Raw genomic sequence first — 127,227 nt, forward strand, 5'->3', positions numbered from 1 at the left:
TCACATGATTGATGATAGAGCATGTGTCAGCCTGCTGCCACCTCCTTTTTAGGAGGAAACTAGCATACACTCAACAGATGTGTGTTGTCTCATCAACAGTCCCTCTTTACCAGAAAAATGACTGCTTTTTCCACTTTTCTTGGTCTTGAGAAGCTGGAGCATTTATTAACTGACACACTGTAACCAATACTGTACATTAAAACTGCCAGATTGACAACTTACTGCTAACCATTTCGTCTGCTCTGCTCACATTAACCGTCACTTTGCTGCTGCTCACTCTCTCTCACTCACTCAACCACATGCTCGCCACACACACACACATCACACACCGGTTGCACACCACTCTTATCACAACAACACAATGGAGGACAGTGAATGTTTTGTGCTCTTTCTTCTCTGTATGTGGTGGCTAATTACAACAAGGTGAGATGCTGGGTCGGAGAAAAGGCTGAAGGCGGCAAGACAAAAGACTGCTGCTGAAAAAGACAGGAGAGTTGGGAAATCCTACATCAGAGCTCAGATGAAGAGACAACGCTGGCTGCTCCGATTCTTTCTGACCAATCACCGACTTGCAGTGTTTCTAGGTGTGCTAGATACCCAACCTGAGGGGAAAAACAGGATGGAATGGAGTGGTTCTAGTGGTAACATTAACATCTTTTGACAATGAAAATGCAAAAACAAGGCTACAGACTTAGTGGAAGAATGGTCTGTTACAGACTTATGAGGCTAGACATTTTACTTAGTGAATTTAAACAGTTTGTGGCCCTTCACTCCCAAGGGTCCTGCAATGGAGGTTTTCTTCTGTTGTTTGTTTTAATGCATGCTGGCCTCTGAGTGTGCGTGTGCTTGGCAGATGTGGGCCCACTAAGTTTGGTGTAAATTTGACCTGGAGGTAGTCTGAAGTTAGTTAGTGTGTTGTTTCCAGCTGAGAGAGGATTATAGGTGTAACTTTGAAGTAATTGAAGTGAAAGAAAAAAATATGATATTTCACAGGAACTGAATATTATTTCATGTTTTTCATTTTGAAAAGTTCAAAAAGTAAATGATGGAAACGCGTTGTTTTTAAATTGATTACGTTCTAATTTTTGGATTTCCTGTTACTAGAAGTGTATGAGCATAGGAGGGAAGCAAGAGTGTTTAGTTTGGTAAGTGAGCAATACATTTATAATAATACTCATTGCAGTATGCTAATTGTTCACATGTTACTTATCATAATTGCTGCATTGATTTGGTAAACGGGTTAAGTGAGCATAGCCTAATAATAGTTGAGTTACAATGTATATAGCTATATATAGAAAGAACACATTACCTGAAAGTATTCTTTATTGTAAATGATGTAAACTGAATTAAAGAACCCAGGGCCATTCCTTGACTAGAATAAGAATTATACTATATTATAATCAATAATTTATCATAATTGTATGTATTGTTAATATATAAAAGTAATTGAAACATGCAAATCAGAAGGCCAGACATTAAGGGTGAGCACTCTTACAGAACACAATAAAAGATTTGCAGACTGCTGATTGTAAGATAGCAACAGGTGACTGCAGACAGCAAGGTGCACAGCACAGACAGCGCATGGTAAATATGCCGCCCCTGTCATCGTGTCTCTTTCTCACGTCTCTCTTGTATCCCTGCTGGGAGGAGCTTAGACAAAGAGAAGAAGAGGTGCGAGTGAGGCAAGCGAGGCGCCATGGTAGCCAAATGGAAAGCAGTCTATGACAGCAGGCCTTTCACTCCACCTGCCAGTTTGGACATCAGAGCAGGCAGAAACCCTTTTTCATATACAGCCCAGTGGGTTTGCAGCATACTGTGAGTTTTACTCTTAACCTCAACTCATGAAATCTAAAAACAAAAGCAAGCAATGGTAAATTACCCTCTGGCTATATATGGCGATTATTTGCAGTGAATTAAGTGGCTCTCTTGTGCTAAAACCAGTCCAGGGTGTACTCAAGTGTTTGCTAGGATAGGCCACCCACATCCCTGTGAGGGGTAAGCATTTTAGAAAGTAGATCAAAGACAGATTAATTATTTCTTTATGACCCAGCTTATTCTGAGAGTTCTTTTGGGTTAGGAGGCCAGACATGTCTCACAGTTCCATCAACTCACCTGGCCACTGAGGCCATACCTGTTTTTTTTCTGTAAATCTCCTGCATAAGCATAACCGCCCATGTGACGTGTTTGCCACATTCGCCCAGCAGGTGGCAGTATGTATAAGGTAGAAGATTAGCTGGAACATGTCTTGACAAGGAGCCACCTGCCAATAGAAGAAGAAGAGCAAGAAGAAATACTGTTAGACGGATGGAGTATCTGCCAAAAAGGCTCAAACTTTGTGCAAGTATCTCACCAAAGGAGGAGGCTTCCCCGTAATTCATGGAGACCGACGTCGGTCAGAGTCCTGCTTTGTGTGAATTATGCCACACAGACTGCCGTATATCACATGGACGGAAAAGTGACAGATCTGCCAAGCACAAGAACATTCATGGGTTACAGAAACATGCTCCACCAATGACTGTATTTATCACCATCAGTGATAAGTAGCCTCTCTCAAAGTCACAAGCACAACGTGTAAGCGATGTGCACATATCCTTCAAAAATTACATAAATAAACAAGGTGCTGAATTTATTTCCCCTTCTGTGTTTTCATTTATATAATGAAGGGATGTTCACAGCATTTCACTTTCAACCAGGTATCTGATTATGACCAAACTTAATGTAGGGACTCAGAACTCAGAAGCACTCAGAAAAGTAATAAAGTCTGATAGTGTTTTAGAAAGATTTATGCTTCTATGAAAAGAGTTCCTTTGTTCAGATTAGAGGAGAAAGGCTGCAAGTTCCTGTGCTTTCAGACACACATGAAATTTTTCTGTCCAATTTTTGGTTCTGTTCCAGCAGTAATGTTTCATCAATTTTCCTTTTAATATCGTTTTGGTAAATCTTCCATTGTTCTGGGTGGGAAATTCCACGTTGGCGCTGTGCACAGCAGGGGGCCAGTTGTCCCGCTGTCATGTGTAGCTTCAAACGGACCGCCAACAGTCAGTTGCTAATCAGTTTTGTCTTCCGTCTGCTCCAGGAGAGCTTTGATCTTCTTAAGTCTAAATCCCCGTCTCTGTTTTGGTATCTGGTTCGAGCTTGCCAAATGGTCTGTTACAGCTGTATGACAGGAAGTAGCAGTTGGCATCTGGAGGTTGTTTTAGCATTAAACAATCTCTGAGTTCTGCTGAAGAAGATCCTACACTTTTTAAGACCAGACCACGGTCGATTTTGAGGATTGTCTGACTTTTCATCTCGCACCATCATCAGGTCAAAATTTCAAGTTGTCCACTACTAGTTTAATCCATGCAAAACTGATGACTTTGCCATTAAGAAAGTATTATAATAGGGTGAGCAAAATGCACGAGCATGTCTGACAGACTGACAATAAAGTACAGGACAGTCATATTCTCAGGTCTGGTGCAGCAAAAGGTCCAAAACAAGCCACTAGAACTGAGTCTTCCTTGTATTCAGAGCAGAAGGCAGTGCATTTGAGACAGTGTGAGGAGGTAAACAGCTTAGCAAGCCTAGGAAGCACAAAGGCTTGATTGGGATGTATCATTAATTGAAACACTAACGACCCTGGAGAGAGTCTTGATCTACTTTGTAATTATCTGCCCACCAGTTGCCAGGAAAGAAGCTCCTCCAGAGGGAGAGGGAGAGAGAGGGGGGGGGGGGGAGAGACCTGGTCCACACGTACTGTACATGGGTGTTTTTAAAAATGGGAAAATCTTGTCCGCACTAACACTGTTTTTTAAAATGCAAAAGCACAATTGAACATGCCAGACCAACATGCAGGGATATAACTCTAACCCTAAAGCCATGTTGGCCTAACAAGAGCCTGAAAAAAGCTGCTGGTAGCAACTAGAGGTCTGACCAGGTCTGGTTCAAAGCCGCTGCAAAACATCAGCACCGGGGTCTGTGTGATGGGAGTGTTGGATTATGTAGCAGTGACCTCCATAGCACATTCTGATGCTCCTGTTTCTCAGTGTAGTGGAAGAGTAAATGTGTATTTGTGCAAACATGTAAAAAGTCCTGTTAGCAAGGTTAGCACCAGTACTATTTTGGCTACGTCCGCCATTACAAAGCAAGACTTTATCCTCCAAAAAGTTCTAGATACACAGACCCTGCCCATCAGTGTTTTCCTGGATTAACAGTAGGTAGCTGTCAGAGCCAAGCTAATAATTTTCGTCCCCAATGTAATCCCCTTTTACTACTATACCATGCATTTTCAAATAGGGGCCCTTAGAGGAAGCCTGCCTGTTTTTGGATCTGCTCCTGTTTTATTCGCTGTTGAGGCTGTTTGCTGTTCATGCAAACTCAGCGCTCTTGCAGTCCCTTATAGTCACTTACTTCAGGCCATCATTACAGCATGTGATGCTCATCGCTCTGCTTCTCCGAGGTTTTCTTTTAAGCACAAATACTGTTTTGTTCACTGGCTAATTTCAGCTGTTTGACTTCCTGTGAAAACACTCCACATTCAGTGCCTGCCAGCAGCTCAATGGGCGTCATTTTTATCTTGTCAGGTAAAACATTCCATCAACAGTAAGTTTACAGTGATTAAAAAAATAATGATTGAAAAAAGTACAAGCAGTTAGAATTACGTTATCATGGATTCGGTTTTCATGATTCTGTGTGATTAATTAATCAATGTTTTTTAGCTGGCTGGCACCGCCATCCTTTATTTATTCATACAGGCTAATACAAATAAAGGCCTCTCATCTCCTGTGGGCTTGAAAGATGTAGCTCTTAAATCCCAATGCCACAATGGCATCGTCCATTGGCCCAGCCCTAATCCCCATCAGCCTCAGGTGTAATTTGTTAAGTTTTAATTAGCAATGTTAGCATGTCAACATGGTCAACCTTAGCATTAGTGTCATTGTGCGCATCTTTACATGCTGATGTTAGCTTTTAGCTCAAAACACCACTCTGGCTGTAGTCATTAAATCAGAAGCACGTCTTGATTTAATGTTTGAAAGTTTGCATTGTAAATTATAAATTTCCTCTAAAATTAAGTTTGTCATGAGACATTAGGTTCAATTTAAAATGCAGACCATCTTAAAATCATCTTCTGTAACAGCAAAAACTAAAATACAGTATATTCTGTGTGTTATATTCTTGGTGTGACCTGGTGACTCCCACGTGTGTGGAGAACACAGCACTGGGGGCTTCTCTGCAGAGCTGCTCCAGCCTTCAATCTCCACTTCCTCCCATGCCTGCCACAATTATTTTCATTCAAGAACATGGGCCTGCAGGAACCGCCTTCACATCAGCGGGTTGCGAGAAAGACACTGCATGAATTTCTTATGAAGTGTGACATGCCAGATAAGCCTGGGCTGCTTGAAGCATGTTACTTTGAAGTTTTCTCCTCTGCTGCTTTGCCTTTTAATAAGAGCTGTTTATTCACACGTGATGATGAAATCAAATCTTGTGTGCAACACTTGATTGCCTGCAGAAAGCCATATATTTTGGCCCATATTTGTGATAATCAACACTTATTTAGCAAATCCAGGTCCTGTTCCTCTCGTGGCGGCTGCTTAGTCCTGTGTAAAAATGATCTCAGTGTGAATTTGTGTGGCATGAGAGAGATTGATATGCATTTCAAAGTGATGTGTGTGCCTGTTAGCTAAGGTATTTTTGCATGCCTAGTTCTGTGATGTATTGACTGTATCTGGGTCGCACTGTTGCCTTTGGCATAATGGTGTGATAAAACACAATGTAAGCATTTTTCATATTTCAGGCACAACACGCCTATTTATATCTCAGTCAGTCAGAGTGATGTTGTCTTGGCAGCAAATCAGTTCAGTTTGAATTGTTTCATGTGTTTACAGCTGAGTGATTGAAGGCAGATTCCACTCAGTAAACAAAGAATTGCCTCTTCTGTACATTATAGCCTTGTGACCCTGTGAAAGAGCCAATAAACATGTTAAATCTATGAATGACTGATGCCAGTCCTCATACCCAAACCCAGGGTTTTGTATCGTATACTGATCCAATATCAGAGCTCTGTTGTTTCCAGGTCAGAAATCTGTAAATCTCTCTGCGTGGAGGTGATTGGGATAATTATTCTGAGTGCAAATTAGGGGTTTTCAAAGTCTGATGCCCTACAGATAGGCCACCATATCTCCATATGGACACAGGGAGCGTCAGTGTTCCAGGAAAGAGAGACAATTATTGATAATGCAGCACACACAAAAAAGTAAATATTAATGGTTGTTGTCACTCCTTTTATTATAAATTATTCTATTTCTGTTTGGGGGATAGTCATACTTGTTTTGCTACTGAAGTTCCCATAATTCAGGTGCTTTGGGGGATGTAAACAGGACGGATAATGCTGCCATGGAGTCAGATTATTAGATGACGGCAGTGCTGAATTAGCTATTAGCAGTTCCTGAGTGCAGTGTGCCAGCGGATGTACGGTCAGCTGTCACTGGATTATTCTGATACTGAAGAAAGTGAAGGAGTGGCTTTTATTTTCTTGTGTGTGTGTGTGTGTGTGTGTGTGTGTGTGTGTGTGTGTGTGTGTGTGTGTGTGTGTGTGTGTGTGTGTGAGTGAGTTACAGTATCACTCTGTGAAGGGGTATACATTTTTTGTCATTTGGGTGACCATGTTGATAAGCAGCCTCCAGACCCCAATAACAACCTTCCTCTTGTTGCTGGAACAATGGCATGTACCTGTGCCTTTCACTTCAAGTAGTACCTTTACATCACATCACTTCCTGTGCCCCCCTCAGGAGGTGCCTCGCAGTATGAAAGGGCCTGGTGTAAGGGGCTGTAAGTAGACACCATCAAAGTATTTAATAGGGCTGTTATGTTTTATTCACAGTTCAAACTACAGTTTCTATGTGATAAAAGACTAAATATTCAACTGTGGTTATCCAACCAATGTTGAAACTCACAGTACATGACAGTGGTAGCCAGCCAATAGAGGCAAACATGTTTCGCCCCACCATCCACAAAGCTTCATTCAGAATCAGCAAGCTTAATAAATAATTCTAAAACATTTAAATTGAGCAAATGAATGAGTTTTTAATTTTTAATCATTTTAATGCGACTTTATAGATAATAGATGAACAGTATGAAATTAGCCATAAAAATGGGTCTATTTCATGTTCTCTCTCCTAACGCGTGCCTTCGCAGCCATGCAGTGCAGACTAATTCACCACAAGCTTCCTCCATCTACTCCAACTCAGTGGGTGTACACAGAATGAATCAAACACTTCATGAGTGACTGGCTGAGCGGCTAATCAAGACCTCACACAGGGTCTGTTGCTGTCAACAGTTGTAGCTTATTGTTAGGGAAGCAAAATTTCTCGACATCCTGTTGATTGCACACATTTCAGATCGAAAAACTTACGCTGTTGAGGAGAGTGTCCAGTTTCTGTCTAAATTTCTTTTAAAGATTCTACAGCTTTGCTTTCATTATCATAGCTTTATTCATCATTGCTGTCAGTAATAACAGTGTACTCAGCAGATCGATAGCTAATATCTGCAAACGTGGTGACGTCACTTAAAAGACTGGTCCAAGGAACAGGAAACATATGAATCCATCAGAGCTTACAACCCACTTTGTTGTTGGTGTTTCTTGGCCTGTTAGACTTTGTTGTGATTACCACAGTATCAAAAGTCCAAAGTATAGTGTAAAAATACAAAATCTTCCCTCCGAAACATTATTCCCTGATCCATTTGAGCAGTAAGGAGGCGTCTTCTGACTTGTTAAAATCTCATTTGCATGCAGAGATAATTGGCAAGACACTTACACTCTGATAGGCTGATAATCATCACATGCCCTCGTGTTACTGTTAGATGACACCGTTGCCACACTTACCCTGGGTACCATGTAATATTCATGGTTAACTTATGGTTGGTGCTTTTATCACACCCGCACCATGCAGTAATAATGAAGTCTCATTTATTAGAGCTGGAAAAGGCGTTCAAAGTCTTTATTCCGCAAAACATGAACAACCCTGTGATGTTTACAGCGCAGATGGGCTTTAAAGCAACTCCTCGGGTTTCATTTTGTTGTATTAGTGATCAAAATTGCGCTTTGTTCTTGCTTTAACGTGTTATTGGCTAAGTGTGAAAGGTTTTTGATTGTGCTTTCATGTTCTCTCTCTGTGTGTGTGTGTGTGTGTGTGTGTCAGGCTCTCAGTCATTTTAATGCTTTAATGCTGCTGCTGTGCCGCGAGACACCTGTATCCACCAGAAAACAGAGCTCATTAGTCGCTCCTCAGGGAGAAGAGCGAACACTCTCATGCTCCTTATGAGACGAAGAAGACAAAGACAATGTGCCTGTCATACTTTGCTCTGATGTCATTTTCACCATGGCAGCTTTTTGTATCATCCCACATAGTTTTACCATGTGTGGAGAGCATCTATAGCAGAATACATACAGTAATATTAAAATAAAGATTGTTGTTTGACTGTGTTTTAAGAATGCTGAACTGTAAAGGTGGCCTCAGACAGCGAGTGGTTGCGGCAGTGCCTAACTTTGCGGCGGCGGCTTCCAGCTACTTCCGACCCCATCAGGCTGTGCACCACAGGCTGCTGCCAGTCACTATCCACTCAGTATTCTCATCACGCAACTAAGCAGGTTGCATCATAAAATAGAGAAAAAATGGAGAAAATAGAGAATGTTCTCTGCTGGTGAAGAGCTGTGAAAGTGATCTCTGACACGAGTGAACTCGGCTCCTCGACCGTTTCCTTCCTTGCAGATTCTGCGGTTGCCAGGGTCGCACTGCTAACGCAGCAGCGTGTTGAACAGCTGAACTTTCATAAACGCAGACAGCGGAGTTGTGCATGTTCATAAGAGCGACAGCAGACATCCCTCTCCTCATGTTTACATTGTCAGAACCTGGTGAAGGGTCTGTTCAGCCAAATGACATGGATATTTTATGACTTCCCTCTAGTGGTGTTTTTCCGTGCAGACATTTTGGCTTTATCTGTCTATGTTCTGAGACATCTGTGTCTGAAATTTGGGCCCCCGACTTAATACAATGGAGGCAAATGGAATTTTAGTTACAATGCCCAAAGCAGTGAATACGGGAAAGCTCTTGAATGAAAACCACGAGTCGTAAAGTGTCCTCTCTGCTGCTTTTTCCTGCAGGATTCGTGAAATGCCAGGAGAATATCAGAGCCTTTGTTTCTTTTTTCACGTTCTATAATATTTTAATACTTCAAATTAAATTTAAATTTGATTCCTGCTTGGCTTGGTTTTTTTTTTTTTCCAACTTTTGATGTTTACTCAACCAGGCAGGTTGCACTTATCAAACTTGCCTTGCTTAAATGTACTGCAAGGCGTTTTTAGCTGGTTATGAAACAGTCAGTCAGTTTAATACCGATGCCTCTATATGAGTTTCAGAGGCCAACGAGGCCATGAGCGAACAGTTTACTGCCAAAGAGTAGAAGAGTCCATGCTTACATTTTCTCTTTGTAGAATTTTATTTTTGATATTATATTTTTATGGTAATGGCTGATAATGGGGCAGGATCAGCAAAGGGAAACAGAAAAGAATTGACTGAAGAACACAAAAAGCTAAAAGGGATAGTGATAGAGCATGGGTGGAAACACAAGTCAGCCTGCGAGTTTGTGGGATTTCAATGGATTGCAAACCTCTTCCTCTGGTATAAAGAGGGACAATCGGTTGGACAATCGGACAATTGGACTTTGCATCCTGCAGACAGCTGTGTTAAGAAAAAAACATAGTAGATTCGGAAAAATATGTTGTTTTTTAACTTGCTTAGAAAAAAAAAATGCAAATTCACAAGCCAGATCAAGATCAAGATTAATAATTAATTGATAGGAATGTCTCCATTAATGATCAAGTTGATTGGCTCCAATCCTGATCTGCTGATACCAATAAGCACAAATGCATGTATTTACACAGTAGAACAACATATGCCATTTTGAAGAAATATCAAAATTGTATTAAAATGTACAGTATTTGACACATTGAATTCATGACCAGCTGACTCTGATACACCTTATATTTCAGGAGGTGCTAAATCCAAATACTGAAAGTCCTGGGTCAAAACCAGAAAACTAATCATCTTAAATTGTTGATGTGATATGAATTAGATAGACAGACAGACAGACAGACAGACAGACTTTATTTATGCCAAACTGGGAAATTGCAGTGCAGCAGCAGCATTACACACAGTGAAATAAGTGAAAAACTGTGAAATATTACTATAAAGAACAAACTATACATAATAAAATATCAAATGAGCAAGCAGTAAAATTATATATGCAGTAATAAAATAGCAAAAATAGCAAACAGTAGTAATAAAAAGTATATACAGCAAATGGCAGTGTGTAGAAAATAAAGTGTACCGTGACTGTTAGTTATGACCTTTTTTTAGCTGTTATTGTACACTGTGATGGCATGTGGCAGGAAAGATTTCCTGTATCTGTCCCTTCGACAGCGGAGCTGTAGCAGCCTGTGGGAGAAGGTGCTCCGCTGTCTGTCCACTGTGTGATGGAGAGGGTGCTGATCATTGTCCATGATGGATAACAGTTTATTCAGCGTCCTCCTCTCCACCACAGTCTCAAAAGACTCAAGTCTGAGTCCAAGTACAGAGCCAGCCTTCTTGATGATCTTATCAAGTCTGTTGGTGTCGCTGGCTCTGATGTTGCTGCCCCAACAAACAACAGCAAAGAAGATGGCGCTGGCAACCACAGACTGGTAGAAGATCTCCAACATTTTGCTGCACACGTTGAAGGATCTCAGTTTCCTCAGGAAGTAGAGTCTGCTCATCCCCTTATTGTACAAAGTCTCCGTGTTGGATTTCCAGTCCAGTCTGTTGTCTCCAAGGTATTTGTAGTCCTCCACCTCCTCCACCACCTCCCCTCTGATCCGTAGTGGCTGTGAAGGCGTCTTCTTCCTCCTGAATTCTCGGTGCCTCAACAGTACAGCAGACTGTGGGACCTCTCATAGGCTGAGCGGGACAGTGACAGATGGACCTGTAGGTCTACAGAGGTCTCAACAGTGTTACACACTCACCACTGCTTACCTCAGCTGCTCTCTGATTGGCTGGCTTTAGAGCCTCCTTTCTGCATGACTGATCCCAAGCGTGTTTGTATAACAAATGGCGCACACACTGCATATGTGTAAAAATTTGTGCATCAGTGTGTGCAAAGAGTGTGTGTTGAAGGACACTGTTACATATTTTATGGAGACCACAGTGCAACTTACAATAAGCACTACACAAGATGGAATAAGCACAGTACACCTGAAGTATCCAAACAGCACCTGTATGTGAAGACCCAGCAGCACTTCTACTTCATTGTCATCAGTATGTGTGGAATTTCTGCCATTCTGTCAATATATTCAAGTCTATTAAAATCGAAATTCAAATCAGGACATAGTAATATATATAAGTTATTATCTTATTTACCCAAAAAGCAGATATGAATTAATGATATTTGTCTTTTCACATGTAATACAAAATATCTCAAATAAATGTCAGATGTGCTCAGTGTTCCCACACATTCAGGAAAACATGGGTTTTTAATGGAGGTTTCTGGCCATTGATAAATTTGTCCCAAATGTCCTGGAAACAATGAGCTGCCCTGGAAGCGTGTAACATGTGCAGCGTGGTTACCATCAGGCTGATGCATGAATTTCACAGGTGTCACAGGCTGCAGATGTTTTTTTTTTGGCCAGCGTCCCTGAAACGGCTTTAGCTGAATTTAAAGCTCTGTTCAGCAACAGTGATACTGAAAGTCGTTTAATTATGTCACATTAATCTTCCTAAAATGTAAAACTCATGTATCATATAATATACAATATATTTTGATAACATACTTTCTCTGGTTTTCTGTGTCTGCTGACAGACATGTCATTTTACTCCTCCATGCTAAATGTGTGTTTCCAGGCCTGTTGCTGTATTGACTAATCGCTGGATGACAGTTTAATGGATTTATTTCTCTTCAATAAAAGGAAAGTAGCAGATCTTCAAAAAACATGTTAATGTTTTGACAGTTTGTGAGGTTTTTAGATCAAATGGGAATTGGTCCTGTGCTTTGGTTAACAGCTAAATGCCTGCAAATCCAAATTCCATCAGCTTCAGCTGTGCTTTGTGAATGCCAGTCAGCAAATGTTAGCATGCTGACACGCTAATGTAAGATGGTGAACATGGCATGTCTGCATTGTCATTGTGAGCGTGTTTGCATGTTAACATTAGCATTTAGCAGCGGCTTCACAGAGCTGCTAGCCTGGCTGTAAACTCCTGTTTGTCACTGACTCATATCATCTGTATTCACTCAGTCCCCTGGTCCCCTTAGACCCTAAATCATTGAAAAGATCCTGGAATTGTTTCCTCACAGGTTATTAGAAGGTGTCATAATCATGTTCTGAACACTGGATTCATCATGTATGTATCCTGTGTTTAACCACTTATTGATGACATTATTATACAGTGGAAATACATCATTAGCATCTCTGTGTGACTATGACAGCAGCAGCATATAGATTTGGCCTGCTTAGTATTAAAATGGGGAGTGACGGCGGAGTGGCACAGTAATGACAGCCATTACTCAGAGCTGTCGGCGTGTGCCCACTTGACTCCACACACCCTCTGCATCTCCATCTCTGTCTGCCTCTCCATATCCATCCATCCGTCTGTCTTCTCTGACAGCCCTCGCTTATGGATTTCAACGTGTCAGTGCACCAGATAGATGCATTTCCACTGTTGGAGGAGGCGACAGAGAGAGTGTGAAGTAAAAAAATAAGAAGGTGCCTTTTGAAGGTAAAAAAAAAATATATATATATATGTAGAAATGGAGTGTGTGTGAATGAATGAGGGAGAATTAGAAATAAGATAAGGTCTGCTAGTCATTCTAGGGGCTTGCAGGGTGTAAAGATTCTGGTCTCGGTTTGCTCTTATCTGAAACTCACCTCACAATTGAGTGAGGAAGACATTAACAGAACCTGGGAAAGAAGGATTTTTTCTAGTATTCACCAATTCACATGCAATTTACATGTTTGCCTGTTAATGCAACTTTGCACTTTGTTGGCCTTTACAGTGTTGCATTCAGAATGATTGCTGCAGTACAGGTGGCTTTTAATACTATAAATACTATAAACTAGTGTATTTACTGTATCTCTCAGAAGGAAATATACTTAATGTACTTGTTTTCTTTCATGTGAAGTCCCATTTGCTACTTCAGCTCTCCAAATGCTACTCCATAATGCTTTCCTTCTGAAAATAACACAGGAAGCAACACCTAATATTACATTGTAACATCTAGCATTATCCACACTACTGTCATGTTTTGCAAGTTTTCTAATCAAAGATTTATAAAAAAAAAAAAAAACAGAAGATGGCTGTTGTGGGCTGTGGCCATGTCAAACACTACTAGTAGGAGTTTTTTCTAAAACAGCAATCCATAACATCAGGTTAAATTTAAAGCATTAAAATGCATGAGGCATGCATCAGAATGTGTCATGACTACATTGGTCCACACTAGCAAACGTATTAGTTTGATAATAATGCAACCGTGAGTGATTGCATGTTACTCCATCAACTGGTCTCAGTCCTTCCACACATTATGGACAACTGTTCTGTTCTGTATGGTCATTGAATGTAATTATTTAAAGCCTTTACTATATTGTATTCAATATATTGATGTTGATATTTGCATATTAGCGTCTATTTGTTGCTAATCATCTATCAGTGTTAGTTGCCTGTGCTGCTTTGGTAATACAGGCTTGGTTTCTGGTCTGTCCTGCCAAATAAAGCTAATTTAAATTAGAAAAAAAGGCTATCCTCCACTTATTCTTGGAAATAAGCATTAAATAAGCAACTTCCCATTTTATAATGACAGGCTGTGAAATGCTTTTTGTTAACAGAGATAGTGATGTTTAGATTCAGATTACAGCTGACAGGCAGCAATTTGAAATGGAATGAAGCCCACCCACAACACGCTGACCCTTAACTCCAACCCTAACCTGCCATTGCAAATTTGCATCAAAGCTTGTATCAGGGCCACATAAACTGGATCACGCTCATTTAATTTTATACACAAAATCAGTCAGTTTGAAGATTATGGTTTTGTAACAGGACAGGCGAAATGAACTGGCTTTGTATCCTTAGCAACAGTGGCCAAGCATCATTGGTAATTTAGCCTTCAGCTATTCACAATGGACAAAAAAAATTCTTCTCCAAATCAAAGGAGAAGGCATGTGCTAGCTAGCTATCCGTTCGTCCGTCTGCTCCTGCTAGCTTCGTCACAGCTAGCCAGCCAGCCATTTGCCGTAGATCAACGCGTCAGGAGTTTTCATTTCCACCTTCTCCACCGTGTCGCCGTGCTAGCTACATAGCTGCTGGCTGTTACAGCTTATCTGTGCTTGGAGCAAGTGGGGTTTATTAACTCCATAACAGCGTGAGCGCGACGTGCTGTCAACCAGCCTCGCTCGCTCACAGCTCGTCTGCTTATTCTATAGCTCTCTGATTGGTTGCACGGTACGTCTGTCTACCTGCATTACTGTTGCTGCGCTGTTGACCAACACACACTGGCTGCTGTCATCGTGTTTTGACGTAAACGTTATTGATTAAAACCACCTCCTTACATTTTCCTACATGCTAGAGTTCTTATGAACCCATGTTGCATTGATTGAAGCACAGAATTACCCCCCCCCCATCCTGCTTTGATTTGCATAAATCTGGCAGGTGACCTATTTTGAACTTAAAATGGCTAGTTTGGCTGAAGGGTGGGGGGTTTGCATGCCTGACTCAGGATTCTATGAATGATATGAAATTCAACAGCCTCCCTGATCAAATATGGGCTGAATGAAGAGAAGACAGCCGCATGAGGGGGCCTCGTCTCTCTCTGCGCCTCGCTTTTCATTCTCTCTCTTTTCCTCTGTCATTCTCTCCTTCTGCTTTTCTCCTGTCTGCTCCTGATTTGGTTCTATGTACAGTTTACACACACACACACACACAGAGGGAGCTCCTCCTAGTTGCTTACACGTCCCTGTAATCTGTCACTCACACACATAGACGTGGAAAGGGGGGTTAGCCAAGCCTCCTCATCTCTTACGCGCTTGCACATCCTCACCCCCGCCCCTCTCTCTCTCTCTCTCTCTCTGTCTCTCTCACACACACACACACTCACACACACAGTCGGTAGTCGCAGCAGAAGCGAGCCGAGGAAGCCAGGGCACGTGAGCCTCCACCAGGATCAGAGAGCGGCTCGCTGCGTGCAGCCGAGCCATCATGAGCCGGTCAGCGGGTTTCGATACCGCCGGGGAGGAGGAGGAGGCTGGGTAGGAGAGAGAGAGAGAGAGAGAGAGAGAAAAGGCTTTGTTGTAATTAAATGTCTCTCGCTCTCCTTCTGCATCATGCTGTACTTCCAGCTGGTGATCATGGCCGGGACCGTCATGCTGGCCTACTACTTCGAGTACACCGACACCTTCAGCGTGCACGTGCAGGGCTTTTTCTGCTACGACACCACCTACACCAAGCCGTACCTGGGTCCGGAGGACAACAGCGCCGTCCCGCCCGTCCTGCTGTACACGGTGGTGGCCGGGCTGCCCACGCTGCTGGTGAGTGCACACTACATCAGCAAAGTTCAGCCATCGCACCTGCAGGCTCAGTGACGGTCAGTGCTGAGACACTCTGCAGATCACAAAGATCCCTTTCCTCTGCTCATCATGAGAATATGTGTAACTGCCCTCGGTTATTGTATCAAGAAAAAAGAAACACGTGCAACATCTAATTTTGTTGTTGACTTTTGCATCGAGCTTTGCTCTCCAATATAACCCACGACAAAATTTAAAATGTCACATACGCTTTACACCAGCTGTGAAACGCACATCTCGTTGATTTTTTTCACAGAGCAAAGCATTTTCTTGGAGATTACTGCTGACTTCTGCCTGGTCTTTGCTCCATGATGTAATGTCAGAAATGACAGCATCAAATTGAAAATGGCATACACAGGCTGCTAACTCACTGCACAAGATCAAATGAGAAGCCTACATGTTTATCTGTATTGACTCGTTGTCCTGGAAATGCACCAATGTGAGATGACTGCCGGTCAGTCTGATGAATTGTGAGCCGATATCTTCGAGGGAATATTGTCCTGAGTAATTGCGTCAGGTTTCAGCCTCTGTGTAGATTACTGCTGACTTTGGTCTGATCTTTGCTCCACGATGCAATGTCAAAAATGGCAATCAAATTTGAAGTGGCATTTAAAGACTGAGCTGACTTGCCATTGCTTAGTAAACATGATCAAGATACAAAGCAACAATAGCATTATTTTGGAGTTTGTGTCCTTGTGATGTGTCCAACATTCACTGTCCTTTTAACTTTGGTTTGGTCTCGACCAACTCCTGAGGAACTGTTCTCCTGAGCTGCCAAATGCTACGTTCATTAGCTCGTCTCCAGCTGTGTCTGTCTGCGGCTTGGTGCTGAGCAGGTGGAGTGCGCTGGGCTTATCTGAAAATATGGTGCGAGAAGAGTGACTTTTAATTTCAGCTTTCAAAACTTGCCATTGTAAAAGGAAACATTGTCATTGAAACTCTTGTATTGGAAAAAGTTGTGTTTTTCAATTACAGCTTCAGGCTTTTTCTTCATGTCTGTCTTTTTCCAGTGACATAGTTCCAGTTTTTGTTTCCGCCATCAGTGCATTAAGTCTCTTTTTCACTGCAATACTTGTTTCAGTGCCAGTACATCTTTTTCCAATACAAGTCTTTCAATGACAATGTTTCCTTTTTCAATGCCAAATTTGATTTCCGATGCCAAAATGTAAACTGTTTGTAGAACAGCAGCCGCCTGCTGCTCCTGGAGGCTGAGAGTCGAGTTTGTGGGCCAGAAAACCGAAACAATGACCTACAAGAGGCTCGTTAGTTTGAGCGACATCACTTGATCCATTGTTAATATCATAACATAGATTAGTGCAGTTATAAGACACTGCTTCCTGGCAGATAGCAGCTGACTTTTGCCTGAGCTTAGTTCTGTGATATGACGCTTAAATTGGCAAGATCACATTTGTAATGGCATAGAGACTGCGTTGTCGTCTCATAGCGCAGTCAGAAAGGTCAAAATGTGAAACCTACAGTATCAGTGTATTTGTTTTGATTGGATGTCTTCCAAGTGGAGCCATCTAACATGACTTTTTTGTCTGATCATTCTGATGAGTCATTAGTCAGTAAGCTATCATGGATCACAGGTCACAATGCTCCCTGGTGTGATTATTCAAATACAGCATCCGCTTATATTCCTGTGGTTTTTGCCTGATCTTTTTGCATTCTAATCACAAAATAACGGGATTAGACTTGCTTGTGTCATGTTTCACGGCTCATTTACTGCTCTGTCACTTATCAGCTGATTGTGGAATGAACTTATAAAATGTGGCCAACAGGGGTGCACTGCGCCTCGAACGTTAAGTGCTGTGATCACTGCAGCAGTAGCTGGTCTGAAGTTTACACACAGTAACCCTGCTCTGGACTGTCTGTACGCCTCTGTGTCTATTTCAGCTGCTTGCATGCCTGTCAGTCTGTCCACACACACACACATGCACATACACACTAAAACACACACAGTTGTGTTTCCTTAACTTATGGGGACATTACAGACACTTACATTCAGTTCCTGGCGACTTACCCGAACCATAACAATGATAAACCTAACCTTAAACCAAGTCTCCACTCTGAAGTTTAATGATTTACGTAATGGGGACTTGTGTTTGAAGATGGGTAATACACGTCTACACACACACACAGCTGAAATGGCTGTGAACTGAACACATCTGAGGCATCCTGGCACATCACACAGCACACGGTCTCAAAGCAGCAATATTACATTTAACCAGATTTCGAAGCATAAGTTTGCTTCCATCTCCCTTGCTGTCCTGAGACTTTCTTTTTGATGGCAGTCTTCCTTACACAGCATACCACTTTAGACGTAATTAAGTTGGGATGTTCTTATTCAGACTGACAGGGCATTCAACATGTAGTGTACAAGTGAGCAGCATCAGTGCAACATGGGCATGCATGTGGAGCAAGCATAAGAGATTGTAATGGTACAGAACAGACAGCATGTTAACATGTGTTCTCCTTTTTGATATTTTGGAGTACAGCAGGGGAAAGCGACCATGACAACAACAGCTTAACAAACGGAATGATGCTTCTTCAGGCAATCATATTTTGTGTGGATGACGCAGTCAGAGGCAGATGGTGTGGATTCACGTCATAGATGGTCATATCATATTGTAGAATGTGACACAGCAGCATTTACACCACGATGCATTTCAGGAATAAAACATGCAACGCCACGTTTTCTAAAAAGAAAAGAGGCAGTGACACACAAGATTGATGAACTGCTGTGATCCAATGTGTCCTGCATCAACAACAGAATACTGCTCTGACGCAGCACATCATATCAGAAGCTGCAGCTTTATCAACATATGTGTCCTGCTGTCTTCAGATGGCTGCAGGGATTTAATGAACTGAAGGAGAAACTTATGTATAAAGCAGCTGTGGACAACAGATACCGTAAGAATCACTAATAATAATTTATAGATAAATGCAGAATGGTTTACATCTACCACTCTGCTGGCTGGATGGCAGTTTACGTGTTATAATAACCAAAATGGATGTGTTCCTGAGCTGTTTTCTCAGTCTCAAGACTAAGACCCGTTTGCTGCCAAAATACCAACAACTCACTTTGCGCTGCTTCATTTGAATGAAACTCCCATCTGTCTGTGCCTCTCCTCCCACCCATGCACCAAAATACCACACAGCTGGGCAAACACAATGTCATGGTCAGGAAAACATCAAGCTGTCGGAGCACTCTTGCATTGGTTGTTGCACTGTTGCTCTATGAGTAAGATATATCAGACACACACACTTTACTTGAATGCATTTATTGCTTGTTTGGCTATGCACATGAGATTTGTCGACCAGATGAAAGACGATGATGAAAAGGTTGCTGTTCAGAAGCAATATTAAGTGAGTGACTTTTCACCAGCGCTACCATGCCTAATATTTCAATCCAGCCCATGATGTCATATTAACAGCAAGATAAGGCAACTTTGACAAAAATCAAATCTGTTTTTATGTTCATGATTTTCACATTAGAGCAAGTTTCATATTTCATCAATGAAACTTGAAACTCATCAATATTTGCAATTTAGTTTTCAAACGGTAATGAAGTGAAATCAACAAATACTTGGACGGGAAGTCCATCTAATCAAAAGTCTAAAGTGGTCTGCCATAAAGTAATATTTGATGTTATACTAAGATAATAGTGTGAAGGGTGTGCTACATTCTCCCTAGACTTATATGCACACGTTTAGCAGGGACTCAGTGAACAGGAAAGCCTCTTCCTGCTGCTGAGACTGAGAAAATGTTCTGAGTACCAGCAGGAGCCACAGGTGAGAAAACCGGAGGTGAAAAAAATAAATGCTTCAACGGTACTCGATAATACAGCATTTAAAGGACAGGCTCGTGATTTTTCAAGTCTGCCTTATCACAATGCTCATACGGCCCTGTGCTATAATAGTGCAGACAAATAATGGCTGGCCTCCAATAAAGGAAATGGCAACACAAACATGCCACCATGCTGCTCCTCAACCATTTTCACCAATTATTTGTTCTGGCTTCTACTTTGCTGTCTGTTTTTTCTTTTCCTTTCTTTTTGTCTTTTTTTTTTTTTTTTTTTTGAGTACTGTTATTGTGTTGCGTTAATGTCACTAAAACTCAAAACTTCCTGAAGAGAGAAGCCTACCAGCAGCAAGAAGGCTTTACTGTTGAGTTTAAACTGACAAAACTGAAGACAAGAGACAGTGAGAGCCTCAGTTTTCCAACCAGGGAGGTGTTTTACTACAGTATACTTTAATAAGATATATTTATTAAACAGGGGTGATCAAAAACCAAAGGCTGGTTCTTTCTGCAGATGAGCTTAATAAAGGCTTAGGCCGCTATCTAAGCTACCTAATTTCCTCTTTGTGTTACTCTTCCTTTACTGCAGCTCGGCAAAGAACAGACTAAAAACACTGTGACATTGGGAGATACTCATTTGATTGTCTCAGACTGGTGGAGTCTCATATAAGCTTCACCAGCTGGACTTGATAATGTATTTTTACATAGAACAAGGATCTCTCACAGTGGAATTAGACTGGTATGGAACACTTCAGGTTCAATCATCAATACAAAAGATGAGTTAGAAATATACATGGTTCTCAAAAAACTCATTTCAGCAAGATATATCTAATCGCCAATCTTAAAATTCAGTGATGTGCCATGTGGGCTGTGAAGCCAAAGGTTGCAGTATTGAGAAAACTGATCTACAAACTGCTCCCTTTTCAGTTCTGGGTTAATTTTGGATGATTTCAGCTATCATTCACTCATCCTTTGTTCTCAACTGCTCTGATCTGTTTTGAATTCACTACTGCTCTGAATCACACCTCTGACTGGCTTCTTGTCCAAAGCAATGTTTGCCAAGGCAAAAGGGTATTGCAGTATTTAAACTGGTCTGCCACAGTGACAGATAAAACACCAATTCTCAGAAATGAAGCTGAAATAACTAAAGTGGTGTACTGGCCTTGTGGTGGCCATAACATAAACCCCTAGGAACACGACATGATCCAGGAGAGTCCTGACCTTGAATATTAATAACACTGAGGAGGTAGCTTGAAGAAAAAACACACAGGAGCACAGAATGCCAGAAACAAAAGCCTTATGTCTGTGCACAGAGGGACGGATCCTTGAAATCTGTCATAGCACTTGTAGCTCGGCCATTTGCACTAAGATATCACATCGATAAGACTGTCAGCCACCAGGATAGCTCAGTGCCTCTCTAAAGGAAAGAGGGAGAGTTTTCTTAATCTAGTTTACTCATGCAGACTACCAGCAGCTACAGGTAATTAAAGCAGCAACGTCAAAAGCAGTGCTTTTTTAAATCATGTCTCTCCACGATATCCACCAATAATGTCTTCTAACATCACCTTTCCAACTTGTTGGCTGTAATCTCTGCTGTTTAAAACATGTGCAGTTCACCTTGTTCTGATCATTCGTAGCAGCAGGTAGTGTGTCTTTTGTGTAGTGAGGTGGAAAGTAAGGCAGTGGAGGTCTGGGTGGTGGATGGATATGTAGCACATCTGACTGTCATGTAGGAGACCCGGCATGATTCATACGGCTCTGGTGTAGTTCTCATCTACGGTTGTTTTCCTAGTTGGAAAAGCATCTAATCAGAGCTTTTGTGGGTAGAATGAAGAATAGGGACATCATTATTTTGTGCCAGACTGTGATGACAGAAAAAGTCTGAAAATGGCACGAGGCAGGCATGAGATGGACGAGCTGTACAGGAAATGACTTAGAGAAATAACAACTCTTCATAACCCTAATGACAAACCTGAACTTCCTCTAGTAACCATTCTGCTATAGCCACATTAACCACATGACGCTGTCAGGATGCATCAGCGTTTAATGGTTTATGACAGAATACTCCAGCTCACCACAACACACCTTCCTAGCAGAGAATGGTTAACACAAGCAGCTAATTTCAGACTAAATCATGAAAAATGTGGTTGTTGCTCATTGTTAGAGAAGTAAAGTGTTAAATCAGGTCCAATACCAAGTTTATTCAGCTTTGTTCTCATATGCATTTGTGGATTTTGCGACTTTGTTTCATTCCAGCTCTACTCTCCACGTGGATCTCACCATTTCCCCCCGGAGATTAGACATTGTTTCGGTTTGTTCGGTTCGGTTGTATTTGCACTTGACACGTCCTTGTTCCTTCATGCTTCCCTCGACTCAGAAAAGCCCTGACAGTCTGAGTATTTGCTTTCAGAATCCTGAGTGACACACATGATTGGCAGCTTGTAAATCATGGGATATTCTGTGGCATTACGTTTGGCTGCTTTAGAGGCATATGTGAAAAGACACATTGTGTATATTGGGTAGGAGACTCAGCTGATTTGTTAGGAGTCACTTGTCTGTTGATGGAGTGGCTGATTGACTGTCTGTGGTTTAAAACCATGTCAGTTTGTTTGCATGGAAGCGTAGCATAGAGGATGTTCTTCGGAGAGAGAATAGGACACTTTGATGTTGATCAGCAATCTGGTTAACACGTCTGTGTGTGATGTTACACAGTCCTGCTTTTAGAGGGATTTGCTCTGAAGACTCATGGACTCAAACAGACTTTTTCACATGGACACCATGTCCAGGGATGCCCAGGATGGTTTGGTCTTCTAGATACACTCTTCCTCCTTCCACCCAGTCTGCATAGGAAGGTTTTCAACTTTTTGCATTTGTGCATTGTGTTCAATCAGCATAAATCATTTAATTTTGCCTTCCAAAATTAGAAAGTGTCAATCGATCACATGGCACGAATCGTTTTGTGTGAATTAATTCTCACAGTGCCTGCAGTGATCGTCTCCACAGTCACAGTTCAGAGCGTAATGCTGTTCAGTACAACTCAAGTCTGATCTGTTGGCTGCTCGGCAGCTCCACTGGAACAGTAGAGGGTTAAGTGCTTTGATCTCAGATGGGAGTTTTCAGTCTGACACTACAGTTTCCATCATTTTGCTGCAGAGGCAGTGAGTACTAGCAAAAATTATGTAAAGTATGCTTAATTAACTGTTAGCAGTTCCTATTAGCTATGTAGCTATGAATATGCAGACAGCTATCACTCGATTACTCTGATACTGAAGAAAACAAACCAGTGTCTTTTGTCTTAATTTCTTTAATTGCGTAATTTCTACATCCATAATTCTCAGTGCAGAAATTTAGTTGTTTGTTCATGGGCAGTGCATCCTGTCTGGTGCTTCAGGTCAGTTTTCTCATGTTCAGTGTTTAATTTGATGTCAGCTCTCTCATCAGAATATAAAAGTAATAAATGGGCATCCACACTGTGCCAGCCGCACATACAGCTGTGGCAGATCCTGGAGAGGTCTGAGTGTGTGCCCGGGCCGTGGAGTTGGTTCTGAGCAGGAGACACATGGAGGCTGTTTCTGCCTCTGCAGTGTGCACTGTCAGTGCGTTTTTTTTATCTTCATCGTTTGTTACCTCTTGCTGTTTGAGCTGTCAGATGTACGATGCATCAAACAGAACATCAGTATCAGTAACATTTCTGCAGAACTCTGACTCTCTGGATTACAACTATATAGGTGATATTATTATTATTATTGATACCCTGCTAGCCTGGGGATTGAACAAGCAAACTTATGATTAAAGCAGTGCTGCTCACGGTTGTGAGTGCTTACCTCCTGCGTTCTTCATTCTTGCAAATTGCAGGATGCATTGTTCTGCCGGTCTTCATTTTAACTGCCTCAGCAGCTTCTAGGACAAACTGAGTAACTGAACAGTGTAAAAACAAACAAACAGATTCACAGATTCCTAATTACCAGCATCAGACAGAATGTGAGTATTGCAGAAGACAACAGGGTGTCCATGAGGTTTTCCAACTCCACTCCACGCTGCCATGCACAACAGCAAAGATTGAAATGCGCTACGGCACACCGGCTCCCACTGTTCTCAGCAAACTATTTTCTTTCCAAGGATAAAAGTGCCATAAAGATGGATGTGCATCTGCACAGAAAGCATCAGCCTGCAGCACCCAGCTACTGAGAGTAAAATCCACCTGAAAACTCTGTGACACGGCTTAAAAACACAGCTAATCACAGGACACGCTGCTTTACTGGCCCTACTTTATTTATTTTTTGGTGATCATTCTGTCATTTTCCTATGAATTTTTACTAGACAAAGACAACGGGCTTCATACGAGACCTATTTGAATGAACAGATCTTAAGATTCATGTTATCTTAATCTGAATGGATTTGGAGTTTAAATATGAAACCAAATTAAATATACTGTATGATTAAAATAAACTTAATGCAAAATTAGTACTCAGTTCACTACAATACCGTCACAGCTGCCAATTTACAGTGAAATTTTATAGATATTGTAACTTCTATGAGCATTTTTCAGAGCACCAACGTAAGCAGTCAGTGAGAAAACTCCCTCACTCAGCTGTCTTGCGGTGTTTATGCAATTGTCTGTCTAAGATCATCCTGTTACACCTGACAGTGTTACACCACCTACTGTGGGCAATTATTCTTTAATTCTCTAATTATTATCTACGAGACATTCCCCTTGACCACCTGTCATATTACTCCTGGACTGCATTATGTTAGAAAGACATTGTTAACGTCGGTATAATTTGATGTCAAAGCATTCCCTCTTATTTCTGTCACAGTACAGCTCTGCTTTGATAGCATGTGTATTTGTATTATTTTCTATTTTTTCAGTTCCTCCAATACAACTTCTGCTGATCTGAGGACCTGAAGTTCCACAGAGTGAAATTCGTTTTACGCTTTCTCTCAAACGGAGCAGAATATTGATTGATTATTGACTATGCTAATGATCAGATCTCATGTACAGGTGGTAGTCATCGTTCTGAAGGCAACTGCATATGACAAGTTTGCACAGATAAGAGTTGGATCAATCTAACTCGGCAAACGCCAAAGAACAAGAAGAAACTACAAAAATGTCCTACAGGAGGCCCGGCTGCTGGCTTTCTGTTTAATTAGTTATTCCAATATTGAGAATTGACCGTAACTGCGCTGAATTTTTGATGAGGTAACATGAGCCTGCACTTCATGAGTTCGAAACTTGCAGGCTGTGTCTTTTTTCTTCCTTTTCCTCACACAGCAAAAGTGACCTGCTACACATCATAGCAAGTTCGTAAAGACAGCTTAGACGGATATATGTATATGGTGCTTTTCATGATTTGATTAGTTTTCTCTGCTGATAGTCTGTGTGCTGATTTCGCAGAGCTCGAGCTCAAACATGGCATTGATTTACTCACGTGTCACACACCAGCACTGCATCTTCACTGCCAGCAACTTAATGAGAAGAAGCAGTTCTAAGATCACCGAGAAAGTGTGTATTTCACACTAAACCCAAACTGAGGCTGATGTGCCATGGCACATTTGAAGAAGGATCGTAATAATCATCAGTTATATTGTGCATTTCTGTTACGAACTCCTATAAGCCCAGAGGCGTATTTTGTCCCTTGACCCTTCAATTTCAGCCAACTTTATTAATATATGACCTCACACATGCAAATCCATATCACTTTGATTAGCATTCCAGTCCACACATTGGACGCAGCAGTTTCTAAAAAAAAATTGCTGCATGGTGCTGTGCTTAAAAAAAATGAGAGGAAGAGTAGGAGGGAGAGGGAGTTAGAGGCTTATCTGAGAGCCAAGAGAGACACATGCCACTCTAACATCCTCACGCAGTAAAGGATTATCATCCTCATTTGTAGTAGCCCAGTTAACCTCTCAGACAGAAAATACCAATTCACATGACACAACGATTTGATGATGATTTACACACAGTTTTAAATGTCCCTGTGATGTAGATGTGGTGGACTAGAGTCACAGGTTGGTTTCAGAAGTTGGAGTTGAAGTCAGAGGTTCTTCAACTACCAAGAAAACCCCAAAACTGCAAATACTGTTTATGAATGCTATTTCCTCCATTTACATATTCATATCAATCTAGCAAATAACGTGGAATTATGAATACACTTACACCACTTTCTGGTTACCTTACCATAGAGTGCCTTGGTAGCTGAATAGTTACAGCACATGCTGCATGGGCGCCTTAACATTGCTAGTTTGAGTCCAGCAACCTTTTGCTGTTGCTTATAACACCTAATTTCCTGTCTACCTCTGCTGTCCAAAAAATCTAAAAACTTTTCTTACCTGATACTAATGAATATTTAGAACAGAATTGTATTTGCTTCTGTCCTTCACTGCCATATATTTGATCGATTTGACTGTTAAACCACATGCAAACCACAGCAAAGACCAACCACAGGACTATATGAAGCTGACATGAAGTGATTTATCTAGTTATGTGAATAATGTACGTTGGAAAACATCTAAACAAGATGATTATGAGGTAAGTTCATATCATATTAAAGGTCCTAATTCTGATTGTAAAAGCAAATGATGGAGGGGAGTTCTGGTGTGTGTGGTGAACTTGAATCGGATTTTTACATTCCCAGAATTGTAATATCGCCCCTGGCTGCAACTCCTATGATACTTCCCCTGTATTTACCTCGGTGCTGCACAGAGACATCAGGTACATGAACACTATCTCACCTACGTCTCCTGCATTTAGAGCTTGTGGACCTCTTCCTTTGTGTCTACCTCTCTCACTCTGCACAGGGTGGCACAGTGTATATACATGTTGTGTTTCTTTGAGGTGTCTTATTATGTCACTCCATTTCCTTTTTATTCCCAATGGGTTTGTTTCATGACTCTTACTACATTACATACTACACATCATTCTGTGTGTCTGTGTGTGTGTGTGTTGGCTGCCTCTCTTCCTCCCAATCTCCAGTTTCCCATGCAATCTCACCCCTGCCCTCTCATTGGATATTGTCTGTGTGCTGTCATTGGAGTCTGTCCCTGCGCTCTCATTGGATACTGTTCATGCACTCTCATTGGATACTGCTCCTGTCGTGTCTCAGTCTCTTTTCCGAGGTGCTCTGACAACAAACTCATCCGACTTCAGGCTTTAAGAGAAACTCACGAGGAGGTGAAGAAAGGTCTCTGAAGTTCTTTCACTAGATGACCTGCCTGACAGGCATCAGCACAGATTCTATGCTGTCTCGAGGGTTTTAGTCTCATATTAAAGAAATTTGTCTGACACAGCCAAATTGTTCCAAAAGGCTTCCAATCTGCATTAGTTTAAATTGCATTGATCCAGCATGATGTCTGTGTGTTCTTATTTGACTCATGACTCTGAGAAGAATACAAGTCTGCTTGGAGTTCACTATTAAGAACCTTGCTTTTAAAAATGTTAATAGAGACCTTGTAGGTTTTCCCATTCATCCCTCAGCTGTGTTGCTGCTGGGTTCAGGGTGCTGTTTGTTGCTTTTTCCAAAATGACTGCCATTTATCACTGTGGAATACAGAGGCCAGAGGCTTCGTTCATGCCTCGGTGGCTGCTCCACCTCGGTCCCCAGAGCCTCTTTGTATTAGCGTGTTCAAAAGGCAATTGTTCAGATGTCTGGCGCTGTCTCGCTTTCCCATTAAAACCTGTTGCCACTGCAAGCCCAATTAACCTGTAAATGGAGACATATTGAGACATTGAGTTTTATTGTGAAAGCTGCACCTGGAGGCAGGCATGTTGACCAGCAAACTATTGCCCAAATGTTGGTTCAATGTCAGAGTCTTTTCCTGTTGGCTACACTTTGACTTGAAATGCTGATGAAGATAGATGAGACAGAGGTTGTCGTGAAATTAAATAAGCAAGAGAGTCTAAGGAAGAGCTATGGAGGAAGAGGATGAGAGGAGTGAACAAGTTCAGCTCTGACCAGAAGAACAGTTGAGTAAATAAGCAGCACGGGTCACCCTGGCCCTGTCATCGTGACTTAGCCAGCAGGGAATAGCTCTACAGTGAGGGAGACACAGAGAGAGAGAGGGCAGGGAGGTAGTTAAGGGACTAAACAAGCAGCACATTGTCACTGTGGCCCTGTCAGCTTGTGTTATTGCCGATGAGAAAGTGGGACAAATGGCCTGTGGCTGTCACAGTGTTGCTCAGGCTTTTTGGAAATCAGGCCTTCAGCCACTTCTTGCCATTCTCAGTGAAATCACAGGCAGTAAGTTCAAAGTGCATGGCAAACAATAATATAGGATACCAGTAATAATGATAATAAAAATAATAGTACTCTATAAAAATGCTGTATTAATTACTTCATAATGAATAATTTTCCATTCCATTTTCCAATAAACCAACATGTCTGTTGTTGAGGAACACTGTTAGGCAGTTTTTTTTTTCTTCTTTTTCTTTTCATTTTCTGGTGCATGGGCTCTTGTGGTTTAGTCTGTTTCCTTCTGATGGCGTCTGCTTGAAAAAGAGGGTCACAGCGTGCTTGTTTGTGGTGTGGAAGCAAAGTGGACCGACCATAAAACAGCATGATCTCACATATACCGTTATAGCATTATTCAAAAGATCCATCTGATGATCAGGAACCTTGAACAAAGCAATCAAGTGATATTCATGCAAGACCATGTGGTCGTCATAACGACACATATGCACGATTTTCCCTGATACATCTGAAAGTGAAAAGCATTAAAAAAAAGATGTGTTGAACTTGTGTTTTCCTCTGTGTGTTTTATCAGTTTCTCATTAAAAATTGAGGGGAACCATAGCAACCACACAGTTTCTCCATAATTAAACAGCAGAAGATGCCTCTTTGTGTGTGTCAACTTTATGATCCTACTTACAAGGTCCAATTGTAGTCTCAACCACGGATGACTGTAATCAGTCATCCTCACCAGAGAGGGTGAATAAACACAGAATCAGAAAGGTATTGCATGGCCAGCTTTGAAAATGCATTTTTTTATGCAGGTCCATGTAGCGCTGATGATGCCCAATGAGTGATTAACCTGCCATGTTAATACCGCTTGGTTTGTTTGTGATAAGACAGTGACAACAACATGAAATGGGCCTGAAAGAAAAGTTTTTTCCAGACCAAATGAATTGAACTGCATGTATGAAAGCACCAATGAAGTTAATGACTGAATTAAATTCATTGAATAGATTAAGCCACAGAGATGAACAATTATTTTATCTGAAATAAAAAAAATATACGTATATATATAATCATTTTTTAAAAAATCCTTCAGTATATAGCTTGTAAAAGACCTCATGGCACTCTTCTTCCTTTAGGTCGTTACTGTCCAACTCGATGTAGTGTCACCCCTAAATTCCACCAGCACCGCAGCACTCTGTCCTTTTATTTTGTCATCACATTGGTTTCCACATAATTTCATCTATCAGATAATATAATATCCCAAACCCTTTTTTAACTTCCTCCACTTTCACACAAGTCAAATTTCACACTGTGCTGATTAAAAATGTTAAAGTAGAAGAACAAGCAGCTCTTCATGCGGAAAATATAAATCTAGTATCCACTTGAAAATACATGGATGTCACAGGATTGACATTGCGATCAGCAAGTTTGCTGACGGTAATTGCAGCTGTGGGGCGGGGGTAAGAAAATATTCATATATGCCCTCCAGACCAAAGTCACTGACCAGCTCAGGTGATGTCGGGAGGAGAATGTCCAGTTTGGGGACCTCAGAGCTGCAGAACTACATGATATGGTTCTGCAGGCTTTATCAGGCTGTGACCTTCAGCATCCACTGTAGCCATTTGCAGTCTAATGTGTACTGGCCGGGATGAGAGTCAGCACCTCTGAGGCCATGGTCCTCTGCTGGGAAATGGGGAATTGCTCCCTCGGGGTTAGTCAGTCACTGTCTCAAGCGAAGCAGTTTCTTGTTTCTGAGTGAGGTTTAAATGGAGCTTGACATTGTCAGGCAGGCTGGCGTAGCATCGGCTGTAATGCAGGCATTGTACCGGACCGCTGCAGTGGAGAGGGAGCTGAGCCAGAAGGCACAGCATTTGATTAACTAGTCGATGCACATTCCAACCATCGCTTATCGTCGTGAACTGTTGGTAGTGACCGATAGAAAGACAAAAAGAAAGACAGAATGAGTGTCCTCCAAAGGGTGGCTGGACTCAGCCTTAGAGATAGGCTAGGGAGTTCAGACATGTCCTCAGGCTCAGGGGCTGGCTTTTCCTCTTAAAACGTCAACAGGAGCCAGTTGAGGTGGTTTGGGTTTGATCAGGATGCCTCCTGGGTGTCTTCCCTAGAGGGTTTTGGTACACGTCCAACTGGTAGAGCAGACCACGGGGTAGACCCAGAACACACTGGACTTATTATATGTCTCATGACTCAAATGTTGCTGAGCAGAGGGACATCTGCATTACCGCGTTCAGCCTGCTGCCTTGTGACTTGGCCTGATGGCAGGTGGATGGATGGAGCAGGAGTCAGAGAGAGAGTGAAAGAGTGTCAGAGAGAGCAGACTGATGCTGCATCACCAGTTAGACAAGAATGCAACCCTAACCCCCCAGAATGATCGTTTTATGTTCGCTACCTGTCGTCCTTCCTCCTTCTGTCTTTCCTTCTTTCTGAAAGAAGTCCCTGTCCTGGTATAAAGGGATTATACCAGGAGAGAGACTTTCCTGGTATGATCCTGTTATACCAGGAGACAGAGTTTGTCCTGTTCTAACAGGATTATTGTCCACAGTGGAGAAAAGAGAGGACAGCTCTATTGAACTTGAAAGTTGTGTTGTGTGACCACGAACATCTAAAAATGGAAATCCAGAATGAAGTATTGGACCTTCAATTAAAACAAATAAGCTTTCTGCTCGAAGGAACTGAAAATTGCACACACAAATGTTTTATTATTTTTTTTTTCTTAAATTGCAAAGATGAAGTGCAGTTATCTCTCAGGTCGTAGTCTTTTTTCTTTGTTATGCTTTATTCTTTCTGTCATGTGTAATTGCATTTGTTAAATCATACTCCCCTCTTCGCTGTGAAACAGCTGGTCATCAATTTACCGCTGTTTTCTTAAAACACTGAAATCCTTTAGTCTTCTGAATGCTAATGCAACCGACTTTAGTCGCTTCACAATACGTCTCTCCCAAAACTCTGTTTTGGATTTCCAAGTGACATGACAGATGAGGGTAGAAAACAGACCATAATAAAGGAGAACGTACGAGGAGACTAAGATACAGAGTTGTTTTTGTGCCGTAAACTGCGTGAATCCCAAGCAGGAAGCGTCCCTCTCAGCTCAGAGAGCATAATCAGCTGTCTGTTCAGAACTCTGGATTTTGTTTACGGCTGTTTAATGAACAGCGTAACAGGTTTAATGATCAGTGCTTTGCTGATCAGTTTGATATTTGTTTCGAGTCTTCACGTGCGGCCCTACCTAGCCATGGAACACCCACACAGGTGTTTCTATTAATTTTGCTGAATGAGTTTTTCTCAGGACTTCAGACACTAGTCTTTTAATTTGTTAGGAGGGACAGCTTGTTGCAGATGATCAATACCAGTGTGTAGGCTATAGTTAAAATATTTTGGAAATGTTACCTTCACTTTTACAGGTTTCTAACAAGTTGCTTTATTTCTGTCTGTTTAGAGGCATCATTTCGCTGTGGCATAGTTTTCTGCCCAGCCCTCCATTCGCAGGAGGAGAAGAAGTGTCCTGTTCCCTCGCGGTTCATCCTGTTGTGTTTGTATTTAAGCAAGATGAATATTGTGGTTTTGTTTCATAAGTAGTGTATCTTAAACCAGCATACATGTTTATGAATTAAATCCTGGTGTATTCTTTGCCTCTGGCTTTGGAATGAAAACTGAATATATTAGTGCGCTGTTCACTGACTGTTTTTATTAATGTAAAATGAAATACAGCCTTAAAGAAGCAAAGTGCATCTCAATAACCACAGATGGGTGGACTTCACCGGCTACTCAGAGCTATATTACAGTCACATGATGATTGGAAACAGTATTTTAGATTGATTTAAATCTGGTTTCAGATGTATCCCAGCCAGTTGTTGAGATGTGTCTGACTCTCCAAGACACAAGCATTCTGTAGAAGTACTGGAGCCTCTACAGAGTCTGTCTGCATTGGTGATGGCAGTGGAAGTTCGGCTGAGGGGATTCCAACACACACGGCCATACAGAATGGGAAACATGTCACATCATTTACCTGACCCCCGATCAGTGCAGCCGTTAAATGATCAGTGCACGTAAGAGCGAGAGAACAGCGTGAGAGCGCATGAATATGAGGCTTTTGTTCATCTGATGCTCCGTGTTTACCTGCTGTGCTGCTAAATTTAACGTAATAGCTTTAATCCCATCAGTAAAACAAGTGAGTCACATCTAACTTACTTCTCTTCTGCTCCCACTTCCTCTCTTAAAACAGAAGAGTGCTGTTTTCATTCGCTAATTATTTCCACTTGGACCACTTAGCAATGTTGTTTTTGTTAATTGTTATGCCTGATGACATATGTTGTGTGTTTGTGTTGATATAAAGATTAGATATGACTTTATTGATCTCTCAATGGAGAAATTCACTAATAAAGTTGTACACTGTAGGGTTGTTTGCATTTTCATTTGTTTTATTGTGTTTTGTGGTGTGGATTTTAAAAAAATGACTAAAATGTGCTGACTTGTTCAGGAATACATTGTTATCAGAAGACAGAGGCTAAATCAGGTACAGAAAAGGAGTCTCAGGACTGTTATTTGAGATTCAGCCACTGTTTGAATATGAGTTTTATTGGAGTATTTACACATATACCCGCAGGTGCAACTTCAGCACATGCAGACACAAGAATTATTCCTTTTATTTCTTCTTCTGTAGCTTTTTTAGCTATAGGCCCAGTTTTAGCCAGGCAGCTCTTCAGAGTTGAGAATGAAGGGGTTTGCATGGCTGGACCGTCTATGTGAAGCGTCTGTAACCTAGATTCTGAGGGCTGTGGGTTGTCTTTAGGGTGTACCAGCAGAGATGTTAAGGTGTTGAATGGTTTGGGGTAAGTGCTGATTCTTTGTGACTTGACGACTATAGTTATGATGCACACTGGGATGCTCTTAGTGGTCTCTATTCAGCTAGCAGTGTCGGTTCTGGTTTTGAGTGCAGTTGAGTTGACAATTCCAGAAAAAGGAACAACTTCCATGCTCAGTGCTCAGTGTTGACCCTAGTCATAGGTGACCCCACCACCAGGAATGTTAAAGGAAGTTTGGCATTAACGTATTGTGTCCCAGGTGCCACAGTCTGCCAACAGAAGCCAAAGCTGTTTAGATTCTGAGTGAAGAATGGTGAGGCAAATTTACATGTTTGACCCCATCCCTGCCTGCGCCAATGCCAATACTTTTTAGAAATTAGCTTTTAACAGTTTAACAGTTAACAACAATTAATCACTTACTGTTCACAGGCACCTTTCCAACAGCTTTGTCAAAGCTGTGAATGACTCAGAGTGAACAGTGATGAGAAAAAGCTGCCTGTGCTGGTCTTCTGATCTCAGAGCTGCATTCTATGTTGTAGGTCATAACAGTTCTGCTGGACAGACTGGGATGCTGGGTCAGTTTCTCTGTCATAGTTCACGTTTACAGTTTAATTGCATGCATCTCTGACATGCCTGTGGACGACTCTGAACTTCTTACAGCTAATTCAAGACAAAAAGCCAAAAAACTGAGATGGGGACTAAAAGCATGGAGAGGCAGCCTGTTTTAGTTACACCCCAAAGTTCTGGAACAGTCTGCTTGAAGATCTTAGGGGGTCAAAGTCTTTTGACACTTTAAAACAAAATCTCAAGACACATCTTTTTCCCATTACTTTCTTCTGAGTTTTTTTTTTTTAACCTAATGGCTGTTTTATCTTTTATGTTATTTTATTTCCTTGTTTTCATTGTTTTTTCATGAATGCTATGTCTATCTGCTTTATGTTAAGCACTTTGTGCTGCATTTTATGCATGAATTGTGCTATATGAGGGCAGGAATTATATCATGGCCAGTGCTGTGGATGCCCTGGCTGTGCCCCTTCTGCCACACGGGCAAATTGGGATGCCCTGTCTTGAACTGGCAGTTTTCCCCTTAAAATAAAGTTGCAGATTTCAAAACTACATTCAACGCAGCAAATAAACAAACTGTCATGTCTCTTAACAGTTAACCCGCTAGGTAACAATTACTGTTATGTGGTGAGTACAAGCAGCTAAACACTGTACGGTGAAAGTATTAATACACGTTCTCAAGTTTACAGGCACACTGCTGCATAGTGTTAGCTAACTATGAATGCACATGGTGTTTATTACCCGCTGTGAGGGCTGACATTCAGTAATATTCAGTTTAAAGTGATGTTAGTAGGTATGCGTCCTGTGTTAAAATCTGACAGGATGCAGGAAGCTCATGATCGACATGTTCGCCTTATCTTATCCCTTATGCTACACAGCGAATTAATAGTGTTATGAGTGGGTGCTGAATTTGACATGTATCTGATACAAGTTTTGAAATGCTTTGTCTCTCCTTTCCACAGTCGTTGGCCACTAAACTAGCACAGCTAACCAACGGAGGCTGGCAGGGAGTTGAGGCGACAAAATCCAAAATCTAGAAAATACAATTTATCTTGAAGCTGAATTAACAAGCGGACTGTTGACATATGACACCTTTTATCTTGTGTTTCTGGAGTAATGTGTTGCTGCAGATGCATTAGCAACTTTTAGTATGTCGTATTTCTTTAAGGGAGTTTGGCATAATTTTTTTTCCACAGAGAGCGCAGGGAGCTTCCATTCAAACAAACACTGTATGTGTTTGTCACCACCACAGGAACACTTGGTAACTGTTAAAGTGCAATAAGGATGTCTGATATTCATTGACTGCAGTCAGTTACTGGTTTGATTAATTGCTTACAGCCTAATAATGTGTGTTTTTATTGATTACTGATGGTGGCTGATCAGGCTACATATCAGCCAATTATACTCAGTTTATATTGGCGGTGTGCAGTGAATGATTGCCCTTTGGTGCATGTTTATGAACTACTTTCCCAAACATGATGTGCTTGTGGCGTTATTAATGACTCGTGATGAAACTTGAAAGTTCAGCATTCTCGTTGTACTTTTTTAGCTTCCTTTTTTATAAGTACCATTAACATTTATCCACCCAGAAACAGCTAATATTTCTCTGTGTACTATGACCTCCTCTGTCTGTCAGCTGCTGTTTGTCTGCAGGGTGTCTACTGACGAGAAGAGACTAGCAGTCTCACCTTAACAGGTTTCTCATCACATGTTTCATGTTTATGTAAAGAACTGTTTTGACTCATTTTTGTGATGCTCTTACGATCTCAAACTCAAATGCTGATAGTTGCATGGGTGTTGTTCAGATTAATCTTGATCACTCTTGGCCCTTTTTTAGACTTCAGGAAACTATAACAATGACAATATAATGAGTTGTTCACTTTTAAAAAAAAAAATCAAGCACACAGCATTTTGTGGAGTGCAACATTCAGGTTCGGTTTTCAGCTCACTGATCCTAATTGTTGATTGTATACTGTTTTGTATGTAATTATTAGATTTTTTTTAATGACACCATTGGTTTTGGCCTTGGTGCCCTACATTTAGGCTGTGATGCCGTAATAAATTTGTATTTGTCAAAGACCAAAGAGGCCAAAGCAACTCAATTCCAAAGATGTTATTATCGTTATTATTATTATTATTATTATTATTATTGGTTAATGCTTGCCAAAAACAAAACGACTCTGATTTGGGTTGTATTGTCTTATTAGGCAATTTCAGTTCATCAATCAGATCATGGTATAAATGCTACAATGCAGATCATCGCCAGGCTTACAGACAAGATGGTGGCAAGGATAACTGGGATTCATGCATCTCATATCGTGCCTAACTTTAATGGATCATAACATATCAGGTATGAAGTTAATCTTCAGATTGTCTGGTTCAAGATGAGATCAGACTTTACGGACGTCAGTTTTTGAGCCGGTTAAGATGAGTGAGGAGTCAGCAGTCAATGACAGTATAAAACAGAGCAGTCAATAAAAGAGGCGGTTCGAAAGTTGTGAATCACGGCAACCACATGAGGCCCTTGAGCATAAATACACACACGGACATGCACGCACACAAATGACCAAACACATGATCCCTCCAGGCTTACGCCTGGTGGGGATGAAAACAAAAAAAGTATTTAGTGTATTTGCAAGTTCAGTCCAACTTTCTGGTTTCAGTTCTCCTCCTCTCCTCTACCTCGCCTGCCCTCTTCACCAGTCGGCCTGAATAAATCACTGTGGCAACGCCTGAGTGCTTGGCAGCTCTGTGGGTTTCAGCTCTGGGCCTCAGTACCCATCATGACCACACACACCGACTGGCACATGTGCACGGTTGCCCACGCTCTCGGATTCACTGTGCTGCATTCACTGACAGAGCTTTACACGTCTGGATGTTCAGCCAGGTGGAAACATTCAGACCCGGCAAGGTCAGGAGGTTGTCGGTACAAATCCCAACAGGGGGAACCTGTAAATTAAAGATTAATCCCTCAGTGTGAAATCGGTCAAGCGCTGGAAGCACAACTCTGGGCTCAGAAGACATGGGGGCATGGGGCATATCCTTGAGACAAGCAGCCACAATAGTGTTTATCCTGTCCTATTGTGGGCCTCTAGTCATGGCAGCTCACTGAGAACACAATGAGCTTTAGCCAGCAGTGCCAACCCAGCCCTGCAGTCTGGCCAATGCTGCTTTATCATTGTGAAAAGAGCTATGTGGCTCTGTTCCTGCAGAGACCTGTTAGGAAATGGCCCGCTGACACGACTGCACAGTGCTAATCAACTCCATCCATGTGCTAACAAACATGCTTTCTAGTTCTTTATTTTCAAGGCTTGGTAAATCTACCATACCCACTGTTTGATGAGTGAAAGCAGTTTTCCCTGCTCCACCAACTCAACACACTCTTCATACAGGTTTCCATTGGCAACTTAAAATGAGAGTCAGACTATGGCAACTAGCACGCCTTTCTGTTTCAGACACAGCCACTTAACATGTCATGTCTTACTGAGCAAACCATGGTTCCATTCTTTCACTGCTCTTATATATGACTATGCCTTCATACGATATATTTCAGCCTTCCAACGGGCCCTGCTTCTCCCTGAAAGTCAGCCTCTAAATTCACTTTCCATCAAAAATCAACACGACAGTTTATCAGATTGTCAGTCCTTTTTTCCCGTACACATCATAGATGGTATGACACATTTCATGCAGGCTGAGCGATTTAGCTGCATATTTACTATAAAACTAATCAGCATGGTGGTTGTTGGCTGTGAGAGGTCAGTTACCAGTGGCTCTAATCACTCCCCAGTTTTTACACAAGTATTATACATGTCACTAGATTTTATCTATCTATCTCTTATCAAGTGAAAATCTTCTAGAATTCAACATGCAAATCCACAAACCGTGCTCTTAAAAAGCTTGTTTTTTGGACAAAGGTTAGAAATTGGGTGCTACTTTGTCAACCCACCTGAGAGGTTTATTTTTTTCATAGTGATCAGGGTCACATGCTTTGCCTCCCCTAATACATATGGCACACACAACTTTGGATGGGGAGAAAGAACAGTGTCACCATTTTCATGCCCACAGTTGTTCATTATTAATATTGGCTAGTCTTTGGAAGCCCTCATTGGTGCAGACTTGCCTTTTAAGTATTGATGGGCATGTTTGCACAGTATCATCATCATTATCATGCTTTAAAACTGAAAATCTGCAGCTTGTCTACAAAAGCACAGCACACACTGTGTTCACACACAAGTGCATTTGAACTTCTAACGTTGTCCTTGTTGAGTCTCTGCCGGTACCACTGGGACCTTGCAGAGTTTTGTTGTGCTGCTTCTCTAAAATAGTGAGTTATGTCGCACCGTTATAGCCTTATATTACAATTATATTTAATATTTTTTAAAAACTACAGCTGGAATAATGAAAGTTTTAGTACAGAAAATATGATTTTGATGCAGTAGGTTAATGCGAGCACATGGTGAACATTTGTCAACTTTTGTCCCCACTGTCAAAAAACTGGGGCATTTCCAAAATTTTGGGCACTTTTAAAAAGATAGTAATTAGTGCATAAAGTTGCTGTTTTTACTGTGAGATGAGCCTGGATTAAAATACATAGATCTTACAAGTCAAAGCCAGTCTGACTTGGATGATCTCATCATTGTTGGTCTGATGCATTGCATGCCACAGCCTCAAGGGTTTATAAAAAAAAAACAAAAACAGACTAGTAGCTACAAGTACTGTCAATAGATCCAAGTGTGTATTCTTTCTTTTTCTTTATTGAAAATTTTAGCATGTTTTATACAAAATATGTTCTAAATTTAGACTTAAAAGTTTACTTTTCTTAGTGCATTGATCTCAGAAACATTAGTCATTACCCTACTGGACTGCTCCATTGAACCACCAGTTGTAGGTTGTAATACTGTCGCCAGCTAATTAGCATTTACTGCTATAGTTAACTAGCAAACATTTGTATGCATGTCATATGCTTTACAGAGAAGGAGAGTCATGTCAGTCACCTCTTCAAGACCAAGCAGTCTAATTTTCTATTTTTCATGTTTGACCTTTGCCCCCATTAATTTCCAACTCTGCTTTTTCACGCTGAATTAGACATCAGTCAGGCTGAAATCACATGTAGTTTGTACCATTCTCACCATGGTGATCAGATGATTATTTGGAGTTATTATGTTAGAGAGTTCTTCAATGCGCATCTGTCCCTCAGGCATTAGTTGAAGGGAAGCATTGTTTTAGCAAACCATGCAAACAAGATTTTCAATTAGTTATTTGTTGAATGATCAAGTAGAGCTGATAGTACTTCCCCTGTGTTGTATTTACGTCTGCAGCTGTAGCACAGGCCAACAGCGATTTCCCTTGAAGCGAAACGGGAAACAGGACGGAGGAGTGACAAAATATGTTGTGAAATACTGACACCCTTCAGCACAGCAGAATCTCCATGGACTAGCTATGAAACTGAGTGAAATTCAAACAGTCCTGTTCAAACTAAGAGCTGTTCTTATTCCCCACCAAACAGACTACCGAAAAAGAGGTGAGAAGGGACTTGAAAGGATTCGACTTTAATAAGTGGACTCAGAAATAGATTCTGGTCTGATAACATGCCATCGAACACCATCTGAACCATCCACGAACTCTGTCTGAATAAAGCTCGCTTTGCTGCGGCAACAGATCTGTTGCCAGTTTCCACTTTGCCTATAAGACATGACAGAAGAGTGATCTTGGTAGGCAGAAGTGCAGTTTACAGTCATCGCTTTGAAAGACTTTGAAGTTCAGATTTTTCCCACTTACATCACGCTGCTTTTAAGCTGCCAGTGTGTGAAGTTGTATGTCGTAGATGTGAGGCTTGGCTGAATGTGTCTGGTCAACATATCCCTGATCCATAAAGGTCCTTTTAACCTGCAGTGAAACCTGAACCCCGCCTGGCCCAGAGGAAGCTAAGAAAGGCCATGCCAGGGGCCAGAACCACCAACTTGATTGAATGTTCCCCAGTTTAATACAATTTTTCGTATTGCACGTCAGTTATTTTGCCTTTGTTGTCTTTTCCTCTTATGTAACCCTGTTCTAATTTATCTTGTGCACACCAAAGTGTTACATAAATGAGGATGCTATCATCAAATGTTGTTATTTCATCACTGTTGGAGCGGCAGAAGCTTGCGGTCGATGCCTCCTCAGGCTGCAGCGTGGCTGTCCACAGAATGAACTCAGACCTTTTTCATTATTTTATGTTTATCCAGAGCTGCTGCCTTGTTTTGCCTCGCTGCCTTAACCTCTCCTTATCTTGGCATGATGGAGAAAAAAGACAGAAAACAAACTCTGACTTTTGCTTTCACTCTCACTGCTCCCTGTCAGTTTATAGGTTTTCAGTGTTTGAAATAAGCTCGTCTGAAGGCTTGTTGTTTTAAGTTTTGAACAGTATTTGAAGTTGACTTTTTTGGTATTCCTGTGGGATTTTTTCTTTCTTTTTGATATTGTGCTGGTCTCTCAGCATGTGTTATATTTTTTCTATAAGCAACACATTCCTGGATAGAGTTAGCTGTATTCTACTGAGGGATATTTACACAGTTTGTTACTGTCTCCGGGGAAGTCATTGAAAGTCAGGTCATTTTTTTTTTTTATGTTTCACCAAGTTTTAAAAAACTTTTTGTGCATTCAGTTTATGACATTGTATAATTTTTCATCTTTATGGAAAGTAATACAAGACACTGCAGATTTCTGAAGTGAAATCTAAACTGACTAACGGCATCAAGAAATACGGCCTGCTTCCAGACCACAGTGATTTCAGGACGTAGTCTCCGTGACGTCACTCGCTGTGGCCGCCTGACTCCGCCTGACTCCCAGCTGATCCAAAAAATGGGCGGAGAGGTTGAGCGCAGGTGGAGCTGAGGCAGGTCGAATGAAGCCTGGTTGCTGAAACACACCCATCTAGCTCGAAGCTAGGGCTAGCAAACTAGGCTAAGAAACTAGCTATATGCTAATCTGCGTTGCTCCCAGTCGTCCAAGCTTATGCTATTTGAGGTAAGTAAGCCTGAGGTTCAGACCACAAAACTTGAAGTGGTGATTGATCTGTTATTGAGATTATACAACATGATCTTAACAATGTGTCAATGTTTTTTTAAATATGTAATTTGCGTCACCAGATTTTGTTGAGACTTGCAGAAATTTTGCCAATGTTGCTTAGCGCATGTCTAACAGAATTTGTAGAAAATTACATTTTTTTTTTTTTAGATTTAATTTAGATTTTCAGTTACGAGTTAGTTAATTAGATAAGTCCATCGAGGAATTATTACGAAAGTAAAAAATTGAAAGTCTGCAGTTCGATTCTCAACACGGATGATTAAAGATTTTATTTCCCCTCACTGTGCATGCTTATGGTTTAAACTTGTGTGCACTGCTATCGACCGGGCTGTGTGAGATTATTATCTTGAATATGACTGTTGAGGAAGAAAGACTTCATATTTGTTACAAATTGTTTATTTCTTTCAGTGCATTAGTTCTTGAGGTCATGGCCACCTGATGCTTAGCACGCCTGCTACACACAGCATAAACTGTCAGTACCAGTCCACCTATGTGACTTTAGACATTGTGTGTCTTCAAAAGGTGTCAGGAAGTGTGGACTTAGGGAAACTATGAGGGGAACTATGGGTAGAACCCAGGTGCAGACACTACGGGGAACATGGATAAACAACACGCAACACAACGAAGCTAGAGACAAGACTAAGGCAACAGAAGAAACTCACTAACACACCACAAGGCAAGACTATGGACAATACAATAAAAGGAAAACTCACTCAGGTCATGAATACAGACAAACCAAGGGATACGCTAGATTCAAATTAAATTTATTAATCACAACGAAAGACAACTATGGGAACTATGGTTTGCACACACACTCTATGGACAAGGGCTAAACACACAAAGGCAACACAGGGAAACGATGAATACACACAGATCACGCAAACTTAGGAGCAGGGGGAAAGACTAAGACAACACAAGCAACTGGCTAACACAAAACGGGACAGGGCTGAAGCCAAAAACAAGACTATGAACAAATTATCAATGAGTAGAATAATGAACAGAAAACGCTCCCGTAGGAGGAAGAAACTAAGAACTTGGACTTAAAACAACAGAAACAAAATGCACTCCTGAAAACGAGGAAAATAACACTATTAAATAAAAGAAAACCAAGGAACAAACTAACAAAGAACTGAAAATCGGCTATATCTAGCGAAAACAAAACAAAACTAGACCACAGATATAACAACTAAACGAACACTAACCAGGAACAATGCACAGACAATCTAAGCGAAAAACACAGACATGAACTGAGGCACAGACATGGACAAGGACACAACGAAACACTCTATGAAAACTATGGCTTTGGCTATGGGAAGGGAAATGCAAACATCTAGGTGACGCAAACACAAAAGACAGGAACACTTACATAAAACAGGGCATGGACATGAACAAAGACAAGAACAAGACAAGAAACAAACTTACAGGAACTGAGGCAATCAAAGACAAAGACAAACCAAGGAGACAATTACCTGAAACACGACACGGACAAGACAAAGAAATCACACGACAAACACTTACTATGAACACTAAGGCTAGGACAAGGACTGTGGCTGTGGTGGACAGCAAGGGGACAAGACAAGGTAATGCAGACGACAACCCGACAAGGACAAAGGGGAAGACACGGACTTAAATACACTAGGGAGGAACACTAATGACACACAGGTGAAACACATCAGACAATCACACAGGAGGGAAAACACAGGAAGTAAAGCAACACAAAGACACATAGCATGAACCTTCAAAGTAAAACAGGAAGTAACCAAAACCAGGCAAAGACAAGACACAATGGGAAACTTAACAAATATACAAACAAGACAGGGCAAGGGTTGAGACTAAGACAATACAAAAACTCTTACATAAAACATGGCATGACTATGAAGACATTAGGGATAACACAGACTTGAACAGAGAAACGAACAAGAACTAAGAAAACACTACAATGAACACTTACAGACTGAATAAGGCAAAATATCAAGAGGAAAACTAAACAAAACCGGCGTGCATGGCAAGGGTCATGACAAAAGGACAACAGAAAATGTATTTAAAGACTGTCGTCTATATTTTGAAGTGTTGCTGCCTTGCTCCATTTTATCCTACAAATGTGACATTATGCTATTGACAACATAAAACCTGAGCCACCCTTTATAGTTAACCTTATACTTTTTCATGACCTGAAGCATACTTACACTCATTTCCTTTCCTCCCATTGTCACAGTGTGGATCACTGGCTACTAGTAATAGACCTCGGGAAGCAACCTCAGTGTGCTGAACATACGTGTCGGTTGGTTTGGTGGGGTGGACTGCGGTGGAAAGGCCTTCTCCTCTTCTTCTTCCACCCTCTGCAAGGAACAACTCATCAACAATATGTGGGAGGTCAACAGTGTTATGGCTACATTTGTTCGTAGCTTAAATGGTGCCATGATTGGGCACCCTCACATTAGACATGACAGTGCTGGGCTATTTTTGAAACATGGACTTCATTTCACAACAAGTACAGTGAAGTACATTAGATAATTGCCTTAAAAACCACCTCCAAACACACTGAACTGCTCACAGTGTCTCCATCAAGGCTAATGTTGAGTTTATTTGTTATGTTCACTATCATTGGGAATGAATAACATGTTTGCCATCACACTGTTACCATGTCTGCCCTCCACATCCCTACAACACCTACCTTTATCCTTTTTCCCCTACCACCCCATGGACTCTGCAGCTGTCTGGGCACATGTTGGGTGTAGCTGTTACCACTAGCACAGCCGCAGTCTGTTGATATTATTGACTAAATGTGTTTACTTACTTGTGTTTTACAGCTAAATATTGAGCACTTTTTTGCGTTTTGTGTTCTTTATAAAAAACCTTAAATCTATGATGATCTATGATCTGGTTCACATTTCCTTTCTACTGCCTGAAAATGTTATACATGTACATTAAAATCTGTCAATTGAAGCAAGCAAGCAAATCATGCAATACAGATAAAGCGTTAAGCATTAATGCTCAACTCTTTTTCTAAGGGATAGAAGTCCACTTTAAGTAGAAGGTGAAAATACCTCCACACCTTTCAGGCTTTTGACCTTTCGCAGGACATTGTTTTGAAATGTCTTCAGAAAGGTCACAAGATGAAAATGTTGACAAATAATTATGCAGCGTCCATTTCTGTGTGTGCAGAAGTATTTTCACTTCCCACTTAAAATAATTAAGGAGCCTTAGACCCAGCCACAGCCTGAGAATACTTTGGGGTTGGAGAGTGCATTCTGTCTGCTTCTCTGATAGAAGTCTAATTTAAACACAGAAGAATGTTCACACCTCCATTTTGATATTTTTTTATTTCTAATTTTTGTTTTTTTTCCCCTCTTTTCAGTTTAAATAACTAAGTCGATTACCACTATACAAACCTATTAAAGTCAAATCTTGCATTCATGAAAACATAATTATTACATTTTCCCGGTGTTTTATTTATAGTCATATACTGTATAGGTCACCAGTAATGCTCTCTGCATATCCTTGATGATTTTACTGAGATGCGTTCAATTACTTACATTAAATCTGACTGACATTACGGGTGATTTAAAGTTCACATAGATAATGTTGATGACAAAAATGCCATTGATCTGTCTGCCAGACGCGTTTGATCTGATTCAACATGTGAAAGAGTCGAGATGAAGTTTTTACTGAGGATGTTAACATCTCAAACATCAGTGTGTTTGATATTGCTCTATTATTTCATTTCTGTGTATTTTTTGATCTGTCTATTCCACCAAAAATCAACGTTAGATTTGCAAATCTGAACGAAAAAAGAAAAAAAGGCACATTAATGAGAATACCAGGACACTTTTTATGGAAGCCACCAAACTCATTCTGCAAGGGTGCAGAAAGGGAGTGCCAAATAGGTGGGCGAAAAAAAGTGCAAATCAAACCACCAGATTAGGGGTGGGCAATATGACTTCAATTTATATCAAAGCTTTTTGTTTGTTTGTTTGTCTATTCATGGCAGCAGTATTGTATCACAGTATCTCAAAAATATAAGGGTTACTCCATAATTCTACCGGTTTTCATTCTGTTAATGTCTACTATATATAAGTGTGTATAATATGAATGTAATGGAAAACGCGATTAAAAAAATGATGCGTTTTGTGGCTCTGAAATGGAATAACAATGAGATATAGTCCTACATGAGTAACCTGCCCTATAATGTATGTTAATTAGTAAATGTAATGTGATTCATTCTCAGTTAGACATGGAGTAGGATTAGGCATCTCAACAGCGTTTATTTGGCAGAAAAACAGTGCGTTATATAAGTACAATAGCCAGTGTACCACAGGGCATGTCTATCAACAACATTTACATACGCACATACAATGCAGTACGAGCAGAGGAGGCTTTCCTGTAACAGCAAAGCCAGCTGAGCTTGTGTTGCAGTGTGAAGTGTGGAGATGATGTTCAGTCTGGCCATCAGTTTTCCACATCAAACCTTGTTGTTGTTTTCTTAATTGGCTTCAAATGAGACTTAACGTTCACACAATTTCTCTTGACAGTCCGTCAACATAAATACTCTTTTCAGACATTTTTCCAATGTGTGGGTCTACAGTAGATGCTCCAAGTCAATTTAGCTGTGGAACGTGCTAATGACAGAGTCAGCAGGCTAACCAGCAAAATAAAACAGTAAAGTAACATAAAAATGGCAAAATCTACAGGTTCTGAATCTGAAGTTGGTATCAATCCCCAGAGCTTCAGTTTTGAAGTGAATCCTTCTTTGTATTAGCTGTTCTAAGAAAAATGACTAGCGCACACATGAAGTCTAAAAGTTTTCCAGATTTTGTTGTTTTTGGGACATTTCCATCAAGTTAATCTGCTGGGTGGTAACTGTTCGAGCAGATGGCGATGATCTGCAAGGTTTCACAAGAGTCCATCTTTAGACCTCTCTTGTTTAACCTTTATATGCTTCTTTTGGCAAAATTATGCAAAATAATAATGTAGCCTGCCACAGTTAATGCAGATGACATGTAAACTTAAATTTCACTCACATGAGGTGATTATGGACCTGTTTGATCTTTGTGTAACTGCATCGAACAAACCAATGACTGAATGATGCAAAATTTAGCATTGCAAAACTAAGTAGAGATAAGATCGACATAATTGTCTGTGGAACGCAGAAACCACAAATCTTTGCAGTTATCTTGGACACACATTAAAATTTCTGTCGTCACATCAAATTGGGCCCTTTGTCTCCTTACTACGATCTACAAAATAGTACAAGAATCAGGGGAGTAGTTTCCAAGCAAGAACTAGAAAGGCTTATCCACATCTTTATCTCCAGTAGATTGGATTACTATGATGGCCTGTTCACATGGCTTTCAAAAAAGACACTTCAGGTTATTCAGAACATTGCTGCCAGGGTCCTGATGAGGAACAAAGGAAGGAAAACTGGCTACCAGTCACTCAAAGAATTGACTTTAAAATAATTTAAAAGCAGCAGTAGTATTTCTACATTTGTACAGCTGAGTTTTCTTATCTTTTATTTTCAGTTGATTTAAATTGTAAATCCCTCACCTTTGCTGTGTTTTTATTACCCTCGTTGAATTTCCCTGGTTAAACTAACCTTGCCTTGCCTAGTGATGTGAATGATGACCAGTTGTTAATAATATTTTCGAGCTATTTTTGAATATGCAGTGAACTGTTCATTAATATTGCCAGAAACTATCCACATAAACACTGAACAGGGAGGCTGCAGATGTATTTCACATGATGCATGGTTAACATATCGATATCACTTCAGGCCCTGTGCTTCGGCCCCGTTTATGCAGACTCTAAGAGATGCTTAACAGTCTTTCATATGCAACAATTTCTGTGTGGTTTAAGGTAGGCTCCAGTTAAGGCTAGTCAAGTCTAGCATTAACTGCTTATTAGTGCTAGCATATGAATGAAATTATATATAAAATTGATGAAAGATTTTTGGGGATGCCACTGGTTGGTGTAAGAAATCAACATTGAACTGGCGAACTGGCATCCTTGCATATATGCAAATCCAACCTGTCAGTTTTATGAATTTATGAATTATGAGTTTTTACTGCAGATCAAGAGGTGTCGAGGTGAGCCTGGCCACCAAATTACCAGCAGTCTGCCTGCTGTGCCGCTGATGCACTGGACAAAAATTGAGCCCATAGTAGGTAGATTAGAGAGGTTTTATGGTCAGAAGAATGCCTAAAGAAAGGAACTCAACAGCAGGTCCAAGAGTCATCTGTGTTTTTCTATTTCTATTTATATTTTTTAAATGTTATTACTGTTTCAGCATCGCTAGTGTTATTGTGTTCACTTTTATGGCCGCCATCTTTTTTTTTTTTTTTTTTTCAGAAAAAAAATATGAGAATATGAGGTATGTGAGGGTTGGCTAACCGCTGCAGCAGCGGTGGTGTGCGGTGTGCCGCAGTTGGACTGCTGGACTTTGGCTCTGGTAATGCTGAGCAATTGTGATCTTGAAGCTGTCGGCAGTGCAGTAAATGTTGTACTGGTGGTTGTCATTATGTGTGAGGCTGCTGGTGGCTGCAGTCTGTTGGAGAACAGTAGCTGGTGTAATGTGACCTGCAAGCTGGGGAGCTGTTGGCAGCAAAGCGCAGCAGCTGTCGCATATTGACATCGCACTGATTTTGGTAACACGGATACATACAAAGACATACCAGATGAAGGTGTAAGAGCTCATATGGATACTAATCCTTCAGGACTGAAGTGTCCAATTGCTGTTGTTTGTTTTGTGCAATAAAGGTTTTTGTAATAAAAACATAGAATTAGAAAATGCTGGCAATTATTTTGAATATGTTCAGGAGGCAGAGCGGGTCGCTCACTGATCAAAAGGTCAATGGTTTGATTTCCAGTCAGTCTGCAGGTCAGAGTGTCCTTAGGCAAGATACTGAACCCCTATTTGCTCCTGCTTCTGTGTCATCGGTGTGTGTAAATGGGTAAATGTCATGTGTCCAAAGTGCTTTGACTGGTGCCGTCCATTTACCAATTACCTGGATAATAGCAAATAAAAAATATTGTTGTACAATATTTACAAAATGCACCACTTGCTGCAAAGTCTACAGTTGATCTACTCTTAATTAGACTACATTAATAAATCAGGGATGGCTGGAGCTGTAGACCAGATCCCATTTTTCATATAAAAAAAAAATAAATGTCACCCTGCATGCATACATATGTGTGCTCCTTCTCTCACAGCACCGTGAGCTGACGTCCTCTCTCCCATATGTTCCTTTGTGTTCCACAGCTGCGTCTGTGCAGATGGAGCCCACCCAGAGAACAGTCACACAAGCTCTGGGCTGTGTGACAGAGTGTGAGAAAATGGTGCCGCCAACGATGGCAACTCTGACGCCCAAATAAACCCTTCATCAGCTCAGATCATCTGAATCCTCTCTCCTCTCTTTCTGTGTCCGTGGCCTTTGTTTCTGTCAGATCACGATCACGGAGACCGTGCTGTTCCTGGTCCAGTACACGTCCAAAGAGTTCGATCGGTCAGAGAAGACAGTGGCCACGGGGGACTGCTGTTACCTCAACCCGCTGGTGCGCAGGACCTTCCGCTTCCTTGGTAAGTCTCAGGCTTATGTCTCGCTTTTGATCATTGCAAACCCACATGGCATTTTTACCACTCTGCAGTATCAGATGCACAGTTGAGTCCCACGCAAACATTTTTGGGAGAAAATTGGCCTCTAAATTGTCTGTTGGTGTGATGGGTTGTCTGCCGGTGTTATGTCATGCAACATGGAAGTGCTCCGACTCCATTATTTTGTCTTTTGACATCTGACATCTGCTGCGTGTGATCACCTTGCACCCGCATTTTAGCTGTCTGTTTTTTGAATCTACCACACAGCATGTAGGACTGACAGAGCTGGAAGAAAACAAACAGCCTCTGTTTACTCTGTCCCACGCAGCACCAAGATCAGCCTGTCGTCTTATTGTTCTAATAGTAATATTGAATATTTATGTTTTATTTTGTGTTTATAACAACATGTGATCATAACAGAAGTCTGAGTGGCCATTTAAAATGTGTTAATTATTATAGCTGATTATTCTGAATATCATAAACATATATATACTGTATACGTAAACAAAGCAAAAATCATCTGGTTCAGTGGTAGTTTGTGAATCATGTAAATAATGTGAATGACTCAATAACCTGAATAACTAAATCTATACTAAAATTTCTGGGAGCTGATCATCAAAGGGCGCAAACATGTGGAAGCAGGTTGTGCTGAGCGGTTGTAATTTAGTGCATTGGTCTTTTACGTCAAGGTAAATCAATGTGTTAGTCCAGGTTGCACAAACTCCAGCACACAGAGTCCAGGACAGGCAAAGGACTGGCGCTAGCATTCGTGCCTGTGCCAGGTGAAGAAGTGGGACTTCTTTGCTGCATCTGTAACAAAACTGTGGTCGCGTGTGGCGCTCATTTTAGACCGAGGATTATGCTCCCAGCGGTAGGATGGGATGTCGAAGCCAGTATCCTGTGAGACTGATAGCTGGTGCGGTTCCGACCGTGAGCAGCAGCCTCTGGCACTGCTACTGGCAGAATCAGTGATCACAGATCTGTCAGATATTCAGCCCAACAAAAATGTGAACTTTGCACCGTAAGTCCTTGTTTTTTAAACATTTGCTAACTTCCAGATTAGCCATCTTAATGATGACAGTAACAAACTGTTGTGTGGCATGTATACTGTGTGTTGTATTTATTGTTGTGAGGCAGCAGGGGTATTCAAACAGCTAATGGGGCTTAATGGTTAAGTTATCCAACTTAGCATCCTATTACGTAAAACCTACCGTTTGATTTGACATTATAAACTGCGTAAAGGTGGATTTTACGGCAGAGCTGTTGGATTGAATTGGATTCGACTGTAGACCTCTTTTATCTTAGCTGTCCAGTTAGGAAGTGAGGGGAAACGAACATTACCTCCACTGCTCAGTCTTGCACACAGCCACGTGTTTTCATCATTGCTGGTGATCATCAGTCATCAATGACGCGTCATCTGACGGGGAACCGTCCCAAGAGCCACTGCGGGAATTTCATGCTGACCTCGTGTAAGACTGTTTCTCTTTTTTTCAGTGCTGCTGACAAGTAATTGTGTGCCAAAGCTGGCTGACGTCCTTGTTTACCATTGCCCCGCCTGTTGTGGGGACACGCAGGATAACCAAATAAAGCAAATGTGAGGATATTTGTGAATTCTACCGATAGAAAAACTGAGTATCACAACCTGTATGTTTTTTCTACTTATTTATTTATTTATTTATTCACTGTCTGTATGCTTTATTCTTTTTCTGAATAAAGTAGCTGTGCCACGTTCCAACTGCGACACAGTTTTATTCCATCCTCTGCCCACGAGGAGCATTGCAGGAGTGAAGCTATTTATCGTCTGTCAATATTCTGTGGGTGCCAGTGTTTCCTGAACGATCCACACAATACAAGAAAAAATAGGTTTTACAATTTTTTTTTTGGTTTCTACTTTTTTGAATCACATCTACACAAGTGCATAATACAGTTTTCCTGCAGGCTTCTCTTGGCAGCCCTGCATTTAAAGCACAATGGCAGCTGAGAGGTTGCTCGAACCAGTAACGGGGAGTTATGTTATGGTCTGCAAGGTGGCTGGGTAGCCCGAGGAGAAACTACCATACAGTTGTTAGTTTATTGTATTTCCAGTCAGTCCCTAAATATTTATCATATGAGTCAATGCTCAAGCCAGCTGAATGTAATGCAAACATTTTCTCCTTCCTCCAGCGTATGCTATGTTTCTAGACTCAGCCAGAAGATCACCAAGGATGAGACAGAGGGTTCAGTTTTAAACTAGCACAGGTGTTGTGGTTCCTTTTCAGGTTGAGATGAAATCAGTTCTACAAGTCATATTCATTAATTAATGTGGGCCAAAGAGGTGACACATTTAGTCACATTTGTTTATTTGTGAGATATCTCAGAAACCTTGTCAGAGATTTTGGTGAAATCTGGTAAACAATTTTGCCATTGAAAATGAAACCTGACATGAAGAGAAGAAACACCAGCATTTAAAGACGTGAAAAAAGTTCATCAGAAAAATAAAACACAGACATTAAAAATTATTATTACATTTTGTATTCTTGGATGTAGTTTAAGCGTTATACTGGCCTAGCAGAGGTCTGCTGGAACAAGCACAACCCTTAGATAACGTTGGCTAATGTCAAAAAAACATCTGACACATATCTCATGTTTGTCTTTGTGTATTTTGATGTAGAGCCATATGTGAATTAAACATTTCCTATAAATGAAATAGCTCATTGAGGCTTGAACAGCTTTAGTGGAAAATAGTTTTTAGCCAACAGAAATTAATGGTTTGTGTTTATATAAGACGTTTTTTGACGTTTATTGTTAGAAGTCTTCAGCTGCTGCTGCTGCTGCTACATGCAGTCAGAGTTTGTCCAAGATTTCCATTTATCCCACTGAAACTTGACTTAACACTGTTACTCACGTATCACTAACTTATTGATAAGTTAAGATAAGAAATTTAACAAGTGGCTAAGCTACGTTTGACCCCACACATCCAAAAATACCTGAGAGCGATCCACACAGGAAACAGTGATGCTTCTCTTCCTGCTCTCCAAAGCAACCTCTTCCCTGTCATCAGAAGCACCAAATACTGAAGAGACATTTGATCAAAATCAGGATTTCACCTGCATCAGTGATATCTCATTACTTCATATAATTTGGCTTCTTGCTTGTCGTCCCTCTCAGCTTCTGAATGGTGCCTCAAGCCTTATTTTACCGTTCAGTCTTTAAGATTTCATGCAGATGTACTTCTGTGTTTCCACTCATTGATGCATTTGTTCTGGTCTGATGGTCTTCATTCACAAATCTGGTACGTTGCTGCATTTGCAAATTCAGCCATTCATGCATTCATCAGTTGTTCAGCGCTGTATCCTTTGTATTCATTCATGGTAGCATTTAGCCTATTAATGGTCACATTCAGTTGTTCATTTATCTGTATGTCTAGTAGTGATTAGCTGCATCTGTATTCATTGCCTTTACTTATATTTACTCATAGATGCACATATTCATTCACTTGTATGTTCAGCAGTTATTAGTGGTGTGTGTAGTAGCAATAAAGTTAATTTCTAAAAAAAATGTTAGTTTGTGTGTAAGTGTAACGATCACTGTACATGAGGAAAGAAGCAACCTTCAGATAGATTCATTGCTGACTATTTTTTCCCTTTGAAGGGTGGTGGCCAGAGGTGGATGTAAAGCAAATAAAAATTTTAAATTTTGTTATTTAATATGAATACTGACTTTTCGATCTCTGCCAGAGGTGAGTGTGAATTTAATGTAACATAATATTTAATATGCTACAGTCAATAGGTACTTCATCCCCTTGGTCCACTTGGCTTTTATGTTAATTGTACAAACAGATAATTGAAAGAATTCAACAGATTTTTGATCATTTCAGCCTTCCACATACTCTGCGGTTTGCTGAGCTGTAGAGGGCCATGCAGCTGCCTGGTATTCATGGTTATCCACAGCACGTAGGGATTCAGACAGCATGATTCAAAGCTAGGGTGCAGTGTCAGGCATGTTATTTCAGGTCTGAGGGTGAGGTTCTCCACCAGGCCCCAGGAGACATCCACCTCTCTCCACAGCTGAGGCTATGGCCTGGATTTCCCCACACAAACAAAATGTTTATCAGGAAACTAACGTCCTCACTCTACCTCTCTCTACTTTCTACATCATACGTCAACAACAACTGTTTGTATGAAGAAGGAACAAAATATAACTGCATTAACCAATGGTATTGCTTCCTGTCCTTACTAACTTTATAAAAGAGAATTATGAAGAAGATAGGATTTGAACTCAATCTCTTCTGGGTCGAGGGGGCGTCCCAGGACAGAGGTGACCTTCTTAAGTCTCTTCCTGTCAGCAGTCATGCTGCTGCCGCCCCAGCAGACCACTCCATCGAAGCTGGCTGGTGCCACCGCAGAGTCATAAAAGGTCCTCAGTAGTGCCCCCTGCGCTCCAAAAGACCTGATCAGTCCAGTCCAAATCATTATTCAGGGTAACACCCTAGTGCTTGTATCCCACCATCTCAGTGTCCGTTCCCTGGATGTTTACTGGTGTACGAGCGGGGGGGTGTTTGCACACCACCAGCTCTTTGGTTTGGTATTTAAGTGCACTCAAGTAAATCATGTACAGTATATTTTAACAAACATTGGATGCATAAAAGCAACAATTAAAAACAGAGCTAATAGCTGTGTTTTATATATATTTTATTTCAGATATTTGATAGATTTGTAGCTGCTAGCTATATTGAACTAATCAACATTTATAGTGAACAGATTTTTTCTGCCTTGTTATATCTAAGCATGGGATTTCAGATACTTTGTCACATTTCAACAGTTTTGTGACTTTGACTTTATAACTTTGTGAAAGACTGAAGCAAAATGTCACATTCCCTTAACCACCTGACATTTAAACCATGGACTCTTTTGCTTTGACAAGATGCTTTTGTCGTCTAACTTCACGTCAGGCCACCTCTGCCACAGTTCAGCTCAGTAATGTCATGGCGTTGACAGCTGTAGTAATATTTTCGCATTTTGTCTGCCCCCTAAAGTCACTACTGACTCTGCTGTATGAGCAAACCTAATAATGTCAAACGCATGCATCTAACTACACACCGATCCACCTACTCTGCACAAACTACAGGTGCGTGTGGATACTCCGGTAAAAGATGATGTTGATAAAACACATTTTTTCACTGCACGCACATCCTTCTGCAAGTTTGATGTATACTGTGCAGTTTTGCATAGGTGCATGCAGATATGCAAACACACACACATTCACACATAAAGCAGCAAAACAATCCACACGTACACACACACAGTCTGAGTCTGTCAAACACACACTGCAGCACAGGGTTGGCCTCTCCTCGTCCTCTCATGCCTAAGTGAGAGCAGGAGATAAAGCTGCAGAAGAGGATTATTACCTAGATCCCTGAGGGGGAATCCACTTGGTGGCCTGGCTTTTCCCTCGCATTTACACATCCAGCATGTCATTCATGCTGCTCGTTAATGTTAACAGGATTCTCATTCCAGGCTAAAGCTCCTTTCATCCCTAAGAGACTCATTGGAATTGGTTGTCATGTATCATACACTGGTACAGTGTTGTATCAGAATAAGGCTTATGTCTTAGTGTTAATTAATGCCACTTTTAAAGAGTGCTGTTCGATGACTTTTCGCCTTTTGCTTTTCAAAGCAGAAGAAGATGAATGGCTTGAGCTGCAGAGTTTAATTTGTATCTTGTGTTTCTTCAGCTGAGCTGCACACCACAGTAAGAGTTCCACTGTCCCTGCTAGAGGAAACAGTCATTGAAGAAGTATCTGCAAGTCTAGTCACGCTTTATGCTACAACACAAAGAGGGCTACAATGGAGAATAAACAAAATAGAGAATAAAATGCTCACAGTTGCCATATTTTAGTGTTTTAATTGGAGTTAAAAAGACAGTGAACAATTAACATGACAAAAGAAAACTTCAATTTATTCTTTAATGTTTCTGTAATTATCCACAAGGTTCAGTTCCAGTGACTGCTGGGGCGTAGTGAGCAGCTTGATATCAGAATCACATGTTTATGACAATGTGAATTGCTGTGAAATTGCCTTGTGACGTTTATGGAAGGTGCCCTTATTATCCTGATTTACCTTCTGAGCCACCCAAATGGTCAGGAGCTTTGGGTAAGGGTCAGCCTTGAGGCCAGGATAAGCTTGAAACAAAGTAATTTGTCATAAAAAAACAGTGAAATGTGACAATTGTACAAATGGAGAAAGCAGTTTGGATATTTCCTGGACGCCTCACTCCAAGCATGTCCATTTGGAAGGAGACCGTAGAACCAGGTGCTACCTTACTGAATCCCTGGTCAAACAAATGTGGCACGGGAAAGTGGTGCTTATGTTTCTTAACCCCTTGAATTCTTTTATAGTAATGCTGTAAGTCTGAGTAATTACTTTGAGTAAAATTTGATCAAATAACAGAAATGATTAAAAAAAAATGCGAAAATAAGAATTTTAGTTTGAAAGTAATGTAAAGTAAGTTTAGAGGAAGGTGCTGATAGCCTACAGCATCTTTCTCATCTGTGACATTTATTTCAGCTGAGTTCTTACCGTGTTTGAGAAATGAAGGCAGTTGTTTTTTAATGTTTTGGGGATGAATGCAGAGTAGTGCCTCTGCCATTAAACTGAATGCATACAGCTCACTGAAGCAAATTGCATACGAGGTGCAGCATTTGCTTCTCTTTAATGTACCAACATCAGCTAATGGGTTTGTGGTGAGCTGTCAGTGCCTCTTTACAGCAGCATTAGCAGCAGCAGTTATCCCAAATTAGAAAGCACTATTTACCATACACAGCCCATTTTATACAGTGTGTCTGCCTGTGTATTTTATGGTGCATTTGATCCTTGGTTATTGATAACTACTTCTGGCATGCCTTTTTGGCACAGTGACAGAGTCAAATGAATGAATGAATCCGGGGGAAACTCTGCTGTGCTGTGTTGAGCAATCAGGCGTCCGTGCACTGCTTAGCTCCCTTGTGAGGCTGAGCACTGTTGCTCGCCTGCCTCTCTTTGGTCTTGGAGCCAATGGCCTCCTGGATTGATCTGACTTAGAATGTGAAGGGATTTGTGTGTGAGAGATCAGAGGGCATTAGGCTCTATAACTGAAGGCTGGGACAGTGACTGGGCTGCCCTGTAGGTTTCATACTGTACATGCTGGGAACACTGGAGCTGAGTGCTTCCCTTGTACAGCGGAGGACTGATAGGTTGAGGCTGTGATGTGAATGCAGCTAGAGGAATCCATAGGGAACCTGTTTCTTCAGGGCTATTTTTTTTAAACTGAGACAGTGTGATGTGCAGTGACTAAGGATTTTAAAACCATGTAGTACAAAATGATCATCACAACAGTCTCTTATGCTTGGATACTCTGCACAACATCAGCACGATAATGGCCCAACCTGACAGAGGTAGGGCATCAGGAACATAAATGAGTATGAAACGTGACATTTGCTAGTTTAATCTGGTGTACTGCATCATAGTTGAAGACAACAGGCAAAGTGTTAGCAAGGTGACAACATCTTACAAGGTTGCAACAAAATGATCTTGTTGGCCCTGGTGGAAGAGTTAAGCTAGTCCTGGGAACTGATCAGTCACCTCCATATATTATGTAAGTTGTGAAAGATGGCAAACCATGATCAGTCATGGTTTGCCATATAGTCTGCCAGGCCTTTTGGCCAAGTTATGATTATGTAATCTGAGAGAGTGACCATATCACAAGACTAAAACGATCATGTAGTCTGATCCTGCCATCAGTAAGTTGTTTTTACACCAGCTTTAGAGCTCCTTGTCATAGACTCTGCAAGTGTGGAACTCTACAGGGTGGATGAACGGTATTCATCTAAGATACTCACTGAAATATTCACTAAGATAGCACTGTGTAATATATTGTTGAAAACTACTATTATTACTTCTGTTGTTATAATAATAATAATAATAATAATAATAATAATAATAATAATAATAATAATAATAATAACAATAATGCCGTTATTATTATTATTATTATTATTATTGTTGTTGTTGTTATTATTATTATTACTATTATTATTATTATTATTATTATTGTTTATTTTTTATTATTATTATTATGTTTCAGGGATGCATTTGAATTTATTATGTTTACTACCTGTTGATTTGTCACCTGTCTGTATCTGTCAAGTCATATGTTCCTATTTCAAAAAAGGAGCTTCCCTACACTTTTTCAACTTGTATTCTTCTGTCCTCTATAACACAATATCTAATAGCCGAAAGGTGTTTCCAATGTAAAGAAACATGATGATGAAGAATGGATAAAGATCTCTGCTTGACCAAAATGCATTATATGGTGAGTTGAATGGTAAACTCAATGAAGATGAATCCATCTGCCCATGGGTTCAGGTTCAGTGTACAATCACCACAGGGATGATATCATTACCAGCCTTGCAATGAATCTTCTACATAGTCCCTGATGTCGAAACTGGAATAGAACATATTCCACTCAATGTCACTCACTACGTCCATAGGATAGTCTCTGATAGGGCCGTCTACCACCTGACCTCTCTCACCACAGCTTTCTGAAACATCCTTCATCTGTGTTCTGGCATGAGGAAGATGGTGGCGTGGTCTGACTTCCATAATGGTGGGAGAGAGTTAGCTTCGTGACCATCCTATTTAGATTCTTGCCTTTAAGGTTTTGTGTGTAAGATCCGTTAATGTAGAAGCAGATTCTCCCTCCCCTGCATTTCCTTGAAGGCTCTGTTATATGGCCCGCTTGCAAAAGGTGAAAGCCGTGCAGTCTCCGGTGTGTACTCACTGAGCCAGGTTTTAGGAAAGCACAGGGGGGCATATGTGCCCATGTTCGTTCTGTTAAGGAACAGCAGTTCGTCTAGCTTATTTGTCAGAGAGCGGACATTGGCCAGATGTAAAGACGGGAGCTGTCTCAGCTTAATGAGCGATCCGGCTCGCTTCCCCCATCAGCATCTGCTGCAAATCACATACAGAGCTGCTGCTACTCCAGCTAGAAATTCAGAAAAGGCTGACGAGTAGATTTACAAATGTTTAACAGTGTATTGTATCGTGGAGGGACAGCCCAAAATGTGACAAATAAACAAAAACAGAGAAAGTAGCATAGAGTACAGCATCCACCATCCGCAGCGCCATGTCCATTTTTATCTTTAGACTGACTCTGATACAATATAGTGAACACTGGATCTTCAGGAGCTTAAAAAAGTGTATATGAAAGTCACACAGATTAGATAGAGTTAACATAACAGTGTGAAAAAGAGAGAATATGTCTGGAGAATAAAACACACTCGATAATAATAGCAAAAATAGAGTACACAGAATGCATAGAATACAACATTTTAAAAGAAGTGCAGCAGTGTGTGAGGCAAAGTGCAAAAGTTTCAGGCCTGTATTAAAAAGCCATAACTAGTTAAAGGCTAATGTGGAGAGATACGTTTTTAGCTTTCTTTTAAAAAATATTGTGTGTTTCAGAGCTTCGGGGTGTAATTGGCAAAGGCTGAATCCCTGATTTTCTTTCTTCTGTTGCTGGAAACCTTCAGTAAACCAGCAACAGACGCTCACAGTGTTCTTGAAGGCAAATAGTGAACAAGGGAGTTAATAATGTATCTGGGTGTACAAGGGCTTTGTATACAAGGAGAAGGGCCATAAAATCAATTCTGAATGCAACAAGAGGCCCATGCAGAGCAGCTACAACTGGGCTAATGTGATCTCTCCTCCTGGTTCTGGCTAATAACCAAGCTGCAGTTGTAGATGAGCTGAAGTCTTTTCAAACACAACAACAGTGATGTTCAGAAACAGGTAATTCTAACACTGAAACACTGTCAGTGTTCAACCCTGTTGTTAATACCCAATCCAGGATATTGTGTAAGTTCAAAGTAAAGTAAATTCACAAGCTTCATAGCTTTGGAGTCATTCTTTTTGTTGATATGGTTATTCAGGTCTCCATTCCGGATTAATCTGTCATATCCAGTGATATGGTGCAAGTGCAGTCAGCTCTGAGAATTCCTGCATAAACGGGGATGAATATCTTGATGGTCGATGGAGTGTAATAATGAGCGCTGATAATTCCGCTTTGAGCTCAAGAGCGAGATATTTAAATGATGTGAATTCACCCAGATCAGACTGTTTACATTGCCTGCAATGCCTCCTCCATTCCTGTTTTGGCTGACTGACTGATAAAAAACATAACGTGGAGGACAAGCCTCTATCAGTGTTGCCACAACAGTAATGCTGTTAAGCCAGATCCCAACTAAAAACATTAAATGCAAATACTTTTCAGCTGCCAGATTATGGACCAAAAATGTTTTGCTAGCCAATGATCTGACATCAAAAAGAGCTAATTTCAGCTGAAGGGAGACTGACTGTGGCTCAACAATGACAAATTTCAGCTTACTGAGAGAGGTACCAGATGGTCTGTGATTGCCACGGGGTGTTTGACCATGCCACCAGCTGTTTCAGGTCAGTGGTATGTTTAAGGAAGCGGCATGGGGTCTGTCTCATTTTTGCTACACCTGAGTGATGATTTCTGCATTATTGTGTCTAATAGTTCACCCTCAGATGTCCTCTTTGTCCTTCTGAAATGGAGCTGTTGCTCCTCCACCCAGGATGCTCTGCTGTGTCCTGCAGCTGTCATGCAGAAGCTGAATTCTTTCAGCCTAGCTGCTCCCAGATCTTTTCTTTTGTGTTTTTCTTGCCTCTCTTTGCTAATATCAGAGCGTGCCAGTGATTGCACGTGACACTTTCCATGTCTGCGCTTGGGCTGTTGGTATGTATGCTCGTGTGTGTCCCCAAGTATGTGTATTCATGTGCATCAGTATGTCTGCCTGCACATGCTTGTTGCCAGGATTTGCATCTGCTGGAGAGCAACATCATGTGAGCCCAGCCATCTCGCGGCTCCACAGCCCTCCCCTTTCACTCATGCACGGCGTTGCTTTGCATAATGACTCACAGGGCCGTGCTGTTTGGGAAAGATTAAATTTAGAACACAGCCGAGGGTCGTGTTGCTCTCTCACACTCAACTTCAGCAGCGTGTTTTTACCATAATGCATTTTAAGGCTTTGCTTGTTGAACTTTAGATTTGGGAAGTTCATCCACAGCCCCGTGTTTCAGTGACATTATGTAAAAGAGTCCACATTAACATAAATGTTTAAAAAGATGTGAGGATAGCTCTTTGGGTACACAAGGCACTGTTATTTTACACAGTTTTTAAAAGTGCCTCAGTACTATTGGTAAAGACCCTCTGTATACATCCTTCCAAAGCTTTGAGAAGCTACACATTTATATGATGATACAAGTGGAAAAAATACCCAGACTATGGGATATTTTTGTCATTTGAGGTGGGTAGATTAGGTGAGAGCCATAAATAATTTCTGTAACTTTGCTGAGAGTCATGGTAGACTACACATTGGACCCCAACCAAGCCAGCTTGGCATTTTTAGCATCTTGTATTACATAGGTCTCAGTAAGCAACTTCACTGTTCCACCAGACTGTGCCTATGAACAATTCTGTAACTCACGATTTACATGCAGTGCCAACATTCAGTGTCAATGCAAGGAGTAAATTGGCATTTATCCTCGCTCCTCGGAGCTGCAGTGTGCCCTTTGGGATGGCCGGCAAGATGGCAGACCAGAAGTACTTCGAGCCAGGAGCGAGGACACGACAATTAAGAGAAATGAGATGCGCCCATGATCTGGGGTTTTGAAGGAATCTTCTATTATCAACATTCTCATCTGGTCATAGGGTTGCTCACTCAAAGGTATGATTGTTATGGTTTAATGCTCCTGAGGCAAGGATAATAGTCATAGTCGCAGGATCGCTGAAGTGAATCTTTCCTGTTTCAGTTCTCCAAATTAACAGATGTCTGTGGAGGAGCAATCTTCACTGCTGTTGGTCACCATCACCAAGCACTTTGTTGAAGCTGTCAAACACAGAGAGAGAAGGCAAAATATTTGGAAATGCTAGTATTTTTGTTACGACGACATGGGTTGTCCTAGATGCTGCGTTCATAGCCTTCCACGATGAAACATTACGTGGGTTAAAACGGGTATTTGATAGGTGTCTAAAAAATGTGGTGGCTGAACATGGATTGTTCGGTCTTGCCAAAGCATGCCACTGCCATCTCAGTCGTTGATTTATATATAATTTACCAGAAGCCTGTGTTGCAAATAAACACAACGCTCTGTGCATCCACTGGAATAGCAGGACAACTCACAGCAGCTCATTTCACCAGGAGCTGTCCTCCATAATCAACACTTAACAGAACTGCCCTGCCTTCCCCTCTCTCTCCACCTCTCAGCGTCAGCGTTAACGTTTTATAATCTGTGTCACACTCCTCTGTCAGTAAGAGCAGCGTCTCCAGAGACTGCAGTGCCGCTGATGTTGAAGTCTATGTGGCTGCTGAATGCAGCACAGCTCCACTCTGATTTCAACACAGAAACATCCCTCTCTCTTCCAGTGTTTGGCTTCGACCTCCCTCCCAAGGTTGCTCTGCACCGTGAGCTCTCTTTGAACAAGTTCTAAAAATGATCTCTTAAAATGGTAATCCTCAGCCTCCTCAGTGTTTTCTCACTTGTGTTTTTGCACTAAACTCCAAGCCTGAGTTTGGGATTTTCCCTATCATGTGTTTATATCCATATCTATTATTATATTATTATGTAGGTTAAAAAACACAATGTTAAACTCCACCTTTTAGACAGTGTATTACAGATAAGTTAGCTCCTCTGGGGCTGGCGGTAATCAAACAGTCAGAGGTATTGCAGATTGATTTTGGGATCCTTATCAAATATGTTTTAGGAAATAAATTTACCTGTGAATTATATGGTTTGATTATATTATATCTCTACCATGTGTAGGCTTTCACTTCATTCTCATATGTGTCTTTCAATATGTAATAGAGTAATGTTTTATTTTGATCCATGGACTCGGTTAATAGAGGTGCCCAGAGACATCATTTTATCTTTGTCTGTTCAACCAATGAAATGATCTGTCTCATCTGTATGTGGATAGAAGACCCGAAGTGGGCATGGTTTATGCTGGAAGTCGTGTTAGATCCAGCAAATGTTGAGCCTTTAGAGCATCAAATAGATTTAATCTTAGTATGTAATTGATTATGAAATATATTTCAGTGTCCTCATACACATTTATTTTTAAAGTAAAGTAAGTTTTCTGAACTGTCTAAATTGAGGTAAATGCAACCTTCTCTTTTTAACTACGCCAAGGTACAATAATAATAAAAAACACCCATAATGACAGCAAGCAAATTTTAAGGCATTATTTTTCATACTAGCCTGAGTGAGACTGCACCCCTCATCCTGCTCACACTCGTCCAGTGAACATATTCATTCAGCACACTCGTCTCCATCCAAAGAGATCTGTGTACACTGCTATGTGTGGCATAGCTGTCCCGAGGGTAACGCTGACAGAACACCAGAGTTTGTCCAGTATGTCAGGTCCAGCTGCAGGGAGGGAGGGACAGTCATAGTTAAGAATGGGCATTTTTATCTTGTAGCCAATAGTATGATTATGACGATTTGAAGAAACATAATAATTGACACACAGACATGTCAATCACAGAGATGACCTTTTCTTTTTTTTCCAAATAATAACCTGAACAATGTATTTGAATTCCAGTGCATCCCTACCAGTTAGTTTAGCTCTTTTCTTAAAACCAAAAATTAAGACAGTTTAAAAAAAAAAGGTGTGCTGAGATACCCTGACATTTAGTCGCTGGTAGGTCAAGCTCTAAAACCTCTGGATGCCACTGGATAGTGTCTTTGACACTTGGCACAGCACACAGAACTCCTCCAGGCAGCTCCCCATGAGCAAACTGACTCTGACATGTAAAGGCAGTAAAGTGCCACTTTAAAATAGCAGTTGGTTAAAAATGAATAACACTGAAATAGTGTTATTCATTTCTACATGGGTTTTTCATGTTTTTTTTTCTATTTAACATTCTGATCATATCTTCAGCTGCTTGTTCTGTCTGCATTTGCTTAATCGTTGCCTGTACAAAATAATTACCCGCAATTCATTGATATAACTACGGGAAGGCTAACCGCTGTGATGATGCTCATTGGTTATCAGCAGGTTGAACTGTAAAGGGGGAAAATGGTATGCTGTAAAAACACACACTGGCACACTACAAAATAGAGCAGTTATGAAAATAAAAAAGAGCCTAAATCATCAGAGAGATTTTAGATTGTGTGTGATTTCATTTGCAGCTGAGCAAAACACGTTTGAGAAGATTAGATACTGACTGAAATGTGTGTATAATTTGATAATACCTGCAGCTGGTCAGACACTGTGAATTAGAAAAACGTTTTTCGAACCTTGATGCAAAACTAAAATTATGCACGGCTTGAAAGTATATTTTCTTTCCTGTAGTCTAGTTAGCTGGAACAAGGAGGGAAAATCCATTGTTGCCTCTTAGTTCTGGTCCCTCTTTGTCAGGTATACCCACACTCGCATGCTGATGCACATCTTTCACAGTGTAGATTGCTTATATTGGTTCCTTGATAGTCCCCATTCCATCTCCAGCAGATGGATTAACAGTAGGAGTAATCAGGCGACCTCAGCCTGGTTGTTTGGTGAGCAGCTTTCAAACCAGCCTAAATAGAGTGAACCAAATGGACGAACATGCCAGAGATTGTTTGAGCTAAACCAAGCAGGTTAGCCGTGACATCACCCTTGGGGCCTTTTCAGACCAGCAGTATACTGTAGCTGTTTTGCTTTGGTCTGAATCAGCAGATGACCTGACAAACATCACACATTTTCTTCTTTGGTTTTGTTTATTTTGACAAAGAAAAAAAAAATCGGATTTCTAAAACCCCACGTACGTCTATTCCAACATCATCCTGAAGCCTTCCGACCATTTCCAGAATTTACCATGAATGGCTTCGAGCACACCCCCAGTTGCCTGGTTTGCATGTGAAGGGCCAGTATTTAGTTTAGCTTGGAGCACAGAAATGACATCTGAGAGACAGCTGAAGAAAAAGAAGCAAACTTTTCCCGACTGTAAGCTTGAAATACTGGTTGATCAGACTGACTGAAGAAAAAGCATACTATCTGGAAGCCTAAGCTCTGGCATCACAAACATAATGAAACAAGCTGAATGACAGAACGTAACCGAAGCAGTAAAGGGTGTTCGGTCCAAACCACGGACCCTGGAGGAGACTCAAAAAAGGGGTCTGATTTCAAGTGTGAGGCCAAGAAGTGTCTTACTGCCCAGCGAGTGTGTGAGCCGCACAGTGGCGTTTTATCCCCCTGTTAGCTGGTCACACCTGAAAGTGAAGGTTATTCTTAGTCCCTAGTAGGATAATAATCATAACACGTCTATATATGGTGACAGGTATATTCACTTAAGATAGAACAAAATTAGAGCTTGCCAAAAAAAGGTTGTTAACCACACACACCAATGTCTAATTACAGTATCTATTTTTAAACTATAGATTACATCCTGCGTAAGTGTAGTGAAAAGAAATCTCTCAATTAAATGACACTCAAATTCACACTTTTATTTTCCTTTTATGCTCAGAGTCATAAGAGTCTGATTAGTATACCATGTGTGAACAGTACACAGGGATTTTTATAAATGCAGAAACCTGGAAAGTGGTGCAACTACACTTTTCGTGCATGCAGGGTTTCTAAATTTGGCCTGAGGTGTAGGCAGGATGCCGCTGTTGTCACTGATGGATGGCTTTATCTATAGAACTGTAGCCAGCCAGTTGATTTTCTTGAATTCAGTAGACAGGTAGATTGAAAAAGGATTTTTACTTAATTCAGTAGCTCTTAATTAAGTAACATTTCAACTGGTTGCATCTATAGTCAGATACACATATCTGCAAAATGACTACCTCTCTGATTTGAGAGAAGAGTTGAAGGCGTCAGGGAATGCCACTGTAATTACCGCTCAAACAAGCTTCTTACAGAGCAGGCCTCCGGATGTCTGATGCTGATATGAATGAGATGCAATCTCCTTCGTGTCATCAACATAGTCACACTGCAGAGTTTCCAAATGTCCTTGCCCGTCATGACACTGACTCTCACACTTTGGACTGTATTTTGGTCTGGCAAGATAAAATACAGGCAGATACAAACGTCAGTGAGAGTTGGACGCCAACACACTGGTGAACAAAGACACACAGACCTGCTAAAAATACTAAATTTCCTGCTGGTTTTCCTCCTGGGAAAAGGGAGAGAGCTTTGGCGAGAATTCCCAGCAAATGTACCATGATCTCATGGTACCATGCTGGTATTCAGCCCGTATCCAGACTGAAAATAAACTTGTAAAGCAGCTCATCTGATTGTTTCTAACTGCCTGGATGAAAATACCATTAAATGGCTTCACTGCCTTCTTGTAGTTACTGATTTTCCTTGAATGCTCAAAGGGAAACAATTTTAAATTCAATTGTTCTCTGGTGAACACACATCCCTGATATATGACTGCACGCTTTAACACTGTTTCTGTGACTGTGACATCGTCATCTTCACCTCCAGCTCGGTGTTCTGAGGCCTCTCGCTGTGACTTGTCTGTGTCAAAGTGTTTGTAGGCTCACAGGGAGTCTGGGAGAGTGTGATAACTTTGAGACGGACGGGGTTGTGCATCACACTGCAGCATTGTGGGGACGCTGGCGCCAGATCAAAGAATAGGTGCATTGCTTCAACCCGGCTCACCCTCCAACACACACACACACACACACACACACACACACACACACACACAGGATGGAAACACAGGATGACCACATGCACCCAATAGGCATACAGACTCTAGAGCACACACACATGCATGGCAACACAGTGGCTCTGCAGCAGATCATGGCATTGTTTGAAGCATGCAAACTGAATTAGATTTATGCCCTAATAAGCAATTTTGGTTGTCCCTCACTGTGTTCCCAAAGAGAAGACGAAGGAGGGGGGTTAGCGAGCGAGCGTAAGTCGTCCATAAAACACAGCGCACCCGCGTTTCCGCGTTCGTGTGGGGGGAAAGTGGGACAGAGTCGGGCCGATGCGCTGTGTGGCGAGCGCTCAGCGAGTGAGTCACACAGCGCTTGACAAAACCTATTTGATGCTTGTTAAGAAATGGACCTGTCAGCATCTGGAGCCTCACATGGCCGCTCTGTGCGGTTGGTGGTGAAAAAGGAAAGGCGATGAGTTAGACAGCGACATTTAAAACAAGAACTTGCGAGAGAAGAAGAAAGATGTGCCTTGGTCAACAGCCGCGACGCCTCGCCCGTTTTCATGGTTGTCATCCCGCTAAATTTGAATTAGTTTGCAGCGGCACACACACTTGACAGTGATTGGAGAAGCTGCCATTGTTGCCCCAGCAAATAATGCATCTTAGAAGTGTGTGTGTGCCTGTTTGTGGTGCAGTGAACACCTCTCTCAGTGTGTGTGTGTGTGTGTGAGAGAGAGAGTTGTCTGACTAAGCGCCTGTTTGGTAATTTAGTGTGACAGAGGGCCAGGCTCTCGTAGGAGGGAAGCAATTATTTCTGTTAAAGCCCCTCAATCATTGAGACGTAAAGCCTGGCTGGTTGGGTTAAGAGCGTATGAGAGTAGGAGAGCATGAATGGACAGTGGCACCTGGGCGACTGTTGACACTGTGTGCGTGTGATTGGACTTGGCGAGCAGCGGGGGATTGTGTTCCCGGTCCCTGTAGACAGCGGGGCTGTTTTATGCAGCGTCACACTGTGTGAGGAGCAGCAGGTCTCTGTTGTGGGATGAGCAGGCTTCGTCTGATCTTAGAGGGAATCACACTAAAAATACAAGTCGGATGAATGATTTATGTCCCATCCTTGCTGTATTAGTAGTCACTCTTCTAGTCTTTCAATACCAGGTGTCTTTTTTGGGAGATTAGGGAGAGGAGAGACAGTAGAACTACAGACATTGGATATACTGACTCAGATGTTTATCGCATGTCAGTTTCTGCATTATTGTTAATTACCATAATCTAATCTTGCAAAACAAGACTAAATTAAACAAAATATCATAGGTGTAAACTGATGGTAATGGTCAATAATGCCACAATGATGGTGCCACTGATCTGGGTGTGGTGTGAATATTCTACCTGCTCTTTTTGACTACATGTAGATGCACTGGGATGCATACACATGCAGTCTCTACAAGACATGTTAGACAGCGAGTGGCTGCTGAACTCTCCTCCAGTGTTCTCAGCGTAAACATGACAGCAGGTGTGTCGCCAAGGTGGGCGGCATCAGCAAAGACAGAGACAATGTCTGCCACTCTCATGAATGTGTCCAGCTGTTTCGCACCAGTCTCTCTTACCTTACTGCCAGCACCGATTTTAAGGCGAGGCGAGTGGCGATCTAGTCCTGGAATAGAAAGCAGCACCCATTTTTCTCAAAAGTAATTAATATCTTCCTATATTCAGGCTTATGTGGTATTAGTTTGTGTGGAGGCTGGTGGAACAGAGTGGTGAACTGAAACTTTTCCATGCTAAACTGTGATGAAGTTCATGATATCGATAGCCAAGACAAGTCAACGTTGCTGCCAGTGGTAGCTCCACCCCTCTGTGGTTGCTCCAGCTTAACATCTTTTGTTTTTCTCTGCAGGAGTCTACACCTTTGGCCTCTTCACTGTTGACATCTTTGTCAACGCAGGCCAGGTAGTGACAGGGAACCTGGCACCGTACTTCCTGACGGTCTGTAAGCCAAACTACACCGCACTGGGCTGCCAGCAGGCCCTGCGCTACATCAGCCACCAGGAGGCCTGCACAGGAAACCAGGACGACATCCTGCGTGCTCGCAAGACCTTCCCATCCAAGGAGGCTGCACTCAGCGTGTATGCTGCACTCTACCTGGCTGTAAGTTACTCTGCTCCCCCACTTACTGCTCTCATTGTATATACTGCAGGTTAAATGAAGAATGCTCTTATTCATGGTGGTGTGTGTTTTAGTTCAACTTTTTTACAGTTTGAATTTCCCAACATTTATATTTACTGAAGCTCTGCTGCTGCTCACAGAAGTAAGCAGTACATTCACATAGCTTTATTAAGGGTAAGCAGAATTGCAAGTGTAGCGATGTGAGCTACCACTTATTCCACATTAGTTTAAGCTTTAATGCACTGTAGCTACCCCTAGAGATATGTAGCTAGCTAAGCAACAGCAATATGGCAAAAGTAGTAGTGATGATTTTTTTTTGTTGTTTTTCATTGAATCATCTTCATTCCAAGTCAATGCTATCTTAGTATCAAAAATTCTGTCAGTCAAACAGACAGGCAGGCAAAACATGTTAAGATCAGTTGCTAATTAGACAATAAGCTGTGCTCTCTGCTCCAAAGCCAATATGGCAACAAAAACAAGAGTGTGTGCAGGTTCATCTATGTTTGTGAGCATACGTGTGCGTGCCTGTGTTGCAAAGGAATTAAAATCCTCACTCTCTCGGGGCAGTTCCTCTCCACACCCTCTGCCAAATTTCTATCAAGTAAGATAAGCTTGTAAGCTTGAGCCCAGGGATTGGTGCATGATATCGTTCATCATCATGTGGAAGTGGTTCTGTTGGCTCTATATACATGTCTGTGTATTGTGGTGGCATCATTTACTGATCATCAGCAGTTTTCTTTCAGACTGCAGCAGAAAGCTTCACTGCGCCTGAGCTTCAGAATTGCTTGCGAAAAATAGCGACACTACGGCTACTACCCAACACTGACCACACCTAATGTTGTGTCATGTTATAACAGCGAGGTTGCCAATCAAGCAGCAGACACTCAAGGAAAACACAGTGACGGGCTGCTGGTTGGCAAGAAATAGTCCAGCCTGTAAAATCCCACCTTTTTATTTTTACATTTCAATGCTGAAATCTTTTTTTTCTCCTATAAATTATGGAAAACCAATGGTCAAATTGTTAATATGATAATATATGGTTAGAGAACCATCCAGGCCTTTGTGCAAGTATTCGGGTTAGTATTTGGCCAGTCATGCACAAGCCTGTGAGAGGCAGGTATTCAGGCACTGGAAGACCAGGTACTTCAGCCACAGTAGAGATGCAGAATCTGCAAGCAACAAGTCCCATCAAGCCAACAGCCAGAAACTGCTGTTGGAAATATTTAGGAAATATTACAATCCTGATTCCAAAAACCTTGTTTAAAAAGTAAAAAAAAAACAAAAAACAGAATGCAATCATTTGCAAACAAAGTGTGTTTGCTGACAACATTTTTCTGAAATGTTTCGATGCCCATGTAGTGATATCCTTTATACGAGCCTTGCCCCATCCTTGCATGACTGAGCCTTTTGAGGATGCCCCTTTGGAGTCCATTATTATGAAAGGAGCTCTGTTAGATTGTATTTTGGCACTGCTGCACTTTGACTGGCACTGGCACCTTCTGGCACATTGTTAACCTCGTGTTATAAAGGCAAATTCTCCCGTGCACATGTCTTTTTTCTAGAGTTGCAAAGCTTTGACATCAAAACAGTGTGTTTGGTCAGTTGTAATGATGGTCCTGGAGCAACCTAATTATGATGTTGTAGGAACAACACCAGCGCGGCGATATCATAATGTGCCTTCCAATCTATTTTCATAATCACCCTCTCTTACCAACTCTCTCAAATTACAAGTGAAGCATAATGTGTAAGTGATGCATTTATCCTGAATTTATATGTCCTTTTCATGTTTTCCTTTATATAATACAGGGATGTTCATAGCATTTCAACAAACAAACAAAGAAAAGGAAACAGACATAAAATACATTTAAATAAAGCTGGTAACAGAGGAAACATGATAAAATAGAAATAAATCATCAGCGTTCAGGGCTTTCTCTGGCAGTCCAACTGTTTATCCATCTGACATAAATGACCAGACACTTTGTCTGACTGACAAACTAAATTCCATTTTTGCAGTGTTGTTGCAGTATTTTCTTTTTGTACAGGTCGAGTGTGAATGTTCTCACAAGAATAAAAGCAAAAAGAAGTCATCTTTTGTAGCATTTACATCAAGCTGATCCATCACCCTGGTTAGCAGTCCAACATGCTTGGAGGTTTTAACCCACAGAGAGCAGTGCAGCGGCACATTAATGTGGATTTATCCTTAAAGCACGACACACAATTCAAACATTTCCAGAAAGACTCTGATTCTGGCAGATTTTTTGATTGCTTTGATTTTCTGTGTCAGAGAGCCAGCGTCTGCCTGAGTGCCCATGAGCGATGGATGCACGGCTTTGGACCATCAGTGACTCCCTGTATGATGGGGGGAGCAGATTGCGTCTGTTATCTAGGTCATTTAGCAAAGGCCATTGTGTGTGTGTGTGTGTGTATGTGTGTGCATGGATCGGCATTTAGGACATACATGCAGTTTGCACACACACACACTTAAAAAGGATAGCACAAGGGCACAGACCCTGCAGCTCGGAGGAGATAATGATTACTCCTCTTCAAACTCTCATTGTCTCGGTCATTACAGCAGTGGCAGGGCCAAACACAGCCACCCGGCATCCGCTGAACCAGAGGATTTGTCAAAATGAGGCTGTAATTACCCCATTCAAATGGTAATGAACAGTAATGTGGAGACTTAGAATTACTTATTGTAATGTTTTGGCCTGAATAGCCACTGTAAGGTTGTGTCATTTTACACTGCAACCAAAAGCAAGTATGACTCATTTGTACCAAAAAGTGTCCTTGCATGGCAGTGGCACTTTCTTAACAACCTTTTAATTTTATTAATTTTATCTGTGTGGCTCATTCCCATTGGTTATGAAAACATCTTATTCACTAGTGTCATTCAGAAGCATGAAAAGTCACAGGTTTAAACCACTGAAAATCCAGTTTAAACCAATTATCTAAACTACTGATTTAGGAGTGAATGATAATAATAATAAGTCAGGTCAAAGTGCTTTACAACAAACAGATCACATGCACAAAGTACTTAACATAAAAAGTGACAAAGACGGGGGAAACACTATGAACCAAACTGTCCACTGCAAACTGAGTTGCAGATCTCTGTTCTGATTCATTTGACCAATCATACTTGCTATAGTTACACAGACACACATTTTGTGATGCAGTGGACCATTACCAAGGAGATGCATATATTTTGAAATATAAATGATTTACTTTTGCTACCTGAACTAGCTATTGAATTGTTAAAAACCTCTTGCATGTAGCTGTATCTAGCGTATTTGCCTCGACTCTAAAATTAACATGTGGGTAAAATAATGTTGTGACTAATTGTCAGTAATAGTTGTGACTAACAAAGTTGTTTTACTTCAGACTCACTAGGTGCATTTCATCCACTTGTTTTTTGAAAAACATCTTTTTATTTGTCCATAAAAACAAATCTGAGCATACTTTTCAACATTAGGATTTTAAAATGAGGGAAATTTTCCGTTTAGACAAGGCTCCAAACAGTGAATCCTAAAGTCACCTCTTGGTTGTGGTCAGAATCAGACACCTGGTTGAAAGTGAAATGCTGCGAACAAAAAACAAAAGGGCGGATAAATTCAGCACCTGAATGTAGTACCTGAAGGATTTGTGCACGTCGCTCACACATTTTGCTTCACTGGTGATTTTGAGAGAGGCTAGTGACGAGTGAGAGGAGAGGGTGATTTTGAAAATGGATGGCAGAGATAGTATAAATACAGTCATTGGGGAGTGTGTTTCCGCGCTCTTGGACACGTTTCTGCTTGGCAGATTTGTCACATTTTCCCTTCGCGTGATACAAGCAAATGCAGCTGGTTTTAGACACAGGTTTAGAAAGGCAGTGAGTGAAGGTAAACAACTGTATTCCGAGAAACCCCCACATCAGTTCTCCGTCAGTGATTCTGGTCACACCTGGAAGAGGCTCAGACAGGTAACTAACTACAAACATAAAGCCCCCCACTCCAGAGGGACTTTCACAGGCTTTCTAAGCCCTGACATAGCAGCCAGGCCAAACTCTGTCTCTCTGTTCAACTTGAAGTATTGTGCTGATCAGCTGTCTGCAGTGTTCACAGGCATCTTTAACACCTCACAGGAGACGTGACATGTACCAGTCAAGACTTCCACCATCATACCATCCCACAGATCCCCCCAAAAGCAAGGACCTCAGGACTTGTATATGGTATGGGTATTTCACCACTGGAAAGATGGTCTTTTGTAATAACACTGGGCTGTCTATGCAGTACAAAGAGGCAACTATTTTCTTTAATTTGTGCTACATAACCAGAGGAAAGAAACAAAGAGGGCTGTGGTTTTCCCTTTTGCTCCAAAATTAGAAAACCCACAACAACCAGAATGCACTGCTGGCCAGCAATGTTCCCGCTGTAGGGTGACATGCTACGAGTTGGCCGTTGGCCTTGGTTTTTGCTCCCCTGCTTTCAAGTAATGGCGGCCTGGTGACAGACCTTTTCACCGCTAAACAGTACACTAAAATAAAACAAAATATTGATTCATATTTTATCAATTTTCATGTTGTGAGATGCATTCTCTCATCTGAGAGAGAGAGAGAGATGAGAGAGGCTCCTCCTGGTTCCAGTTCTATAGTCTTTGTATCTGTGGAGGTGGGCGTACAAAAAAGCTGTAATATCTGTATCTGTAGTTAGGACAACAGCCCAGTAGCAGCAAAAGTCCAGTGGATGACACGAAAGGAGCTCTGGGTACACAAAACATGGAGGGAAGTTGAACATTGTTCATGTGCATATGCTACCCACAGTGTAATGAGACAAAGCTGGTTGAAAATCTGCAAAGTTTCCCTTGAATGACCACGGATCCATTGCCCTTCCCTCTGTGGAATAAAGCTACGTGAGCACCTTCGGCTCACTGACCCCCTCCTGAACCTGCTGCCGTTTGCCTACAGGGGCAATAGGTTTGTAGATGATGCAGTAAACATGACCCTCCACTTCATCCCCCTGCACTTGGACTCCTCATGAACCTGTGGTAGGATCAGCTCTGCTATTAATACCATCACCTTGGCCCTGCTACGGGACAAGCTCTCCGAGCTAAGTGTGCCTCACCTGCAGGTGGATCACAGCAGAGGGCATCTGGGGAAGCATGACTCCTGGACCATCAGCACTGGATCCCCCCAAGGCTGTGTTCTTTCCCCTCTGTTTTTCTCCCCATATACTAACAGCTGCAACTCCAGTCATCAGTCCATCAAGCTCCTTAAGTCTGCAGATGACACCACCTTCAATGGGCTCATCTCTGGTGGAGATGATCTCCCACCTGCCCACAGGTGACCTGGTACAGTCAGATTTACCATCTGGTGACCTGGTACCGTCAGAACTATTTGGAGCTCAACACTCTACACTGCTGTCATTGATTTCACCCTCACCAGCTCCATCACTGCCTGGTAGACTACTGCACCATTAAATATATAGTAGTGCAGTGGTGTACCAAAATCCAATTATATGTTATCAGGAAAAATGCATTTTAAAAATGGCTACATTTACGTAGCACTTTCATCCAAAGCACTTTACACATTGAACCAACCCTACGATCAGTCGCTCCACAGCACTGTCTGACCAGCACTCCCTCAGTAATACCACCTCACAGCATTTGAACTTGGTCAGACAGAGAGATTGATGGCTGAAACAGCGCAGAGAAGATGAGCAGCTCATCCTGGTCCCTCCAGGTTGAATTTTTCATGTCACACTCTCCATTTAGCTGACAAGGCTCTGATATATTGAGCATGCCAACAGCTGCTAATGTCTGACACTAAATGGGATGTATAGATTAGAGCATGCACCCAGCTATGAAATGCTTGCAAAGGCTGTTAAGACAAATCAAGTTGACCTACGTCGTTTCAGGTCAAATGAGGTCCAACTGAGAAACACTAAAACATACTAAACGTTTATGTGGTGTGTGTGTGTGTGTGTGTGTGTGTGTGTGTGTGTGTTTGTGTGTGCGTGCGTGTGTGTGAGCATGTGTGTGTGTTTTGCAAAGGTCAACTAGCTGGTATTTCTGAGCATCTAAGTATAAAATTGATAGTATATGACAGCACATACAAGCCACAATGACTCACAGGGAGAAATCCCCTTGACCCAGTGAAGGACAGGCTTATACACACACACACACTCGTACCACAGTACAACCGATCCAACCTAATACCAGTTGTCAAAGTAGTAGAATCATGACTGCAGAACAGGCACGTTATGTTGAGGGGCAGTGGCTCCTTTCAAAACTGGGTGCAGGCCATAGATGTACACTGACCACATGACCAAACACAAATATAAAGCACTGCATCCTGCTTTAATTAATGGATTAATGAAAACCAATCAAGAATAAAAGAAGACAAAACCTGTAGTGTGCAGCATATCCACACATGTAGAGCAACCGCTGCTGACCGAATCACCTACAGACTGACAAATGTCGACTCACATTATGTGCACACACACTAAAACAGAAATTTAAAGCAACAAAGTGCAGCGCTCTTATTCAACTCACTCACTGGAAAAAATGAATGCTGACGCTGTTGACGACTTCAGCACTTGCTGAACTAAAGCTAGTATGACCTTTTTTTACATTGAAATGACAAGAATAACAGTAAAAGCAACAATAATGCCAGTAGTTGTAATAACTGCTGAAGTCAAGTCAAGTCAAGTGCAAGTTTATTACAGCCCAGTATCACAAAGCATGTCTCAAAGAGCTGTACAAAAAACAGCAATAAGCAAGATTAGAAATGCACACATACAAAAATCTAATTAATCTAAGATGACACCATGTGCTCCTAAACAGAATATAAGTTGAATAGCAGTACTTCAGTATTTAGAGGAGACTGAGTGAGGTTGAAGGCTAGTGCAAAAAGATGTGTTTTGAGTTTATTTTTGAATGAGTCAGCTGAGTTAACCTCTCGAACTTGGGTAGGAAGACGATTCTAAAAAAGAGGGGCTTGTTATGAGAAGAGCCTACCACCTGCTGATGTTTTATTTATTTTCGAAATAGTAGAGAGATTTTTAGGTAGAAGAGCCCTAACAGGTAGTGACTTGTGGTGATAGTATATTTCATAATGTGGCATGCGCAGGGAGCCAGTGTAATCAAATACAAACAGGGGTAATATGATTACTATTAATATGACAATTTTTTTAGCTTTGGCAATGTTTTATCAGTGGAAATAATGTTCAGAGTGACATGGCAAAATTTACTTCTAACCTGCTTTGCATCAAGAACAAGCATTTCAGTTTTTCAGCATTTAAATGAAGGAAATAAGACCCGTCCCTTAGACAGAAATTGTATAATTCTGATATTCTTCCAGATTCACCAGCTGTTGGCAGGCATCAGGCTTATGGAAATGTAAAGCTCAGTATTATCTGCATAGAAATGGGAACCAAGTTTGTAACTATCAAATTATGTACGAAGGGGCAAAAATGCAAACAGAGAAAAGAAAAGGGCCGAGCAGAGATCCCTGTGGTGTACCTTAACTGACCTTCCTTCAGTCTGATGAACAGTTGTTGTGTAAAATGAAGTGAGATCTGCCAGATCAGCATAATCTAAACCAGGAGAGAGCAATGTCAGAGAGAAAATGTCTTGCCGATGTAATAGAACGTGCTGATCAAATGTATCGAAAGTTGCGGTGAGGTCGAGGAGCACCAAGACTGAACCTGAGCCAGAGTCTGAAACAAGTGGTAAATCATTTGCCACTTTTGTGAAAGTGTTTTTTTTTTTTTTTTTTTTTTTTTTTTTTTTTCTGAAGCCGGATCGATGAGGTCCATGCAGATTGTTGGATGGCAGGTGATCTATGAGCTGCTGAGCTACTGCATTTTCAAGGAGTTTTGAAAAGAATGGCAAATTTGTCATTAGTCCGTAGCTACTGATTGGGCTTATGTTTCTCATGGACAGGTCTGATGGTGCCTGTTTTAAAAGATGTTGGCACAATTCTACTAAAGGGAGAGTTGTTCACTACCTGTAGCAATAGTGGGCTGGGAATTGGGAAAAGGTCTGTAATAAATCAGTGGGATCAAGTAAACAATTAATAGGCTTGGAGGAGAGCATCGGTTTAGAGATTGTACTGTATCAGGGGAGATTGGTTGGCTATTGGTTTGTGAAGCTCTTAATGGTCTTAGTCCTACCTATTAAGCAGATTTGCGTTTATCCTACCAACCTTCTAGAACCCCCAGGTCTTCTGGTAGTGACCTTTTAATTATAAGTATTTTTTATAGACATGTTGAGGCATCATGTTACTACTCTGGTCCTTGTCTCTGGAAGAGCTTCCCTGAAGACCTGAGGGCAGCTAGGAGCGTCAACCAATGAAAGTGTTGCTATTTTTAAAAGCAAACGTAAGACCTACCTCTTTAATTTTTCTTCTCGTTTAGATAACCTTTTTTTGTTATCTACTTCCCTTTCCTTTATTCATTTGTTTTAGCCTGTTTTACTACTTGTCCTTTTTATTCTATTTGTATTATCTTCATTGGGTCCCTCTTCATAACTTTTTTTTATGTTTGGTTTTACTTCATCACATCTCCTTCTAGTTGTTTTGTTGTTTTATTCTCTTATTATTCATATCTTTATTTTCTTTTTAATACCCCACCTTACACCACTGGATTATTAACTGTGATTTTATTTTATTATTCATGTAATACTTTTTATGATTTTATATTATCTGTGATTCTATTTGGCTATTTCGAATTTTTACTTTTTTATCCTACCTCTGGTGTTTCTGTATTGCAGATTCACGAAAAGTAATGATAGTGTTTCCTCATTTCCTGCTTTTGTTGAGTCAGTATTTATAACATCGGATCAGACTGGTGTGCGGCGAATGTGTGTGTGTCTGACTGATTGATTGATTATCTCAAAGTGGTCAAGTTTGCAAGAAGAAACGTGTTCAGATGTATTTGCAGTGGATGATTTTTTTTCTGATTTAATCAGTTTCAGTGAAGAATTCTATGACGTCAGTTGCAGTGAGGCAGGCGCTACATATACTGGGCAGTTTAGTGACAGTGGCAAAAATGCATTTTTAATTACGTTACTCTTAAACGTGTAGCTGTGATGGACAAATATTGTTATGGAGTTTATTCAGGTTAAGTTTTATCGGCGTGTTCCCACAAGCAAAATGTTCCCAAATTGTCAGCATTTTTCTTGCATGTAAAACAGTCAAACTGTAACTGAACTGAATTTTAAGAATAACTTCAGAAGCAAATAATGATATATTATTATGATATAATAATAATTCTACTTTTATTCTATTTATGGTACTATGGTAGTATTTAACTGCAGATTGTTATTGTGTAGATAATTATGATGCAAATTCTTACTGTGACCGATATCACTTCAATGAATCATGAATTTATGGCGCCGATGCACTGGACAGGGTGCACTTCACTGTGATCTGCCCTCCGCCTGAAACAGGGCCCATATGAGAAAGTACATTGGTATTAAACAGCAGAGACAGACAAGAGAAGTACAAGAACAAAGAGCGAAGGCCTTGCAGAAATTGTGTCAAGGGACTGCTAAAGGAATTATGGACAGCAACTGCTTCACGTCAGCAAGATGTGCCGATGAATTAAAAGTATAGTATTTTGTACTCTCTAAATATCTAATCCTCAAGTTCTACCTTCCTGCCCAAGGTCTATGGGCAGAAAACGGCAAATTGCTAAAACTTGGTATATTACAACTCTCCTTGTTTTATATGAGGTTAATGTTTATTATAAATTGTCCCTCGTCAAATAAAGAATTGATGAAAATGTTAACAGTGCCCCTTCATTCACCCGTTAATGGAGGAGGAACTGTACAGAACATTGATGAATGCTCTCTCAAACCACTTTAGTGTGTAGCCGTTTCACCATGCAAGTGGAAAAACACAATATTTATGTCCTGAATAACCAAAAGAGATGAGGAATAAATGAATGTCAGCGAGAGAAAAGGAAACATTTGATCTGGCCTTGGAGAAGATTGAATGAAAAACACAATTAGGCCCTGAGAGGCTGTCTGCTGCCTGCACACAACGGATTAGTGATTAGAGCCAAACATAGGCATGGTTCCTCTGGTCTATATTTGTCTCTCTCTCTCTCTGCCTCCTTCCCCCATCTTCTCCAAGTTTAGTATCATGCCACTAAAATGAGGCCATATTGGGTAGTAACATGCACATATCCATGGTTGTTGTACAGGAAGCAGCTCCAGTGTGGAGGGTTGCTGCTAAAACACACTATCTACTTGTGTTGAAAAGCCCTCTCACTAGAAGGATTTTGAAGTTTGAAAAATAGACTGTCTGAGTGTGCTTTGTATCTGGTGAACAATGAGCCCAGTCATGCTGACTCATAGGTCTACAGCTGTCTGACAAAATCCAATTATTCATATAAAAATGACTTGTTGTATGTAATTATTCAATGGTGCATCTGTTCCACCTACAAGGCTACAGGCTGTTTTGTGGCATTTCAGCAGCCAGACAGGAACCACAGCTCTGGCTAACAGTACCAGAGGCTCCTCTCCTCCATCCTCCACAATGTTACACAATTGGTCAAAGGTCTTAAAAGGTCGGAACATGAGTGCGTTTGACACTCCCTGGTTATATGATGTGACAATTAAATGTACTGCTGAAAAAGGACAGAAAGAAAAAAGAGCTATTTCAACTTTCAAACACATTTCCTATGAAGAGGTCTGGGACCCTGATGGCTCCCGTTGTTGAGGGTGTGACGAAACAATGAGTAAGGATGCGGCACAGACAGACTGCGCCAAGTTCAAGTTTTATTTGTCCTTTCAACCATAAAAAAATATACCCGAATGCCATTTTTTTCTCCCAAGAATAGCATATAAAAATAATAATTTTCACAGAAACAGCAAACCTGAGTGCAACGAAACATTTGAGTTTCAATTCAAATAGAGTGCGGAATAAGGTGGTGATACAAAGCTATGTAAGCGGATGTCCTGTTAGCCTCTGGGTGCAGTACATTGTTCACATAGTGGCAACATTCACAAGATTTTGACTAATCATAGTAGAAAAAGCACAGGTGGACATAATAACGTGAGCAGTTTTAATGCAACAACATATCTGAGAAATATGCACGAGACGACACATCATGGGTCTCCAGTATGAAACTATAAGTAGGAAAGCATTTCTGGACAGTTTAAGGCCAAATGCACTGAATGCTGTGAAGTATTTCCTAATTATAAGGATGTTAAAAGACATGAAGTGTCCTATGATAATGATGTATTATTTACTGCAGTTCATCTGAGGCCCATATGGTTAGGGGAGGAGAGGAGAGGGGAAGAGGAAGAGGAAGAGAGGAGGATGACGCTGGAGGCTCCAACTCTCCACCTGACTGTCCCTGTTACGTGTCCTTTTTATTAGTAGAGGCGTAGTCAAATGGATGGTGGGTGCACACATGGGTGGATTATGAAACATGCCTACTGGGCACAAGCCCAGGGGCCCAGGCTGCAACAGTAGGGATTTCCATATTGCATTTGGTGGCTTGTGAACCTTTAAAATTGAGTTAGATTTATTGTGCACATAAAAATATTAAGCAAATTCAATATGTGTGATAGCAGAAAAGCTCTACTTACAAAAATAGAACACCACAAGTTTTCCACAATTATAATTAGCTGTTGCCCCCTCTTTGTTTGGAGTGACTTTCAGCGGGTGGCCTTTAAACACTGAGCACAAGTTTTTTGCTGTTGAACAAAGTAGAATTATGGTGTGTATAAATTTCTAGGACACAGAGTTTCTCTCCTGTCTCTCCTCTTTCCTCTCCTCACTCTGTGTTTGTCACCTTCTCTCCTCTCTCGCCTCATCTCACTTATTTGTCATGTCGTTCTCCCTCTGGGTATCATCCTCTTCCTCTGCTTTCTGTCTTTCTTTTCTATCACTCCTCTCCTCTTTTTTTGTCTATAACTCTCCATCTGCTTCGTTCTCCTCATTTTTTTGCACCCTTTTTTTTTTTTCATCCTGTAGTTCTAGTGGCAGATCTGCCACTTCTCTAAATACAGGGGAGAGAGTAGAAAGATGCCCTGAGGAGAGACTTAACGTATCAGCTCATATTTACACACAGTCACAGCTGTCTAGCGGCATTTCACCACAGAGATTTTAATAAAACATTAGGGGCACAGGAAGAATTTCAGAATAGTTTTAAGAGTCAAACTAAAAGAATGTATATTTTAAGCACTTTTTTGAGTGTCGAAAAAGTTTTTATCCTCATAAACAACTCTGAGTCATGCGGCATGAGTTGAGTCCCGTTTCCTGACATCACATGGCAGTTTTTACTTCCCGCAGTCGTTTACATACAGACGCAGCCTCTGTGAGCGAAACATCCCGCGTTCTGGCTGTCGAACCAATAAGCACTATTCACCTTCACTATTTCAACATGAATTTTAACACACAAAGTTTAACTTCTGATATGCAAAATTACAACCGAACAGAATGATGATGATGATTTGCAGGATGCATCATATTCATGGAACTTTACAGAACCACACAAATATGTCAAACACAATGAAAACACAAGCAAAATCTTGTTATTGTGTTTGGAATATAATGATGAAGTTCATTTTGTGGTTCTGTAATGACTTTATTTTAGCAAACAGAAATGAATGGTTCTAAAGTTCAAACTTTACATGTAAGAATTATTAGATTTTTTGGCCACATGGGGGCAGCAGAACAAGCTGAAAACACAACATCTCAGGGCTGTGCAGGACACACAAGTGCAGGACAAAAAAAAAAAAAATAAGGCCTGCATACACACTGCAAGCCTACGGGCTCAATTCATACATTCTAATTTTTTTCTGTTTGGCTGTTCACTTGTATTTTTTAATTGTGGCCAATTTCAGATTCCAGTGTGAACTGGTCACAGTTCTAAACTGACCTGCATGTGCAACAGAACCATAATGTCACGCAACATCCCACATGCTGTCCTATGGAGGTAAACATGGAAGCCACTGAAGGCATGGTTTCATTTATAAGTTCATGTCCAATTTGTGATTTTGTTTCAGCATCTCTTTCTTTTTCTGACACAAATTAGCTTAACATGGTATCAGGAGAGTCACCTCATGTTATCTTAAGGTAAACAAAGAATGATTGTGATAAGAAACAAATGAATAACTGTCAAATGAAAACAAGGGTGATAAAACACTGAGTGGAAAAAGAATTTCTCTGATTAACTTTCATAAGGAACGGCGGCTCTTGTGTGTTGCTGGTGCGATGAGGACCGAGAAAAGATCAAATAAAATGATAAATAAAGAGTCCTTTTATGAAGTGACGTCTGCTCACAGACTCTAGTTGTGATCAATGACTTCAGACTGTTGGATTCTGTCACAGAACAAAGAAACCTTTGGGATTCCAGTTTCCAGTTGTTACACAGCCTCCCATGTTTGTTTGTTTGTGTAAATATACGAATGCTAGTAAAAATTCAGTGACATTTGTAGCCTAACGCTCATTTGAAGCGTAACATATGGATGTTTTGTATGGCACGAGGTGTTATGCTGCTGTTGTTTACCATTAAGGGCAAATAAAGGACATGTTTGTCTTGTTAAGGTTTGGGTGTTGCCCTGTATGCAACATTAATGTGCTTTGCCAGTCACATGTCTATTTAAGTGATGAACTGCAAAACTTGTGGTTGTTTTGAGAGATCGTGACAGATGTTTTATACTCGTGCTATGATTGTGTGGCCTTTGCTACACAACTTTCAACCTCTGTGGCACAGTGCTTTCACAGGGAGTGAAAACCAAAAAAAGTGATCTTAAAGGTCCAGTCTTTAGGATTTAGTGGAATGTAGTGGTGAGGCTGCAGATTTAAACCAACTGAGCACCCCTCGCCTCAGTGAGCAGGTGTTTGGTTTGTCCATTCTGGGCTACTGTAGAGACATGCCAGTGCAGCATGGCAGAATCTGTGGAATGGTAGCCATTCTCTCTGTAGATATGAAAGCTCATTCTAAGATAATGAAAAAGGAACTATTTCTATTTTCAGGTGATTATATATTAATGAAAGCATAACTGTGGCTATTAAATGACATTTCTGCGAGTGAATCCAACCATCTGGACCCTGAAAAAGGCTACAAAGCTCTGTGGAGTTGAGGGGAGCTGCAGAGTTTATTCTCTTTATTTACAGTCCTCTATCGTGAGTTGAGTCCATGGAACTGGTGATTTTATAAGACATTCAAAAGTTCAGATGATGTAATGCTTGCACGTCTCTTCCCTTGCAGATGTATGTGACCTGCACGGTGCAGGCAAAGGGCACTCGCCTGGCCAAGCCAGTGCTGTCTCTTGGGCTCGTGTGTCTGGCTTTTCTCACCGGCCTGAATCGTGTGGCTGAATACCGCAACCACTGGTCTGACGTCATCGCGGGCTTCATCATCGGCACTGCCATCGCCACTTTCCTGGTGAGATGCACGCCCAAGAAAGCCATATGTGGTGCTGTATGTCTGTGTAGAACAGAGGGGTTGTGTGACGTAGAGTGTGTGGTGGGAGACATAGTGGCATACAGTATTTCCAGCTGTTGGGTTGATGTTACGGTATTTCACTTGCATGTACAGTACTACACGTGCGATGCTCAGTTGCAGACGCAGGTAATGTAAATTCTCATATGCAGTGCTTTTAAGGAAATTGTAATGTCAGCATGCTAAAATACTTACAATCATGACAACATAATTGATGCTAAGCGTGTTTGCCATCTTAATTTAGCATGTTAATTAGCACCAAACACAAATCAAATCAAATCAAATCAAATCAAACTTTATTTATATAGCACTTTTCATCCATTTAAAATGCAACACAAAGTGCTTCACAAGATAAAAGAATACAACAACAGAGAGAATAAAAGCATAATATGACAGACAATATCCCACTTCCAGATATACACACATGCGCTCACACAAACACTCACAAAACACACACACACATACACACACACATACACACACAGTGCTGAGACATGGCAGGGCACTGAGGAACCATGTGAGGAAACACCTATGGGAGCCATCCACACTGGGAAGCGCCACAGCCTGCGGCCACCGGGAGCGCCGCCACAGAGACCACCCAGACGCCGATGGACAGGGGCAGACTCCGCACTTAATGCAGAGCCACCCAAGTCCCTCGGGCCCAGGCGGCCTCCAAGCAACGGCCCCCGTGGGCAGACTGGGCATACACCCCAGTGTGGAGGCCCCCACATGAGGAAACACTGAAGCTAGAAATTAAAAGACTAAAGAAAAAATAAATAAATAGATAAATAACCAAATAAATTAAAGATAAGAGCAGGTATAATGCACAAAAATTAGAAGCTTTAAGAAAGTTAAAAATGTAGAGGAAAAATAGACAAATAAATAACTAATAAATAGTAAGTAATAAATAAAAGTAATAAGATTTTAAGATGTAATACTGATAAAGTGCATAACTAAGAACAAGTCATAAGAAATATAAGAAGTAAAAATAGCATAATAGAAGAATTCAAAGTTTAAAAGAGATCAGTTAAAGGCCAAACCAAAAAGGTGAGTCTTGAGCCTCCTTTTAAAAACATCAGCAAAGTAGCTGAGGCTGATGGGAATGTCATTGGTTTTGCATGCAGGTATTTGGTCATAATGTTTAAAGTTAAAGTTAAGGGTTTAGTTAAAAAAGAAAAAAAAGACGTGATGATGATGCTTAATAAAAAGTCACAGACTCATCAAAGTGATCACAATCCGTCATGTGAGAAACACAAATGTTTGAACCTAATTTCATTGCAATCCAGTAGCTGAATTGTGTAAGGGTGTTTCTGAGAGAAAGCAAGAGCAGCAGAGCAGGAAGTGTGACACGATGTATTGATGCAACCAGTAAAATCTGTGGAAATGTAAATCATGCTGAACACTTAAACCACATGGAAGAAGTGAGCTTTTACAGGTCAGGAATCCACCTTCATTAGTTCATGCTGACCACACCCCTGCCCTATGGCCTTCCCAGCATGTGAGAGACTATTATTTTAGGCCACAATTTGAGTTCCAGCTTTGATTTTGAGAACTGACAATAATAATTCTATTTAGCAAAAAAAAAAAAAAAAAAAAAAAGAGAAAGAAAAAAAAAGTTTTAGTGAAAGATACCAGAGAGTTGACATGTACAGCATCCAGCACGGTCACACAGTTTAGCTGTACTCTACACAGCACCATGATGTACCCTTAATTGCTGTGGTGGCTGCCAGGCTACACATGCTTTTTATATACATAGCGTTTGTTCCTTCATGAAATATTATGCATGAAAACTTTTCTTCCTCTTACGGCTGTGCTGTCATAAAATACACAGTGATGATGAGTGGGCCTTAGATACAGCAGGTTTCCTAGCAGCAGCTGCATGAAAGCTGCAGCTGCTGATCATCTTGCCCCCTTTTTTCCCCTTTCCTGTCTACTCTTTGTGAGAGAAAGGCCAGTGCATTTTTTGTTGTGACCAGAGTGCTTGGAGATACAGAGGTATCTGTGATAAGGCCTCGCTCAGCCTCTGCACACAGAGCTCTATTAATACTGACCGGTTAAAAACATCTACAGTGCCATTAGTGATGGACTGTAATACCAGAGAAACTGACAACCGCCTCTCTTCTCCTTGTCTCCTCACCTTGCCTCCCCTTCTATCATCTCCAGTCCTTTTTTCTCTCCTCTCCTCTCCTCTCCTCTCCTCTCCTCTCCATGTTTGCTCTCCTCCCTCCTCCTCTCGTCTCTCCTCGTCTGTCTCCTCCTCTCCACTTCTCCTCCACACTCCTCCTCTGCACTTCTCTCTTCAAACAAACAGCTCTCATTATCACACAGAACAGCGAATCAAAGAACCGATTGGCCCACTCCCAACAATGGAGGGATGCTATTTTATATATGCAAATTATCTCCACAAGAGACAGCTGATATATTGGGAGCAGTAAAGCTTTTAAAGAGCCTGCAGATGGGTTTTGGAGCTAACAATGTGGTTTTAGGCAACTCATAAACAGGGCCCTCTAATTTAGAAAAAAAAAAAAACAGGTGGAAAGCACACCTCATGTATCAGTATCCACATCAATACCGCATTGTCCCGTACAATTACAAAACATTCGGGATTTTTAATCGTTAATGCAGGCTTGCCACTAACTCATCAGTGTTTCTGTGTTATAATGTCTAAATAGCTTAATGGTTTAATTTATTTTTGGGTTTTAAAACAGTTTGGGAGTGTTCCACCACAGGGAAACACAGGTCCGAATAGGGAATAATGTTCTATCTGTGTGTCTCATTTCATTTGTGACTGACAGACATTAGTCTAAAAAGGTGACTTCATGATTTATGTGAAGGGTTGAAACGTACAGGACTGTTAAAGGGCAAATCCTGATTTTTCACCATAAAACGTCCAGAAACAGGAGATTTGTATGTGAATTCCAGCAGAACTTGATATTGTCGTGTTGAGGAAATGCAAAGGGTTATCACTTTGTTACCAACATGTTTTACTTGATGCAGCTGCTGGAGAGGCTGTTGCAAAGTCCCTGCTTTGCTCTCTGACTCAACGGTACAGCATGTACAGTGTGTGCATGTGAGACACAGGACGTGAGAAGCCCTCTCCCTTTACTTTTATTTTCAATGTTTCTGTGCTTGCACATGTTGGATATTGCAAAACAAGGAGCAGCAGGATTCACAAATGATGCTCAATGATGAAACTGATGCGCACATGTGTCTGAGCATTTATTGTTAGTCGTGGGGGCTGTCTATCAGTGATGCACCCTGTGAACGAAAAAAAACTGTTCCTGGCTAAGCCATTACATAAAGTGGCTACGATAAGGCTGCAGGGCTTCTAGGGCTCAGGACCCAAAAGCAGAACACAGACTTAACAAAGGGCGAGCTCAACATGCTAGATTTATTAACAAAAATGATTTTCCAAAAACAGGTAAACAAAGTGCGCTTAGGCAAAACGGCAACTAACAAAAGGTACTAGGGCAAGAACGCAAAAAACAAAAGGCGCTGAGGATCAAAAGGCAAAATACAGTACTAGACTCTGGGTGAAGTCTAGGACAAGGTTTCAAGATAGCGATCACAAGAGGCACACAACGTACAAGACAATCTGGCACAGGACAAAGAGAGACTATATACACGAGGTAACAATGAACAGGTGGAGACAATCAGACAGGCAGGAAGGACACCAGGAAGTCAAGGGTCTGAAACGAGAGGAGAGTTAGGGTTTCACAATAAAACAGGAAGTGCATAACAAGACATGATGCTGTGAACAGACACATCAACAGACACGACGAGACATGACAGGCTATTATCTATATTTTTATAATGACAGTGTAAAAAGAATGTGAAAGGCCAGTCTTGTAGTGAATTGTTCTGGTTTTCTGGCCCACAACGTCTCTGTTTTGGCTGACTAAATACCCACCCTACACTACCTCCTCAGCAGGACACCAGAAACACAGCTGAAGGAGAGTGACTGTTGGATTTACAGCATGTCTTTTTTAAGGCACTTTCAGTCGTGTGACTGAACAGGTACTCTGTCAAGCTGTCTCCACAGGCCCTGTAACGGCTTGTATTTTACTTGCGCTTTACATTCACTCCCTGAGTGCTGCCAAAACGTGGGTGATTAGTAGTCCTTCAATAGAACCAAAGGGACCACGTGTGGCAGTAAACATCAAATACTAAATGCAAACAAAGCAACACAGTCCTGAAAACAAAAACACCACTATTTAACAAATAAAAAAAAGTAAACTTGACAGCTTAAGTAGCGATGTTATTGCCAATTAAATTAAAATTCTGTTACCCTCTTCCATCAAAACTTCCAAACCTGACTTCTACAAGGTCCTCTCATATTAAATAGTTGATGTATAGCAGAGGGCCCAACCTTGGGTCAGAACAATAACTCGGGAAGTTGGTGAAATTAGTTGCCAACTTTGACCTCATATATGCAGAAACATGGTGGACCAGTAAGTAAATGCTTGGTTCATGACGAATTGCATATCAATTTTTGCTAGCATGTAATTCCTAGTAAATTGTAGCCATCACTGTCCTCGTCGAGATGTGACGTACATTTATTTCTTAACATTAACCCTGATAATAAGTCAGATAAAGCAATATTTTTGTGCTTTTGCAGAATGTACTGGTGCAGCAGCAAGTCTGGTACAAAATGACTTTGCAATATGAAGCTTCAAACAGTTTCTGCATGCTTGAATAGCAACATCAATCTTCACTGGGACGCTAATCTCAGCCAATCCATCACCCCGACTATACCAAAGAGAAGGGGATCCCATGCTTTATGTAGTTGAGGCTCTAACAATTAAATTAAACCCAGTATTGATTGGGTGTGCCCCTGTGGAGCATCCCACTCTGCTGCCCCACTTGCAAGCACAACCTCTGCAACCAAAGCATTTAGAGTGTCAGTGCCCCTGTCCAGACTGCCTCTGTCCAATCAGCAGCAGGTATGTTGAAAACAATGAAATGGCAATCAATAATAAGCAGTCCTAATCTAGCTCTCCATGGCATTGCAATTGGTTTTGCGGTGTGACATGTAGTGTAGATTGTCTATATTTTCTTAAGTGCCAAACGCCATCATTTTCTTATGTTTGAAATGACGAATACTTCATGGCTCACCTGATCCATTTCCTTTGCGTTTCGCTGTCAGTCAAGTACTCGATACAGCTATTGGTCTTTTGTTTGAATGCTCTGAGCAATAAAATACAGCTTCTCCGCAGCTTCAATGTTGTTCCTACGCTACGATTTAAATGAACACACAGAAGAAGACTGAGCATGTGAATGCAGCACGAGTCCAAGTTTCTAACAACAATCTCGGAATTATTACTGTTATTGCAGTGAATGAAACATACAAGCCAAAAAACAAAGTAATAAACACAGAAATGAAAAAAATAATATTCTGAGTAAAAACATTTTGTCAGTATTTGTTCTTTGGCCTTCATTGAGGCCCAGAGGGTCCTGTTCCAGGACTCCACTCCGTACTGTGCCTGAACACATCCTGTGACGAAGGACTGAAGCTGCTGCTCTGCTATAACATTTCCTCTCATGTAGACATGGTGTTCCATTCATCGGGTGACTCCAGATGCATGATAATGTTGTATGATGTACGCTCTGTAACTGTTTGCTTCCAAGTTTACCATAGTAATTTATGTGTGTCCAAAAAAACATCAATCATTGTTTTAAACAGATGAAACGTTACGTATACCATGTCTGAAAGGGGAGTCACACACAACCTCGACACACAGAGGTAATGTTAACCAAAGGAAGAAACACGATAGTACGGGAGCACACACACACACAGACACACACACACACACACACACAAGAACAGAGCCCTGATTGGCTGCTTGTGGTTAATGACTTTTGTCAAGTTTGCCAGTGTGCTTGATGGCCCTCCATACAACGTTCCCAGGTTGCACTGCTCTGTGGACTGCAGAGGACTCCACACTGCTCCAGCCCCTCAGAGCCTCCATGTATCTCTTCTCTGCTCAGCCGACAAAAAATTGGTTATTTCATTTTGAACCTCAAAGCCATGTTTTGCTCCTTATTAGAAGAGCTCAGGCAACCCCACATCCATCATAGCTGCAGTAGTACCCCCAGGAAAGAGTCAATACACACATATGTGACCTACATACGTGGGTTACTCTCTTAATCCGACCAACCGCTCAGGAATCTGTATCAGTCCTTGAAATTCAGTTACACACTCCACACATCTGTGTCTGCTTCTGGGGACTTTAGTGTGCTGGTGTCACTTTTGTGCGTGTGTGTGCGTGTGTGTGCGTGTGTGTGTGTGTGTGTGTGTGTGTGTGTGTGTGTGTGTAATGGTAGCCATGTTTCACTCATGTTGTGGGGACATAAATATGTTTGTTTGAGCTCGCCTTCCTTGTGGGGATAAAATTAAATGAAAATCATCATAATGTAATTGTCATTCAGTTTTAGGGTGAAGACGTTGGCTAAGTTTAGAGTAAGGCTAGGTTTAGGTTAAGGTTAGGGAAAAGGTCAAGGTTAGGCAAGTAGTGGTTATAGCTATGGTCAAGGTTAGTCTCCAGGAAATGAACTTGAGTCTGAAGTGATGGAAACACAACTGTGTGTGTTTGTGTGTGTGTCTGTTGTAGGTGGTGTGTGTGGTCCATAACTTCAAAGGGAAGTTACTGCTGAGTGAGGAGTCACCAGCGGAGCAGCCGTCCAACACAGCCATGCTGAACATGGGCCGCATGGAGAGTCCTCTGGAGAAGTATATCGCCTCACAGGTCAGTGGAGCACAACACACTCACAAAACACATCTTTGTGTGTCCTGAATAAAGTCCAACCACCTTTCCACTTTAGAGTACTGTATGTCTGTATGAAGGACTCTAACTGTACATCCACTTTAGACCAATATGGTTCTTTAAACGCTCATAAGGTGGGTAATGGTAATTGTTTGAAGCTGATGATAGTTCTTAGACTTACTAATATTCCATTTTTAAATTTTCATGCAAAAAGTTACAGTTCCTCTATATTTGTTACACATACAGATTCAGTCATTTATTGCAAAAGTGTGGTGCCTATTGGGAGCTCTTTCTCTGATTGGACACCAGAGCCAATCTTTTTAGACAAGGTTCAGGGTTGGGATGTCATATTCCTGTGCCAGAGCATATCTGTGCTAAACAAAAATAGAGACGAGTGTGGATGAGACTCACACAGTTTTTAATTGACAAAAATAAGAATTCATAGTGTGTGTTCAGACAGAACAAAAAGCTAATTTTAGTGCCAGTGTGATTGCATACAAAGTCAGTGAAAAGGGGCATTATGAACTGACGCGAGGACGTGTTTGTGTGAGTGAAAAATGTGCATACATCCCATTCTGAAGTGCTTCAGAAACATGGACAGGAGGAAAATGGAGAGAAGCTGGAGGCAAATAGCAGAAAGAAGTTTGTAGTGAGTTTTATTCCGGTCAAAGACGGAGCCGAGCACAAACAAACACACTCCTACAAACACAGTCAGGGCATCTGTTACTAGCTAGCTTGCAGCTTACTCACACTTGGCTATTTGAGACCAACAAGCATATGGTCCGGAGATCAAATTTATGCAAATGGCAGCGGTAAACTGCTTCCCTTTCAGTCTGAACACAACCTTAAATCAATATGCTTATCTGAGTGACATTCAGTTAGCTGCTGAGCATGATGTCACACTGAATAAAGAAGTGAAAACAAACTCTCAGTTCAATCTATGACAAATCAAAATGATTTCCATTTACACGTAATTAGCATAAGCTAAATTTTATTTTATTTTTTAAGGATGTAATGCTGCCCAGTTTCCATAACTGTGCACTGTTAACTCCCACGAGAGTTATGGTTGCACATGCACGCTATTTTTCAGCAGCAGGCATGGTGGATGGCGAAGCCATGACCCACCCTGCTCTGCCTCTGATTGGCTTACCCTGATATTCTCACCCTAACCCCAACCAATCTCACTGCTCATGCCGAAACCTAGTCATCCTAAACAACAATGAGTAGAGCAGTTCATGACTTCGCCATCCTGGGGACATGCCAGCATGGCTAGTGCAACTGGCAATTCAGTTACAGCTATGAATATTTGTAGAACTTTTAATAACTATACGTACAGATTCCAATAGAAGACATCTCACATTTTTATGCAAGCCACTGGGTCTCAAAAAACAAGTCTGAATGCAAAGTTCCTCCAACCAAGTCAAACTCAGCATTTTAAGGACCAGTTACCTTAATTTCCCAACTGCATTGTAAAAGCTCTGCAGTCTGTGACAAAAGAAATGAATGTGACCTTGTTCATTTTTGGGACTGTGAATTTAGTTTGGTCTTTGGTCTAATCCTGTGAAGTGTGAACTTGCACAACACTGGGTGAGAAAAAAGGCTGTGAGCCCCTTTTGAAGGTGTTGGAAAGGAAAATAACTCTGAACATAACCCTGGCAGTCGCTATTAGTCCTACAAACCCTTTTTGGCAAAGCAAGTTATTAGGATATAAACCTATTTTGCAGGAGACAGGATTACAAAGGACAAAAATAACTGGCAATGGATGATTGACATGAGGACAGTAACAGAGTCGCCTACAATCACTCAGCAGTATGTGACACATGACGCTGCTGTTTGTGTTCTTACCAATATACTTTGTAGGCGGTTTCATCAGCTGAGTAAAATCATTCCTCAATATGTTAACTTTCATTTAACTTTAAAAGAAAAGAATCAATTGATTGATGTATGGTGGTTTAATATTATAAAAGCTTCAGGTTCAGTGAATCAGTGAAACAATCTGGAATCCTTGTTTAAAGCATCACTAATTTGCCGCTCTCGTCCGTTTTAAATCTTCATAAATTAGATAGCCTACCTTTAGGTTTTATAACACCTGATCAGAAAAACTGATATATTTTTGACACATCAGTAATACAAAATAGTCAATAACTAATCTAATCATAAGTGAGCACCAATGACTTTTCTAATTTTCCGATTCCTAGAAGCAGACTTGGTGATCAACAGCAATGGAAAGGAGCTTTTCTAACTCTTCAGACGCCTCCGTTTATACGTCTGTACATTGTCAACGGTCGAGGAAGAGGGAACTGAGAACGTTCACAGGCCTACGTTTATAGGCCTACGTTTATAGGCCAACCCTAGAATATATGATAACATACATGGACCTCTTCACAATCACAATCCCCTTAAAAAACCATGAACAAATCACTTTTTCCTCAAACAGAACAATATCACACACAAAACCTCAAGACCTCAGACAGCACTGAGCATTACAGCAATAGTGGGGCAAGATTAAATTGTTATTAAGAGAGTCTATAGAATACCCCCACACTGCAGCTAGTGAAAGCACTCATTTGTAAGGCTGTCCAAAATAAAATAACATCAAGAGAACAGCAAGTAAAGCCAAATCAAAACTGTGCACAAACAAGACAAAAATCACTGGTTTGACAAAGACTGTCAAAATCTCAATGATCTTACCTGAAACAAAACAAGCCTACTGACAGTTGCATACTGTGCACCTTCGGCATTATGAAACACTTCAAAAAATGACAATTAGAAACAAAAAGATAAACCATACCCAGAGACAATTATACCTTCTCGTGGAACTCTGTCTGTCGGTCTGAGTCTGAGAAGCTGGTCATTCAGGATGGAGACATATTGGCTGAACATTTTCAGACCTTATTTTGGCCAACACGACCAAGAACTGACTCAGAAATCAAAGAAATGCTGTATAAAATTACAGAGGAAAATAGCAGTAGCTGTATGAGAAAGGTCCTCTGTAGCGTCATTAGCTCCCATATATTTGATTTGCTCAATGATCACAATGTGCTGCATAAAAGTCAGATTGAATTCATGCTTAACCATCGCACATCTTCACCCTCACCACCCTCATTAACATACATGTGCACCAAGATAAGATTGTAATGTATTTATGTCAGATTTCAAAAAAGCCTTTGACTGACTTTTATTGATTATTAGAGAGTGGCACAGGGGGTTTAATCAGAACAATGTATCTGAACAGATGTGCATTTAAAATTCGACACAAAAGAACTAATTACACAGTGCTGTGGGGTGAAACAGCTGCAGTATGAGCCCGACTCTTTTTAACTTTTATAATAATTTGTTTGCAGAAAAACTGCAAAGATTCACAGCCCCTGGTGTGACTCAGCAGGTAAAAATGATCAAACCCTCTGAAAAATAATTTCACATGAGGAAAAATAGAAACCGAGCATGCAAAACATTATACATACTAAGGTATTAACATCAGCTTTTTGGTGTGGCTGTGAACGAGCTGAAAAAGACGGCAAGACAGGTGTTTTATGCCATGATGTTGTATGATCATAGACGCAATGATATGATATATGGTTGTAAAGTGTGGGATCCATTAACCAGCCAAGACAGAATTGGGCATAAACATAGTTCACAGACACACAGCCAATAGTGCATGCAGGACAGAACTTGGCCAATACCCTCTAATAATTGAAATTCAAATCCAAGTCGTTTCATTTTCACCTCCTACCTAGCGACCATTACTCATGCCAATACAAGGTCCTTCTGTGCCAAGAGTTGAACAAAGATAAGAATCCTCTCTGCCAGCTGATCCTGAAGCTCTGCCCACACATACCAGGGCTTCAGGACAGACACTGAACAACAAAATCATCTCAAAACAAACACAAAACAGTATCAAACACTGGACCGAAACCACCAAATCACAGAGTAAATCAGAACTCCGTTTCACTTTAAACAGAGAATATATGGCGGCAGAAGGCCTGAGCACCATGACTGACAGAAAACTGAGGAAAACGTTAACAATGTACAGACTGAGCGGACACAGTCAGGCCATAGAAACAGGCCATCGCAGGCAGGACAGGCCTATTGTGGCCAGGCTTGAATGTTCATGCCAATAAAGCTTATTAGAATTTTTATTTGAATAGCCAATAGGACGATTCTTTAAAAAAAAAAAAGCCCATTAAAGAGTACAGGTAACAGTGTCTACATTTTAATGACAAACCTACACACACACACTGCTGCCGTAGGAGACAGATGATGAAGATGAAGAGTCTTGCTACATTAAGGAGCGCCTCCTGGACTTCCTGCACTGGCTGCAAGGCCTCGACTGGTTCCAGCGTCTCAGAAACAAAAGGCAACAAACCGTGATGTGGTTTAAAAGCTGAGCTCTGGCAAATCTCTGGACATCGCTCTACTACACCTTTCTTTTTATTCCAAATTTGAATTAGACTGATACCACTGGCTGATGCTGTTCTATAGATGTGGTCCAGGCTGAATTTTTATATAACTCAGTGGTTCAAAGTATATTAAGGCTTAAAGCTCTGCATAATTATGGTCATGGCCACTAGCCACTAGGCTTCAGTCACTGCCAAGATGGCGACAACTGGAGCCACTGTTACTAGGCTTCACTATGTTTCTTCAAAAATCTATGGGCAATGTCACAGAGCATCAGACCAAATGCAAGCTGTCGTCACTTTATGCTACAGACAGAACAAACAAAAGGAAAGGTTTTATTTATGATGGAGCATGGAGGATGAATTGAGTCTCACAGTCTGAAGGAAGAAGCTGTACTCTGGTAGCATGGCAGCCGATGCTTCTGTATTGCTTGCCAGATGGCAGCAGGATGAACAGGCTGTGGCTTTGGGCTCTGCAAAGGCAGTGAGCCTCGATAAGGAGAATTTGTTTTAGTTGTGTTTAAAAATACAGTGAAAGTCATAGGACTAAAGATATACTGAGAGAGATGTAGCTCTTCCTATTCCTGGAATGCATCCTTTGGAGACATATGTAGTCATTAGAGGGACTTACGGCGATGTTGTTTTACAGTGTTGTGTGAGGCCAGAAACATGCAGGATTAACAACCACATGGCAGAAAACAACAATCACACAGAAGAATCGTTCACTCTAAGTGGCTTGAAAAGCTTTATTCTACAAGAAATAATACCAGGCTTTCCCAAAGCTGACTTTAGATCATCCAGATCATAATCCCACAGTACGCGTTCACATTTTGAAATTTACAGTGCTGAACATGAACCAGTGAACAATAGCATCAACAGCACAAACATTGGTAGATGCACTGAATGTGTATGTTTCTCAGGTCTGAAACTGAACCCACTGAAAAGTAGTGTGTTTTTGAGGGATCCACTTTCAGCATATGAAGAAACAGCAAACACTGGAACTCTGATCTGGTGTGTTAGCGCGTACATACACCTCTGAGGACATGTAATTAATACTGTGCACTTGCTTTCAGTAACAGACAGAGGCACTTAAAACACAATACAGGACACAATATCAGCCAGTGGTATCAGACGTAAAGATATTTCTCTTGGCATGTAAAGGATAATTCTTTTTTATTACAACTTGGGTCCCATGTTTGTTTCTGTTGGGAATCTGAACATTGTATTTATCACTTTAACAGCACCTAGCAGGACAAACAAAGACAATAATGTTTTTTTCTATTTAAATCTTTTGTCCATCATTCCAAACTTAATGTGTAACACGGTGACATCACTAAAAAGGATTCAGACAGGACAAGATACACAATGAAGTCAGATGATCAGACAGATTGTGAACAAAACTGCCCCTCAGCCAAAGGTGAACAGTCAGGACTGTACTTACTGTAGTTGTTTTCATTCATTCATTTTAATGTCAAAGTTAATTTATTCAGAGTATGAAAATGAAGACAGGCATACTAAGTACAAAATAAGAATACAAATGGTAAAAATATATAGGTCTGGTCAGATAAAACTATTGCAGGGACAAGAATAGTCAGTGACTTTTGAGTTTGGGAACTTCCAGATCAAGACAAGCCTGAGATCTAAGGCTGCAGAGAAGGTGGAAGATAAAAGGGCTGTTTTCTTCAGCTTTTATACATTTCTACTCGTGTGCAGGTCTCCTCTAGCTGCGATGCGGGTCAACCTGCACTTCTGTACATGTCACAGTGATGAGTCCTGAAGCCCTCACCTGATATGAACGTCAGAGCGCTATGAAACAAACCTCTAATGACTGAAGTGTAGATGGTGGACGAAGAAGTGACGTCACCATAGTTCAGTACAAACAATTTCTTAACACGCTTTGAGTTTGCGCTGAAGGATAAGGATTGGTTGGACATTTCCACATTTCAGGTGTTCTCACTTAAAGTTTGACATTAAAATAAAGTGGATTTAGGTAATCTGCAAAAAATGTTTATTTACAGTCCTGTGTCCTTGCCGTGTCAGACCCACTTTTAGCGACGTCACCATGTTCCCAGATCTCGGTGTAAAAAAAAAAAGAAAAAAAAGTCAAGGTATTAAGTGGAATTTCCCTTGAGCAAATTTCTGTATATTGGTCAAATGCTGGTCCTTTGGCCCACTGACTAGCCATCTGTTGGGCTGGTAGCCATCTTGGTCCACAGTGGCCAATGAAGCCAAAGAGAGGATGAGGCTGATTCAGCCAAACATAATGCTGTCCAAAGTATTTGGCATATGTGGTTGAAGTGCTTTTTCTCCTTTCCTTTTGAATCTGAGTGAAATCTCTGTCTTTAGGATTCATAATGCCAGCTGTAACAGCAGCGTGGTTGTATTGACTATCCCGCTCTGTTTTCTTTCAGCTTCCTCTAACAAGCTGCACATTTAGCAGTGAAACACTGATGATTCGGTTCACAGCTTCCTGCTGAGAGAGCCTGCGCTCTGTTGTCTGACAAAGAGCACAGATTCTCACACTCTCACCTCAGCTACAACGGGCTCGGCAGAAAATTGCCCGCTCTAAAAATAGCCCAGCTGAAAGATGCCTGGAAGCTAAACAAGCCGCAGTGAGCAACATGCCAGGGCAGACAAAAAAAGAAAAACTGAATCCCACACTTTTATTTTGCTATTTTTCCATCTGTGGTGGGGTGGAATGATATCGCTTGTCTCTACCGCATGCTGAACCTGGCTGGAAGACCCCACACCCATACAATTATGGATGAGTATGATTTCTCTGAAAGATACATGAATGAAACAGAAATTTGATCAGATTGTTGCACCAAATCTGCTTTGTAGAAAAAGTCAGCATGTTATTTGTTGGCTCTCATTAAACATCCAACAGCAAATCGCACTTTCTCGTTTCAGAGGATGAATTATCGCTTGTTTTCTTCGAACGATGACAGGAGAAAACTGCCACAAGGGGGAGATATTCCATCCAGTATAAATGCTAATATCTCTCCCTAGTCGAATGAAAACTCGACTAGTAACATAGATATGTTACTAATGATATCAACCATAATCATGATGACAGTAGCAGCAGTGGTACAAACACTACGAGCACTGCCACTGTTGATCCACTGTCACACGTTAATTCCCACCAGTAAATTATCACCACCATGTGGCCTGCTGTTGTAATGTGCTACACGGCCATCGACATGCCTCTAGTCAAAGTGATATATGATGCAAGAACAACAGTGGCGTTCTATTAGTAAATGTCAGTGGGGGGTGGTATGTGCTGATTGGTAGTGACATGTCACCGTGAGATGGCATATGCCAGTAAAACAATCCCTTTTCCACCTCCACATGCCTCTAAAAATAGGCCCACGGTGTAAAGCAGAACGGGAAAAACAGCCACATGTGAGCCAGCGAGTAAGATGCTGTGCTCACACATCTGCTGGGTGTTTGCTCACGGGCTGAGATGGAAGTGGATCATGTCAGGCAGCCTTGACTGAAAACAATGACAGACTGAGAAACTGAGAGAAATGTTCAACTGTAATCCAGGGACACTACATGCAGAATTCTGCCTCTATGGTTCATCAAATTCACGTCAAACTAACATTGACTGTTAGTAGGAGAGATGATGTGAACTGTGGTCTGTAGCATTAAAGCCACTCAAACATCCACCACTTGTCCCCTGTCAGGAAACCATAAACAGAGATTGATTGACTAAAAACCAAATATAGTCTCAATAGCACATCATCTCCTTCCACTTTCGCCTTTTAGCTGCTTGAGGAAGAACAGAGAAAGACACACTCCGGGATTGCATCTCCCCCCCCCCCCCCCCCCCCCCCCCCTTCTCCTGCTCTCCAACTCTGCGTCTGCCTCTCACTGTTGTTCTGAATGATTTAGAAGCTTTCATATACAGTATAGATAAGATAAGATAAGACTTTATTAATCCCCTGCTGTGGAAATTAGGGGACTTCATGACAATGACTGGAATGCTATGATGGTGTGTTTTATGTGTTAGGTGTACAGGTTCTTTATTTAAAGGAGAATTCAGGTATACTCCCATAAACACGGCCACTGTGACTCCATCGTTCTGACTTTTCACTTGCGGCCCCCTTCTGTGGAGATTTGAGGAAGCAAGGACTTATATTGGGGCGAGCTGCACAAGCTCTTTCCAGATGAACACAGTTTCTGCACTGGTCATGTCAAAAGCTCATCTTGGATTCTGACCCGAAGTAACTACAGAAAGTAGCTGCTTGGAACTGGATGGGAATCTGCATCTGGCTCAACTTGTGGTCGTCATTTTCCCAAATCCAGAACCGAGGAAGCAAGTCCAAAGTTAGCACGACCTAGACTCTAGGTCCTAGAGACTCACAACGGCCACATTTACAGGAAATACAACAGAATTTTCCTTTCAACCTCCCCAGATTCAAAACCTCTCTCTATGTGTTTTACTGGTTTGTTTGGTTTTTTTCTGCTGTGGAAGTGACCTTAAATTATTCTTTTATTTGGAGTCTTTCCTCACAGACATATTTGTGGCTAAACTAAACGTGACATCTCTCAAACTGTGTTGTACAACTACTGAAAGAACCAATAACCAAGAACAGCTTCAAATGACTTTTGAGGGATTTGTCCAAATAAAAGAGTCCTGCCAGACCAACCTGGATTTGTTATCATTTATTACTATTTCCTTTTTCGTGATTTTCCTTTTGTGTTTTCCTTCTTCCCAGCAGAATCACATCGCCTTCGCTGAGGTCACATGACGTGGAGTCGGCCGTGTGGCAGACCCACTGGACGTCCACGCTCTTCACCGTCCAATCCACTTAACTGGAGCGCAGCGCTAAACCCATTCTCTGTGTGTGTCTGGTCTGCGGTGTGCTGTTCTATGTCGTCTTTATCAGGCCCCTGTTGTCATTTGCAGCTTCTTGTATTCAAGAAAAAAAAAAGAAGTATCAGTAACTGAGCAGGACAGGTTGCTTCTGCTTTCTCCACCTATGCACTTATCCTAAATCCTTCTTTCGACTCTGGACTGCCAGATGAAGCTTGTTGTTCGACAAACTCCCGGAGCGGTTTTGTTGCACACTGTGGGACGCTGGAAGAAAAACTGAAGAACTGGAATGCACCATCTCAACTCTGCCTCCGTAAAAGATTTCCCCATGGTTTGGTTATATTTTGTGTGAAACTGCATTGTTCCAGTGAGATGGCTGTAAGGAAACCTGTCCAGTCAGTAAGTTGAGAGAGAGAGAAAGATTTGTGTTGCTAACTTTGATTCCCACCTGTCAGATTTTGTTATTGCTGTTATCACCTTCATAACATCCAGAGGACTGCTGTGAATATCAGAATGTGACACCAACTGCTGGGCCCATATTTATCAGACTAATTAAAGTGAAATTTTGGGCTTAAGTGGAAGATAAAACTAAGAATAATTTACTCACACACTGCAGAATGAAAGCTGCTTATTTCATGTCTTTTAGCTTCCAATTCAGCAAAACTTTGAGAGCGCTCCAGAGGGCCCTTAAGTTGCTTAAGAGTACCATCTTAGCCTAATGGATGTGGTACAGAGACAGAGGAGAGCACTGTTCAAAACATCATTGTTCATGGTGAACAAAACATTAACAGAAGCAATAGGTATAATTCAGTATTTGCCAGAAATTCAATCAGGCGTGGCTGCGGCGCAGTTTTGTTCTGTCCTTTAAATCCCACAGGATATTTTACATTTTGAGTATTTACCAGATTCTCTGTGCCATTCCTGTGTCTGACTTCCTGCTCGGCTCAGTGTGCTCTGTGCAGCTTGACGTGGCGGTAGCCCCCGGAAGCTGCCACCTGTTTCACAGGACGTGCAGGTGAAGTTTGCTGTGCCACTTCCTGTACTGCATGGGTGCTTCAGCTGAAACTGATTTTGTTTATGGCCTCTTTCCTCACTTTTTTTTTCTTCTTTTGTCTCAGATGTACCCAGTGTACCAGCAGTAGAGATCTGAGATCCACTTTGACTTTCATTTGTTTCCATTTCAAACCGTTTACTATTACTTCATCCTTCATCCGTTCGTATTTATGTGTTGGAGGATGTTTGTTGTTAAGGCTGTGACATGCAGGGGCTGTTCACATGGCAGTCATTTGGCTGTTTCTTTTACACTTGTATTGTTCTAGTTTTTTTACTATCAGCCTTCTGAGCAGTTGGGGGACATCAGTGCAGCTTCTCACTCAGGTCTGCAACAACACGGTTTTGAGATTCGGAAGGTGGAACCGTATGTTGGCTCTTCTTTCTTCACAGAGTGATAAACACAGTGATAAAAAAACACTGGTTCCTTGGTGTTCACGCACCAACTTAATGTACCTTGACGTCTCGCAACATGTGTCCTAATGCCTTCGAGGCACCATTACCATTATAGGAAATGACATGCATTACATCTCAGTGTTTTTTTTTTTCTTCTTTTTAACAGTTTTTTGTCCTCATCAGTCCAGCTGAGGGGGTGGTTTACTCACTCGACCTGAGTGTGTGACAGTAGTTGTCCTTTATGTGCTTATAACTGTGGGTGCACTCAACAGATGATGTCAGTTTTGTCCTGTACTGTCCCCCTTGAACCATGTCCAGTTTGGGTGAGATTTTAGACAGGGTACGTAAAGTTGTCCAAATCATCTCTGCAGGACTCACTCCGGGAGAGACAGATACAATATCATCAGAGCCATGAGGGGAACTTCCTGCCTGAGAATCCCTTTTGCTACCTGTGCAGCCCTCTCAGCCTGTCCCTTGCTCTGGCCATAATTCAGACTGACATTAATAAAATCGTTTTTCTCACTGTACTGTCTGAATTCCTCTGAAACAATGGAGGTCTGTTGATGCTTGCTAGCACTTCTGGAATACTATACTGGCTACTGATTAACATAGGTAGGGTAGGATCTGTATGTACCTGTAGGAGTAGTCTGGAAGGTAACACAGCTGGCATTAGTGCCCTTTCCTCTGTGCTTTTGTTCCCACTGCAAAACTTGCTCCGAGTTACTTTTATTACTATGCCCTGTGAAATGATTGGCCACCACGCTCACTGGCTGGCTGTCTCTCAGCATTCACTAACCCTTGGTGAATCCTTTCTACTATTTCTGCTCTCATAGAGGTGGAAATCACAATGTTGTTACTCCTGGCGACTAAACCATATACCTCTGTAAACTCTCCTGTCACCTTAAAGAAGTCCCTGACTGTCTCAGGTATTTCCCTTTCTTTATCTGGCCACCCTGACTGGGTGATCTCCTGCACTACCTGGAGCTAGGGTCTGTGGCTGTGTGTTGCCTGATCTCTAGCATCCTCTGTGGTGTGGTACAGCCATGTCATCACTGGGCATGTCATCCCCAAGACTCTGCAGAGAGCATTGGCAACTGCTCCTACCTTTCTTGGTGCGTACACAGCCTCTGCATTAAAGCAATGAGTCTGAGTCATGAGTCTCATCAGCAGCCTCAGCCACCTTATCGAGACATTGCCAAAGTCTTTTCTGTTCCTTAGGGCTACCAGGGACTTGTAATCAGTGCTGTCAAGTCCAAACAGGTATTTAAAGTTAAGGTGCTCACATGTCCAAACACTAGCCAAACATTCTTTCTCTATTGGTCCCAGAGTCTCCTGGAGCAACAGGCCACAGGTGGTTTCCAGTCATCACCATGGTGCTGCAGCAAGACCCCTCTAAGCCTGTAACTGCTGGCACCAGCCAACACCACAGTGGGCATGGTAGCATCATAGAGGAAGAGTACAGGCGCAGGTGTGAAGGCAGACCTCAGTCTCTAGAAGGCGGTCTGAGGTGAGGGTCCGCAAAACAATCATCTCATCCTTCCTGTTTACACACTAACTTAATGTACTTCTCGCGACATGTGTACTGATGCCTTTGAGGTACCATCACATCACAGGTTTAGGCACCAAAACTACTTGGTTAGCTTTCAGGACAGATTGTGGGTTAAAGTTAGCATGTTACTGTCATGTACTTGGTAAACCTTAAGTACGTCTCCTGGGTTCTGCATTTGTTTGACACATCCATCCACCCTACTTTCCTCCACATGCAGACCTTCCTGCTCTTCTTACCATGTCACCTGACTTCCTCCTTTCCTCCCGTCATAATTAATACAGAAACTAGGGGTTGGCGACTAACAATGAACATAAATATGGGTCATACTAACCTGCTTGCACAGTTGACCAAGAGGGTCTTCTTCTCTTTGTCAACTAAGGACCACTTCAATTGTAATTCTTGCAACATTGATAAATATGGGCTCAGGTGAAGTAGCAAATTCAGAAAACTGCTTAACTGTATGTCTGTCTTTATGTATGCATGCGTTGTTTAGTTCTCCAGGCATCTCTACGAGGGTCCAGGGTGCGCTCACAAGAGCGTATGTGTATGTGTGTGAGTGTGCGTACTGTATATACAGTCAGCTGCAACCAATGAAAACATGACATACTCTGTTATTCTAACAAAACCATCAGTGGTTTCATAGCTGCACCAGACAATCACCACCTCCTTCTCTCTCTTTTTTAAAACTCTCTTTTTGTTTTCCTTGTAGTTGAAAATAGGCATTGGTTATGTGGTAGCAGGTGCAATGTAACACTGTACATGAGGAATGGACATGGTGAAAAGAGCTCACTGTCTCTGCAACCCATGGTCAAAAGGGTAAAAAATACAAAAGTCAGTCTGACTCACAGGCCAAAACTGAGATTTTTATTGTATGCATTTGGTACTCAGATGTAATTAGTTCTCTGTAATTAGTTCTCTTATCTGGTGTTTTCTGTTTTCAAATCAGGTCGCAGTGATGTAAGAAAATCTGCAGTTGTGATTTTTCCTCCTCTTTTCTCAGAGAAAGTATTTATTCATGGCCTCTGTCTTCAATATCAAAGAGACATGGAGACACACTGGGCTGCCTTCGCACTGGGGAAAAGCAGTCTGTAGTTACATCTCACAGCCAATCCAGACATGAACTTCTTTGATCATCAGTGAGGCTACAAGTTTTGTTGTTGCATTTTTTTTTCTCTCTCTACAATTTCTATCATGTAGTTCAGTGTAACATCAAACATGAAAGAATCATTTTTCTGGAATCTGGTTGGCTTTATAGTTCCATTTATACATCAGTTTCTATCCGTTATAATGATATAATTCAGTTTCTTTTAATGTATATATGTTTTGTAAAAAGTCAGTCATATTCCTGTTATACTAGATGTCTTTCAGAACCTATTCAAAATCTGGAGAGACTTTTTCAGCTTCATACAAAACACTTTGTTGGTCAAGAAACAGAAAACTCCAGCATTTGCTGTCTTCCCCAGATTCAAATGAGAAGATTTATTTCAGTTTTTTCTCAGTGAATACAGTACTGAAATTGGTCCAAGATGCATTTAGCCTATCTTCATACAAAGACTGGACACAGGGAGAAACTGCTTAACTGTTCAGTCATTTTTTTCCCTTTTCTAGATACTGTGTTGTCACATTACCCACCTTGTATGCTAAATACATGAGTGGCTCAGAAGGTATAGTGGTCATCTACCAATCACAAGGTTGGTGCTTTGATCCCTGGCCCGAAATACATAACATAAGGATACATAATAGTCACATCACCCAAGTTGTATGCGACACACATTATACAAGGATACGAATATTACATGTGGCTCAGGAGGTTTTTTTCTCTTTTAGATACTGTGTGCAGAACAGTCATCCACTAGTTTGATCACTGCAGTCCTCCTGCAGTCTACATGTCGGACGCTGAACCCCAAATTGCTCCCGATGCTGTACCATCGGTGTGTGAGTGTGTTATCACTCCTGATGACCACCTTGCACGGTAGCATATGCCACCAGTGTACTAATAAGCGTGAATGCGTAAATTGTGTTGTAAAGCACTTTGATTGGCCGCTAAGACTATTTATATACATTAATAGATCAGTCACATAACCCACCTTGTATGTTAAATACACCATATAAATACACATAAGAGAGCTTAGCAGTTGTTGCAAGGTGTGCTATTTTCTCTTTTGATGTAACTAGGCCAACCCTGTACTGGACACGCAGACATGATATCCATATTCTCATGTTACTCTGGGTAACACAGCAAACAAACATATTTGCCAAAATGCAGGAGCACATTGCAATAACCGTTACACTTAACATTGACCATAATATAAGTCAGGGCAGCCTCGTAGACATGGGGTGCCAACAATGAACCTCAAACTGAGACAGCAGACAGAGAGTAGGAGCTTTTAGCAGCTAAATAGCCCGGTTCTCTCAGAAGTTGGTGGAGACCAAAAAAGTAAATTGAAAATTTGAATTACAATTATAAGGTGGACACAAACAACGCTCCAAATAATACTGCTCTGTGTCTGCTGAATGTGAAAACAGGTTAACCATAAAAAGGTCAGCCATAGTGTAGTGGCTGTGTCTTTTTTACGTTGCTTTGATGGTTTGTTCGGCTCCCTAGTAGCCAACATTTGAATAATGCAGCTTTAACTGGTTCATCTGTCCTTCAATCAACTGATTATTTTAAGCAGTAACTAACATTAATGTAAATGGTAAATGGATATCTATATTTGCATTGTATTGAGTGCCACCCTTCTTTCGAATTAAGTCATTCTCCTTTGTAGCAATAACATGTCAGGCTTTCTTTCTCATCAGGACAGAGGATAGAAATGCATTGAAGGTCTAATTCTAATTTCCCCTTAAAATCTCTATTTTTGTAATGATCACTGAAGCACTTACGACTGATGACTTCAGGTAGGAACATGCAAAAGCAGCACTTTAAATAAATCTATAACTCCTCTCATTGCTATGGAAATGGCCACTCATGTTTCTGCTGCTTGAAAACAGACATCACTCAGAATATTCAGGACTCTAAAAAAAATAAAATCCACTCAAATGTGCATTGCAAGTGCTACACTATCCTAGTATATTGAAAGAAAAAGATTATATGTATGCATATATATATATATATGTACATATATATATATTCTTATGACTGTGCACTGTGTGAGTGTTCACGCTAAATGTTTCTTTTATTCTTCAGAGCTGTATTGCTTCATGTCATTTGACTAAAATGAGGTATATTTCATGTTATTGTTCAGAATTACAGTTACATTTTTATACTCTGTTTTGTGAAAAGTGACATTCATATTCTTCGTGTTAATATTTATGTTCCTTACGCTTCTACATCTTTCCCCAATTGAACTTGTTCTGTGGCATAAGTTGCAAATGTTTCTAAACTAGTGGTTTTTCCCTTTTTTCCTCACACGGTCATGTGATTTCTTTGCTTCTAGTGGACCATTTTGTATGGAGGCTCTTGCTCTTCTTCTATCCCAGTTCTTTTTATACAATGCATTTTTCTTTTTTTTCAAGTTTCCCTTCTTTTTAACTTGAGTTAAAATTTTGACCTTTTACACTGTAGAAAATAAGAAATTTGCAGCCTTTGAATAAAAAACATTGAAAAGGATCAAACATATGTCTCCAAAAATTGTCTCACTTTTCTGTTTTAAAGGCAATGTAAAATGTATGATATTAGATCTGCACTTCTTTCTTTCAGAATTCTATTAGAAACAATTGATTATCACTAGTTTCATTCCAGAGTTTTATGTCATGTGGTATTTTAAAACTTTATATGATGCATCCACAAGAGACACAGCGAAAAAAAGAGAGAAGTGTGCACAAATAGAGGCTCTCGGTGGCATAAGGAACACTGTGCCAAGGCAAAAATGCATCTTTCCTCTGTTTGATCAAGATCAGATTTATGTTTGACTATCCAACTGTGTTTAGTTGGGGTGTGCTTTGTTTTACCAGTGTCCAATTTAGGGCAGGGGCACTCAACTGTACAAACAACCCCCTTAGAGGTCCATGTTGTGAAAGTGGCTAATGCAACAAAAAAATGAGTTCATGTGACACATTGTCCAAGGTATTTATGTTTTTGTGAACAGCCACACTCGAAGGGTGCTACACAATCACTCCCAGAAACTCTAAAACGTGCCCATTGTCTTTGAGATGAATTCAGTGTTCCTGGAACACAGTCACATTTGGTGTTCGACCATGGTTGGTCCAACGATCACTGTTGTGATGTCCAAAAGGTGATGCCCTGATCTGCGGACACTCACAGATCTCTGCAATATGCTTGAGCCACAAGCATGCAGGGAAACCTTCAGCTCATCTCTCCTGGGCTAGTTCCAGAACGACTGGTTGTTACCGTAACATCTGATGTACTCACTGACAGTTCTCGAGGTTCACCTTGCAAAAACATCTGCGCCAAAAACTTAGTAGGCCAAAACTAGAATTGGGACAGGTGGATGAATGCAGATGTGCAAGCTGTTGTAAGTTGACATACAGACCACTGAAAGAACTTAAATCATATTTTGATTGAGAAAGTACTCCTTACTAAAGCTTCTATGTTAAGTGAAAATTACATGAGCATGATGCTGCTAACTCCCTTGGATGTGCTGATGTTTTTAGTCACCCCAATGATTAGACCTTTGCTCATCTTGAGGTTGGGCCATCCAATGTTTATAATTATGTGAGTTTCATGGACAATGTGGAAAATGCCAATCAACTCAGTCTGCATGCTCACACAGCCCTGAAAAGAGGTATAATAGAGCAATATGGGTAAGATCTTTGTGTACACACTGCAAGTAAAGCTTTATCGATATAGCACTTTTTAAAACACACAGTCACAAAGTGCTTCACATCCATGATAAAAGTGAATAAACAAATAAGGTAAAAATACAATACAATATAAAACACATAATGGGAGACAGACCTGACAAGGACAAAAACTAAAAACAATGCCCAGAATTAAGATCTATAAACAGGCTTGCCCATAAAAATGTGTTTTCAGAAGCTGCATGAAACAGTCAGCAAATCTGATGGATGGGGAAAGATGATTCCAGATCGCCTTTTGTTTTGTAGCTGGAGTCGGGGATGGATCAAAGTCAGAGATTAGAGGATCAGAGTGGCCGAGAAGTGGAAAACAGGACGAGGAGATCAGAAATGTAGCTGGGGGCAAGGTCATGCAGAGCCTTATATGTTATCAACAGGAACTTGTAGTTTATTCTGAGTTTTACAGGAAGCCAATGGAAGGAAGGAGAACAGGGGTCATGTGGACTGGGCCAAGGACCGACCCCTGAGGGACACCAGACAGCAGGGCGGCTGAGGAGGACACATGATTGTTGATATTGCAACAGTATTTATAAGGATCTGCATGGAGGTGCAAATTCAGACAGTACAGTAGGACACCTGAATGGTGGGGATGGTAAAAAAAAATCAATCTGCCCTACAAAAATAAAAATAAACAGAAGATGAGGCAGGAATGACAGGAGAAGGGGGATTTACAAGCTTGTTAGTAGCGCTAAGCAGGAACATTGGGTTGTGCTGATTACTAATAATTAAGTTAATTAAATGTATTTTTTCCATCTACGTTCTGCCTTCCCATACTCTCTTCTTTGTTGTATGATGTTATTGATCCAAGGGATTGCATTAATAACTGGGACAGCCCTGGAAGTGTATGGAGCTGAAGAGGCACTGGCTGATGTACACAAATCATTAAACCAATAATCAACTAATGAAAAATATGTAGTATAGCAATGGCACTTATGTATGATTGTTATGCTCTGTACAGGTGCATCGCATTTGCATTTGCATTGCATTTTAGTAGCCTGTCTACAGGAGCATGGTATTACAGCTTAATTTCTTTTCTTTTTTTTTTATTGCAACTGCCTCATGGGGGTCAGGGGCCCTAATCCAGCCTTTGTCTTCACTAGAAAATACGACGGTAATGTTTATGTTGACATTTTCCTGACAAGTGAGCTCTATTTGCACAAATAATGACAGAAACTAAACAAAGGACATAATTTCCTGCACCTTTTCACCCTTGCCCAAATGCTTACAGCTTTTCAACACACATACACTTTTCTCAATTTCTAGATAGTCAAGACTCACAATAAATGTGAAATGGTACTGTAAATTGCTCTGTTTGTTTCACTGTGATGCTAGGAGCTGTGTTTTTCTTTCACGTTACTGAATATTTGGGCATACCAGTGTGCTGTCAGCTGTAATCATTGTGGTGTGTTTGAGAATAATTCAGAAGACGTGAGTGACACATAGCAGTGTAGGGCACAGGTCCATTGGCATTATGTGCCAGCTGTACATTTCTTATTACACTTAATAAAAAAAAAAAAAAAAAAAAACTTGCACCAAAGTCTGAAAATATTGTGAATTTGTTTTATATTTTTTCGAGAGATGACTGTAAAACTGTGTAGAACTATTGATGGTGAGTAGAATTGTGAAGATTTGTCACATATCATTTATTTATCATCATCTAATTATGGAGTCCGTCTAAGATAAGGGAAAGGATAAACATGAATATATCATGTCTTTGAATGTAGCACTCTAACGTACAGTCTGCAATGGTGACAACGGTGTCAAAGATATGTGCCCTAACACATCTATTTCATGTTTGTGGATGTGGATTTTTACTTGTATCCATAGGGAACAGGTGTTTTTTTTTTTCACCCATCTATCCCATTGTATCGACATTTTGAACAGACTGCCTTGTCAACAGCCTCTCCGACACCTGAAGTGCTCTAGTGAACGGGATGAGGACAGTAAGCTGCCGACACCTGTGCTCATGTGAAGACTGGTGGGAGCTTAACGACCACAGACATTTTCAACTAATATCTCATATCTCAGCTTTAACTAACCAGCACTTACACCATCAAAGATCATGGTCAGGAGCTTCCTTCACAGAGCAAAACATCTTACCAGCGGATAGGAAAACAGAAAGAGGGAGGTTCAGCATGCAAGGAAAGGATTATCAGAAACCCACCTTAGTCTAAAGGGTTATTCTCGGCGCCATTTTCACATATTTTGGGATCTAAACGACTAATAGATACAAACAGTTTTGGAAATGGTCCAGTAGATTGTCTCAGCTGTGAAACGGGCTGCAATGGCTGCAACAGAAAATGCACTCGTCAAAGTATGTCCGCCAAAAGTGTTTTTGTCACTGACAGGTTTAAATTTTTATTCTAAGTGTCTGACAACGTTATGAATAGTATCCCTACAGAGATAAATCATGTTGTTTAAGAGTAAGATCCTTTTTATTTAACCAGAAAAGACCCGTTTGACAAAAACAATGGTTTTGCCCCGCTGAACAGCAGCAAAGAGCAAACTGGACAAGAGAAGCAGACAACATCATCTGTTTGTGAAACCATTTCCAGCATCAACTGGAAAGAGGTTAAAGGTAATCAACCAGGAGCCAGTGGACGAGTGTCACATGACAACTAAACCATCTCCATAACAACTAAACAAACTCCATTTCCTGAGTAGAGCACTGCATGGGCCAAAAAAACTAGCCTGATCCCAGTCCAACAAGTCCACAATCATTCTGTGGTTCCATGGTGTAATGGTCAGCACTCTGGACTCTGAATCCAATGATCCGAATTCAAATCTCGGTGGGACCTGATTTGCATGAATTTTCCCGGCTGGGGACTACTAAAGTTTTTTCTTCAGCCCGAGCCCAGTTTGAGACCGACACAATATCACTATAAGCCAGGCCTGTCAAACCTATTTCAAAAAGGGCCGTGTGGCTGCAGGTTTTTGTTCCAACCAATCAGGAGGTCACCTAATTATCATCTGAAGGTTGAGATCAGCTGGTTAAATGAGTCCAGCCTGGTGTGCTCCTCCTTGGTTGGAGCAAAGACCTGCAGCCACACGGGTCTTTATTGAATAGGTGTGACATGCCTGCTTTAAGCTCCCTCTGATACAGGCAAACACACGCACGCACGCACATACACACCTTAGTAAGAGCTAAATTTATTATAGGCCATAACTGAACATAACGACCGTTGCCACTCATACTTGTTTTCAAATATTAATACCGACTGTCAGTTACAGAGCAGCATAATGCAGACGTGAATATAGCTTCTCCCTGATGCATTGCATTCATATTATGTATAATATAAGAAACATAGTTATATTTCATACTGTGGCCTGTGTGTGCTCTGCCCATTTCTGGGCACAAGTAGGGAAGTTAAATGAGTCCATGAGACTGTTGTATTACAAAAACGGGTTCCAACGGCCTTGCAGACCTCTACCACTGAGGAAGGACATGGGCTGTGGCTGAAAGCTCTGGGAAACTAAGTCAGCGGTCATTGTGATAAGAATTTTTTGTCAATCATGACATATTTTTCTATACACTGCTGCACTTTTTGTGATGCATGGCAGTTCACAGCTTACTGAGGGCCATGAGCAGGTACATATTCACAGCTTGTAGATGTGTGTGAAAGGGAATAAAAGAAAGAGTTCAGGGATCTATCACGGTCAAGTGGTGACAAAACCTTTTTCCTGATGCACTCTGCTGTCAAACTGGAGGAGAGCTCTTCATAGTTGATCCTTGGAGGGCTGTAGAGTGCCACTGGGTTGCCTCTTCATGATCATCCTCATCTGCATGCACACTTACATGAAAGGACTTCTCAGTGTTAGGGATTGGTGCTGCTTGCTGGCAGAGACAGTGGGCCTCTGAAGCAGGAAAATGGAAGGCTGCACTTGCATCGCCTCAGCTCAGGGGGAGGACACATTAAACACATTAAATTCCTCCCAGCAGGGGTTGGTGGAGGATGAAGCTGAAATGCGGCCAGGCCGGTGCAGCAGCTGCAGTGTGGCCATCACACCACCACAATCCTTAATTCCAAACATCCACATTTCAGATATGAGATAACGTCTTAGCCAGTGGTGTGTGTGAAATTCATTATCATCATGTGTGAGGAGATCAGAGGGGGAGAGAGCCAGGGAGAAATGGGAAGAATGCGAAAGTGTGAAATCTGGCCCTGCTACTTATCTGTGGGTGTGAGTGCTGGATCGCTGCAGATGAAATAGCTTCACATCCAAGAGCATATACGATGAAGCGGATCATTTACCCAGAGAAAATGCTGTCATTATGGAGTTAATGACTTGGAGAGCACTATGACATATCCATTACCATAGTAAGAAGAAACTCTGTCCCTACTGTATGTTTTATTAGTTGTAGTAGAAGCTCTGCTAGTGTTTTTGCACACATGGCCAACAATTAAAGTAATACAGTTTACAGTCTAAATGAGTTTGGCCTTTGAATCATAATAATTGATCTGTGGTAGATTTTTTCTATGTACATCAATGAAAAGCAGTATATTAATAGATTATATTCATAAATAAAACAAATGGTGACATTTGAAAAAGAAAAAAAAAAACATTCATGAAGTGGTCACCACCATGGCCACACACTGAAACCTAAAATAAGATACAGAACAACTAATGGTGACACGATGCAGGATCACAAAACACGTCTGAGATTATTCCTCAAGAAGTTTACGGGTCATTTTCACATGTATCCAAAGATTTTTATAATTGGATGTCAGCGCTAAAACAAGCTCTTAAGTCTGAGAGCACTTCTAGGTGGTGGAGAAAGCTCCTGAGCCACCGAGACCTGCTCGCTCAGCTGCTGCAGGCAGTGCGCCTCGTTGCTTCGGCGTTTTGGAAAAATACAACTAAACTTTAAAAAAAAAAAAAATTGTGATGGTGAGCGAGTTAATCAGCTCACCAACAAATCAAAACAATCCAGTAACACCAGAAATGGTTTAAACAACTCAATACAGCTGAGACACTAGACACATGCAATTTGCTGCTCTGATGAGTTTGGGAGTTTCTGTCCTGTATCTTATTTGTGGAACCAAAAATACAGTCTTCAGAATGTGTTTTGTTCAATAATTCATTAAGTTAATCAAATAATCACCAACTGAAACACATCAATAAATGATTTCATGCTCATCACTGGATGGAAATTGTGCATAATTGCACTATATGCAGAATTAAACCGTCAAACGATGCTGATTTGTTAACAGCCAACGTTCAGATGACAAAACAGCCTCACCACAAGGTCCAGTGCTGGTTCTCTTCCTCTTACAGAGCATTCGATCAGACCATATTAGATGATCTTCATCGGTTGTCATGGAACTTTACATGTTTTAATTTCCATATTTTAAGCTGATGTCCCCAAGAATTAACTTTCAGTTTCAGCTGTTTCGACCCATCACTCCAAAAGCCACCTTTCACACTGCACATCGTCGTCATTTGACCCTTGGTAAATACAAAAATATTGATAAATGCATCTTTAATGTTTAGTTTATGAAAAAAAAGAACCTTTGGAAGCACTGAGGAATGTTGAAAGACATCCTATGTGTGGAGGTGTCAGGCCGGGACTCAAAACAGGACTCAGATGCAAAGATTTCACAGAACACAAGTTTATTATCAAGAAACCCAGACCCCTGAGATGAGTGAAAAACAGGCTATGAAATTAATCTGAGATTTTTTTTATCTAGGGAAGTGAGTGGCAGAATACAGTCATAAAGCAAAGAAATAAACAATATAACAAAAAAAAGCTCCAAATGGAAGATAAGGAAAAGATTACTAGAGCTACAAAATAAAAACAAAATTGCTCCCGAGGGAGGAAGAAACTCAAAAGGCTATCAAACACAAAACACTCCAAAAGGGAGGAAATCAGACTGGAGAAATAGCAAACTTAAATTCACTGTGAACAAACAAAAGAGGATCTCCAACAGATTGAAGAACAATGGCTATGAAGCAAAAACACTCTAATCGAGGACTATGACACAACTATGAGCAAAATAAGGAACAAGAAGGCAAAATCTTAACTATGAAATACAATGACTAAGAAACAAAAACTCTCTGAAGGAGGACTATGGCACAACAACAACAACAAAATAAAGAACAAGAAAGCAAAAACTAAACTATGAAACTTACAAACAAAAAAATCACTCTCAAAGAGGAAAACAGGCTTACGTGGTTAAATTCTGTGACTATGGACAAAGACAGGCTTGGAGGACTCGACCAAAGGCCAAAGACACTCTGGCACAAGACAGGGGAGGCGCAGACTATTTGAACACATGGAGGGTAATGCAGAACAGGTGGAGACAATAGGTAATCAGGGCGGACAGGACAATGGTGACACATGAGGAAGGGCAAGTGCTCTGAAACGAGAGGAGAATTAGACTTTCAAAATAAAAACAGGAAATGACGAGACAGAAAACCCAAGACGAGACAAACCTCACCACGGTGTGACGGGAGGTTGAAATGTTTAAGTATATTAAGCTCTCTGTCCTTCCTGCAGTCCAAGTTTGCCCCACTAACTTATAGTTTTGAATGTACTTTATGCATCCTGCCTCCACAGAACATGCTTCACATGAGGAGGGTAAAGAAAACATTTCAGGGAGCTTTTACAAAACACAACCAGGAGTGACATCACTTGTTCAATATTCACTCTCCCTTCCACGTATGAAATGAATTCAAGCTACACGATGGGAGACTCTATAGAAAGCCCAGACGGGCAGATTAAGATGACTGCTCAGTTAACTGCTGGCAGAAGGTGATCATTGTGGGTTTTCTCTCTCCCTCTCCTCTTCCTCTCATTTCTCAGTTACATAAGCTCGTGTATGAGATGAGGCTCCTGAGAGACGGAGCTCTCTGTCAGAGCCGTGTCTATAAACATCAGCACAGAGTCTACCATGACCCAAACCCTGATGGATGACTGTACTCAGCCATTTGTCTGACACTGTGGGCGCTTCAGTCGCTCCCTGAGGTGTGTTACTTCAGAGGGAAGCCATTTACAATCACTTTGATAATGCAGTCCGTTTGTTTGATTATATTTCCGTTGTATTACTGATCAGTAGTGGACTGGTTGTCTAGTAGAAGTCCTTAAGGGGACATTTCCTCTTTAGATTCTCTCACGCTGTCCAGTTTGCCATCTGATCTTCAATACATTTTAGTGCTTATTTTACATATGCAGGAACTGCTGAGTTCATAAGACCCACAAAAAGATAACATGTATGTGTGTGTAACAATGTTATAGTATTTGTATATGTGGTATGACATGATGTCACCAGTGGATCCATTCAAAAGTCATTCAGCGTTCACATCTTTGTTGCTCCCTTTGAAGCTCCACCAACCTAAACGAGGTAGTAGCGCAGTAGCGCAGACTCAAACTGCCATGTTTCCTTAAACCAAGCCTGACTTTAGCGTTGTCGCGTCCTACAACTGATTCATTTTCCGACACTGATTTGCAACAGTTTTGGAAGGCAAAGACAAATGATGAGGGCTGATAAGGGCATCAGATCTGAAAACGTCCCAGCATCCCAGAACTTCGTCCTCCTGTCATTTCATTCATGAAGCTGTCAGTTTTTTTAGGTTTAGGCAACAAAACTACTTGGTTACGTTTAGGAATAAATCCTGGGTTGAAATAAGTATGGCGCTGTGCACACAGGCCATGTAATGGAAGCACATTATATAACTTAAAAATGGGTTTCACGAGGGACACCAACAGAAGTCTCCTGGGTGACAGTCCTGTGGGGGGTTTTTTTTTTAGCCTTTTTATTTTATTTATGTTTTTTGTTGCAAGACAAAAGACAAAACGAGACGAGGAAGACAAGAACAGTGAATAGTGAACAGTGGTCTGCTGCTTTGTCCTTTAGCTGTGGTAAGTCAGTGCTGTTATGAATTGATGTCCTCTTGTCTCCGGTCCTTCTCTGATGAGCATAGATTGGCATAACAATCTCTGAAGATTTGATTTGTCTCTCCGGGTGAATGTGTGGGCTCCCTGCAGAGACCTAAATGATGGAGATTGTTGTTTTTCTATCATTTATTATCTTTCCATTTGCCAAGTGTGTAGCAGATGCATTATTATGGAAGAAACTGAGTTTTTTTATTTATGACTTTTAACAGATTCAAGTTGTTGTTTTTTTTTTAAGCTTCTTGTCATTTTTCTTTCTTTTTTATTAACGGAGAATGAAATTATTACACCTCTTAGAAGTGCTTTGGGGATGACTTTAGGGAATCATTTATTTCTAGGAAGGATGCCCACTCCTTTTTAATGACACGGTCCAAACTCATTGTCTTAGAGGAGACACATATTAAAGCTCCACCTGGTGTTGGGTTTATGTAGACTGGTTCTACTCCATGTAAGTGGGGATTGGAAATGTCTGAGCTGGACAAACAAATCAAAATCTGAAAAAGGATGGGTCATCAGTATTTGGTTCTTAAACATTACTGATTACCAATCGTTGTTCATTGATATGTTTATGATGATGAAACGTCGTTCAGGATCTGTGATGATGGGATTTTTTTTTAAATGCATACCCTTCTTTGTTTTGCTTTATAAAGAGCTGAGAATACATGACTGAATGGTGATCATTGATCATTGTAATGCTATAGTCTGATAGGTGTGTTTCTTGTAGTATGCATATATATAACCAATGTCTGTGTGTCTGTGTGTGTGTGTGTGTGTGGGCATGCATGCAACCTTCAGACACAAGGAGGGTGCAGCGTTGATCAGGGCACAAACTGTAGAGTACATGTGGGTAGATGTGGGTTCAGTAATGAATGAACGGTCGTCCTTATTGAGGATAGTAATTCATGCTTGATACTTGCGTCATCAGAGGAATGGGGGAGGGGAGAGACAGAGCAAGAGGGTGTTGAGAGAGGGGGGAGGGACATTTAGAAGAGCCACAGGGTTATGTCCCTATCACAGTATAACTGCCCTTCTATGTATAATCCACTGATATGTGTCCAAAGAGATTTTTGCTTCTTCTTCGTCTTCCGCTCCTCATCTGTTTTTGGATGGGGAGTAGCTGTTTGCATCGTTGAATGACTTCTCTTGGGTTTTGAGTCCATATTCTGCTCCTTATAGCTGCCTGCTTTGTCACTGAACTTGCTCTTTGTGTTTGTGCTGTTTGAATTTGTTGATGATGTGTGGTCGGCTGTAGTCTCAGACAGTGTACATGGTTTAAACATAGATTCCTTCACTGATTGCTTGAAGGTCGTCAGGGATTTGTTGGGGATTGCCGGTGAAAACTAGGTTTTCTCCCACACTGTGTGCTTGTGAGTCCAGGACTGTTTCTTTCATGGCTTTGTTGTTGGCGGTGACAGAGGTGAGCTGGGTGTTCAGTGTGTTGATTGCTTTTCCTTAGTGAGAGTCTCTGTTTGATCCTGACTGAAGTCCAAGCATTGGCATGGTGCCTGAAATGAGAGCGAATCCGGTGTATGGGTTGCTTGCCCCTGTGCTGCACCGTGGTTTCGGATGTGTGGATGGTGTTGTACCTGAGCTAGCCGGAGAGTGACAGGAACTCTTGCTGTTTGGAGGGAAGCTGACTGAAACTGCCCGTTTTCATGTCGTCTGTATTGTCCTCGTTCATTGTGCAGATTCTGCTGGAGCTTTCGCCAAATCATTCTTCAAGATGATCCTGGTCATAAAAAACAGCTCAACAGTAGATGAGCAGCTGGAGGGCATCAACCGGGATCTCAGAGAGTTGAGTTCACAGTTGCATCCGTCTTCATCCAGTTGCATCAGTCCTGTCCATCCGTCCCCCTAACCTTCCTCAAAATGCAGACTTTCCTACATTACGTCACCTGACTTCCTCCTTTGCTCCCATCATAATTATTATGGTCACTAGAGGTTGCCTCTAAACAATAAACGTAAATATGGGTCAAAATAACCTACATGCAGAGTTGATGTATGTGGCTATTTACTTGTCTTACTTATTAATTGTACTGCTCTACATGCCTCTTATTGCACCTTGGGGATAAATAAAGTGATCTGAATTGAACCGAACTTAAATTGCTCTGGTAATTTTTTAGTTTTTTTTATAAAGAAACAGAAGCCATCATTTCTAAGAACAGTATTGCTTTGTTTCAAGATTGCCCTGAAGATACAGCATTGTTTTAACTGCCATGCTTCAATGAAACAGCTTGGGTGCCAAAAATAAAGACAAATGCTGGCGTAAGATCAGAAATTACTGCAAACTGAAACCATCTGTGTGCTTCTGATATGCAAAGATCCTGGCGAGAAAAGAGAAAATGCCCTAATTAGTTAAAAACATTCTTGTTTTTCTTTTTTTTTTCATATTCTTGCCGCTGTTCACAGATACCTGGGGTTGTATTCATAAAGCTGCCTCCTACAAAGAATAGCTCCTAATGACGAAATTCTAAGAACATTCTTAGAGTTACGACATTTTCCAAGAATTTCCGCTTACAGTTCAGACTAGATCCTGTTATTCACAAAGCATCTCAGACCCTATGAGATCTCCTGAGGTGAAAAACTGGAGCGTCCATTATTGACAATCCAAGCTGGAGCGTAGCAGCAGCTGCACCTGTCGGACAGCCTGCTGCTCAGTCAGTACAGACTCTGCTGTCTCGTCTGTCCTCCCAGCTCACATAATGGAAGGTCTCTGGATTCATTACCATCATTTAGCCCTGTGGCAGCGCTCACACTCCTCGCTGTACAATTACACCCTGTCCTGCTGAGGCTGGACATGGACCAACACACACACAGTTTACATGAGCACCACATGGATTATTATATCTTTTTAAATCTAGGCCTATTTAAGATGAATAATTGTGCAAATAGAAATTATTCACAGTGACACAGTGCTTTCTAGCTTTAGTCACACAGATTGATGCATGTGTCAAGAACGTGTCTGTCTCCCCAGGGTAGAGCACTCAACTGGCAACAATTTCTTGGGATTTACTTGAGAAATTGATTTCATTCACAAGGCAAGGCGCTGAATTAAAAATGATTATGTCCTTGTATTAGCTAGAGGTGGCTAAGTTTGATTAAGATCATGGTAGCTTTGGATTTATATTCAGAGCTGACTGATGTTCTGGCCTGACTGAACTCTGTCTTGTTGACAGTATATTAGGAAACAGCCTTTCTCTGACACCCCTCCTTTTCGTTATTCTATTTGAGGCAGACTTTGGTGGTTTATTAATAGTGAACAGTTAGTAGTTGTAGCACCTTTATTTTCAAGGAGCATTCAAGTAGTGGCTGTCATACCCCACTTCCTGGTCAACCTCTATTCTACAGTGCTCCTTTACATTAGATGTTGCTTAGTATAACAAAATAACCCAAATGATGAAGTGTTGTTTTATAAATTACCACTTGTGTATTTACAGAATTTAGAATAAAGCTCTATCATTACAGATCATTAAAACACTGCAAAGGGACAAGACATGTCTTAAAGTGTGTTCCCCAATTCTTTCATCCAATTCATTTGCATTTGAATTTTAGGAGTTCTTCATCAAGGTTAGGGGTTAAATCATATTTACATTCCTTCTGCAGTGCCGTGTTCTTCCCTTTCAACAGAGGCGAGGCAGCTCTCTCACATTCCTGCAGAGTGTGCATGAATGGAAGGCTGAATGGGAGGTTGATTACTTACTGTCGTGTCAGTAATCTACCTCCCGAGACTTCCGGGTACCTACCAGGCTTGCTGCTGGAATGAGACAGAGAGACAGAAAGAGGTAGATTGGCGGCTAGGTACGGTGATAGGGAATTAGGATTTAGAATTGTGCAGTCCCATTACCACAGGCTAGATCCCCCTGGACTGTCAGTTACCACTGAAAGCAGTGTCTGCAGGGGGTTAGACCGCATGTAACAGGTGGAGATGACTGACAATCAGCCCTGCGGGAGCGCTTTTAATGAGGCAAATGTTTTGTTGCTCTTGTCAGACGATGACAGTGAGAAGTGTCGTGTGGCACATAGAGAATCAAGCATTCTTATCAAAACCCATCTTCTCAGAGGACACAGACGGGTGTTGACAATACACTCAGTGGCATTATCTGAAGACACTTATACAGCTGCTTAAATCCTCCTTAAATCTTTAATTGTTCACTGCTGTTTGGGACTGAAAGACAGTCTGGTAAACACAATTCATGTGCAAGAGGAATTTTCTAAAAATATGATGTTCTTTGTAAGGATTCAGCCGTGGTTGTATGTGCGGCTTGTGACAGTTTAAGTAGGATAATACTACAGTGAAGTCTTGACAGTATACGCTGCCCTTTTCATTAAATGATGTGCCCTTTTCTTTCTCTCTCTCTCTATGGCTATGGTTTACTCACTGTCTAAATGAAAACAATATGAACAACATTTCACTGATGAGCCCCTATTTTGCAGGAATGCCTGATCACATTTATTTTTTTTTCACTTTCCCCATCCAGATTTATCCTGCTAATCCAGGGAACTGAACCGATGACCTTCAGTCTCGCTTCTCTAAGCTTTAGGTCACCACTGCTTTCTTTCACAGCATGAGATGAGAAGATGGACATCAGTCTCGTACCTACATGCCGTTGTGTCAGGTTGTGGATTCCATAATGTTCCACGATGGCACTTAATTCATTCCTGTGAAACTGCTCACTAGGCGCATACACCAAATACATTTTTAAAAGGATCTAGTCTTTGTTTGTGTGTTCTAAAAGCTTTACAGTGGATTTCCATTTACGACAGTCATTGACAGACTTACACTGATGACACTTACACCTGAAGTATCCTTTCAAGATACTGAACCTCAAGTGCATCGGCATGTGAGTGTGTTAATGCTCGTAATGAGCAGGCGGCCTCGCTACTGTGTGTGAACGGACGAATGCAGGCTCGTGTTGTAAAGCGCTTTGAGTCGTCGGCAGAAACGAAAAGCGCTATGTAAATACAGTCCATTTGCCATTTACACAATGCTTCCAGTCTTTATGCTGAGCTATGCTAACCACATCCTAAATGCACGGACATGAGATTGATATTAGCTCATCTCACTCTCAGAAAAAGAAGCATGTTTCCCAAAATGTTGGAGTTTTCATTCCGGTCTACAAAACAGAGTATGATTGTCTCTGGAAGGATTTATCTTTTACACATACAACACACATGTTAAAGACAGCTAACAATGCAATGAAGTTCTGACAGTATATTTTTACCGGCTTTTATAGATGGATTATACCATTGCATTATTTATTTGACTCTTAAGACCAATAAATGATGAGATTAATCCTGTTTTAAAATAACTGCTTCAACAGGGCCGTGAGTTGTCCCATATCATTATGGGGAGGATGGATAAATCCTCTTCTTTTTGTCTGCTCATCCAGACTCGGTGGCTCTTTGGCCACAGATCTCTGTGGCTGATGAGTCACTGCATGCTAATACGGCTTTATATCGATCTCAGTGAGCAGCATTTGCAATCATCCACGTGTAATCCACGTATCTCGCGAGTCTCGTTAAATGGCAAGGCTTTCCGACTGCGGATCCGTGCAGAGCAAAGAAAGACACGAATCTTCAAAGTGGAGGAAAGATTTCTTGCGAATCCGCCCACAGTCCCAGCCGAGGACGGAGGGACGGACTCCACGCAACCAATCACATTAACACATGAACAGCATTCATCATAAACAAGGTCAGGGCAGGCTCATGAAATGATAACAAGGCAATAACGTGGTGGAGCGGTGATGCCTGCGCAGCATCAGGAGTGGGCTGTGGTCATTAAGTCGTATTATGTCACACTGTGAGTCTGGATCTCCGGCCGCCTCGGGGCTCGCTGCGTGGGATGCAGTGCTCACACGATGTCTGAAATAGAAAGAGCAGGCCGGGCCATCAGTGTTCGCAGGATGAGATACTGTATTGCAGAAAAATGTGGTGATTCATATTTAAGAACACATTCTGTGGTTCAGAGAAGGACAAGATGGCAGCACAGGAATTGAAATACACAATGTTCCTTCAGTTAATTTCAGCAGGCCTGCGGGCAGATGTAGTGTTTCAGATTCTCGGTTCTTATACATAATAATAACTGTTGCAATAATCATGTTCAGCCTGATTTGTCATCATAGCTTTAATTTATGCAAAGGATTATTTATTGAAAGGATGGTTCACAATACCAGATGATGGAAATATGAGCTAACAATGGTTAAAAGCTAATTATTGTCTTGCCCACCATTTACATTAGTTATGACCAAGGTGAAAGTAGATTGAAATTCTTCCTGATACTACTACCCCAACCTTGATGTCTTCATATTGTTCATCCCCAGCTTCATGCATCCTTAAAGACAAATCTTCAAATTTTGAATGCCTTTATGGCTTAAAAGGAATTACAAACACTGTCATCATGTATGGCAAATGATTGATTTAAGTGGTGTAAGTGCCACAGAATAATGTGTGAATGACACAGTGAATCATAGACACCTAATTGTACGCGTGTTCAGGGAGTAAAGATTCGCTCACACACCTTTACTATGCCAGAGTTACAGAGCAATCCATGGATAGCTTGTTTCACCTGCTGTCCTTGTTGTTAGAATGAAACAGCTTCCTGCCAAAAACCTCACAGCTCTCGATAACATCGCTAAACAACAGAAACTGATACTGGACCTGATGGGACAAATCAAGGGTCTGCAAAGACAAAACATCGAAAAGGATGAAAGGATAGCCGGACCGCAGGGCTGAGAGGTTGACCTGGAGCAATACTCCAGCAGAATTTTGGAGTATTATCCAAGATGGATAAATTTAGATCTTCCATGAAATTGGATGACGTCAACTTAGTAGTTTTGGATTCGATTAGCTTAGCCAGGACGAAGCGGAGGAGACTGTCTCTATTGTCTCCAAAATGTCTTGCCTTCGCCATTTTTTATTTGGGGTTAGTCCAGAATATCTCCGCCACAGGTGATACTCCTGGCGTTCAGTGTGATGTCAGTACGGCCCTGCTTCTCTCAGCCTGCCCAGATCACACCTACTTCAACAACATCCCTCCCCCAAAACAGGAAAAGACTAGGAATATATTTTGGATTATTGTTATCAGTGTTGAGGAGAAAAAGTAATGCCTTTAAGGTGTTGCTAATAAGATTTCAGCAATATCCACTGAGATTAAACTCGTCTCCTTCATGACAAAGAGTTCATTACTTTCGTCACAACAGAGCTCAAAATGTAGTCATATGAACACACGGAGGACTTGGAGAGTAAAGAGATGATCTCTACCCTAAAACAAGTCCAGGACCCAACAGTTATATTACAACCCCAACACAAATAAATACATAAAACTGAAAACCTTTTTGACATATACTCAGAAAATATAATTGATGTTTATTCTGAGTTTGATGCAGCAACACGTCTCAGACAAGTTGGGACAGGAGCAACAAACGACTGGGAAACGCTCCAAAAACACCTGTTTGGATCATTCCACAGGTAAACTGGTTCACTGGTAACAGGTGATAGTATCATGAGTGGGTATGAAAGGAGCATCCTGGAAAGGCTCATTCGTTCACAAGCGAGGATGGAGGGAGGTTCACCACTTTGTGAACACATGATTGTATAAAGGAGGTTACTACATGAGCTCAGGAACTCAACATAGAACTGATGGTGGTAAAGACAGTTTGTTTGTGAATGACTGCATTCTGTTATTATTTTTTGTAATCGGGCTTGTAATGAAGACTATAAAAGTGTCCCCCCTACTAAAAGCATATTAGCATGTCCTGCAGTCTCATACGATGGCATGCTTAAGGACAGAAGTGACTGCAGTAATAATACACAAATAAGGTACAGACCTTAGTGAATGTCAGTTGTAGAGGCCCATGTCTTTACTGAATGGCAGCCCATTCTAGCTGAGACAGTAAATATGGTTATCGCTCAATTATAAATATTTATCGCAGGGGAACTGAGACAGGGAATGTGCAGATTATTAAATATCATGAGCTATTCAGAATCCAAGGCATGGGGTTTTATTTCTTCCCTGATGCATATAAAGCATTTGATCAAGCATCTTGGCAGTACTGTCAAACCCTTACATGATTTAGAAAATGAATTTGAATACTATATTCAAGTCTGTGGGCTTCAGTCAAAGTTGATGGTCATGGATAGGAGAGTTCTGCGTTGGAACAGGGTTGTAGACAAGGATGCCTGCCGTCACCTCTATTGTTCACCATCACTACTGAGCCTCCGGCCCAGCTCATCTGAGATGAGAGCAATATTAAATAACAGGGAGAGGTCTCCATCAGGTTCAGACAGGCAAAATGGAAACTAGACTCATAAGTGAAGCAATTTTTGGAGGGACATGTAAGACACCCAAAGAGGAGCAATCAAGATATCCCCAAAGATCCATTAGTGGTACTCTGCAGTGCTGTTCTCAAAGACTTTAAGGGCCAAAATCTATTAGCATGTGCTGTTTACACCCAAACCAAGATTGTTTCCTACAGCCAACCGAGTAGTTTTGGACCTAAGCCTAACCAGTGTTGCCTAAACGTAACCAAACTGTGACTGAAAACTGAAAATTACAAGTCCTTTACGTCTAAAACAGACCAGACACCTTTGGGTTTTCACACAAGACTCAAAGTCTGAAATTTTCTGAAATGTCTGTGTTTGGTTCAATCATCTATCACAATCTCCTCCATATGCAGACTCGCTTTTTATACTCTATCACCTGGTGACTGATGTAGAAATCTGAATAACTATCATGCAACTATTCTCACAAGGGTGCAAATAGACGCTCTGTTAAATGTATCACAGCTAGAACCTGAACTTTTAACATACAGCATCTGGATTTACAAATTTGAGAACTGTGTGAGACGGAACAAATCACATATGTGGTAAGGTTGCAAAAATCCCAAGTTCATAACGAGGTGGAGTCCTGGCCGCTACTCCTTTTTCTTTTTTCTTCTATCCTTCTTTTTGTTCCCTCTCTTTTCTTCTCATCTTCGTTTGAGGTGCAATGCATGCCATCCTTGATTGTATGTACATTTTATTGTACTTAAGCATTTTACTGTATTTGCACTAAAATTGGATAAATGTCAAGGCAGCTGGAAACGTTGCAAAGACAATGCTGCAAAGTGAAATGAAGTCAAAACTGTACTGCATACATGGAATGCTGAAGTAAAGTAAACTTGAAGGTAAATTGAACATTCCTAACATGCATCTCAGCATTGTTCATTATATTGCAAAACTGCTGAAGCTCCATGGCCAGATTAACATAGGAAGGGGCAGAAAATGAGCCTTTTTCAATCGCTGCCTCTGCCACTCTATGAGAATCATGTGCAGTTTTCACTGCTGGAATATTGCTTGGCCCCAAATACGGTGTGTGTTAATTTGATTAAACAACATGCGAGCACAAAATTTACATAATGATGCTCCTAATAGAATGAAACACAACAAAACATATTGTCACACTCCATACGCTGGCAACAGACAAAGAAGAAGTAGGGCATGCATGGGTAAATACATTAATAATTTGAGTGTGGGTGTGTGGGTGTGCAATGGACACATATGGACATGTTGCCATACATATTTATTTGCACACATAGAAAACCCTGCCTGCAGGGCCTCTGGAGGCCCCTCAGTGCTGCCGTACTTGGATTGACTCCATCACTCTGAGCATGTCATACAGTATCAGCTTACTTGGCATTAGTTCATCTAGAACACTAATTCTCTGCCAGGCCAACACTGTAGCCGTGAAGAGTTTTTTTTCTTACTTGGTGAATTATGAATCCTCTCTGCACCTGAGGGACACTCCATTGGTGCATATGTGCTGTGCAAAGGCTCCAAGAAATGAGGCAAGAGAGGGACATACCAGCCAAAAGTTGGGACGCTGTGTAAAACACGAAACAGAATGCAGTAATTTGCTAATCATTTATCAATAGTCAATTGAAAACCGTACAAAGGCAATATATTTAATGTTTTACCTCACCAGCTTCATTGATTTTTGTAAATATATGCTTGTTATGAATTTGATGCAGCAACACGTTTCAAACAAGTTGATACAGCAGGTGATAGTGTCATGATTGGGTACGAAAGGAGCATCCTGGAAAGACTCAGCTGTTCACAAGCGAGGATGGAGCGAGGTTCACCACTTTGTGAACACATGATTGCATAAAGCGTATCTGTCTGTTTGTCACTGTCAACAGAGACTCCAGTCTGCAGTGTGGTTCATACACTTCACTGATAAACCACAGAACTGTAGAGAAACCAGACCTGTTGTTTTTCCTGTGATTCTCCCATAATTCACCCTTCTTTGCTGCTGTTTTCCCGCTGACAGGAGGTCTTACTTTGTTACTTCCAGGCTTGATTGTTGCAGTTCCTTACTATCAGGCTGTCCCTGTTAATGCTCTCCAGTTGATCCAGAATGCACTTTTTCTAACAAAAACGAGAAAAAGAGATCTTATGTCTAGAATATTAGCCTCTCTGCAGTGGCTTTAAAGCAAGTGGTTGCCTTGTGGTGATTTTAGGATTCACTGTGTGTAGCCTTATCTAAATATGAGGGGGATGTGGACAGTGGTGAGGGTGGTTGGATGGCCCAGGGCGGGGAGCTGGAAAAATGTCCCTTATTTTCAGATCTCAATGTTGACAGGTGACAAAGTTACATGAGCCTCTTGTTAAAGAACAAAAAGGTCTCTGGCCCATTTGGGTCTTTACCTTTGTTGTTTTCTGTGCACAGTTTCACACAGGTGAAAATTACAAAAGTACATTTTAGTAGTAACACAATGTACGATAATGCAATTTTTTATTGGAACACAAATTTTCTCTAAAGAATTTATTCCAACAAACTCTCTCCATATGCAAGACTAGAAAAATATTTAAGGGATCAGTTTTTGGATGAATTCAGTACACAAACACAGGAGTTCAACAGGTGGAATATTACCACCATCCTGAAAAAAAAATTCTCTTCAACTAAAATAATATGATTTGGAGGCTGTGTAGATTATGAAGAATTACATTTTCAGCAGAGAAATGTTGGTGTGCTATCATCTCCTTTATAAGAAGATTCTGTTGAAGACTGACCAACTGTCAGTTTTCTGCCTATTTTACCTCATCAAGCCGAGGTTTGCCAGTCAGATTTTCTGGCTGTAATCCTCAATACAGCAACAGGTTATTGAATATCAAAAATTATACATCAGTACTTGTGCATGGCATCTGTCATACTTCAGTGGATTTCATTGATTGCTGTGATGATTTACATTACTATAGGCAGCAGTGCAGCCATTAAGCAGCTCCAGAGGTGGGCTGTGTTGACCTGTAGCGTCAGGTGCTGGCTGAGAAAATGAAGATATTCAACTCACAATGCATTCATTATCACACAGTGAAATAGTCTCCTTCCCCTTTGCTCCTTTTTCTGAAAAAAGGTTTTGTGGAGCGGTTTAAGCAACGATGATGTCAGAGCGACAGCAACTCATCGCTGTTAGTGGACATAGTGTTGAATATACTGCAGATTATACATTTAAATCAGGCTAATAACGAAATGATAATGAAGCAACATTTGATATAAACAGCTCAGCGAATGAATTGACAAGCCATTATGTATTAGAAACGTTGGGGAAACATGTAAATATTTCAAATAGCTTTTAAACACATGGTTTCACTTTTCACTATTATGCATTTAGCAGTGACCCCGACAGCGCTTAAGACAAAATGACTATTATAGTACTATATTATACTATAGTGCAGCAGTTATTCAGGCAATTAAGCTATTTATGGACATGTATGGATATTGGCCTGCAATTTTTAAGCCTTATATTACAATTCTAATAGTTATTTTGTGAGAAACAAATGGAGGAAATGTTGAACACCTAGCTGTTTATATTTAATTCTATATTTTTAGTGCTCTCTTGAGTATTTCTGGGTGTATGTGGGACCAACTCCAAATAAACTACAATATATATTCTCATGGTAATGACGGTGCGACAGTGTGGCTCATTGATGTGTTTTGAATAGTTTTTTAACAACAAAGGAGCTCTATGACACAGAGGAATGAGATATTTCAGCCTCAGGACTACACACAGTACTTGCTTTGCTGCTTTGTGACTCTTCACAGGGTTTATCGAGATTAAGAAACACATATAGAATGTCACTAGACATTTTGTGCCTTTATGTTCAAACTGATTAAAAGGACAAGTTTTAACCGTCATGTACAAATGAAAACATGTGCAAATTTAATTTCAAATTTAATAATCTCCCCCATGCAGGGCACAGCAGTCATCAGCACACTTGCTGCTTTATGTACATGTACAAACACATGTTCTCTCTTTCCCCCTCTCTCCATCTTCTGCTGCCAAGCTTGTATTCCCCTTTGCATTAGGAGAAGTGCTTCTGGAGGGCCTAATTTTCAAAGCACTGCTTTATTTAAAGAACCCTTTTAAATTTGTAATGTGATTAAGTGTGTAGGACAACCTTCTTAGTAGTTGCATGTACAGCTGCACAGTCACCGCACAGAGGCAGAGATTGTCTTTTTTTTTTTTTTTTTTTTTTGCTTAATGCTGATCTCAAACCTAAAGAGGTAGTTTCCACTTGCACACAGATATTGTACAGTATGTAGAAACCACTGGCTTTCTGACAGCAATTGTTGCCAGAGATTATGGCGTGTATTTCTTTGTATGAAAATGGCTCGACTGGTATGGGCTTGAAAAATAAAAATCTAATAGAATGTATTTTTGAGAAGACCCTTTGCTACACATTATAAATTCCCGTTAATTTGATCATTTGCTGCACTAACATTTTTTTTTTCATATTAACAATGTATCAGATGGCTATGTGTGATGTAAAAGAGGTCACTCTCAGTGTTTCCTAGGCAGTGCCACCAAGTCCTCCGAAATGAACGGCGGGACATTAAAAATAAATAAGCCCACCAGCATTATCCACAGATCTCAGTTGTATTGGTTATGGTTTAGGTTTAGGCACAAGAACCACTTTGTTAAGGTTAGAGTTAGGGACTCTGACTACATTCTGAATTAAAATGGCTGAATCCCTGCAAAAGAAAAGGTAACAGCTGCGAGCTTGTGTCATGTCTCGTCAGGTCTGTTAAGTGTTTTGTTCACGAGCGTCATATCTTGTCTTACACTTCCTGATGTATTGTGAAACCTAACTCTCCTCTCGTTTCAGGCCCCTTGACTTCCCGGTGTGTTTCCCGCCTGTCTGATTGTCTACCCCGCCCTGATTGTCTCCACCTGTTCATTGTTACCTCATGTATATATAGTCTGCATCTCCCTTTGTCCTGTGCCAGATCGTCTTGTGCGTTATGTGCCGTGTTGTCTTTGCTACCACAGCTAAAGTCTTCCCAGAGTCTTGTCTCACGTTCGTTTTTGTCTGTGATCCTCAGCGTCCTAAGTTTTTGCCCTTCTGCCTTATTGCCTTTTGCATAAGTAATTTTTGTTGTCAACCTTTTTGAGAAAGTATTTTGTTATTAAAACCAGCCTTTGCGCTCGCCCTCAGTTCATGTCCTGTGTCCTGCTTTTGAGTCCTGAAAGCCCTGACAGCCCTGAAAACGGGCTTTACAGCTTGGTTATGTTTGTACTGTTAGCGACTAGGTTATGGTTCTGGAAACTGTTTTCAGTTTAGATCAATATGGAGTTTTATCTTAAATTATCTTATCTTTTTGATTCTGGTAATTTATTTCCAAATATAAACATCTCAATTTTCTTTAAAAGCATTTTCTAAAAAGCCACAAATAAAATTTTGTGTGAAAATAGTGAATCTCCATCACATTAACACCACTGTGAAAAACGGGAGGTGACCCCTCTGCTTTACTTACAGGAAACTATGACGAGGGGATGCTGGAGCAACATCCTTGCTTCTGCTTCTGGTGCTGTGCAGTTCAGCTCACCTGTCCAGAGGCACACGCCTCTGTACCAGCACAGAGCAGCGCTCACATAAAGGAGCACTGCTTCAGCAGTTGCACAATTATCAATGTTATCCACTGTTGCCTGGCAACCATTGTGCCAAATGTCGCTGAAGAACTACAATGCTTGGCAAAAGAATGATGATCCCTAAATTATTGTGCCAGATATATGTAGTCGCTGTTTCCTAAAAGCACTAAGCCAGGTGGGACTGTGGTTTACGGTCATTTTAGAAGATCAAATGTGGCTTTAGGCACTTCACTCCAGTGTCAATGTTATGTGTTCAACTTGTTCTGCTGCCATCAAGTGGAAAAAAAAAAAAAAAAAAAAAAAAATCAATGAATCAATCAATTACTGCAGCTTTAACATTTTTATATTTAGGTTCAATATAATTCAGCATGTTGTAAAAATATTCTGCAAAAATAAATCTCTCAGACAGGTAATCTAAACCTAACACACACTTGTCATTTCTGACCAAAACCACAAATCTTTGAATTGATGCTAAACCAAATCTTTTTCTCAGCTCAGCTCAGCAGTGTTGCCTGAATTCAGTTGGTGGCAAAGGCTGGAAATAGAGATAGCAGCAAACATGAGGACAAAAACCCAGAGAAATCATCAAACTCCACTGAGGTCTGAGCGCGGAAATGGGTCGAGCATGAATGTTTCACTGAACTGCTCTTCACTGTGGGGTTCTGCACCTGAAAACCGAAATTTCGTTTCAATCGACATATTTGTCATGAA

At 41.1% G+C, this 127,227-nt stretch overlaps 1 protein-coding gene and 1 non-coding gene across 2 annotated transcripts; both read left to right on the top strand.

Moving 5' to 3' along the window:
- The first annotated feature begins 15,379 nt into the window (after window positions 1-15,379).
- Window positions 15,380-96,837, top strand: LOC121624089 (phospholipid phosphatase-related protein type 5-like). Its single transcript, XM_041961699.1, has 6 exons — window positions 15,380-15,583; window positions 47,487-47,619; window positions 66,213-66,463; window positions 80,689-80,865; window positions 87,534-87,668; window positions 96,808-96,837. The coding sequence occupies exons 1-6, from the start codon at window positions 15,380-15,382 to the stop codon at window positions 96,835-96,837; spliced, it is 930 nt and encodes a 309-aa protein (XP_041817633.1).
- A 10,604-nt stretch (window positions 96,838-107,441) lies between these two features.
- trnaq-cug lies at window positions 107,442-107,513 on the top strand. Its single transcript has one exon. It is a non-coding gene; the product is annotated as a tRNA-Gln (tRNA).
- Window positions 107,514-127,227: the final 19,714 nt, after the last annotated feature.

Source organism: Chelmon rostratus, chromosome 20 (genome assembly GCF_017976325.1).
Source record: "Chelmon rostratus isolate fCheRos1 chromosome 20, fCheRos1.pri, whole genome shotgun sequence".
Lineage (NCBI taxonomy): Eukaryota > Metazoa > Chordata > Actinopteri > Chaetodontiformes > Chaetodontidae > Chelmon > Chelmon rostratus.

Bases quoted from the DNA above. Each gene is read 5' to 3' on its own strand.
- LOC121624089 (XM_041961699.1), top strand. From the start codon at position 15,380: ATGCTGTACTTCCAGCTGGTGATCATGGCCGGGACCGTCATGCTGGCC. The intron at 66,464-80,688 runs GTAAGTTACTCT...CTTCCCTTGCAG, and splicing joins ATGCTGCACTCTACCTGGCT to ATGTATGTGACCTGCACGGT. The intron at 87,669-96,807 runs GTCAGTGGAGCA...TCTTCCCAGCAG, and splicing joins AGAAGTATATCGCCTCACAG to AATCACATCGCCTTCGCTGA.